Source organism: Oncorhynchus mykiss, chromosome 5 (genome assembly GCF_013265735.2).
Source record: "Oncorhynchus mykiss isolate Arlee chromosome 5, USDA_OmykA_1.1, whole genome shotgun sequence".
Taxonomy (NCBI): Eukaryota; Metazoa; Chordata; class Actinopteri; order Salmoniformes; family Salmonidae; genus Oncorhynchus; species Oncorhynchus mykiss.
Window position 1 is genome coordinate 66,398,131 of NC_048569.1, and position 144,179 is coordinate 66,542,309.

The window sequence follows — 144,179 nt, forward strand, 5'->3', positions numbered from 1 at the left end:
AGAAAAAAAATAGAAAAAAACTTAAATGAGTAGGTGTGTTCAAACTTTTGACTGGTACTGTATATGTTGAAGAGGGTGGGTCTTAAGCTGCATCCCTGTCTCACCCACCGGCCCTGTGGAAAGAAATGTGTGTGTTTTTTGACAGTTTTAACAACACACTTGTTGTTTGTGTATATGGATTTTGTAATGTTGTATGTTTTCCAATTTGACATTTGCTCAGTATATTGTTTTCACTGAGGAAATGTAAGAGTCTGGTGTTAATTATAATGCAGAGGATTTTCCCAAGGTTGCTGTTGACGCATATCCCACGGTAATTATTGGGGTCAAATTTGTCTCCACTTTTGTGGATTGGGGTGATCTTTCCTTGGTTCCAAATATTGGGGAAGATGCCAGAGCTGATGATGTTAAAGATTTTAAGTATAGCCAATTGGAATTTGTGGTCTGAATATTTTATCATTTCATTTCAGATATCAACCCCATAGGCCTTTTTGGGTCTGAGGGATTGTATTTTGTCCTGTAGTTCATTAAATATAATTGGAGAATCCAGGGGGTTCTGATAGTCTTTAATAGTTGATTCTAAGATTTGTATTTGATCGTTTATATGTTTTTGCTGTTTGTTCTCTGTTATAGAGCCCAAATGATTGACATCTAACTCTTTGTGTTGTTGTTTATTATTTTAGTGGTTCACCATTGTGAAGGCCTATGCTCAGGTTTTCTGGGTCTCTGTGTTTTTGGTTGAATAGGTTTCTCAATTTATTTCTTAGGTTTTTGCATTCTTCATCAAACAATTTATCATTGTTGTTAATATTCTTAGGTTCTCTGCTTGAAATGTTTTGATTTGATAGGGAAGCTGAGAGGTCAAATATACTGAGAGGTGTTATACTGCCATGTTTGCACCTTCACTATTACAGTGAAACCTTTAGTCCAGGAAATTGTCTAGAAGGGATTGAATTTGTTGTTGCAACTTTTTGTTGTCGTTGTAGATTTCCACACTAATTTTCTTCCACCCATTGCATTTCTTAATATTATTCAGTTCCTTCGGATTTGATGCCTCATGATTGAGCATCGCTCTCTGTTCAGGTGGAGTGCGATTTTGCTGTGATCTGATAGGGGTGTCAGTGGACTGACTGTGAACGCTCTAATAGGCTCTGGGTTGAGGTCAGTGATAAAGTAGTCTGCAGTATTACTGCCAAGAGATGAGCTATATGTGTACCTACTGTAAGAGTCCTCTCGAATCCTACCATTGACTATGTACATACCCAGCGTCCGACAGAGCCGCAGGAGTTGTCACCCGTTTTTGTTTGTTATGTTGTTGTAGTTGTGTCTAGGGGGGCAAATGGGGTCTCTCTCACATATACACACACAAACACACACGCAAACAAACATGTTTCTAAACTTACAACAAATCTGTGTCGTCGAAGTCTTCATCCTTTCTTCTCCATAGATCCCATAAGCACCACAGTATGAGGCCCGAGCAGAATAAAAACACAACGGTCTTGATAAGGATGGCCACATCAAGACCCAGGAATAGAGGCCGAGAAGAGACATTCAACCCGTTGCTGAAATCATTATTTGCGTTAGCAAACATATTGGCGATGGAAACCATCATCTAGCTAGCTTACTACATTTTGTGTTCAGAATTTTCCCCGTTAATGGTGCGTTTAGAAAATCCGTCAAGAACCTACATTGGAGCGGTCTAAGCGTCATAAACGATTGCGTATTGCGTTCTTATTTATGACACAGTAGACACATAACTATTTCAAGCAAAGTCAAAGACAACTATACACAGTAATAAAATGCATGCATTTGCTTTTAATCGACTTATTTACTTGAATGTCTATCATGAAAAAAAGTGTTTGTTCCTTATAGTCTAATTAACCCTCCTATTGTGTTCGTTTCGTGTTAATTAATGTGTTCCCGCTCCAAAATTATTATAGTTTATAGCTGATTATAAATCCATAACAATCCATATATTATCACCTAATGTTGTGTTAAATCTTTTTTATCAACTTAAGTTCTTGTGAACATTATACGTTTTGAACTTCTTTTTGATATTTATGGCCTGTAGGCCTCATTGACCTGAGCTCATACAACTCGTTTTTTAGTAAAAAAAAAAGCATAATATATGGATTATTTTGACTATAACAAATACTCAGATGAAACATATTGTGCTATTTATTCCAGACTACTTCCTCTAATGCATCTTCATTGTCAGTGTCCTGGCCTCTCTCCTCCTCACCAGTGTCATGATCAAAGATATGATATAGAGCCTCACAAGAGCCTTCTCGTGGGGGTTGCCATGGAAGCCAAGAAGGAGAGTGAGGTGTGTGTGTGTGTGTGTGTGTGTGTGTGTGTGTGTGTGTGCTCAAACACACATGCATGTGGGGGTCTGGGAGAGGAAGTGTGTCCATCTGATGAATGGGCATGTGCCTGAACTCAATTTTATACACTAATTGTAGTCTCACCTATTAATTTCTAATGACTGGTCATTTTTGACCGGGAACACCATTTGTGTACAAAAGTCAAATAAAACACCCCACATCTTATGAAACTCATCTACATGTATTTTGTGTGTTCAGATGCCCTGTGTGGACAAATTCATGGAACCTTATGACAATCAGATTAAATGAACTACATTTTTCAGAGAAAACTTAAATCGGTCCATTTCGACGGGAACACAGCAGGAGGGTTATTAGCCTAAGCATAGCACTGATAATAGAAAAACGCTATAAAAGTTTCATACATTCTAATTTATTGTTATTAGGTCTACATAGCCCAACAATTTGCATGATTGATTGGTTTAATTGATCAGCTGTGCGCAACAGGTGAAGAACATGTATAAAAGGACAGAGCTGGCCTCGTATGCGAGTCGGTGATTTTGAGGTTCAGCTCAGGAAGGTATGGTTGGGTTACTGCGTGCATGCCCATTATGTCGGTTTTTTTTTTTTTTTTTTTTAAAGCGGGGATGTTATTTGTTTACGGTTCTATTGATTTTATAGACTCATATCCTTAATTGGCGTCGTATTAGGTTAAAACGCATTTTGCCAAAATTCTGAGTACAATTTTGGCAACAAAATTGAATAATCAGACAAGTAAATGGGTGTATTTTGTGATGGAGGTGTGTGTATCAATTTGAAATTTTGTTTGAAACAGATGTTACCACATTCAATCTCAAATCAGTGCAATTCTGGTAAACACATTTTTCGTTCTCTTATAGCTCTACATGTTTGATTAGGACGAGTGCAGTTTCTCATCAAGATGTCAGCTGTTCTGATTACCATATAAGGACTGAAAAAAACAACTGTGAAATAAACTTTTGTCTGGTTTCTTTAATCGTGAACACCGATCGAGTCACAGCTATTATGCTATAGAATGCTGCGTTTACAAAGGCAGCCCCCCCCCCCACCCCACAGACACACACACAGTCTTTTGACAAATCACATCAGTTTCTTTCAGATCTGATTGGTCAATAGACCAATTAGTGAAGAAAAAAACAGCATCTGGCTCCCTGTGTAAACGCCAGAAGGAAAACTGAACACATTGGGCTACCTTGGACCTGACTACTGTGCCTCAACTCATTGTACACACTGACAGACTTCCAAGACCAATCTAATGGGTGCTACCACTTTTTGCAGAAGCGTGAGGTAGCTAGTATTGCTGTTACCTGTCCGCAAGGCTTAGATATCAGGGTGAGCTGTTAATGTTCAGTCACTTTCGTAAGTTCTTAGTTACGTTTATACAATGAGATGGCAAATTAACACAATTTCAAGGTGAAAATGAACGCAAGTATGCCGTGGGTAGCTTTCTTACACCCATGTGCTCATTGCCTTGGCCTGAATTTCCACAGGCAAGTACTTGGTGTTCTCATATTCGTCTATATGTGCGACTTGGGCTTCTCGCGATAGCTTTTTTTGCCATCCAACATGGCGTCGTAGGGATGCTGTATTGTTTTACATGTACCTAGCTATGTGACAAGTGGATTCCTCTCGATTTATTACAACTAAAAAACGAACTACACCAAATTGTCAGTCTCGATTCTGCGGGTATGAGAGGTCTAGGAAGACTATGCTGAGATCCACCGGTTTCTTCCGTGGAATTGACTGCCCGTTTTACACGGATAGCTGCAATGGGATAAGCGGCAAATATGGGTGCAACAGACCATACTGCCACTTCAGACACAGCAAACATAGACGTGCGTCTTATGGCTCAAATGACACTAGAACATCAAAAGAACTTTACTCCAAACAAAAGGGTGATTTGCATTTATTTTGTATTCTTCTAACTTAACTAGGTTAGCTAGCTATCCAGTGTTTGTCGCAGTGGCTGCATAACATTAGCTACAGTGTTTAGCTAAATATTTTAACCATTGTGAAATATAAAAAATATATTTCGCCTTACTGAGGGGTTGATAACATCACATATTGTACATTAAATAAATCCTCAATCGGCTATACTGTGTAATTCGTTATGGCTGCATTAGCTAACTAGCTAGCTAGTACATGTTAGCTAGTAAAGTCAGAGTGAGGTAAGGGGTGTCCTTATCTTAACCCGTAGAACTCAATGGTTCTTCGTGTTGTGACAAGTCAGGTTTGTTGACAATGGCATTTGAAACCTTATTTCGATGCAAGGTAGGGACATAATATAACATTCAACTGAATTGTTTGAGTACCTTAAAAATGTGGATTATGTTTACCATAGAACATGCTTGACAATTTGCTAATCCTAATTGGTATCTAATGGCTTCCTTCAGAGCAAGGTGGCTATGACCCATTCAACCCAGAGGTAGTAAGACCAGAGGAGCAACAGAATGGGGAGCCTGCTGCTGCAACAGTGGACATGGGTGCCCTCGAGCTTGAGTTGGTCAATCGTGCCATCGAGGCGGTACGCAGTGAGGTGGAGCGGGAAAAGAAGAAGCTCTCCCAAATCGGGGACCTGGAATATGACCCTTCTGCCAGTTCTCCTAAAGTGTTGCTGAAACCACTCTCACAAACTGGAGACCAGAAATATGACCCTACTGCCAGTTCCCCCAAGCTGGTGCCAAAACCACCATCACGATTTGGGGACCAGGAATATGATCCTACTGCCAGTTCCCCCAAAGTGATGGCTAACTGGCCAAAACCACAAGCCGTGGCATCCCACTTGGCGTATGACCCAGGCAGTTATCAGATGACTACAACAGCTGATTATAATCCCACCCCTCGCTCCAGTAAGTACACCTTGGACTCTGACAGCAAGGACAACCATGCCAGCTCCATGGAATATGTGCCCACCTCGGTTACCAAAACAGCTTTGAAGAAGCCTGCTCCTCGAACACGATCTCCTCATCTACCCTCTCCCCCTACTAGTCCTAAGTACTCCAATAATGCGGCCTTCTCCAAGAACAAGTACACAGTGGATAATTCTAAACCATCCACAGACATGGAATATGACCCTCTCTCCAACTATTCAGCTAAAATTGCTGTCAAGGATAAGAAAGACCAGAGGACAGGTGCTTCTAAGGGAGAAGTGAAAAAAAGACCTCACCTGTCAGGGACAGAAAAGCTGTCAACGGATGAGGAATATGTGCCAACCACTAAGAAGCCTCGACAGGTGATACCAGACCCACTGAAGTACACTGTCAGTTTCTCTGAGTCTGATGAGGAGAGCTCTGGGACAGAGTATCGACCCACCTCTCTCAGCCGTCTGCAGAGGAGGAAGAGTAGCAGTGGGTCAGTGGAGGAAACCTCTGGTCCAGGGAAAGGAGAGAGGACTGAAAGAACTCTAGGTGGGCTGAAACAACAGAGGAGTCGGGAGGCTAAAGAGCAGGAAGACTCGGAGAACCAGCAAGTAGCAAGGCAAAAAGTCAAACCAGAAACTGAAAAAGTGCCAGGTAAAACCAGCCACACGAAGATCATCAAAGTAGAGAAGGTGCATAAATCTGAAAAGGAGTCCAGTAAAAAGAGTGGTAGTAGTAAAGAAAAAGGAGCAGGGGACGGTAAGAAAATAAGTGATTCAAAGACATCAAGCCACGAAACTGCAAAGAAGGACAGCAAGAATCAGGGAAAGAAAGAAGAGGAGAAAAGCAAGATAAAGGATAAATCCATAGACAAAGGCAAGGAGGGACAGGAAGAAAAGAGAAGTGATGGAAAGAGTAAGCTAAGGACAGACAAAGTAAAAGGGGCGTCAAGCAAGAGTGAGAGAGAAAAGGGGGGTGGGGATAGTAAAAAACTGAAGACTTCAGACAAGGAAAAGGACTCTTCAAAGTTTAAAGAACACAAGAATGGTAAACATGACAGCAGTGGAAGAGAAAGGGGCTTCAATAAAGTTAGCAAAGGGAGTTCTAACAGCAGTAAAGACAAGGTGAAGAAAAACAGCAGAAGCTTCTTGGATGGCAAAACAGGAAAGGTGAAACAAAGATCTCTGAGTCACGTAGATCTGTTTGGGGATGAGAGTGCAGAGGAGAAACGCGAGGAGGATGACGAGGAGGAAAAAATTGTGAGGAAGTCAGCTGCTGCTTTCAAGAGGGGGCATTTGAATAAGAGGAATGCCTCAGAGCTCACCCCCTCATCCTCAGAGGATGATGACGTTGGTCCAGAGGATGACAGAGGCTATGATGACATGGATGGTGGTGGGGTGGACTACTCCGGTCTGCAGATGGACATGGACTTTGACCTGGATGAAGACCCAATGGAGGAGTGCTTACGGATCTTCAATGAATCCAAGGATGTGAAGACAGAGGACAAGGGAAGGCAAGCCAAGGTACCCATAGATTGCCATTTCCCTTCATTACAAGTTGTATTGTACAATATTTCCTTATGTTAGCATTCACTGCAGTGTATCCTGTTCATACAGGTCAGTAAAAATGTGTGTACCTCATTTTAGAATGGCACTGAATGTAATGTTTTTTTTCCAACATTCTGTTCATTAACTATTGTGTGAAATGTAAATCTGCTCAGTTTTTCCTCTCTTTTTCCCAGCCCTCTAAAGATTCTGATGATGAGGATGCCACAGACAGCAATCAAACTACTCTCTTTCCTGGGCAGAAGAAGAGGGTTTCACATTTCTCCGCCAAAGGAAGTGTGAGTTTGTTCTCTGGTATTTACCCACATCTCTATGGTAACCACCGTAGCAAAAAGCCTTTCATTGAATAAAACTGGATTCTGTGTTTCAGACTGAGGCAACACCAAAGCCTCCATCGTACAGGAGACTGACTGCCCAGGAGATCTGTTACCAGCGCATGCAGATTGCCCAGCAGCAGGCCTCTCAGCTTGCAGCAGCCGTGAAGACTGCCTCTACACCCAGACCCAGGCCAAGCCTCAGCCCCTTCCCTGGGGAGAGGAAGAGAGTAGCCCACCGCCCCACCCCCTTACCATCCTCCTCCAAGTCTGGTACGAATGCTTGGCCTATGGCTGTTCTATCTTTCACCCCATATATGGTCATGTCATCTAACACAGGTTTTCCCAAACTCAGTTCTGCCCCCCCTGCCTGATTCAAGTAATCAAAGCTTGATGATGAGTTGGTTATTTGAATCAGCTTTGTTGTGCTAGGGCAAAAACCAAAACGTGCACACGGGCCCCAGGACCGAGTTTGGGAAACCCTGATCTAACACGGAGTTTGTATGCATTACGACAGCCCAAAAATATGAGACCAGAAAAGTGTCATTTAAGGAATGTGTTGTTGAGAATCCTTTCTTTATCTGACTACAGGTGTTGTCGAGGCAAAGCTAGCAGGCAGCAGAGTGTTGTCGCCCACCAGGACTCTCCCAGGTGGTGTCTCTGTGAAGGCCCAGACATCAGCCGGCATCTTGTCAAAGACCACCACCACTATTGCACAGAAGAGGGTGGCACACACTCCCACAATGAAGGTAACGCCAGGAATTTATAGTATGTCAGAACATTATCATGAAAACATGACATTTGTGTCTATTTAGTTGAAATTATTTGTATGTTCTTCTCAGAGCTCTGCAATGAAGCGCCCAGTGATTCCCACTGAGTTTGGAGCCAAAGTGCCCACCAACGTCCGCCAGCGATACCTCAACAACTTTATAGATGAGTGTATGAAGTTCTGCCCCTCTGAAGACTTGGCCTTCCAAATGGTATGTGAGACCACACAGGGTTGAACTGATTTATCATTAAATCTATCCATGTCTACTGTTAAGTATGTGTGCTCATGGCACTGCTAGTGGTATCCCATTTTAGAAAAGGGTGGATGAGTTATGTTTGTGAAATATTTGATGTGAGTTGAAGTTCTAACAGTGGACTGTGTCTCTAGGCCCTGGAGGAAGAGAAGGTGGTGTATGACCGGAGCAGCAGTAAGAACATCTACCTCAACGTGGCAGTCAACACACTGAAGAAGCTACGCAGCAAGAGCAGCTCCCCCACCTCACCCGTTGCCAGTATGTCACTGACACATACATTAACTATGTAGGAATTACAAACAGATGGCGTTTGGTGTAGTTGCAGCGCTTCTGTAAGTCGTTGCCCTTTTGCACAGATCTAGGATAAAATCTCCCTCCAAAAATGGCAACCTTTACCGTTAGGTGAAAAGAACCAAACTAACATAGATCAGAGTCTAATCAGCCTGCTTGTCTTCTTTCAGGGAGCCCTGCAGTGGTGGGGAACAGGAAGGCCCAGTCCCATGAGGAAGTGCTGGGGGGACGCCTCGCTGCCAAGACCAGCTTCACCATCAACAGGACTGGCAAGCAACAGGAGGAGAAACTCAGTGGTGAGTAGCTAGTCCTCCTCTGGTTGGAGCTGGTATTACAGGCAGTAGATGTTTGATTAGGCAGGAAGGGCTTTGTATTTTAGCTATGTGTTGTCTGCACGGCTGCAGGTGTCAGGCTGTACAGGAAGCTGAGGGACTATCTGATGACGGAGGAGCAGCTGCAGGAGCATGGATACCCCAGGCCACACCCTGAGCGCTCAGGTCGAGCCGTGGTCCACAACGTCCCGGAAAAGAAGAATGTTGACCGTAAGTCTCTACAAAGCACTCTAAACACCCTCCTCAGTCTGGTTGGATCAAATCCTTCTCTGCCAGACTAACAGATTTTTTGATTTGTTCAAAGCTTTTGCCAAGGTGTGCTGTCGATGTGGGGCCGAGTATAAGATCAACGCCAACGGCAACTGTGTTCGCAAGGAGGAGTGTAATCATCACTGGGGCCGTCTGCGCAGACATAAAGGTAGGTCTGTCTGTGTGTATACAGTGAGTTTCAAAAGTATTTGGACACTAGCTAGGTTTCCATCCAATTTCCAACAGATTTTCATGCAAATATTCTAAAATCTGCATAAAACAATATGTGCATTTTCCCACCAGAGATGTTTCGAGAAAACAGACTTTTTGCGGATAAAAGGCTGTGCGTGACGACGTAGTGCACATAAAAATACACTATATATACAAAAGTAAGTGGACTCCCCTTCAAATGAGTGGATTTGGCTATTTCAGCCACACCCGTTGCTGACAGGTGTGCACAAAGCGAGGTCCATACAGAAATGGTTTGTCGATCGTTGTGGAAGAACTTGACTGGCCTGCACAGAGACATGACCTCAACCCCATCGAACACCTTTGCGATGAATTGGAACACCGACTGTGAGCCAGGCCTAATCACCCAACATCAGTGCTCGACCTCACTAACGCTCTTGCGGCTGAATGGAAGCAAGTCCCCGCAGCAATGTTCCAACATCTAGTGGAAAACAGCAGAGGGGGGACCAACTCCATATTAATGCCCATGATTTTGGAATGAGATGTTCGACGAGCACTTGTCCACATACTTTTGGTAATGTAGTGTAACTTTTCCCGTTAAATTCCCATATACCAAATGAAAGTTAAATGGGTTTTCATCGCATTTTCAACTTTACTGATGGTCTTGTCAAAAATAAACTGTTGCATTATATAGCAAATGTACCCACTCAGATAGTGCGGGTAGGCTACCTACATTATGAGATTATTATGGATGAGAGAGATATTATTTGTATTTGTCAAACGGCAGCCAAGCATCGATGATCATGTCACCAGAATAAGACCCTTGATATTAATTGGAACTGAGCATCAAGCTCATCACCGTGCACTTTCACCATACTGTGAAGTTCATCATAACTTATTTCATCTGTAACAAACTGCATGCTTTCCCGATGAGTCGTAGTGGGAGGACCACACAACATGTCATAGCGTGACTTTGATATCATGGTTATTATTTCAATATTTGCGAATAAAGGCGTTTCCACCTCACAGTTAATTTTACAGACCCCAAAAGATCCCACCATATCGAATGAACAAATTGTGGTAATTGATACATTTTTTATGACATTTCATGTTTCCATCAGCACGATTGTAACTTTTTTTAATGCGTCAGGTAATTCATCCGCATGAAATAGTTGGGTGGAAATGTGGTTAGTGGCAATTTGGGGGTTTTGACTCTGTACTTCAGCACTTTGAAATGATACAATGACTGGGGTTAAAGTGCAGATTTAATTTGAGGGTATTGTCATCCATATCGGGTGAACTGTTTAGAAATTACAGCACTTTTTGTGCATATTCTCCCCATTTTAGGGGACCAAAAGTATTGGGACAAATTCACTTATGTGTAATAAAGTAGTCACAAGTTTAGTATTTGCTCCCATATTCCTAGCACTCAATGATTACATCAAGCTTGTGACTTGTTTTGGTTGTGTTTCAGATTATTTTGTGCCCAGTAGAAATGAATGGTAAATAATATATTGTGTCATCTTGGAGTCACTTTTATTGTATATAAGAATAGAATATGTTTCTAAACATTTCTAGATTCATATGGATGCTACCATGATTACAGATAACCCTGAATGAATAATGATGAGTGAGAAAGTTAGACGCACAAATATCATATCCCCCCCAAAAATGCTAACCTCCCCTGTTTATTCTATTATATTCTTATTTACAATAAAAGTGACACCAAAATGACACATTATTTAACATTCATTTCTATTGGGCACAAATATATCTGTAACACAACCAAAACAAACTTAAATGGGGGGACTATGTACAAAAAGTGGGGTTCACCTGATATGGATAAAAATACCCTCAAATTAAAGCTGACGTTCTGCGCTAACATCATAGTTATTATATCATTTCTAATCCAAAGTGCTGGAGTACAGAGCCAGAACAACTTAAATGGTGTCACTATCCCAATACTTTTGGAGCTTACTGTATTTGTCTATGAACTTTTGCAGTGATTGAATTTGTGCATGTTGTAAAATGAATGTTAGGATTTGAATGTAGTGTCATATTTTGAGTTGGACTAGCAAGAGCTTCTGTGTGTCTGTGGTAACAGTGTCGGGAGGCTGGGAGACCAACTACAGCTGCTGCTCAGGGACTGTGGGCTCTCCTGGCTGCTCTGTGTCTAAGGTAACACACCTAACAGTTCTGCTGTGTGATCAGTAATAATGTCAATACTGAGTTTGAACTGAGAAACAATGGGAACACAAGGGGGCAGTGGTGTCCAAGGCACGTCGTGACTGGTTCTTATTGCGCTTGATGACTTCCATTCAAAGCAGAATACTTTCTCTGTTTGTGTTACATTTTAAGAATCAACTAATACCTGCCATTTGATTTTTCACCTTGAATCCTGTCTGTCCACAGCAACACGTTCAGGACGGACGCAAAGAATCATTGGACGGCTATGTTCAGACCTTTGAGAAACAGCTGCCCCCAGACGGCAACGGTGGAGTCTACGCCCTGGACTGTGAGATGGTGAGCTTGCTGCTGCACTGCTTTTCTTTGGGCACAATTAGCTGTATGAGTGCTGAGAGGGCATCTTAATACCTTTTATAATGTGTCGTCTTTGTCGCTCTCTTTCTCCTTGGTAATAGTGTTACACAAAGCAAGGTCTGGAGCTGACCAGGGTGACTGTTATCAACTCTGAGCTGAAAGTCATCTATGACACATTTGTCAAACCCGAAAGCAAAGTGGTTGACTACAACACACGGTAAGGAATCGAGAATAACAGTTTTCAATCTTGAGTGTGGAGATTTACAATATCTAGCATATGCGCGTACACACACTAGGACAAATATACAAGTTTTCATCATGGTTTGCGCAGGTTTTCGGGTGTAACAGAGGAGGACCTGGAGAATGCGACCATCACCCTGAGAGACGTGCAGGCTGTGATCCTCAACATGTTCAGCACTGAGTCCATCCTCATAGGACACAGCCTGGAGAGTGACCTCTTTGCCCTCAAGGTACACACACACATACTCCCCTAATCTGATTGCCCTCTGGGCATTACGTGTGTGTGTTTTACTATACTATTCGTGTGAGTTCCAGAAGTCCTCACACGAATAGAAAACCAACAAAAATTCAGAGAAGTTTGGACATTTTGACAGTTCTCAGTTGTAGAAAGGCTATTTCCTGAGAGGCGTCACTACAGACCCGGGTTCGATCCCGGACTGTGTCACAACCGGCTGTGGCCGGGAGTCCCATAGGGCGGCGCTGAATTGGCCCAGCATCGTCCTGGTTACGGGAGGGGTTGGCTGGTGGTGCTTTACTTGGAGGGCCGGGCGCCTGCAGGCTGACTTCGGTCGTCAGGTGAACAGTGTTTCCTCCGACACATTGGTGCGGCTGGCTTCCGGGTTAAGCGGGCGAGTGTTAAGTGTTGTTTGGCGGGTCATGTTTCGGAGGACGCATGACTCGTCTCCCGAGCCCATTGGAGAGTTGCAGTGATGAGACAAGATCGCAATTGGATATCACGAAATTGGGGAGAAAAGGGGTAGAATACAAAAAATGGCTGTTTAGGGATTGTTTAATCAATCCTCACAACTATAGTACGACGTAGGTAGGTGTGTCTGTGTAATGGCCCTCACTCTGTATCTCATGCTGTCTTTGTAGGTCATACACAGCACTGTAGTGGACACAGCCATTGTGTTCCCCCATCGCCTGGGCTTGCCATACAAGAGGGCCCTGAGGAACCTCATGGCAGACCACCTCAAACGCATCATACAGGACAGCGGTGAGCAGCTAAACCCTCATTACACTGTTTATTGTTCCTCTGTATGATATACATTGGTCACATGTCACTAGTAGGCCATTTCCCTCTGGTTTCAGTTGAAGGTCATGACTCCAGTGAGGACGCCTGCGCCTGCATGGAGCTCATGATATGGAAGATCCGAGAAGACGCCAAGGTGAAGAGATGACTTCTGCTCCCCTCTAACCAGACCGCTGTAGAGAGACAGACAGGGAGGGGGAGAGAAGGGGAGCTGAGGGCCCTGGAGAGAACTGTCTGTCGGAGAGGCCAACAGCACAGCACTTGAGTTATACTGTGGTGGGACCTTGGCAGTGACAGGGAGCAAGATGCTGAGAATGGGCTCCTCTAAAGAGATCTACAGGGATGGCCATGTCACTGTGTTGCCTGGTCAGGTAGGCCATAGTGGACAGGTGCTGCTGGAGTACATTGTTGGAGTGCCAGCAGAGCCAGAGCCCTCGATAGAGTGAGTTGGTAAAAGGCAGAAATCAACAGTGTTTTCATTTACTGTTCCTGTTTTATTTAGAAAATCCATGATCATGATTGTCACCAGTTTTTGTTGGTATGTATTCTTCTCCTCTGGCGATCTAACTCTGAAAGACTGGGTGGGTTCTTGTTCACATTGTTATTGTTATGTGAATAAGGATAAAATTCTATTGCTGCTGAGCTGCATCCTTGGCCCAACTTGCACTATAGAAATGCTCTCTTCTCCTATTGGGCTAAAGTACCTCATCTGTGTTGAATGAATACAGTACTGAAGACTTGGTACTGAAGAACTTGCTACATCGTTGTCTAAACATGGTTATTCTCAGACATGGAACGGTGCCACCACACATGCACTTGGTGTTGGGGTTTGCACTTAGTTTGTACCACATCTGTGCTGTTAGATGAAATGTGGTCGATCTCTTAGTATTTTGTCGGCTCTCAAACTTGATTAATCATGACAGTCAGACCCCAAAACAGAAATATTTATGTGTCTAAAATTGTCCTGGTATGGTTGATTAGAGATATTGTGTTGAATAGCTTGACCATCAAATCTCACTATCTTTGTGTCCTGTGCACTGCATGAAAGTGAACTTGGGCTATTTTTATAGCCACACAGATAGAACCTATTACTCCCAGGGTATGTAGAAAACTATGTCCACATTATGCAACAATTAGTTATTCAATGCAGACAGATATCAAATTGTTTATAGCTAAAGGCTATAATTTTGTGTTAAACATGGTATAACATATGAGGGTAAAAACTGGTGCTGTAAATATGCTGTAAGTTGTTTCCTTTTGTATTTTTTTTGTTTTGTTTATTATTTTCTATTAAAAAGATTGAAAAGATCTGGTTTATGTAATTTATTTTTGCTGCCAATGTTAGTGTAATAAACATTGTGTATAGTTGCCCAAATGTAGGTGGTTTACTTAAATATTAGTGCCTATCCTGCCTATCCTGTGCATATACAGTGCCTTCAGAAAATATTTGCACCCCTTGACTTTTCCCACGTTTTGTTGTGTTAGAGTGGGGTTAAAATTGATTTAATTGTAAAACATTTTGTCAACAATCTACACAAAATACTCTGTCAAAGTGGAAGAAAAATTCTAACCATTTGTAAAAAATAAAAATAAAAAACAATTGAACTCTATCTTGATTAGATAAGTATTCAACCTCCTGAGTTTAGAATCACCTTTGGCAGCGAGTCTTTCTGGGTATGTTTCTAAGAGCTTTGCACACCTGGATTGTACAATATTTGCACATTATTTTTTATATTATTCAAGCTCAAGGTTGTTGATCATTGCTAGACAGCAATTTTCAAGTCTTGTCATAGATTTTCAAACAGAGTTAAGTCAAAACTGTAACTAGGCCACCCAGGAACATTCAATGTCCTCTTGGTAAGCAATTCCAGTGTACAGTTGAAGTTGGAAGTTTACATACACTTAGGTTGGAGTCATTAAAACTCGTTTTTCAACCACTCCACAATTTTTTTGTTAATGAACTATAGTTTTGGCAAGTCGGTTAAGACATCTAACTTGTGCATGACACAAGTAATTTTTCCAACAATTGTTTACAGACAGATTTAACTTAATTCACTGTATCACAATTCTGTATCACAGTGTGTCAGAAGTTTGCATACACTAAGTTGACTGTGCCTTTAAACAGCTTGGAATATTCCAGAAAATGATGTCATGGCTTTAGAAGCTTCTGATAGGCTAATTGACATCATTTGAGTCAATTGGAGGTGTACATGTAGATGTATTTCAAGGCCTACCTTCAAACTCACTGCCTCTTTGCTTGACATCATGGAAAAATCCAAATGAATCAGCCAAGACCACAGATTTTTTTTTGTAGATCACAAGTCTGGTTCATCCTTGGGAGCAATTTCCAAACGCCTGAAGGTACCACGTTCATCTGTACAAACAATATTATGCAAGTATAAACACCATGGGACCACACAGCTGTCATACCGCTCAGGAAAGAGACGCGTTCAGTCTCCTAGAGATGAACAGACTTTGGTGCGAGAAGTGCACATCAATCCCAGAATAACAGCAAAGGACCTTGTGAAGATGCTGGAGGAAACAGGTACAAAAGTATCTATATCCACAGTATCACGAGTCCTATTTTGACATAACCTGAAAGGCCACTCAGCAAGGAAGAAGCCACGGTTCCAAAACCGCCATGTGATGGATTTGCCGCAAACATAACACTTAGTACTCAGGACATAAAGTTAATTTCTTTGTCAGTTTTAGTTCCTTATTGCAAACAGGATGCATGTTTTGGAATATGATTTATTTTGTACAGGCTTCCTTCTTTTCACTCTGTCATTTAGGTTAGTATTGTGGTGTAACTACAATGTTGATCCATCCTCAGTTTTCTCCTATCACAGCCATTCAACTCTGTAACTTATTTACAAAAGATAGAATTTGTAGATAATTGGCCCTCTTTCTGGGACTCACCCACAAACAGGACCAAACCTGACCTGCTGAGGAGTGACGGACTCCATCCTAGCTGGAGGGGTGCTCTCATCTTATCTACCAACATAGACAGGGCTCTAACTCCTCTAGCTCCACAATGAAATAGGGTGCAGGCCAGGCAGCAGGCTGATAGCCTGCCTGCCAGCATAGTGGAGTCTGCCACTAGCACAGTCAGTGTAGTCAGCTCAGCTATCCCCATTGAGACCCTGCCTGTGCCTCGACCTAGGTTGGGCAAAACTAAACATGACGGTGTTCGCCTTAGCAATCTCACTAGGATAAAGACCTCCTCCATTCCTGTCATTATTGAAAGAGTTCATGATACCTCACATCTCAAAATAGGGCTACTTAATGTTAGATCCCTTACTTCAAAGGCAATTATAGTCAATTAACTAATCACTGATCATAATCTTGATGTGATTGGCCTGACTGAAACATGGCTTAAGCCTGATGAATTGACTGTGTTAAATGAGGCCTCACCTCCTGGCTACACTAGTGACCATATACCCCGTGCATCCCGCAAAGGCAGAGGTGTGGCTAACATTTACAATAGCAAATTTATTTTGAGCTTCTAGTCATGAAATCTATGCAGCCTACTCAATCACTTTTTATAGCTACAGTTTACAGGCCTCATGGGCCATATACAGCATTTCTTACTGAGTTCCCTGAATTCCTATCGGACCTTGTAGTCATAGCAGATAATATTCTAATCTTTGGTGACTTTAATATTCACATGGAAAAGTCCACAGACCCACTCCAAAAGGCTTTCGGAGCCATCATCGACTCAGTGGGTTTTGTCCAACATGTCTCTGGACCTACTCACTGTCACAGTCATACTCTGGACCTAGTTTTGTCCCATGGAATAAATGTTGTGGATCTTAATGTTTTTCCTCATAATCCTGGACTATCGGACCACCATTTAATTACGTTTGCAATTGCAACAAATAATCTGCTCAGACCCCAACCAAGGAACATCAAAAGTCGTGCTATAGGAGCCTCCCGGGTGGCGCAGTGGTTAAGGGCGCTGTACTGCAGCGTCAGCTGTGCCATCAGAGTCCTGGGTTCGCGCCCAGGCTCTGTCGTAACCGGCCGCGACCGGGAGGTCCGTGGGGCGACGCACAATTGGCCTAGCGTCGCCCGGGTTAGGGAGGGCTTGGTCGGTAGGGGTGTCCTTGTCTCATCGCGCACCAGCGACTCCTGTGGCGGGCTGGGCGCAGTGTACGCTAGCCAAGGTGGCCAGGTGCACGGTGTTTCCTCCGGCGCATTGGTGCGGCTGGCTTCCGGGTTGGATGTGCGCTGTGTTAAAGAAGCAGCGGCTTGGTTGGTTGTGTATCGGAGGACGCATGACTTTCAACCTTCGTCTCTCCCGAGCCCGTACGGGAGTTGTAGCGATGAGACAAGATAGTAGCTACTACACAATTGGATACTACGAAATTGGGGAGAAAAAGGGGTAAAATTAAAAAATTAAATAAAAAAAAAGTTGTGCTATAAATTCACAGACAACACAAAGATTCCTTGATGTCCTTCCAGACTCCCTCTGTCTACCCAAGGACGCCAGAGGACAAAAATCAGTTAACCACCTAACTGAGGAACTCAATTTAACCTTGTGCAATACCGTGGATGCAGTTGCACCCCTAAAAACTAAAAACATTTCTCATGAGAAACTAGCTCCCTGGTATACAGAAAATACCCGAGCTCTGAAGCAAGCTTCCAGAAAATTGGAACGGAAATGGCGCCACACCAGACTACTTCCGACTAGCTTGGAAAGACAGTGCAGTATCGAAGAGTCCTTACTGTTGCTCGATCATCCTATTTTTCCAATTTAATTGAGGAAAATAAGAACAATCCAAAATTCCTTTTTGATACTGTCGGCTCAGTTGTCCTGAGTCTGCACAACTCTTCCAGGACCTAGGATCAAGAGAGACACTCAAGTGTTTTAGTACTATATCTCTTGACACAATGCTGAAAATAATCATGGCCTCTAAACCTTCAAGCTGCATACTGGATCCTATTCCAACTAAACTACTGAAAGAGCTGCTTCCTGTGCTTGGCCCTCCTATGTTGAACATAATAAACGTCTCTCTATCCACCAGATGTGTACCAAACTCACTAAAAGTGGCAGTAATAAAGCCTCTCTTGAAAAAGCCAAACCTTGACCCAGAAAATATAAAAAACTATCGGCCTATATCAAATCTTCCATTCCTCTCAGAAATTTTAGAAAAGGCTGTTGCACAGAAACTCACTGCCTTCCTGAAGACAAACAATGTATACGAAATGCTTCAGTCTGGTTTTAGACCCCATCAGACTGCACTTGTGAAGGTGGTAAATTACCTTTTAATGGCATCAGACCGAGGCTCTGCATCTGTCCTCGTACTCCTAGACCTTAGTGATGCTTTTGATACCATCGATCACCACATTCCTTTGGAGAGATTGGAAACCCAAATTGGTCTACACGGACAAGTTCTGGCCTGGTTTAGATCTTATCTGTCGGAAAGATATCAGTTTGTCTCTGTGAGTGGTTTGTCCTCTGACAAATCAACTGTAAATTTCGGTGTTCCTCAGGACCACTATTGTACATTTCAATGAAACATGGTGAAGCCCCAAAATTGCTCTCGCTAGAAGCATGTGTTTCAGACATAAGGAAGTGGATGGCTGCAAACGTTCTACTTTTAAACTCGGACAAAACAGAGATGCTTGTTCTAGGTCCCAAGAAACAAAGAGAGCTTCTGTTGAATCTGACAATTAATCTTAATGGTTGAACAGTCGTCTCAAATAAAAGTGTGAAGGACCTCGGCGTTACTCTGGACCCTCATCTCTTTTTTGAAGAACATATCAAGACTGTTTCAAGGACAGCTTTTTTCCATCTACGTAACATTGCAAAAATCAGAAACTTTCTGTCCAAAAATGATGCAAAAAAATGTATCCATGCTTTTGTCACTTCTAGGTTAGACTACTGCAATGCTCTACTTTCCGGCTACCCGGATAAAGCACTAAATAAACTTCAGTTAGTGCTAAATATGGCTGCTAGAATCCTGACTAGAACCAAAAAATTTGATCATATTACTCCAGTTGCTAGCCTCCCTACACTTGCTTCCTGTCAAGGCAAGGGCTGATTTCAAGGTTTTACTGCTAACCTACAAAGCATTGCATGGGCTATCTCTCTGATTTGGTCCTGTCGTACATACCTACACGTACGCTACGGTCACAAGACGCAGGCCTCCTAATTGTCCCTAGAATTTCTAAGCAAACAGCTGGAGGCAGGGCTTTCTCCTATAGAGCTCCATTTTTATGGAATGGTCTGCCTACCCTTGTGAGAGACTCAAACTCGGTCTCAACCTTTAAGTCTTTACTGAAGACTCATCTCTTCAGTGGGTCATATGATTGAGTGTAGTCTGGCCCAGGAGTGTGAAGGTGAACGGAAAGGCACTGGAGCAATGAACCGCCCTTGCTGTCTCTGCCTTGCCTGTTCCCCTCTCTCCACTGGGATTTTCTGCCTCTAACCCTATTACAGCAGCTGAGTCACTGGCTTACTGGTGCTCTTTCATACCGTTCCTAGGAGGGGTGCGTCACTTGAGTAGGTTGAGTCACTGATGTGATCTTCCTGTCTGGGTTGGCGCCCCCCCTTGGGTTGTGCCGTGATGAAGATCTTTGTGGGCTATACTCGGCCTTGTCTCAGGATGGTAAGTTGGTGGTTGAAGATATCCCTCTAGTGGTGTGGGGGCTGTGCTTTGGCAAAGTGGGTGGGGTTATATCCTTCCTGTTTGGCCCTGTCCGGGGGTGTCATTGGATGGGGCCACAGTGTCTCCTGACCCCTCCTGTCTCAGCCTCCAGTATTTATGCTGCAGTAGTTTGTGTCGGGGGCTAGGGTCAGTTTGTTATATCTGGAGTACTTCTCCTGTCCTATCCGGTGTCCTGTGTGAATTTAAGTATGCGCTCTCTAATTCTCTCTTTCTTTCTCTCTCTCGGAGGACCTGAGCCCTAGGACCATGCCCCAGGACTACCTGACATGATGACTCCTTGCTGTCCCCAGTCCACCTGGCCGTGCTGCTGCTCCAGTTTCAACTGTTCTGCCTGTGATTATTATTATTTGACCATGCTGGTAATTTATGAACATTTGAACATCTTGGCCATGTTCTGTTATAATCTCCACCCGGCACATCCAGAAGAGGACTGGCCATCCCACATAGCCTGGTTCCTCTCTAGGTTTCTTCCTAGGTTTTGACCTTTCTAGGGAGTGCTTCTACACCTGCATTGCTTGCTGTTTGGGGTTTTAGGCTGGGTTTCTGTACAGCACTTTGAGATATCAGCTGATGTACGAAGGGCTATATAAATAAATTTGATTTGATTTAGTCACCATTGGTCTAATGGTGAAATCCCTGAATGGTGTCCTTCCTCTCCAGCAACTGAGTTAGGAAGGACACCTGTATCTTTGTAGTGACTGGGTGTATTGATACACCATCCAAAGTATAATAACTTCACCATGCTCAAAGGGATATTCAAGGTCTGCTTTTATTTATTTTTTCCCATCTACCCATAGGTGCCCTTCTTTGCGAGGCATTGGCAAACCTCCCTGGACTATGTAGTTGAATCTGCGTTTGAAATTCACTGCTCAACTGGGGTACCTTACAGACAATTATGTGTGGGGTACAGAGATCAGCTAGTCATGTTAAACACTATTATTGCACACAGAGTGAGTCCATGCAACTTAAAGTTGAAGTCAGATGTTTACATACACCTTAGCCAAATACATTTAAACTACATTTTTCACAATTCCTGACATTTAATCCAAGTAAAACATTTCCTGGCTTAGGTCAGTTAGGATCACCACTTTATTTTAAGAATGTAAAATGTCAGAATTTCAGCTTTTATTTCTTTCATCACATTCCCAGTCGGTCAGAAGTTGGTATTTGGTAGCATTGCCTTTAAATTGTTTAACTTGGGTCAAACGTTTCGGGTAGCCTTCCACAAGCTTCCCACAATAAATTGGGTGAATTTCGGCCCATTCCTCCTGACAGAGCTGGTGTAACTGAGTCAGGTTTGTAGGCCTCCTTGCTCGCACACGCTTGTTCAGTTCTGCCCACAAATGTTCTATGGGATTGAGGTCAGGGCTTTGTGATGGCCACTCCAATACCTTGACTTTGTTGTCCTTAAGCCATTTTGCCCCAACTTTGGAAGTATGCTTGGGGTCATTGTCCATTTGGAAGACCCATTTACAACCAAACTTCCTGACTGATGTCGTGAGATGTTGCTTCAATATATCCACATCATTTTCTTTCCTCATGATGCCATCTATTTTTTGAAGTGCACCAGTTCCTCCTGCAGCAAAGCAACCCCACAACATTATGCTGCCACCCCCGTGCTTCATGGTTGGGATGGTGTTCTTTGGCTTGCAAGCCTCACCCTTTTTCCTCCAAACATAATGATGGTCATTATGGCCAAACAGTTCTATTTTTGCTTCATCAGACCAGAGGACATTTCTCCAAAAAGTACAATCTTTGTTCCCATGTGCAGTTGCAAACCGTAGTCTGGCTTTTTTTATGGTGGTTTTGGAGCAGTGGTTTCTTCCTTGCTGAGCGGCCTTTCAGGTTATGACAATATTGGACTCGTTTTACTTTGGATATTGATACTTTTGTACCGGTTTCCTCCAGCATCTTCACAAGATCCTTTGCTGTTGTTCTGGGATTGATTTGCACTTTTTGTACCTTCAGGCGTTTGGAAATTGCTCCCAAGGATGAACCAGACTTGTGGAGGTCTACAATTTTTTCTGAGGTCTTGGCTGATATCTTTAGATTTTCCCATTATGTCAAGGAAAGAGACACTGAGTTTGAAGGTAGGTTTTACAATACATACACAGGTACACCTCCAAATGACTCAAATGATGTCAATTAGCCTATCAGAAGCTTCTAAAGCCATGACATCATTTTCTGGAATTTTCTAAGCTGTTTAAAGGCACAGTCATCTTAGTGTATGTAAACTTCTGCCCCACTGGAATTGTGATAGAGTGAATTATAAGTGAAATCTGTCTGTAAACAATCTTTGGAAAAATTACTTGTGTCATGCACAAAGTAGATGTCCTAACTGACTTGCTAAAACTATAGTTTGTTAACAAGAAATTTGTGGAGTGGTTGAAAACGAGTTTTAATGACTCCAACCTAAGTGTATGTAAACTTCCAACTTCAACTGTATATGACTTTAACATATTTAGGCTTGCCAAAATAAAGGGCTTTGAGTACTTATTGACTTGAGACATTTCAGAGTTTAATATTTAATTAATAAAAAAATAAAAAAATCTTAATATAATTCCTCTTTGACGGGATGGGGTTGTTGTGTGTAGGCCAGTGACACTATCTCTTAATTCAGTTAATAAAACATTTGGGCTGTAACACAACAAAATGTGGGAAAGGTCACAGGGTGTGAATACTTTCTGAAGGCACTGTACAGTAAAAGTCTCTTCCTTTTGTGTATACTCTTACGGCAGGTGCGCTGGTATTAAGTCTCCTTTTCTTAGCAGATGATTGTGTGGGATACAAAACGGGACAGAAATGCTAAATGGAGAGGCCCATCCTTTCTTTTTCACCAGGCTCTGCATGTTTGCCTATTGAGCTTCTCCCGTCACGTGTCAGCATGCATTTCCCCAACTCAGGCCAGAGATCTTCTAGACCCCAGGTATTAAAGACCCAGTTAGCACAGATCAATAACCACACAATGTTCTAGTGACAGGGAGGAGATTCCTAGTGTTTGAGTGTGGCAGCGATTTGAGCATGTGGGGCGAAGCAGCTTAGAGGTCTTCTTCATTATCAAAATCGATCAGTGCGTGCTCTCTGATCACCTTTGACTGCTGGGGGTCGCTTGGTGGCGACTGCTTGACGGAGCACACATATGACCCCATGCTGGGATAAAGCTGGGTTTGCCCTCAAGATAAAACACTGACCACATCCCTCTCACTCTTACTGGTTTTAAACATTTCATAAACTTTGGTTAGGTTTCCATTTATCTATAAAAATATTACTTCGTATAACATATTCCTGTATTATGCCAGTTGTACTATGCATCAAGAACATAATGGGCAATTCCACAGTAATGGAATGATGCTGAGACTCGGATCTTTCACTTCAAAATGTATGCCAAACATAAAACAGTGATTGCAAAGTTTAACAAACCATACAACTCTATGCACAATAACTATTTTTAACAATTTCCATAAGATTTTACAAAAACACGTTACAGTAAACCCATACAGTGAAATGACTTGTGCACAGAAACTGAAAAATATAATTTAAATTCTCTTTCCAAATCTGTATGAATCATAGCAGCTACTTGCAAGTTGACTGACGCCTTTGTTGAGAGTTTGGATTATGGCCCATAATAGGCGAGTCCATTTAAAAGGTCACTTGTGTGCTCTCTTTGGTCCTAGCCAGCCTCTAGCCGGCCCTCCGTTGCTGCCCTTGACCCCCCAGACGGCCTAGCAGCCGCTTGTCCCGCTCTCGGTCATTAACTCAGACTCATGCTGCCCCACTAAGTGACTGTTCTTTATTCAGTCTCTCATATTGATCTGCCAGATGAGCTGCCTCTGGCAAAGCTCCCTAGGGTTTGGGTGGAGATCATATGAAGTTAATGTCTCTAGGCTTCATAAGAATGGAATTACTAGTGCCCAGTTTACCAAAATCAATGAGTTTCAGAGATCTCAATGCGCAACTCTAGATCTATTAAATGAGAATGATAGATTGGTTAGAAGCTGGTTGAACAATTTGAGAGCAACTGGTAGGAATCAGTCCGCAGAGGTTTTCAAAACTTTGCATTGGCATCAAGATATGCTGTTCTGGTTCTATGTCCTGAGCATTCAGTATTACTCCAAATAAGTTTTAGTCAAGTTCTATTCTAAAGCAGTAATCCTATGTTACAGGGACAACACAGATGCCACTATAGCTCCATTATTAGGTGTGTACGTGAGGTCATTGTCAGTCTAAGCTGTGTGTGTGTGTCATAGCTAGTGTCAGGGCTCACAGCGTGATCCTAACACTCACTGGGGCTTAAGAAGGGCTACTGACCCGCCGCTCGCTATTCCTGTCCCCTATGGGTCAAAGGGCAGCCGGCCCCATCGATTTCCTCCAATGAAGAAGTCTTTAGCCCCTTCCCCGCTCTCCTCTGGTCCTCATGCCACAGCCCTGACAAGGCAGGCCTGAAAGCCTCTGTATTGTGTTTGCGTGCCGATCGATCCGGTTGGTGTCCAAGGGGCCTCTCCTTTGAGCAGCTCTCCCACAGATAACTGACAACTACAAAGCTTGCCTCTTGACAGGTGCTTGTCAATACAAATGTCCACTATTGATAAGTAATTAAAGACAGGGAAAAGGAGAAAGCGGTGCTTTGGGGGGTGCTCTGACTGCTGCTCTCCAACTGAAACATCTGTTAAACAGGAGACATGAACAAAAACACTTTTAGAAGACAAAACCTGCACCCTCCGCCCTCTCTGGCTCCCCTGTAGTTTTTACCAATTCAGTGAATGGGCAAGATAAAATAAACATTGTATAAACGGATAGTTTTTTGTTCTTTAAACTGTTCCTGCTCCAATGTGTCTGATATCAGGAGTATGAACTTGCTCTGTCTTCTTTTGATAAGATTACCATGAACATATTAAAGTAAACATTTTTATTTTACAACACAATCATTTCTTATGACCTGTTCCACACAATTTTACTTAAAAAAAATAATAATTGTACTTTCTTTTCATGCAACAGGAAAACGTTTTAATGTTTTGTCAGTGATTACATTTTTCACCCATCCAACTATTTTTCGACCCAATCAGTCTTCCAAATTCCCAGTAATACCATGTCTATCCACTACAGTTATTAACCCTAATTTCAGCTGCCAAAAAACGTACCTGCTTGATGGTGAGACCATTGTGATGTGACTTACTAAAGATAACCTTTGTCTTTTAGTGCTAGTAATCTGTGCATGTGTAAGTGGATCCACCAGGAAGAGTATAACTCCCTTAAGCCCTTTTGAACGAGGGACTGCAAGTCAGTAATTTATTTGCAGTAATCCAGGTTATTTGCTGAAATAATAATCTCAACTGTGTTGAAAATAAGTAAGCATGTGTATCATAATGAATCATGATAAATCCAGTCTCAAATTATGAATTTTGAGTCATTGCTTAGAGACGCAAATGTCATTGGACATCAGTACTGTGTATTCTTCAAGTTCTATCGTCCTACTACTTAGTGGGTGGTGTGTGGGGTTTAAGACAAACAAAGCAATCAGTGAGGAGCACTTTTAATGACTTGGAACAGTGGGAGGAATCAGTAAGGGCATCACTAATCTAGAGTGGAACCACAGTGCTGTGGTGGTGCCTGGGAAGTGGTGGTGGTGACAAGGGGAGGAGGTGTGCCTGGGGAGGGGAAGGTTTCCAGGGGGACAGTGAGTTAGGGTGATGGCTATGGGGAGGGGGTGGCACACAACCAGAGTCTTTGTGTGCCTTTAATCCCCCCAGCCAACACGGCTTTGGCCAGGTTTCATCATGAAAGTGCCATGAAATAACTACTTTTTTTCTTAGCAGTAAATCTCCCCTAATCCTGCGGGCTGAGGAGACAAAGGCCTCTGGGACCTAATCCTGGAGCTTTTAGTGGGGTTCAGGGGCTGGCCTACAGAGCCTGTTCTAAATGACTTATTTTTTATCAGACACTAATATAGCTTGACAGCCAAGAACAGAGAAAAGCAAAGGGTAAGAAAATAGAAAAGATTTCACATATTTTAGGAATCTGGATGGTGTACAAGTATGAACAAAACATTTACATTTTCAGTCAAATTGAAATGCTTATCTACACAGAATATGTGCATTTGTTCACAACAACCTTTTTAGGCAGATAAGGTTGTAATATTTTGTGTAGTGCATGATAGGCTATAAGCAAGATAGGGTAGTGGAGCTCATAAAAAAGGGATTATGTGACCTCTGATGTGACCTCTGAGACTGACTATGTGGGTCACTGAAAATATTCAGCAGCAATTAGAACAGAAACGTGATTGATAGTGAGGGAACCAGCCAAGAGGTCTGAGAAATCTATTCAGATAAAATCATTTTTCCAACAATTGTTTACAGACAGATTATTTCACTTATAATTCACTCTATCACAATCCCAGTGGGTCAGAAGTTTACATATACTAAGTTGACTGTGCCTTTATACAGCTTGGAACATTCCAGAAAATGATGTCATGGCTTTAGAAGCTTCTGATAGGCTAATTGATATAATTTGAGTCAATTGGAGGTGTACCTGTGGATGTATTTCAAGGCCTACCTTCAAACTCAGTGCCTCTTTGCTTGACATCATGGGAAAATAAAAATAAATCAACCAAGATCTCCACAAGTCTAGTTCATCCTTGGGAGCAATTTCCAAATGCCTGAAGGTACCACGTTCATCTGTACAAAAAATAGTACGCAAATATAAAAACCATGGGACCACGCAGCCGTCGAACCTCTCAGGAAGGAGATGCGTTCAGTCTCCTAGAGATGAACGTACTTTGGTGCGAAAAGTACAAATCAATTCCAGAACAACAGCAAAGGACCTTGTGAAGATGCTGGAGGAAACAAAAACAAAAGTATCTATATCCAAAGAAAAAACAAGTCCTATATCGACATAACCTGAAAGGTCGCTCAGCAAAGAAGAAGTCACTGCTCCAAAACCACCATAAAAAAGCCAGACTACGGTTTGCAACTGCACATGGGGACAAAGATCATACTTTTGGAGAAATCTCCTCTGGTCTGATGAAACAAAAAATAGAACTGTTTGGCCATAATGACCATGGTTATGTTTGGAGGAAAAAGGGTGAGGCTTGTAAGCATACTTCCAAAGTTGTGGCAAAATTGCTTGAGGACAACAAAGTAAAGGTATTGGAGTGGCCATCACAAAGCCCTGACCTCAATCCTATAGAAAATTTGTGGGCAGAACTGAGCAAGCGTGTGCGAGCAAGGAGGCCTACAAACCTGACTCAGTTACACCAGCTCTGTCAGGGGGAATGGGCCAACATTCACCAAATGTATTGTGGGAAGCTTGTGGAAGGCTACCCAAAATGTTTGACCCAAGTTAAACAATTTAAAGGCAATGCTACCAAATACCAACTTCTGACCGACTAGGAATGTGATGAAAGAAATAAGAGCTGAAATAAATCATTCTCTCTACTATTATTCTGACATTTCACATTCTTAAAATAAAGTGGTGATCCTAACTGAACTAAGACAGTGAATATTTACTAGGATTAAATGTCAGGAATTGTGAAAAACTAAGTTTTAATGTGGCTAAGGTGTATTTAAACTTCCGACTTCAACTGTAAGTATTCGGACCCTTTGCCATGAGACTGGAAATTGAGCTCTGGTGCATCCTGTTTCCATTGATCATCCTTGAGATGTTTCATCAACTTGATTGGAGTCCACCTGTGGTAAATTCAATTGATTGGACATGATTTGGAAAGGCACACACCTGTCTATATAAGGTCTCACAGTTTATAGTGCATGTCTGAGCAAAAACCAAGCCACGAGGTCAAAGGAATTGTCTGTAGAGCTCCGAGACATGATTGTGTCGAGGCACAGATCTGGGGAAGGGTACCAAAACATTTCTGCAGCATTGAAGCGCCCCAAGAACACAGTGGACTCCATCATTCTTAAATGGAAGAGGTTTGGAACCACCAAGACTCTTCCTAGAACAGGCTGCTCTGCCAAACTGAGCAATCGGAGAAGGGCCTTGGTCAGGGAGGTGACCAAGAACCTGATAGTCACTTTGACAGAGCTCTAGAGTTCCTCTTGTGGAGATGGGAGAACCCTCCAGAAGGACAACCATCTCTGCAGCACTCCACCAATCAGGCATTTACTGGAGAGTGGCCAGACGGAAGCCACTCTTCAGTAAAAAGCACATGACAGCCCACTTGGAGTTTACCAAACGGCACCTGAAGACTCTCAGACCATGATAAACAAGATTCTCTGGTCTGATGAAACCAAGATTGAAGTCTTTTGGCCTGAATGTCATGTCTGGAGAAAACCTGGCGCCATCCCTACAGTGAAACTTGGTGTTGGCAGCATCATGCTATGGGGATGTTTTTCAGCGGCAGGGATTGGGAGACTAGTCAGGGTCGAAGCAAAGATTAACGGAGCAAAGTACAGAGATATCCTTGAAGAAAACCTGCTCCAGGGCACTCAGGACCTCAGAATGGGATGACCGTTAAACCTCCAATAGGACAATGACCATAAACACACAGCCAAGACAACGGCTTCGGAGCAAGTGCCTGAATGTCCTTGAATGGCCCAGCATATTTCCCAGGGTACTTTTCGAGTGAATGTTAGAGTTACCCACCCATGACTGTGTTAGTTATCGCCAAAATCAGTCCCTTCCCCCTTATTTGCATGTTCATGCACGCCTCACATGCACCGTAATATGTTTGGAGTTTGTGCATGGTAATACAAAAGAATGGAGAGGTGTGATTAATTATATGCCATGTCCATTTGTTATTGTCTGATTTTGAGATTTGACACATGTAACAGATGAAATACCTCCCAAATGAAATGTTTAGCTGTTACTGAGGTTTATATTTTGTAAAATGACAGGGGGATTTGTTCATTCGAATTTCACGTTTGTTTTAGTATTTAAAAGTGGAAACTGAATTGCATCATTCAAGTCACGAGTGTGTCCCGAAGTTGTTGCATCTATTGGTTCCCCAGCCACTCTTTGGAAGTCATCTTCTTAGTTTCATGCTGGGATTTTTGATTTTTGAGGCCCCTCCCATTAATTTTTCACTCTGAAAGAGTTAATGGAAATTAACAAAGTGTTGATATAAACCAGCAGCATACCACCCTGCATCCCACCCAGCATACCACCCAGCATACCACCCTGCATCCCACCCAGCATCCCACCCAGCATACCACCCAGCATACCACCCTGCATCCCACCCAGCCTCCCACCCAGCATACCACCCAGCATACCAACCTGCATCCCACCCAGCATACCACCTTGCATACCACCCAGCATACCACCCTGCATACCACCGAGCATACCAACCTTATTGGAGAATGTTATAATTAAGCAATAAGGCATGAGGGGGTGCAGTATATGGCCAGTATACCACGGCTAATGGCTGTCCTTATGCACTAAGCAACACAGGGTGCCTGGACACAGCCGTTAGCCGTGGTATATTGGCCATATACCACAAACCCCAGAGGTGCCTTACTGCTATAAAACTGGTTACCAGTGTAATTAAAACAATATAAGGAAATGTTTTGTCATACCTGTGGTATAGGGTCTGATGTACCACGGCTTTCAGCCAATCAGCATTCAGGGTTTGAACCACTGGATTATAATTTGGAATGGGTCACAATGCACTGGTACTGTATGCCAGGACTTTGGTGAGAGAAGAAATAAACTTTGTTAGGTGTACTGTGATTTCCATATTAGTAATTGTTTTATCATGTGCCTTTTACTGAGGAGTGGCTTCCGTCTGGCCACTGTCCCATAAAGGCCTGATTGGTGGAGTGCTGCAGAGATGGTTGTCCTTCTGGAAGGTTCTCCTATCTCCACAGAGGAACTCTGGAGCTCTGTCAGAGTGGCCATCGGGTTCTTGGTCACCTCCCTGACCAAGGACCTTCTTCCCGATTGCTCAGTTTGGCAGGGCTACCAGCTCTAGGAAGAGTCTTGGTGGTTCCAAAATTTGTCCATTTAAGAATGATGGAGGCCACTGTGTTCTTGGGGACCTTCAATGTTGCAGAAATGTTTTGGTACCCCCCCCCCCCACACACAATCATGTCTCGGAGCTCTATGGATAATTCCTTCGACGTCGTGGCTTGGTTTTTACTCTGACAGGCCCGGTCAACTGTGGGATCTTATATAGACAGGTGTCACGGCCGTCGTCGGAATGAGACCAAGGTGCAGAACCCTATTTTCTTTTATTTGTTTAAATGGCGCCAACAAAACAAGAAATAACAAAAATAACAAAAACGACCGTGAAGCTTACAAGGGCCCCTAACAAAGACAACTTCCCACAATTACAAAATAGAAAAAGGCTGCCTAAGTATGATTTCCAATCAGAGACAACGATAGACAGCTGTCCCTGATTGAGAACCATACCCGGCCAAAACATAGAAATATAAAAACATAGAAAGCAGAACATAGAATGCCCACCCAAATCACACCCTGACCAAACCAAATAGAGACATAAAAAAGGCTCTCTAAGGTCAGGACGTAACAACAGGTGTGTGCCTTTCGAGGCGGCTCTGTGATACCGGAACGCATGAGAAAGTGACAAACACAATGCAGCAGCACAGAGGACAGAGTGAACACCCAAGTATCCTACTATCTATGTTGGTGAAACGGACAGCGCTCTCCAAGGTGCTGATTAATTTGCAGCATTTTAAACATCACTACAGAACACCCGCCATACGTATAGTCCATAGCAGGGATGATCTGCTTACCCATATGTGCGCACCCTAATTTTATGCAATTCTACTCATTTTGCCATGGGGCAGAGAGGAAAATTAGCTGTTTTTTAGCAGAACACTCATATGAGAATATATAGACCTCCTGCCTATGTGATAATATGAAGCACATATTCCGATTAACTTCACAGTACAAAACCTTCCCCAATGCCTTTCCCCATGTCAAGTCCATTTAAATCCTGACGGTCAATTTCTTGCTCAAAGCAAGAAATGTGGCTGTGATGGTTAGCCTCCTTGTAAGGCTGTTTGGAACACTGGCTGTAGTGTCTATTTTTTCATTTTGAGTGTTAACTATAACCTGGGTGTCCTCTTGAGCCTTGTCTACCAGTCTTTTCTAGACCCCAGTCTTTTCTAGACCCAACCTTTCGAATGTTGTACAGCCCAGCACTGTAATTTGCATGACAAGCCAGGGGTTATAAGTTTGCTTGTTCTTGAACTGAGCCTTCGTCCAAATTGGACCTGCTCCTAGCACTATGTCGGTGGATACACAGTGAAGAGCAGGTCTGGAATCAGTGTGTCAGGATAGGGTGATTACACAGAAGGATCCCCGCACTTTTACGAGATTGTTTTTCTAGGGGGCAGGAGAAATAACGAAGAGGCAACTTGATTTAACTCTGGTTGCTTTTAAAAGAATGTTTTCAATGAATAAATCATGCCGCGAGAGGAACCGGATCCAGGCAAATAGGTGCCGGAACGAACCAAGTCAAATCTGAGAGATGCCGGATCCTGTTCCAGCTCAAATTAAGCACTGGGATAAGGGTTAGAAGTGTACTTATTATTATTTATTTTAAGTAGCTAAAAAGTAGTAAGTAGTTGCAAAGTTGCTAATTAACTAAAATGCTAAAGTTGCCCCTGATGAGATTCACCCATTGACTTCGACAAACAAGCTTACCTTTGTTTTTGCCTTAAGTAAGATTGTGTTATCTAACCATACCAAACGTAACCATGTCATACTAATTTGAGTGTCCCAGATTTACATTTACTATGTTACGTCTAGTCTATGAGAGCAGGCTGGAAAGATTTTCAGGGTGTGGCATTCAACAGCCTACTTTCACAATACTGCATTTGTGGAAAAAAATATAAATGCTGCAAGAGTTCTATGCAAGTGCTACTGAAAAAACACTCCATCTAACCTACATGCAAATTATGAATAAAACATTTGCATGTTGTTTTTAATTATGTGAGTGTAACAATGTGGCAAAGCACAATAATATGGAAAACTTAATTGTTTAATTATTTTCCTTGTTGTGGTGGGATAATAGTTATCTATGAAGAGATCTTGAATCTGGTTTAGTTGAACCTTAGGAAATTGGTCTTAATGGCCAATGTCTAGATTTTGTTTCACAGGCTGACAGTTTATGGGCAAAATATTGAGTCTGTTAGCAAAACAAACCGCAAAGCAAACCCCCTCCAAGTAGAGATTGACAAAGCAGGGAGTTTAGGAGAAAGAAGGCTGAGAACAGGGGACAATCAAAGGCTGTTATTTTAATCTGGGCTGCCTCAGAGATTAGCAGACCACATTGTTTTAATTGTTTTAACGGGAGGGAGTGAAGCGCTCGTTTATTGTGGGGGGGTCCTTTGCGTAAATCTCCCCAAGTTCAATAGTTTCAAAAACTTGAGCCCTTGGACCCCCCTCTTTCCCCTCATCCCACCTAATCCAGGCTAATACCTTTCTTTCTATTGGCTAATGGTTGAGGGGAGCTGGAGTAAATGCTTCTTAAATAGTCCTGGGTCGGTGGGTGAGAGTGGTTTTCGGAGAATTAGATCCATGCCGTGGCGTACGAGGATAAGGCCTGCATTTCGAAAGTATTGGACTGTTGAGGTGGACTTCTTTGCCTCTAAAGCGCACGGGAATCGATTACATTTCTGCTGTTTTGTGAGCTTTTCAGGTAAAAAAAAAAAATACTGGAACTTTTACACACTTCATCACTGGAATATATTTTTTTTTATCTGATCTGTATTTTGAAGATAGTTGTATGTTGGTAGTCTACTGCAGCAGATTGCCACTAAATCAAGTGGCAATGGTTTATGCTTAGAGAATAATACCTTTCAATTACCTTGAATTATCAAGAAAGTTGAAAATGTATATTTACCGTTTGTCCTGTATTTTTTAATTTTTGAAGTGAGTTTAGACTGTAAATCAAAATTGCACCGTGCAATTTTGCACAGTGCAAACGTCCTTCATTTACAAACTATATAGGCGACATTGTATGCTTAATTATTATGGTGTAAGGCCAATCAAATAAAAACGGTTATTTTGTCTATATTAATTTAGGGGCGCTATGAATGCTTTGAATTTCTGCGGGGGATCCAACAGTGGAGTCTATCCTCTACACAGCTTCAACTCCGTCTGTTTCGACCACCACCAGATGGCAGACCAGTACCAGGTTTATTCATTGGCCAATCCCTCCTCGGTTAACACGTTCTCTGTTGCTGAAAGACTTGCTGGTATTTAGACTAGACTACTTTAATTTATGACAGTGTCTGCAATCGATGCATGCAATCAAACAAATGCAGATGGCAACATTTTTCACACACACACACACAAAAAACATTAAAAAACATTTGTAGGCTGCCAAAATGCTGGTATTTTCCGTTTAGCCCGAAATCTGAAATGCCAACTGGTTGGCTGTTTCACCACTAATCTTGTTGTGGCTTTTCCTCTGTCCCCACAGAGTTGATCTTGGAGGCCCGTTATGGGAACCAGCAAAAGCAACGTCGGAGCCGCACAGCCTTCACTGTGTCCCAGCTACAGGCTCTAGAGAAAGCCTTCCAACAGACCCAGTACCCTGATGTAAGCATGAGAGAAAGACTGGCTGTCTGCATCAACTTGCCTGAAGCTCGCATTCAGGTCAGTAAAGGTCGCTCTTCAAAAAGGACCAGCCTGTGTGCATTCATTCATTCATAATATTTATTTGAACTGCTGCTTTTACTAAGGTTATTCTTGTAATATACCGTGCCTTCGGAAAAGTATTCAGACCCCTTGACTTTTTCCACATTTTGTTATGTTACAGCCTTATTCGAAAATTGATTAAATATTTTTATTATTATTATTTATTAATATTTCTCAGCAATCTACACACAATACCCCATAATGACAAAGCAAAAACAGGTGTTTTGAAATTTTTGAAAATGTATTGAAAGTAAAAAACAGAAATACCTTATTTACATAACTCTTCACACCCTTTGCTATGAGACTTGAAATTGACCTTGGGTGCATCCTGTTTCCATTGATCATCCTTGAGATGTTTCATCAACTTGATTGGAGTCCACCTCTGGTAAATTCAATTGATTGGACATGATTTGAAAAGGCACACACCTGTCTATATAAGGTCTCGCAGTTGACAGTGCATGACAGAGCAAACACCAAGCCATGAGGTTGAAGGAATTGTCCGTAGAGCTCCGAGACAGGATTGTGTCGAGGCACAGATCTGGGGAATGGTACCAAAACATTTCTGTAGTATTGAAGGTCCCCAAGAACACAGTGGCCTCCATCATTCTTAAATGGAAAAAGTTTGGAACCACCAAGACTCTTCCTAGAGCTGGCCGCCCGGCCAAACTGAGCAATCGGAGGAGAAGGGCCTTGGTCAGGGAGGTGACCAGAGCTCCAGAGCTCCTCTGTGTTGATGAGAGAACCTTCCAGAAGAACAACCGTCTCTGCAATACGCCACCACTCAGGCCTTTATGGTAGAGTGGCCAGACGGAAGCCACTCCTCAGTAAAAGGCACATGACAACCCGGTTGGAGTTGGCCAAAAGGCACGTAAAGACTCACAGACCATGAGAAACAAGATTCTCTGGTCTGATGAATCCAAGATTGAACTCTTTGGCCTGAATGACAAGTGTCACGTCTGGAGGAAACCTGGCACCATCCCTACGATGAAGTATAGTGGTGGCAGCATTATGCTGTGGGGATGGCGAGAAATGAAAATAGCTGTGCACAACTCTCCCCATCCAACCTGACAGAGCTTGAGAGGATCTGCAGAGAGGAATGGGAGAAACTCCCCAAATACAGGTGTGCCACGCTTGTAGCGTCACACCCAAGATGCTTTCATTGCTGTCAAAGGTGCTTCAACAAAGTACAGAGTAAAGAGTCTGAGTACTTATGTAAATGTGATATTGTTGTTATTTTTTTGGTTATAAATTAGAAAAAATGTGCTTAGTCATTATGGGGTATTGTGTTAGGGGGTAAACAATTGAATAGATTTTAGAATAAGGCTGTAACGTAACAAAATGTGGAAAACGTCAAGGGGTCTGAATACTTTCCTGAAAGGAAGTGTATATAAAAGCTGTAGTGCTTTAGATGTTACTTTTTAAAAGCTTCATAAACACTTCAACCCTTCACCAATAACTAAATAATATGCTCCTCCAGGTGTGGTTCAAGAACAGAAGAGCAAAGCTTCGTAAGGGACAGCGATGCTCCCCTCTTCGCAGAGAACAAAGCCTGGAGGAACCACATCAGACCAAGGCAGGAGGGGAAGGGAGCACTACTAAGGACTCCAAAACACAAAGCAAATTTGCTCCTCTCTGGGAAGTCAGTGATGCTCCTACCATTTCTTGTCCTGGAGACGCCATTGCAACTCAGGTCCACACAAGATTACATTATCCTCCCGTTTTTCCCTTTGTGTATGGAGAGCGGAACCACCTTCCACATCATCATGCTTTAGGGATGCTGTCAGCTGGCCTACATTTGACCCCCAAATTCTGGCCCATTCTACAGCAACACAGCCCGGCCTTAGGAGTTGCCCCACCGGTTGGTAAAAACTGCAGCCTTTCCCTTCAGACTTTCTTTCCCAGTAAAGCTGTACACCACCCCAATTTGGGTCTATAACTTCTCTGCAGTGTGTAATGGCAAAAAGGGACTGGTACACTGGTATCAATACGGACACATAAACTACTGATTGTATACTTTGACACTGTACATACTGTATGTATGTGTGAAGGACCTCTGACAAGTGATTATGTCTGTAGATGATTAGATTGATTAAGAAACACTCAAGGTATGTTGTGAGCATTCAGGATCGCAATCAGGAGTGGATTGGTACATACTTCATTTGCATAGAGATGTTAGTCAGTTTTTACTCACTTATGACAAGCACTTAGGAGAATAGAGAATTGAGATGTGATTTCGGGCACTTTTTTCACATCATATATACATTTGTTCAAGACAATTTTCTGTAATGTCTCAAGGTATGATTTAAAATATATATTTAACTAGGCAAGTCAGTTTAAAACAAAGTCTTATTTACAATGACAGCCTACCGGGGAACAGTTTGTTAACTGCCTTGTTCAGGGGCAGAACAACAGATTTTTACCTTGTCAGCTCTGGGATTCGATCCAGCAACTTTTCAGTTACTGGCTCAATGCTCTAACCACTAGGCTACCTGCCGCCCCAGTGAAACGTTAGGCCTATCCTACATTAATTTCATGGTAATACACAATAAAATCATAATTCAACTCTGTGTGAATACAATTATTTTGAATGTCTTTTTAGTTTCCATTTGTATCTGTTTGCAAATAGAAAAATAATAACCCAGATGAGTTTGGATCTCTGGTCTAGGGCAGAAGAAGGCAACAACTCAAGCAATGGGAGGTCAAGGTCTTAGAACAAAGGGTAAATGACTGGTATGTGCTCCAACAGATTCTTTGCAGGGAGGGAAAGCCAACCAGATACCCCTGTGTCAGGACAGCCTGGCAAGGGAGGCTACCAGCCAGGTGACCAGAGGTAGCAGATGGTGGTTTTAGGCCTACAGCACACATCAACTATAGAGCTTCAAATTGAAGATTTAGCTAATATACTAGTCAAAAGCACAATAAAATATTGAAATAAGGGTCATGGAAGAGGAGGATAGATTTGACCAAATTCTCATGCTGTGTAAATCAGTAGGACATGCCACTTACTTGTGTCTAGTAGGTTATATAGCCCCCTCAAGACACCAAAGTTAGACAAACAAATGCTCTTGATGTTTCATGATTTTGCTATGCTTTACCAGATGACAGTCCAGTAGTTCACAAAAGCTCAGAATTTGTGTTTCATAAATTGTATAGCTGGAAACTGAGCCACAGCATCCACACTCGACTATTTTCATGGGTTATTGAGCTGTATGGATTTTGGTCCTATTCTTCAAGCAAGGTGCGTTAGTTTACCAGCGCAAGGATAACAGTAGGAGTAAAGATGACGCTGAATGTTTGCTTATCGGCTGGGAGACTTAAAGAGACAGCAAGACCTAGCGAGGGAGAAAATATAAAATATCGTAAATACATGGCCATGTTGATACGTCCAATTTGAAAATACACGTTGACAGGTAAAATACGTTTCTTCGATGATACATGGTTAAGTGGGGGAGCTTTTTCCGAATGCAATCGCATTTAGCCGTAAATTAACGACCTAGCTAAGGAAAGAGCTAGCTACAAACTGGATTTATGTTGTGGGGATTAAGGAGTTGCCCACTGATGTTATGTTTGGGAACTGAAAACAAACGCAGCTAATTTAGGTGAAATGCACTTTGTTAATTCGCTTTTAAGTACTTCATATAATGTGTTTGCAATATTAGAAGGGTTTGTCTTGATTAATATGTAATTCAGGTTATGGCAATGAATATTTGATGTTCTATGCAGTTTTAGCTTCTTCTACTCGGCATTAGCTTGCTAACGTTAGCTAGTTCGTGACTGATCAGTGTGTTTTGGGAACAAGTAGCTAGTAGGCCAGGATATGTTCGATGAGTAGCTAACTAATCAACAATTTGAATAGTTTGACAAGAAAACAAGCTGGTGATAATGTATCAGTACATGTCTGCTACCTCACCTCAGCACGCTAGTACTAGTAGCTAGTTCGCTAACGTTTGCTAGGTAGCACTACGGACGGTACGGTAGCTAACGTTAGTTATCTAGCTTGCAAGTCTGTAACGATTTGATAAATATTTTCAGACACCCGTTTCTTTCACTTCCGCGGAGTATTTACGGAGTTGACAAGTATAAAAATATGGAAACTACAGACAGATCACAAGCATTGTCCTCTTCGAACGGGTACCAGGTTAAGATACCTTTCCTAAATGGGCCACAAAACTGACAGCAACTGCCATAGAATCAGACTAGATAACTCGGTAGCTAGCGACTGCGAGAGGAAGAGAATGCGCTAGCTAAATTAGCGAGCTAGCTCGATGTGAGGCCTTCATTAAACAGTGGAGTTACCTTCATCACATAAGCTAGCTTTATATTTTGTCACTAATCTTGCTTGTTAGCTAATTTACTGTAGACGTTATTGTTTCGTTTGTCTGTTACTGTTAGGACTCAACTATTTGGAAAGAGAATATAGCAGGTTACTAAGGCAAATAGCTAGCTAGCTAACACAACATCTCGTGAAAATTAGTCGCGCAAACATTTGATCAGGCATTTATTGTTTATTCAGTGTCAAATTGGCTACCAAATAGGATTAAATGCAATGGTTCATATAGGCTATATTATTCATAGCTAGTTTGTATCTTTATATTGCTTAAATTATGACTATATTGTAAACGCATGCTGGCTAATTTATGTATGAAAGGCGGTGGTTTCACTCATAACCACGTTGGCAATTTATGCCACTTAAAAAAAAATGTGACAATAATATTCAACTGTTTAATTTGTCCCTAGTCAGTCAACTGTAGTGTTAAGTTCTGTTTCTGTGGCTTTTCAATTTCTCAGTTAAACAGTCGGTTGGAATAGATAGATGTATCAGCACACTGACTCAAATTCTTTTATTTTTACTGTCCGGTTTTAAATATATTTTTTCTATTAAAACCAGCCGCACTTGCTACCCCACTTTGTTTACATTACTGAGATGGAAGTAGCATGTATTCAGTGCTCTCACAATTTCATAATTTGTGGTGGGGGATACATTTAGCAAGTAATGGGGTCTCCATTTAATTGATTTACATTTTTAATGACCAAGACTTGTCCAACTACATAGAGGATACAGTGATTTTTAATAATTGACCTTATCTACTCTGAACACATGCTTCTGTTTGTCTTTGCACAGGTGAAGGCACACACACACATTCCTACATTTAGTCTATTCATTCTACTACTGCATAAAGCTTGCACTGGGTATTGGCCAAGTTAAATTGGTTAATGCTGTGTTTTACTGCTTTCTTTACATGCTATTTCAATGATGAACATGGATATATATATATATATATATATATATATATATATATATATATATATATATATATATATATATATATATATATATATATATATATATATATATATATATATATATATATATATATATATAATATAGGTAAGCCCTTTGGTTTGCCCTCTCCATTTCAATGTATCCCCTTAACTGATTCACATCAGAGTTTTCCAGGCTATCAGGATGGAGAGGCATTTTGGCAGTCATTGATCAGTTTAAGTGCATTTCCTGAGGAAAGCATAGCTGCCTGCTGATATTGCTGGCATTACCTGCTCTCCATGAGTATCAGCAACATCACAGTTCCCAAGGGAAGGAGAGGGAGGAAAGCTGGGCCTCAGGGTTATACAGAAACCTCCATGTATGCTATTAACTATTCAAAGGCTGTCAAATCACACTACCAGTGAAAACCGATATATTGATGAGGTTGTGGATGAGTGTGCCAAGGCATAGGCTATGTAGCACACTCCAGTTGAATATGTCAAATTTTACCATCCTGTGACTCAGTCATGTTTGATAGTCTTTACAGCTAATAATCAAGGAACACCATTTGTCCAAAGCCATAGCCCTATAGTGTTGGTTTTTGGACATTCAAAATGATAATTTATTTTTTTATGTTTTATTTTACCTTTATTTAACTAGGCAAGTCAGTCAAGAACACATTCTTATTTTCAATGACGGCCTAGGAACAGTGGGTTAAATGCCTGTTCAGGGGCAGAACGACAGATTTGTACCTTGTCAGCTCGGGGGTTTGAACTTGCAACCTTTCGGTTACTAGTCCAACGCTCTAACCACTAGGCTACCCTGCCGCCCCATACGTCCTGGAAAGGGGTGCATTGTTCTCATCACAACACTCAGTCTAGTATGTGATGTTTCCACCCGTATTGATTGCTTTATTGAATTCACTGCATGTACCACTCAGAAAATGGATCCCATTTCTACTTCAGGCTAGAAATGTATGAATTACCAGTAACATACTAGGCTTTATAAAATTCTATCTCTGACTATTGTTGCATGCAGATTGCTGCATTTTAAGGCCTGCAATTAGAAAAGACATGTCCTTGATATCTGACCACTGCAAATGTGTATTTGGCAAGATGTTCTGTAATGGATTGTTACACCTAAGGGCTAATTCAGTTTGTTTGTGTTTTTCAGATATCCAACTTAACAAAACTCTACTGCAGTATCTCATCATCATTGTTGACTCTGCCTCCACCATTGCCCCTTCCGCCGTGGCACTGGAACATGAAGAATGTCTGCTGTATTACCAAAGACTGACCAGAAGGACGCAATGAGGGGCTCCGGGGAAAGTTGCCAAGCTGTGTTGTGGATCCAGTAGCTGGGATTCCAAGTGCTTGTTGTGTTTGTGTGTGCGTGGGTGCATGCTAGCACAACCTGCCCACTTCAGGCCGGGACATGCTACTCTGAGACAGGAGTTGGACAAACAGAGAAGAAAGGAGTCGACTACCATAAACAAGAAGGGGACAGCACGCGGTACAACATTGGCAGATAGACATACTGTGTGTTTTGGTTGCAGTTTTACCCCTGTGGAAGTGGCTTTTAATACACTGCATATTTCTATACAACACCTTTCCTCTGTCTTTGTATCACCTTCCCCCTCCCTTAAGAGTCCTGGTTGTTTTGGCCCCTCTGTGATTTGCATGGCCGGAGAGTAATCGTGGAGAGGCCAGGGTATCACAAGCTTATGGATTTTGACAAGAAAGGGAGTAAAGGAGAGACAGAGGAAGGGAAAAAGATGTCTAAGGCAGCTGGCAGCAGGACTGGACATGGGGGCCGGGGTACAGGGACCAACTCTGGGGTTCTTATGGTTGGCCCAAACTTCCGTGTCGGAAAAAAGATTGGCTGTGGCAATTTTGGAGAGCTGCGGCTGGGGAAGAACCTCTACACCAACGAATATGTGGCCATCAAATTGGTAAGGCCAACATGTTTGACTAAACGGCATTGCTGTGGTGTGTTTCTGTTTGGATGCACTCCTACATTAATCATCCTCACCACTGTCTTTTTCAAATTACATCCTGTAGGTCTATATTTTGCCATCCCCTCCAATCTAACATTCCTCTACACTACTTCACTACAACTAGTGCAGCTTGCCATTGGTTTGCTGCATTGTGACATTCATTTTTTTTGTTGTGTTATTAGATTTGTGTTACTGTAGTTTGGCCAAGGTAATTGAATCCAGTTTCCTTACAGCAGCAGAACACCCCACCCCTGATGACTTGTTGACCTTTAAGAGACAGGAAACATTTTAGTGCTGACTGTCTCTTTCCCCCACAGGCAAATATTTACTTATCTGTAGCTTGGTCCCATGAACTGTTAATGAGTCAACCATGCTCCGTTTGTATTATATTAAAGAGAAGGAAGAATAATTAACTTCCCAGGTCATGATATACACGCCAGAGAAACGCCCACTAGAACTCCTTGAGGGAGGTAAGGGAATTGTTGCACAATATCACTATGAGAACAAGTCAACTACAGTACTGTCTCATGGTGATGTGTGCATGCATGTACACACACACACACACACAGTAGGGTTCTTACCTTTTAGCTCAAAGGTGAAATGGAATCTCAGAGTAAACCAGCGTAGGGGGCTCAGAGGTTGCAAGTCAAGATTTTAATTCTGCAGCCTGCAGAGATTGGGTCTGGGAAACCACATGAAATGGCAAGACCCATTTATTTTCTGATTGGTGAAGGGAAGCCAGCCAGAAATTGAGCTTCCTCTGCAATAAACAGAGCGTGGGTCTGGGAAACCACATGAAAAGGCAAGACCCATTTATTTTCTGATTGGTGAAGGGAAGCCAGCCAGAAATTGAGCTTCCTGTGCAACATTTTAAGTTTCTGTTTTCCTCCAGTCATGTAGAAGCCTGAATGTCACCGTAAACGCTGGTATATCCATATGTTTTAATGGGGTCATTTAAAGTTGCCGATTAGAAGTCTCTTGGAGAAAGGCCTTGGTGTAACTCTGCACCCTACGAGAGAGGTTGTTTGTCATAAATGGCGTCTGAACGCTGCACTCGAGTGTGGGCTTGGCGTCAACACCTACACAGCCACGCTGGACCGTGTATGATTATCTTTACATTTGTATCTCCCAGGGAGGTCATTATCTCTGACTAGACACATATTGAAGGCTTTGCTAACCGCACTGAAAGCCGAGGTTAGCGCTGTAATTTAATCGCTTTTTACTGAAATCCTCCGCTGCGCTGCTTCTCCTCTCTGTCTGAAACGTTCCATCTGTTTTGGGTATTTTTATCCTCATCATGTCCATTTTATATCCGGCTCTGGCATTATTTCCGTAACATCGCTGGATATTGTGCCACTGTTGCTCCATGAGTACATTTGAAGTGAACCAAATAATTTGTTTCAATGGTGGTAGTTACTAGCTCGCTACTCTCACCTTTCCTAATTAGGGCAATGGCAGTGTGCCCTGTTGATTGATCTCACCAGCTAGCAAGCAACATGGACCTGTTCAGCCAGGCAACAGATAATGGCATTACTGAACTGTTACTGGGCATTGCTTCCCGCAAGATTGTTTTTCTCCAGGAAACTTTAGGCTTTTATGTGCTGCTGGTTTGACTTGGGTCAAAGCCTCAGAGGAGCGGACACATGTGAACTCCTCTGACCTAAGTTTGGGCATGAGTGGCGTGTTTTGCTTTAGCTCCCCTGGCTGACCTCCAGTCTAGTGCAGCTGTCCACATGTTTGTGCGTTCCCCTCCCTGGTCACTCAAACGTGGGTTCTTCCCCCTCATGCACAAGGAAATAGGATTTCGACACCCACCATCTCAGATTGTGCTAAAATAATTTCTGTAGTTAGAAACCGATAAGATTAGCATTCCTGAAACATTTTGAAATATAATTTGATATGAGAAATTAAGCTAGTTTATTGTACCTACATTTTAATTTATGGGATTCATAAAATCATCTGTTTTTTAAACCATCATTCTTCCTAACAATGACTAAGGGCAATTTCAGCATTACGGATATGACATTTGCACACACAATGTCTCACAAAATTGACTTATAAGGCATAAATGTTAATGTGTACAGTGCATTCGGAAAGTATTCAGACCACTATGTTACAGCTTATTCTAAAATTGATTAAATTGTGTCCCCCCCCCCCCCCCTCAATCTACACACACCACCTCATAATGACAAAGCAAAAATGGGTTTAAGATTTTTAGCAAATGTATTAAAAATAACTATCACATTTACATAAGTATTCAGACCCTTTACTCAGTACTTTGTTGAAGCACCTTTGGCAGCGATTACAGCCTTGAGTATGGCTCTATAAGCTTGGCAACCCTGTATTCGGGGAGTTTCTCCCTATCTCTGCAGATCTAGAAAGATGTTTTTGCTTTGTCATTATGGGGTATTGTGTGTAGATTGAGGATTTTTTTTTATTTAATCAATTTGAGAATAAGGTTGTCACTTAACAAAATGTGAGATATAGAAGGGATCTGAATACTTTCCGAATGCACTGTATATTTGTAGAACCCTATAGGGGAAGTGTAGACAATTCTAATTTATACCACTTTGAAGTAACGCAACATCAACTTGAGTTATGGATGTGACGGAAACGGACAGGCATTTTTGGGAGAATGGACACATCAGCAAATGTCTGAATTGTTAAGTCTTAGGTTAAAATGTTAATAGCCACTTTGAAAGTAAGGCTTTGATTCACACATGAACAACAATGATGAAAATATAAAAATGGTCATATACTTTAACGAAGTTGACCGTTATGGATGTGAAGCTGTGCAAAATAAGTGTTTATATATTAAACATTTCTTCACCAGACTTTTGTCATCTGAAAATGCAGTGTACCTCAAACAAGAAATTGCCAGTATCTTGAGTAGTTATAATTTAGATTTATTTTTTTGATAATTTATTTTCATTGGCAGACCTCATCAATTTATATAAGTATTTGCTCTTTCATAATAAGGCTAAAGGAAAATGTTGTAATGGATGTGACAGGGTCCCAAAAGAGACCAGACAAATGACACTGCACTCCATTTCAAATGTATGTTTTAGTAATTTCTTTCTAGATCATTAAGGACTGATAATATTTCATATTTTAAATAAATCACCTACTGAGTAACAGAATAAACATACAACAACTCAATTCTTATTTTTTTGTATATAAGCTCATGCGTTGTATTAATGTTACACCCTTTAATCTGCCAGCACAGGCTCTATGAAATGGTACCTCCTCCCCCTGTTGTCCACAAAAGGACACAGGGACTAGACAACTTGACCTGCAGCCTTGTTTTCCTTGGACATCTGATGTGGTCGTTTCTCCTCAAGAACTGCTTTTCAACAGCATCAGTCAGTCTATATCCGTTACCTGTCCCACAAACTGCCCTTATATCCATTGACTATACCAAGCATTTGTACCGCCTTCCTAATTAAGTTGCACCCCCTCCCCCTCCTTCCTTTTGCCCTCAGAACAGCCTCAGTTCGTTGGGGCAAAGACTCTACAAGGTGTCAAGTGTTCCAAAGGGATGCTGGCCCATGTTGATTCCAATGCTTCCCACAGGTGTGTCAAGTTATCTGAATGTCCTTTGGGTGGTGAATCATTCTTGAGATATATGGGAAACTGCAGGATGTGAAAAACCCAGCAGTGTTGCAGTTCTTGACACAAACTGGTGCACCTGGCACCTACTACTATACCCCCATTCAAAGGAACTTTTTTGTCTTGGCCATTCACACTCTGCCTGGCACACACACAATCCATGTCTCAATTGTCTCAAGGTTTAAAAGTCCTTCTTGAACCTGACTCCCCCTTCATCTACACTGATTGAAGTGGATTTAACAGGTGACATCAATAAGGGATCAACGTTTTTACCTGGTCAGTCTGTCATGGAAAGAGCAGGTGTCCTTAATGTTTTTTAGACTGTATAATCCACAGCATAATTAACTAGACTTTTAATAAATACACTTTTTTAAAAACCTTTTATTTAACTAGGCAAGTCCGTTAAGAACAAATTCTTATTTACAATGACGGCCTAGGAATAGTGGGTTAACTGCCTTGTTCAGGGTCAGAATGACAGATTTTTACCTTGTCAGATCGGGGATTCGATCTAGCAACCTTTCGGTTACTGGCCCAACTCTCTAACCACTAGGCTATCTGTCGCCCCAAATAAATAATATGCTTAAATAAATATTCAATATCTGATTTGTTATTAATACCCATCTACCAATCACTACCCTTCTTTGGGGCTTTTGAAAAGCTCCCTTGTCTTGGTAGTTGAATCTGTGCTTGAAATGCAATACTTGACTGAGGGACCTTACAGATGGATGTATGGAGGACAGTGGAAGTATTAGTCAATCAACTCATGTCAACCCCTATTTCACACAGTCAGTCCATGTAACTTATTATTTGATTTGTTAAGCCAAATGTTACTCCTTAAGTTAAGGGTGGAATACTTATACAACTTATCTAAAATCTTCCTCCTTGACATTATAGTATTTTACAGTAGATTGTTGACAATTAAATCCATTTTAATCCCACTTTGTAACAATAAACCCGGTCTGTAATACCAACTTGTTTCAAGGAGACCACTATAGTCCCCATGCCCAAGAACGCCAAGAAATGCTATAGCCATGAAATACTTTGAATGGCTGGTCATGGCTCACATCAACATCAACACCATCACCCCTGGACCCACTACAATTCCCATTTCGCCGCAACAGATCCACAGACGACGCAATATCTATTGCACTCCACACTGCCCTTGGGTAACCTGGACAAAAGGAATTCCTACAGTATGTAAGAATGCTGTTCATTGACTACAGCTCAGCATTCTACACCACTGTCCCCTCCAAGCTCAGGACCCTGGGACCGAACCCTCTGCAACTGGATGCTGTAATTCCTGATGTGCTGCCCCCAGGTGGTGAGGGTAGGCAAGACATCCACCACGCTGATCTTCAACATGGGAGCCCCTCGGGGGTGTGTGCTTAGTCTCCTCCTGTACTCCCTGTTCACCCACAACTGCGTGGCTGCGTAAGACTCCAACACCATCATCACGTTTGCTGACGACACGACTGTGATAGGACTGATCACCGACGATGAGGCAGCCTATAGCGAGGAGGTCCGAGACCTGGCAATGTGGTGCCAGGACAACAACCTCTCCCCTCAACGTCAGCAAGACAAAGGAGCTGATTGTGGACTATAGGAACTGGATAGGCGAGCACACCCCTATCCACATCGATGGGGTTGTAGTAGAGCGGGTCAAGAGCTTCAAGTTCCTTCTGCGTCCACATCAATAAGATAATTAACATGGTCCACACACACACACCCACACAGTTGTGAAGAAGGCACGACAGCGCCTCTTCCCCCACAGGAGGCTGAAAAGATTTAGCATGGGCCCTCAGATTCTGTTATACCACTCCACCATTGAGTGTCTTGACTGGCTGCATCACAGCTTGGTACGGCAACTGCAAGGGACCCGACCACGTGGTGCTACAGAGGTTGGTGAGGGCATCACTGGGCCCGAGCTCCCTGCCATCCAGGATCTCTACCCGGCAGTGTCAGAGGAAGGCCCAAAACAATTGTCAGACTCCAGCCACCCAAGTCATAGACTGTTTTCTCTGCTACCACACGGCAAACGGTATCATTGCACCAAGTCTAGAACCAACAGGACCTTGAACAGCTTCTACCCCCTAGGGTTAAAGCTGCTAAACAAGACTGCTAAATATCTAATCAAATGGCTACCCGGACAACCTGCATTGATCTATTTTATTTTTTTCCACCAACTCTTTTGCACTGACTCTATGCACACACACTGGACTCTACCCATACAGGCAATACTGTTTTTTGAACATCGACTCGGTACTGGTACACCCTGTATATAGCCATGTTATTTTTACTCATTATTCGTTATTCACTGTGTATTTGTCATTGTTTTTGTTGGAAAAGGTCCCATAAGTAAGCATTTCACTGTTAGTCTACACCATGTGACAAAATACAATTTGATTTGATGATTGCTTTTTGTCCCCCCCCAACTTTTGATCTGAAAATGCCATCACCCACTAATTAATTTGTACTTTTTACAGATTCAAAGTGTTTGATCTAGTAATGTGTCAATATTTATCTAAAAATGTGCTATTACATATCCAATGTGTGAGCACAACTTTGGATTTCACCCCGACGTTTTTACGGAGTGAACTTTTCTTCTCCTGCTTCGACCATGCAGTGTGGGTAGCTGTCCTCATCTTATATCTAAAAATGACTATACACTGATTGTTTAAAGCAAAACTATCAGGACTATTGCTGATGGTGAGTCTGAAAATCTGACGTAACCCAGGCCCTGATCAGCTGGTAGGCTATAGGAGAGGAGTCTTGTCTCCGGCAGTAGCTTAGGCTGCTTTATTCCGGTAACAGTTTTCAACAGCGCATTTAACGATTCCCAAATAGACAAAATGCTTTTTATTTGTTATTTATTTGTCTTTAAGTCAATCACATTCTGACATTTGAAATGAACAACACAATTTCCCTGTATAATGATCATAACCAAGTGTCTTGCATTTTGGGTAAGATTTACAGTATTTTCTCTAAACCTAGACAAAACTATTGTATTATGTTACCTGCCTCATGTTTAACAATTTTTTAAATTTTATTATTATGAATCATTTTTTTCATCTTGTCCAAGACGGCACCTTTTATTTATTGGCGTCACCCAATGGGACATAGTCACACCAATGTACAACATGCAGTCAAATTTTACTGTTAAAGCCTCCCGGGTGGTGCAGTGATTAAGGGCACTGTACTGCAGCGCCAGCTGTGCCACCAGAGACTCTGGGTTCACGCCCAGGCTCTGTCGTAACCGGCCGCGTCGTCCAGGTTAGGGAGGGGTTGGCCGGTAGGGATATCCTTGTCTCATCGCGCACCAGCGACTTCTGTGGCGGGCCGGGCGCAGTGCGCGCTAACCAAGGTTGCCAGGTGCACAGTGTTTCCTCCGACACATTGGTGCGGCTGGCTTCCGGGTTGGATGCACGTTGTGTTAAGAAGCAGTGCGGCTTGGTTGGGTTGTGTATCGGAGGACGCATGACTTTCAACCTTCGTCTCTCCCGAGCTACTGCCGGAGACACGACTCCTCTCGTTATAGCCTTGTAGCGAAAACGGGGTACATTTTCTTTTTTTTTTACTGTTAAAACAGTGATACTTTCAGAAGTTTTTGACCACTGTAAAAATGCTTATAAACATCACTCCTAAACATCAGTAATGGATCCTCATTAAAGGATTTTAAGTGTACTCATTCCAATTACAGGGACCCGAAAGAGTCCTGTATTGTATATTTTTTATCACCACCTCCGTGAATCGGGAGTGGATCATTTGTGTGCCTGTTGCCTTTCTTGGCAGCAGTAGCTGTTTCTCAAGGCTCCCTCGCTGGAAACGAACCCTGATTTCCCCATTACCCGTCGTCACCATGGTAGGCACAGAAACTACCATTGAAAGTTGATAGGGGCAGACATTCGAATGAGTGCCATGAAAGGTCACCAAAAGTGGCCGGGGAACCAGTGAGCACCCTGTATAGGTTTCGTCTAATAAATGCATGTGTGCCCGAAGGTCAGTGCCATTTCTTGGCGTTCAGCCACAGTTATCCAAGGAACATTGGAGCGATCAATGGAACCATTACTGATTTAATGAGCATTTCACTGTATCGGACCATGTGTACTAAGACTAGCGTGGCTTAATCTTTGGGACAAGAATATGGCAGGATCAACAAGTAGAGCAGGGTGGTGCGGTCTCCAAAAGAGGCACGGCTGATGGGGCCCTCACAGGGTGGATCATATATGTTTATCGGTGAGGAGTGAAACTATTAGGACACAGAGGGACCAAGGGGATGGATGGTCTAATGCGGGGAGTGAGAACCAGGAATGGGAGCCCCACAGTCAGCCTCCAACATCTGCCTGCACCATTACTGTGTGAAGTAAAAGACCATGCCCAGAGGGCAGAGACAGACCCAGAGGTCGCCAGAGCAGTGTTCACCTGCTGAGAGTGAATACAAATATTGCACTCAAAACCACAAAATTACATCAGGATACAAATGGGTCTAATGAGCAAAAGCTATTGGTTTTCTACCCAAAGTTGCAAATAAAAAATGTGATCCATTTAATATAAACAAGTGACCAGCAAAGTGGATAAAAGTGGCAGTACAGGGCTCTATGCTGACCTTTTTTAGGAGAACGTGTGCCTAAGTAAAAAATGTAGGAGCACACACAGACATTTAGGAGCACAAGCATGAGGGTCAGGAATCTGAGTTCAGTGTATGCACCATGGCACTCTGGCTGCGCTACAGTGAAGTGATCATTACAACAAAAATAATCTGGGTGATTTAAACAAATATATCATTCCAAAGCACACTGGTGCTCCTAAATAAAATGTCCAGCAAAATATTTAGGCGCATATGCGATTTAAAATGGGTGCAATGTGTAGCCCTGCAGTAGCAGGAACAATGGCATTTAGTGATTGTTACTTTAACACTAAATTATGCTAAATAATGCAGGTGACTTCAGTGGCTAATTTCTCTGAACAGGGGAAAAAAACATCACCAGTTTCACTGGGAATACTTTACAAAGGATGAAGAAGCAATACTCTGGGCCACAGCTTCATACTACTTGGCCTTCACATAACTCTTACAGAATTATCACTTGGATGGGGATATTGGAAATGTAATCCGTCAACTGGAGGACAATTTGTTCTCGAAGATGCACTATGCAGAAATCGCTCCGCCATTTTCTGGTTTCAGAAATTTGAATAGTTCACCTAATTTCAGTTTGTGATGAAATAAAAAATGCAAAAACTAAACTTACAAATGGGAAGCATAGAAATATTGCACATTGAAAATATCTACCGCTTCTTAGACTTGCTTTCAATGAGTGACAGATCTATAACTCACATTTCTATGTAAATTTTGTTGGGTTGTCCAAAAAGTTAGTACATTCGGAAAGTATTCTGACCCCTTGACTTTTTCCACATTTTGTTACATTACAGCCTTATTCTAAAATTGATGACATTTTCCCTCAATCTACACAGAATACCCCATAATTAAAAAAAAATCATATTTACAAAAGTATTCAGGCTCTACTCAGTACTTTTGAAGCACCTCGGGCAGATATTACAGCCTCAAATCTTCTTGGGTGTGACGCTACAAGCTTGGCACACCTGTATTTGGGAAGTTTCTCCCATTTCTTCTCTGCAGATCCTCTCAAGTTCTGTCAGGTTGGAAGGGGAGTGTCACTGTACAGCAATTTTCAGGTCTCCAGAGATGTTTCATCGTGTTCAAGTCCGGGCTTTGGCCGGGGCTGCCACCACCATGCTTCACCATAGGATGGTGCCTGGTTTCCTCCGTGACGCTTGGCATTCAGGCCAAAGAGTTCAATCTTGGTTTCATCAGACCAGAGAATCTTGTTTTTCATGGTTTGAGAGTCCTTTAGGTGCTTTTTGGCAAACTACAAGCGGGCTGTCATGTATGTACCTTTTACTGAGGAGTGGCTTCCGTCTGGCCTCTACCATAAAGGCCTGATTTGGTGGAGTGCTGCAGAGATGGTTGTCCTTCTGAAAGGTTCTCCTATCTCCACAGAGGAACTCTAGAGCTCTGTCAGAGTTATCGGGTTCTTGGTCACCTCCCTGACCAAGAACCCGGACGAGTCTTGGTGGTTCCAAACTTCTTCCATTTTAGAATGATGTAGGCCACTCTGAAGGGCCCCAATAAATGTTGCAGAAATGTTTTGGTACCCTTCTCCAGATTTGTGCCTCGACACAATCCTGTCTCGGAGCTCTACGGAGAATTCCTTCGACCTCATGGCTTGGTTTTTGCTCTGACATGCACTGTCAACTGTGGGACCTTTTATATAGACAGGTGTGTGTACCTGTCCAATTAATTGAATTTACCACAGGTGCATTCCAAGTTGTAGAAACCTCTCAGGGATGATCAATGGAAACAGGATGCACTTGAGCTCAATTTTGAGTCTCATAGCAAAGGGTCTGAATACTTATGTAAATAAGGTATTTCTGTTTCTTTTTAATAATTTGCAAAAATGCCATACTGTTTCACTTTGTCATTATGGGGTATTGTGTGTAGATTGATGAGTAAAACGTTTAATTTGATACATTTTAGAATTAGGCTGTAACGTAACAAAATTTGGAAATATGTCCAGGGGTCTGAATACTTATGCACTGTAACTTCAATGCGCCTCAAATATTTTCTCTCTCATAGAACACCCACTACAAGCCGACTAGGTAAATGGATAAACTATTCTACTATGGGGTTGTCCGTTTCTGTTCATTACTCTTTTTGTTTGCAGAGGAAAAGTTCATGTGGACAGTTCTAGCATCTTCAAAGTGTGCCTCGGTAGAAATATATTTTCATGTTCCATATTTCTTTGGGGCCGGCAGCAGTCATTTGGCCGTGATGCAGCGTCATATATGCAGCGGAAACACTGCTCTTTGCAAAATGATTTATCTTCATTTTTATTTAACTCTCAATCAGATTCTATTCGATTTAGATTAAACTTGTATGTTCAGCATCACAGCATAGTTGAAATATACTGTATATGGTGTGTAGAAATCCAGATGGAGTAGCCAGCAGAGATGGATGGGATGAGGGGAAACTGAGAGTTTGAATGTGGAACTGGAGATGAGTGTGAGTGAAATTTCTGATTGAGGGGTAAAATGGCAGTAAAAAAATAAACATAAAAAGGTTGTTACAGCCAATGCCTGTTTTTGAGGTTGGCCTGGTGGTTGGGAGCACTGGACCGTTGACCAAGAGGCCGCTGCCTCGGGCCCCCGAGTCGTCTGGGTGGGGGATCCATCGATGTGCCCTTGAGTGGGGCTCTTGTCGGTTGCTCTGGATGGGAGCCTCTGTTAGATGCCTGTAATGTAAATGTTGTATGGCTTCACTGCAGGTGGATTGTATGTTTTAAAATTCACTAAAAATGTAAAATATACTAAAGAAGCTCCATACTACTTGTCAGACATGGAGAAGTGATACTATATACTGGTGATTGGGGAGGTGGCTTTTGACCATTTCATTGGATTACTCAATGGTTTGGTCCAAAATTGGATGTTTGGTTACTATATGTATTGAATATTATGTGAATCCTATAAATTAGCATGGCCATTTTGGGTGCAATCAATGAGCTTAATTTCCCAGAGATCAAATACAATCTCAACACATAAAGTTGCCGGAATGCTAATCTTAACTATTTATTGATTTATTTTTAGTATTTTTTTTACCCCTTATTCGTGATATCCATTTGGTAGTTACAGTCTTGTCCCATTGCTGCAACTCCCGTATGGACTCGGGAGAGGCCAAGGTGAGAGCCATGCGTCCCCCTGAAACATGTGTCTGTAGTGACGTCTCTAGCACTGTGATGCAGTGCCTTAGACTGCTGTGCTGGTCGGTAGGCCTAATCTTATCTATTTCTAACTACAAAAACGTTTTCAGAACAGTCTGACATGGTGGGTGTCATGTCTTGCTGGAAGGACATGGAACGACTCTCATGCAGGCCCTGAATAACCCAGTTAATTTTGCAGCTCTTTGGAATATGACTTCTGTTTTAGTTGTCAGTATTAGCCTCTGTTCATTATGGACTGGCAAGTGTCTTGTATATTATTTTCTGCCTCATACGAAGTTGCATGAGCAGCATGCGATTGGGTGGTGGCTGCACCTGTGACAAAGGTGAATGCCAGTGAGAGAGCGGGACGTGCTAGTTGCAGCCCTCAGTCTGACTATCTGGAACTGCACTGCACAGAGAGAAAAAGCAGAGTGAGAAACTGCTGAGCGCTGAAAGGTCGTCTTTGTTGGCCAGCCATTTCCACACACAGTGGTCTAGTCTGTGGTTCAGCTGTGCACTTTCTCACACTGACGAATCCTTCAGTGATGGAAGCAGGAGCCCACTCCTGTAAGTACACTGCAGGCTTACAATCTGGGGGGGAACCCAAGCCTTAAAGAAACACATCCTAACAACTTTACAGGAATTGCAGCTCATAATTCATTTAAGCCATTTACTTGAAAAACAGCCATTTTTCTTTTGCTGTCCCATGGTGACTTGTGATTTACGGATACCGTTTCTGTACATAAAGATGATCTATTATGTTGTTTGATATCCATTAGCCTTTTTCCTATCACATTTTTATTAGGCTACTACTCATTCTCTTTTACTGCCCCGGGGAGGTTCTCTTTTCCTACTGAAATCTCTCCATGTGCTACAATCTACCCTCAGTTAATGTGTCCCGCTTTCCTGGTTGGCACCCTTTTTGCCGTTTTGAGTGGACTAGGGATCTGGCGATCAAGGTCATGATGCCCTGGTGCCCCTCAATAAATCTGCCATGGATTTAGACATAAGTGACCTCTTGTCCACTCACTCACTCACTCACTCACTCACTCACTCACTCACTCACTCACTCACTCACTTAGGGTGAAGACCGTAAATAGAAGTAAGCCTCCATCCCTCTATAAGGAAGAGGTGTGGGGGAAATCAGTCTTGTCTTTCATTTCTGCCCCTCCTGTACAGTCATTTATTGACAGCTGGAGATAGAGAGGATGGGAGTTGTTAAACCTGCCACCTATGAGGCCCATGTTATTTGCAATAAACGCCGGGAAGGCTTGTGGGCTGAATCTGCTGGTGACCGCGATGGACGGCTTCTGCTTTGACTGGCAATAGCTCACGGCTTTGAAGGAGAGTGATAAGTGAATTACACTTCCATGGAGACTCCCTGTAAGATATTTCCCCGCTGCTGAAGGACTGATATTTGAATGACCTCATAGTGCTCATTACTACTTAGTGGATATGTATGTGGAGACCAATATGTATAAGATACTAAGGACTTGCTGTGGCTGGCGAAAAGGAGAATTGTGGTCAACCATAACATGGAAATCAGAGTTGCTGTATCCTCTTCCTCCTTTTACTGTATCACACACCTATTGCAGCTTGTGGTTGTAGTGTGTTAAAGTACAAACACTCCATCAGCATGTTGTGCATGAGCGAAACTGACATGTTGATGATTGAACTGCCTATTTTTCACAAGCCAACCGATTTTAACCCTGTGATGTAAAAAGGTTGCTTTTAGTGAACAGGCTATTCACGTAATCAATGCCCAACAATTACATCAAGCTGTTGCTCTGGAAATGGTTAATTATGACCTCTAAAACCCAGGGCTGTGTTTGTGGGGAGAGAGAGCTGTGTAGTAACAGGGGGACACTGGGTGTAGTAGTTGTTCCATTAGCCATTGAGGTCCACTCCTCCATCTCGTGTCAGAGCGGAGCCGCCTGTGTCACTGGTGCCAGTGTTCTTTCAGTGGCTGGGGGGCAGCTGAGGCAGACATGTTTGAAGCGCTGCTTATCACGTGGTGGCAGCTGCCGGCTCCATCTGAAACATGATCTGAAACAGGAGAAGGGCTGGACACAGGCCAGCTGTTGCTCTCTCACATTGCCTCTTCCACACCTCTGGCAATTAAAGCTGAAGAGACAGCCCCTTGCACCCTGTTTACTAGTATTATAGCATCACTCATTTCCTTATGCTGGTCTGGGCACAGTGGCGATACCTGGGCTTATGCTCTGTTTGAATGTTCAGTCTGCTCTCTAAAATTATAAATATAATTTCAATTTTTATTGTTTAGTATTTGACTATAGCAGTGAGGATATAATCAGGGGTGCCCATTTCTCTGAACTCTGCACCACGTACAGTGCCTGATTGATGGTCAAGATGAGGATACACAGTGGTGTATTTATTTCCCACGTCTTACGTAATGGCAGTTTCAGTAATATGCTGTATTACAGTGAGGATCTTCCGGAGACGGGTCAACAGGATCGCTCTCTCTGTCAGCTGCGATGGAGCTACCATGATCAGATTTAGATGATCAGCTGCATCCGTAATCCACCCAGAGATCCGTAGCACAGTTTTCAGACCAGCTCAGGAACGCATTAATTAGTTCAAGTTAAAACCTGCCATGATCATGAGATCTATGACATAATGAGATGTTGACGAGCCTAAAGCATGTTTCTTGGAATGAAATGCTAATAGGTCAAGGCAAGCTTGATAGGAAAATGATATCTCCCTTACAACAACTACTATGTTACTACAGGCTTGGCTGTGAAACAGGCTGGCTGATCCTTTTTAGTTAGTCCTTAGTTGGAGAGCGGTCTGTGAGCGGTGTGGTGGTGGCAGCTGAGCAGGAGAGGGGCTGCAGCAGGAGGTCCAACACTGAAGTTCCTTTTAGCCTTGGCTGTAAGTCAGCTGCCCCAGTCCCCAGCCTTGCCGGGTCACACTCCATGTCTGCTGTACATGCTCAGCTAAATAATATGCTTATAGAATGTAACAAAAATCACAATTTATGAAAAGGATATTGACAAAAGGTGTTTTTCTAATTATCTTCTCAACCCCCCCCCCCCCCAACAAAATTGGATTTTCCACACATATTTTCCACACATATTTTCCACACATAGCTTTCCATACATAAATCCAACACATTTTGGGTTTGACAGACACCTGTGTCCAGTCCAGCTGACGGGTTTCTAGGAAGAATACATTTGCTTCATTGAAGTACACAAGCCATTATTCAGCCTATATGTTAAAATCTTTACAAGCCCAAATGCGTGATTTCATTTTAATATTAGATTTAGGGAGAATAAGCTGTAACCTTACGTTACAGATAATCTGCTTTTGGACTACTCATTTCCTGAAAAGAGCAGCTGTGGGGACATCCTTAAACGCTTAAGAACCTCTATACCAGGCGGTGTCAGAGGAAGGCCCAAAATAATGGTGAAAGACTCCAGCCACCCAAGCCATAGACTGTTCTCTCTGCAACCACGAGGCAAGCGGTACCGGTGCTGCTACTGTGTTATCTATCCTGTTGCCTAGTCACTTTACCCCTAACTACAAGGACTCTCGAAGTATTCACACCCCCCAAAACATTCCTTACCCCAGGATACTTCAGCTGACTATCTGGGAGAATAAAGATAATGGAGGACTTTGTGGCTGTGTAAATGTTATAGATTTATTGATGGGAGAAGCCAACAATAGGCTTACGTTTTTGGCATGAATCACCTTCATCAGAGCCGTCGGTAGCCATGAAGTGCTTTGAAAAACCGCCCCCAGGTGATAAGGGTAGGCAACAACACATCTGCCACGCTGATCCTCAACACCAGGGACCCTCATGTGCGTGCCTAGTCCCCACCTGTACTCCCTGTTCACCCACGACTCCAACACCATCATTAAGTTTGCTGACGACACAACAGTTGTAGGCCTGATCACTGACTACAATGAGACAGCCTATGAGCCTATGAGGTCTTCAGAGACCTGGCAGTGTGGTGCCAGGACAACAACCTCTCCCTCAATGTGAGCCAGACAAAGGAGCTGATTGTGGACTACAGGAAAATGAGGGCCGAACAGGTCCCCATTAACATCGACAGGGCTGTAGTGGAGCGGGTCGAGAGTTTCAAGTTCCTTGCTGTCCACATCACCAACAACATGGTCCAAACACACCAAGACGGTTATGAAAAGGGCACGACAACACCTTTTCCTCCTTAGGAGACGGAAAAGATTTGACATGGGTCCCCAGATCCTCAAAAAGTTCTACAGCTGCACCATCAAGAACATCCTGATCGGTTGCATCACCACCTAGTATGGCAACTGCTCAGCATCTGACCGTAAGGCGCTACAGAGGGTAGTGCGTACAGCGCAATACATCACTGGGGCCAAGCATCCTGTCATCCAGGACCTATATACTAGGCAGTGTCAGAGGAAGGCCCAAAAAATTGTCAAAGACTCCAGTCATCCAAGTCATAGACTGTTCTCTCTGCTACCGCAAGGCAAGCGGTACCGGAGCGCCAAGTCTAGGTCCAAAAGGCTCCTTACCAGCTTCTACCCCCAAGCTATAAAGCACTCACAAACTTCTACAGATGCACAATCGAGAGCATCCTGTTGGGCTGTATCACCACCTGGTACGGCAACTGCTCCGCCCACAACCGTAAGGCTCTCCAGAGGTCTGCACAACGCATCACCGGGGGCAAACTACCTGCCCTCCAGGACACCTACACCACCCGATGTCACAGGAAGGCCATAAAGATCAAGGACAACAACCACCCGAGCCACTGCCTGTTCACCCCGCTATCATCCAGAAGGTGAGGTCAGTACAGGTGCATCAAAGCTGGGACCGAGAGACTGAAAAACAGCTTCTATCTCAAGGCCATCAGACTGTTAAACAGCCACCACTAACATTGAGTGGCTGCTGCCAACACACTGACTCAACTCCAGCCACTTTAATAATGGGAATTGATGGGAATTGATGTAAAATATATCACTAGCCACTTTAAACAATGCTACTTAATATAATGTTTACATACCCTACATTATTTATCTCATATGTATACGTATATACTGTACTCTATATCATCTACTGCATCTTTATGTAATACATGTATCACTAGCCACTTTAAACTATGCCACTTTGTTTAGATACTCATCTCATATGTATATACTTTACTCGATACCATCTACTGCATCTTGCCTATGCCGCTCTGTACCATCACTCATTCATATATCTTTATATCTTTATTTATCCCTTTACACTTGTGTGTATATGGTAGTAGTTTTGTAATTGTTAGCTAGATTACTCGTTGGTTATTACTGCATTGTCGGAACTAGAAGCACAAGCATTTCGCTACACTCGCATTAACATCTGCTAACCATGTGTATGTGACAAATAAGATTTGATTTGATTTTATAAGACTGCTGAACAATTTAATCAAATGGCCACCTGGACTATCTACACTGCTGCTACATATTATCTATGCATTGTCACTTTACCCCTACCTACATGTACAAACTACCTCGACCAACCTGTAACACCGCACATTGATTCGATACGAGTACCCCCTGTATATAGCCTCGTTGTTGTTATTTTATTGTGTTACTTTTTTATTTACATTAGTTTATTTAGTCAATATTTTCTTATCTCTATTTCTTGAACTACATTGTAAGTTTAAGGGCTTGTAAGTAAGCATTTCACTAAGGTCTACACCTGTTGTGTTTGGCACATGTGACAAATAAAATTTGATTTGAGTAGGAAAGAATGTGGGAAGCACCTACTGTATGTGTCCTCACAGGGGAGTGTCCCACTCGTCATGTCAACTAAACATGTCAATAATATCTATACTCTCAGTAGTAGTAGTATCAACTACATACAGTGGGGCAAAAAAGTATTTAGTCAGCCAACAATTGTGCAAGTTCTCCCTCTTTAAAAAGTAATTTTCATCATAGGTATACTTCAACTATGACAGACAAAAGTAGGGAAAAAATCCAGAAAATCACATTGTAGGATTTCTTTATGAATTTATTTGGTCACCTACAAACAAGCAAGATTTCTGGCTCTCACAGACCTGTAACTTCTTCTTTAAGAGGCTCCTCTGTCCTCCACTCGTTACCTGTATTAATGGCACCTGTTTGAACTTGTTGTCAGTATAAAAAACACCTGTCCACAAACAGTCACACTCCAAACTCCACTATGGCCAAGACCAAAGAGCTGTCAAAGGACACCAGAAACAAAATTGTAGACCTACACCAGGCTGGGAAGACTGAATCTGCAATAGGTAAGCAGCTTGGTAAAAACTGAACTTGTTGTGTTTGGAGGACAAAGAATGCTGAGTTGCATCCAAAGAACACCATACCTACTGTGAAGCATGGGGGTGGAAACATCATGCTTTGGGGCTGTTTTTCTGCAAAGGGACCAGGACGACTGATCCGTGTAAAGGAAAGAATGAATGGGGCCATGTATCGTGAGATTTTGAGTGAAAACCACCTTCCATCAGCAAGGGCATTGAAGATGAAATGTGGCTGGGTCTTTCAGCATGACAATGATCCCAAACACACCGCCCGGGCAACGAAGGAGTGGCTTCGTAAGAAGCATTTCAAGGTCCTGGAGTGGCCTAGCCAGTCTCCAGATCTCAACCCCATTGAAAATTTTTGGAGGGAGTTGAAAGTCTGTGTTGCCCAGCAACAGCCCCAAAACATCACAAATTATTGAAATAAACTTTTGTTATTGACCAAATATGAATGTTCCACCATAATTTGCAAATAAATTCATAAAAAATCCTACAATGTGATTTTCTGGATTTTTTTTTCTGGAATTTTGTCTGTCAGAGTTGAAGTGTACCTATGATGAAAATTACAGGCCTCTCATCTTTTTAAGTGAGAGAACTTGCACAATTGGTGGCTGACTAAATACTTTTTTTGCCCCACTGTAGGTTATTCAAATAAGAGTATGATCATCATTCAAGATTCCTACACATACATTCCTCTTGAATAACAAAAGACAGAGAAATAAACAACAACAAAAAAAATTTACAAAAAGATGAGAGCGAGCTGTTCATTCAGACCCTTCGGCTCGACACAATCTAAGCAGTCGATTCAAAGTTTCTCTCTCTGTAACAATTTTCTCACTATATTGAGGAAAGAAACTTTCTAAATTCCCCACAATTTCAAGGTAGAGGCTGAGCCATAACTGGCATTTACGTAATGCCGCACAATCACATAGTCCATATCTTTGGTGCGGATAGCTGTTTTGTGTTCAGCTATTTTTACTTAGAGTGCACGTTTCATCTGACCAATGTAAACAAGCCCACATGGGCATTTGAGCATGTAAACCACAGTGTTGAGATTAAAATTGATAAGTGTAATTGTTCGCCAACGGACTTCACAAACTACTCTGTTAGAGTGGAAGATTTTTTTAAAACTTAATATATATATACAGTGCCTTGCGAAAGTATTCGGCCCCCTTGAACTTTGCGACCTTTTGCCACATTTCAGGCTTCAAACATAAAGATATAAAACTGTATTTTTTTTATGAAGAATCAACAACAAGTGGGACACAATCATGAAGTGGAACGACATTTATTGGATATTTCAAACTTTTTTAACAAATCAAAAACGGAAAAATTGGGCGTGCAAAATTATTCAGCCCCTTTACCATCAGTGCAGCAAACTCTCTCCAGAAGTTCAGTGAGGATCTCTGATTGATCCAATGTTGACTTAAATGACTAATGATGATAAATACAATCCACCTGTGTGTAATCAAGTCTCCGTATAAATGCACCTGCACTGTGATAGTCTCAGAGGTCCGTTAAAAGCGCAGAGAGCATCATGAAGAACAAGGAACACACCAGGCAGGTCCGAGATACTGTGGTGAAGAAGTTTAAAGCCGGATTTGGATACAAAAAGATTTCCCAAGCTTTAAACATCCCAAGGAGCACTGTGCAAGCGATAATATTGAAATGGAAGGAGTATCAGACCACTGCAAATCTACCAAGACCTGGCCGTCCCTCTAAACTTTCAGCTCATACAAGGAGAAGACTGATCAGAGATGCAGCCAAGAGGCCCATGATCACTCTGGATGAACTGCAGAGATCTACAGCTGAGGTGGGACAACAATCAGGACAACATTATACATTATATACTGCACAAATCTGGCCTTTATGGAAGAGTGGCAAGAAGAAAGCCATTTCTTAAAGATATCCATAAAAAGTGTCGTTTAACGTTTGCCACAAGCCACCTGGGAGACACACCAAACATGTGGAAGAAGGTGCTCTGGTCAGATGAAACCTTTTGGCAACAATGCAAAACGTTATGTTTGGCGTAAAAGCAACACAGCTGAACACACCATCCCCACTGTCAAACATGGTGGTGGCAGCATCATGGTTTGAGCCTGCTTTTCTTCAGCAGGGAAAGGGAAGATGGTTGAAATTGATGGGAAGATGGATGGAGCCAAATACAGGACCATTCTGGAAAACCTGATGGAGTCTGCAAAAGACCTGAGACTGGGACGGAGATTTGTCTTCCAACAAGACAATGATCCAAAACATAAAGCAAAATCTACAATGGAATGGTTCAAAAATAAACATATCCAGGTGTTAGAATGGCCAAGTCAAAGTCCAGACCTGAATCCAATCGAGAATCTGTGGAAAGAACTGAAAACTGCTGTTCACAAATGCTCTCCATCCAACCTCACTGAGCTCGAGCTGTTTTGCAAGGAGGAATGGGAAAAAATGTCAGTCTCTCGATGTGCAAAACTGATAGAGACATACCCCAAGCGACTTACAGCTGTAATCGCAGCAAAAGGTGGCGCTACAAAGTATTAACTTAAGGGGGCTGAATAATTTTGCACGCCCAATTTTTCAGTTTTTGATTTGTTAAAAAAGTTTGAAATATCCAATAAATGTCGTTCCACTTCATGATTGTGTCCCACTTGTTGTTGATTCTTCACAAAAAAATACAGTTTTATATCTTTATGTTTGAAGCCTGAAATGTGGCAAAAGGTCGCAAAGTTCAAGGGGGGCGAATACTTTCGCAAGGCACTGTGTGTGTATGTATGTGTATATATATATATATATATATATATATATATATATATATGGTAAATAAAACACCATCTTGATTAGGTAAGTATTCAACCCCTTGAGTCAATACATGTTAGAATCACCTTTGGCATAGATTACAGCTGTGAGTCTTTTTGGGTAAGTCTCTCTAAGAGCTTAGCACACCTTGAATGTACAATATTTGTCCATTATTATTTAAAATGTTCTTCAATTGCTGTCAAGTTGGTTGGTGATCATTGCTAGACAGCCTTTTTCAAGTCTTGCCATAGATTTCCCTGCCAGTTTAAGTCAAAACTGTAACTAGGCCACTCAGGAACATTCAATGTCGTTTTGGTAAGCAACTCCAGTGTATATTTGGCTTTGTGTTTCAGCTTATTGTCCTGCTGAAAGTAGACTGAACCAGGTTTTCCTCTAGCCCTATTCCGTATTTTTTATCCTAAAAGTGGAACAGTATTGCTTTCGTCCCTCTCCTCACCCCCACCTGGGCATGAAACTGGGACCCTCTGCACACATCGACAACAGTCACCCTCGAAGCCTCAATACCTATCGCTTCACAAAATCCACAGCCCTTGCAGAGCTAGGGAAACAACTACTTCAATGTCTCAGAGCGAGTGACGTCACCGATTTGAAACTCTACTAGCGTGCACCGCTAACCAGCTAGCCATTTTACTCCGGGTACTCAAGCATACCCATAACATGATGCAGCCACCACCATACTTGAAAATATGGTGTGGTGCTCAGCGATGTGTTGTTGGATTTGCTCCAAATATAACGCTTTGTATTCAGGACAAAAAGTTAATTTTGTTGCCACATTGTTTGAGGTATTACTGTAGTGCCTTATTGAAAACAGGATGCATGTTTTAGAATATATTTTATTCTGTACAGGCGTCCTTCTTTTCACTCCCATTTAGGTTAGTATTGTGGAGTAACTACCGTTTTTGATCCATCCACCGTTTTCTCCTATCACAGCCATTAAACTCTGGAACTTTTTTTAAATCACCGTTGGCCTCATGGTGAAATCCCTAAAGGGTTTCCTTCCTCTCTAGCAACTGAGTTAGGAAGGACACCTGTATCTTTGTAGTAACTGGGTGTATTGATACACCATCCAAAGTATAATAACTTCACCATTGCTCAAAGGGACATTCAATGCTTTCATTTTTTTTTACCCACCTACCAATAGATGCCCTTCTTTGCGAACCATTGGAAAACCTCCCTGGTCTTTGTTGTTGACTCCGTGCTTGAAATTCACTGCTCGACTGAGGGACCTTACATATCTGTATGTGGGGGGTATAGAGATGGGGTAGCCATTCAAAAACAATGTTAAACACTATTATTGCACACAGTGAGTCCATGCAACTTATGTGACTTGTTAAGCACATTTTTACTCCTGAACTTTAGGCTTGCCATAACAAAAGGGTTGAATACTTACTGACTCAAGACATTTCAGATTTTCATTTTTAATTAGTTTGTAAGCATTTCTAAAAACATAATTCCACTTTGACATTATGGGGTATTGTGTGTACTGTAGTGACACGTCTCAATTTCATCCATTTTAAACACAACAAAATGTGGAAAAAGTCAAGGGAGGCACTGTACACCCATCTAGTACCGGGTTGGACCCCCCTTTGCCTCCAGAACAGCCTGAATTCTACTAGGTGTCGCAAACGTTCCACAGGGAAGTTGGTCCATGCTGACGCGACAGCATCATGCAGTTTCTGCAGATTGGACAGCGGTATATTGGTACTGCAAACAGCCCGTTCCATCTCATCTCAAAGATGCTCTATGTGGTTGAGGTCTGGGGACTGTGCAGGCCACTCAAGTAAACTGAACGCACTGTCATGTTCCAGGCAATGTTTTCCACTTATCAACCGTCCACTCCAGCCCATCGGTGACAAGGACCAACTAGTTGTGCATTCCAAGATGCCGTTCTGCACACCACTGTTATACTACTCCATTATTTGTCAAACCACGCTCAGTCGTTTTGCCCATTCTAACGTTCAATCGAACAGTAATTGAATGCCTCGATGCCTGTCTGTCTGTTTTATATAACAAGACACGGCCACGTGCCTCACTGTCTGTAGTAGCAATCCGTTTTTGTGAACAGAGTGGTGTACCTAATAAACTGTCAGGTGAGTGTATTTGTACATAGGTTTTTGTACACCTCAATTACCTTGTACCCCTGCACATCAACTTGGTACTGGTTACTCCCCTTATGGTATATAGCCTTGTTATTCTACTTCCTCTATGTAGCCATGTTATTTTGTACTTCCTGTATATAGCCATGCCATTTTTTACTATTTATTATTTGTTAACCTGTTGAGTGTAGGGGGCAGTATTTTGATGTTTGGATGAAAAACATACCAAAATGAAACTGCCTATTTCTCAGGCCCAGAATCTAGAATATGCATATAATTGTCAGATTAGGATAGAAAACGCTCTAAAGTTTCCAAAACGGTCAAAATATTGTCTGTGAGTATACCAGAACTGATATTGCAGGCGAAAACCTGAGGAAAATCTAACCCGAAAGTGCTGTTTTTTTTCTGAAAGCTCTCTGTTCCATTGCCTGCCTTTGCTCCATTTAAAGGGATATCAACCAGGTTCCTTTTCCTATGGCTTCCACATGTTGTGAACAGTCTTTAGACATAGTTTCAGGCTTTTATTTAGAAAAACGAGCGAGAAAGATCACATCGTGTCATTGTATGGTTGGGTGCCAGCAGCGTTTTGCATGCGCAACAGCTTGGAGCAGACATTTTCTCTCTCCTATGGAAGAAGGTACAGTCCAGTTGAAATATTATCGATTTATATATTGTAAAAACAACCTGAGGATTGATTAGAATAAACGTTTGACATGTTTCTACGAACTTTACGGATACTATTTGGAATTTTCGTCTGCCTGGTCGTGACCGCTCGAGCCTGTGGTTTTCTGAACATAACGCGCCAACCAAATGGAGGTATTTTGGATATAAAATTATCTTTATGGAACAAAAGGAACATTTATTGTGTAACTGGGAGTCTCGTGAGTGCAAACATCCGAAGATCATCAAAGGTAAGCAATTAATTTTATTGCTTTTCTGACTTTCGTGACCAATCTACTTTGCTGCTAGCTGTTTGTAATGTTTTGTCTGCTGAGAGAGATGTCCTTACATAAACGCTTGGTATGCTTTCGCCGAAAAGCTTTTTTGAAATCTGACACGCCAGGTGGATTAACAACAAGCTAAGCTGTGATTTGCTATATTGCACGTGTGATTTCATGAAAATTAAATATTTTTAGTCATTTAATTTTTATTTGACGCTCCGCAATTCAGCGGATGTTGACAAATTATCCCACTAGCGGGATGGGTGCATCAAGAAGTTAATCACTGTGTATTTATTCCTCATGTCACTATTTCTACATTTTTATTTCAATGTTTTTTTCTTTAACTCTGTATTGTTTGAAAAGGGACCTGTAAATAAGCATTTCATTGTTAAGTATACACCGTTGTTTACAAAGCATGTGGCTAATAACATTTTATTGTTTGCGCCTAAGCACTTTATTCCATCTAAGTGAAAAGGTTGTGCTTCTAGTGCGAGCTCTGTGAGTATCTTCTTTTAAAAGGTTGGGTGTGGAGATTGGGCATTGAGAGGGTCTGCTATCATTTTTAAGAGGGAATGATAAGGAATTTTACGACCCATTTAACATGGAAAGGTAGGCTACCTTGATTGCCGTGATTGTAGATATTATTTCCTGGGTTGGTTTGGTCATTTGCATAGTTATCTGCTGGGATGAGTCTAAGCATGTAAAGCCCCATAAGCCTCTGTTTTAGGGTCCTGTGGTTTTGTGGTTTTTATTTATATTTTTCCCACGTCCTCCCTAGTGGAGAGGCTAAGCCTCCCTCCACTGATGATGTCACAGACAGTGCCCCGCCCTGACCTCCCTCACTGCCCAGTGCCTGGTCATGTGTCCAGTTCAGTTCCACTTAACCAGTCTCTCTCTCCTCAGATATCCACTTCAGATGGAAGATGTGCCTAATGTTCAGACTGGGAGCAGGATGGGGCTGTGTCTTAATCTTATTTTCATCTCCTTTCCTTCACCTGCACTAATATGAAAACACTGTTGAGTAGACTGGTGCTGGGTGGAGGAGAGCTGTTTAGTAGGCTGGTGCTGAGGAGAGCTGTTTAGTAGACTGGTGCTGGGTGGAGGAGAGCTGTTTAATAGACTGGTGCTGGGTGGAGGAGAGCTATTTAGTAGACTGGTGCTGGGTGGAGGAGAGCTGTTTAGTAGACTGGTGCTGGGGGGAGGAGAGCTGTTTAATAGACTGGCGCTGGGGGGAGGAGAGCTGTTTAATAGACTGGCGCTGGGGGGAGGAGAGCTATTTAGTAGACTGGTGCTGGGTGGAGGAGAGCTGTTTAGTAGACTGGTGCTGGGGGGAGGAGAGCTGTTTAGAAGACTGGTGCTGGGTGGAGGAGAGCTGTTTAGTAGACTGGTGCTGGGGGGAGGAGAGCTGTTTAGTAGACTGGTGCTGGGGGGAGGAGAGCCGTTGAGTAGACTGGCGCTGGGGGGAGGAGAGCTGTTTAGTAGACTGGTGCTGGGTGGAGGAGAGCTGTTTAGTAGACTGGTGCTGGGGGGAGGAGAGCTGTTTAGTAGACTGGTGCTGGGGGGAGGAGAGCTGTTTAGTAGACTGGTGCTGGGTGGAGGAGAGCTGTTTAGTAGACTGGTGCTGGGTGGAGGAGAGCTGTTTAGTAGACTGGTGCTGGGTGGAGGAGAGCTGTTTAGTAGACTGGTGCTGGGGGGAGGAGAGCTGTTTAGTAGACTGGTGCTGGGGGGAGGAGAGCTGTTGAGTAGACTGGCGCTGGGGGGAGGAGAGTTGTTTAGTAGACTGGTGCTGGGGGGAGGAGAGCTGTTTAGTAGACTGGTGCTGGGTGGAGGAGAGCTGTTTAGTAGACTGGTGCTGGGTGGAGGAGAGCTGTTTAATAGACTGGCGCTGGGGGGAGGAGAGCTGTTTAATAGACTGGTGCTGGGTGGAGGAGAGCTGTTTAGAAGACTGGTGCTCTGTGGAGGAGAGCTGTTTAGTAGACTGGTGCTGGGAGGAGGAGAGCTGTTTAGTAGACTGGTGCTGGGGGGAGGAGAGCTGTTTAGTAGACTGGTGCTGGGGGGAGGAGAGCTGTTTAGTAGACTGGTGCTGGGGGGAGGAGAGCTGTTTAGTAGACTTTTGCTGGGGGGAGGAGAGCTGTTTAGTAGACTGGTGCTGGGGGGAGGAGAGCTGTTTAGTAGACTGGTGCTGGGGGGAGGAGAGCTGTTTAGTAGACTGGTGCTGGGGGGAGGAGAGCTGTTTAGTAGACTGGTGCTGGGGGGAGGAGAGCTGTTTAGTAGACTGGTGCTGGGGGGAGGAGAGCTGTTTAGTAGACTGGTGCTGGGGGGAGGAGAGCTGTTTAGTAGACTGGCGCTGGGTGGAGGAGAGCTGTTTAGTAGACTGGTGCTGGGGGAGGAGAGCTGTTTAGTAGACTGGTGCTGGGGGGAGGAGAGCTGTTTAGTAGACTGGTGCTGGGGGGAGGAGAGCTGTTTAGTAGACTGGTGCTGGGGGGAGGAGAGCTGTTTAGTAGACTGGTGCTGGGGGGAGGAGAGCTGTTTAGTAGACTGGTGCTGGGTGGAGGAGAGCTGTTTAGTAGACTGGTGCTGGGGGGAGGAGAGCTGTTTAGTAGACTGGTGCTGGGTGGAGGAGAGCTGTTTAGTAGACTGGTGCTGGGAGGAGGAGAGCTGTTTAGTAGACTGGTGCTGGGGGGAGGAGAGCTGTTTAGTAGACTGGTGCTGGGGGGAGGAGAGCTGTTTAGTAGACTGGTGCTGGGGGGAGGAGAGCTGTTTAGTAGACTTTTGCTGGGGGGAGGAGAGCTGTTTAGTAGACTGGTGCTGGGGGGAGGAGAGCTGTTTAGTAGACTGGTGCTGGGGGGAGGAGAGCTGTTTAGTAGACTGGTGCTGGGGGGAGGAGAGCTGTTTAGTAGACTGGTGCTGGGGGGAGGAGAGCTGTTTAGTAGACTGGTGCTGGGGGGAGGAGAGCTGTTTAGTAGACTGGTGCTGGGGGGAGGAGAGCTGTTTAGTAGACTGGCGCTGGGGGGAGGAGAGCTGTTTAGTAGACTGGCGCTGGGTGGAGGAGAGCTGTTTAGTAGACTGGCGCTGGGGGGAGGAGAGCTGTTTAGTAGACTGGCGCTGGGGGGAGGAGAGCTGTTTAGTAGACTGGTGCTGGGGGGAGGAGAGCTGTTTAGTAGACTGGTGCTGGGTGGAGGAGAGCTGTTTTGTAGACTGGTGCTGGGTGGAGGAGAGCTGTTTAGTAGACTGGTGCTGGGTGGAGGAGAGCTGTTTAGTAGACTGGTGCTGGGGGGAGGAGAGCTGTTTAGTAGACTGGTGCTGGGGGGGGGGGAGAGCTGTTTAGTAGACTGGCGCTGGGGGGAGGAGAGCTGTTTAGTAGACTGGTGCTGGGGGGAGGAGAGCTGTTTAGTAGACTGGTGCTGGGTGGAGGAGAGCTGTTTAGTAGACTGGCGCTGGGGGGAGGAGAGCTGTTTAGTAGACTGGTGCTGGGTGGAGGAGAGCTGTTTAGAAGACTGGTGCTGGGTGGAGGAGAGCTGTTTAGTAGACTGGTGCTGGGGGGAGGAGAGCTGTTTAGTAGACTGGTGCTGGGGGGAGGAGAGCTGTTTAGTAGACTGGTGCTGGGGGGAGGAGAGCTGTTTAGTAGACTTTTGCTGGGGGGAGGAGAGCTGTTTAGTAGACTGGTGCTGGGGGGAGGAGAGCTGTTTAGTAGACTGGTGCTGGGGGGAGGAGAGCTGTTTAGTAGACTGGTGCTGGTGGGAGGAGAGCTGTTTAGTAGACTGGTGCTGGGGGGAGGAGAGCTGTTTAGTAGACTGGTGCTGGGGGGAGGAGAGCTGTTTAGTAGACTGGTGCTGGGGGGAGGAGAGCTGTTTAGTAGACTGGTGCTGGGGGGAGGAGAGCTGTTTAGTAGACTGGTGCTGGGGGGAGGAGAGCTGTTTAGTAGACTGGTGCTGGGGGGAGGAGAGCTGTTTAGTAGACTGGTGCTGGGGGGAGGAGAGCTGTTCAGTAGACTGGTGCTGGGGGGAGGAGAGCTGTTTAGTAGACTGGTGCTGGGGGGAGGAGAGCTGTTTAGTAGACTGGTGCTGGGTGGAGGAGAGCTGTTTAGTAGACTGGTGCTGGGGGGAGGAGAGCTGTTTAGTAGACTGGTGCTGGGGGGAGGAGAGCTGTTTAGTAGACTGGTGCTGGGTGGAGGAGAGCTGTTTAGTAGACTGGTGCTGGGGGGAGGAGAGCTGTTTAGTAGACTGGTGCTGGGTGGAGGAGAGCTGTTTAGTAGACTGGTGCTGGGTGGAGGAGAGCTGTTTAGTAGACTGGTGCTGGGGGGAGGAGAGCTGTTTAGTAGACTGGTGCTGGGTGGAGGAGAGCTGTTTAGTAGACTGGTGCTGGGGGGAGGAGAGCTGTTTAGTAGACTGGTGCTGGGTGGAGGAGAGCTGTTTAGTAGACTGGTGCTGGGGGGAGGAGAGCTGTTTAGTAGACTGGTGCTGGGTGGAGGAGAGCTGTTTAGTAGACTGGTGCTGGGTGGAGGAGAGCTGTTTAGTAGACTGGTGCTGGGTGGAGGAGAGCTGTTTAGTAGACTGGTGCTGGGGGGAGGAGAGCTGTTTAGTAGACTGGTGCTGGGGGGAGGAGAGCTGTTTAGTAGACTGGTGCTGGGGGGAGGAGAGCTGTTTAGTAGACTGGTGCTGGGTGGAGGAGAGCTGTTTAGTAGACTGGTGCTGGGTGGAGGAGAGCTGTTTAGTAGACTGGTGCTGGGTGGAGGAGAGCTGTTTAGTAGACTGGTGCTGGGTGGAGGAGAGCTGTTTAGTAGACTGGTGCTGGGGGGAGGAGAGCTGTTTAGTAGACTGGTGCTGGGTGGAGTAGAGCTGTTTAGTAGACTGGTGCTGGGTGGAGGAGAGCTGTTTAGTAGACTGGTGCTGGGTGGAGGAGAGCTGTTTAGTAGACTGGTGCTGGGTGGAGGAGAGCTGTTTAGTAGACTGGCGCTGGGGGGAGGAGAGCTGTTTAATAGACTGGCGCTGGGTGGAGGAGAGCTGTTTAGTAGACTGGTGCTGGGGGGAGGAGAGCTGTTTAGTAGACTGGTGCTGGGGGGAGGAGAGCTGTTTAGTAGACTGGCGCTGGGTGGAGGAGAGCTGTTTAGTAGACTGGCGCTGGGTGGAGGAGAGCTGTTTAGTAGACTGGCGCTGGGTGGAGGAGAGCTGTTTAGTAGACTGGTGCTGGGGGGAGGAGAGCTGTTTAATAGACTGGTGCTGGGTGGAGGAGAGCTGTTTAGTAGACTGGTGCTGGGTGGAGGAGAGCTGTTTAGTAGACTGGTGAAGTAGGGATGTTACAAATAAAAACTTTTCTTCGTGTTTAAACTGCAATTTGTTTTAATTGGTTTTCCGTTATCATAAAATTCCATGTGAATTCACAATGCAGCTGCGATGCTGCCAGAAACGGTTTGGGTCTTGCTTGCATTTCTCTACCAAATTTTTCAACTGTAACGACAATGACGTCATGGTGGAGAGTCGACTACAAAATAATTGTTTCCACGATTCCTTGCAGGTCGACTCTTATTTCTGAGTGTCAAGATTTGATTCCGCTACGAATCAACTCTTATGATTCAGTATTATTGGAACAGTACTTCCGGTAACATGAACACTTGCATCTTTTTATAGCGAACTAGCGAGGGGAAGGGCACAGTATAGGCAGGTCGGCCACCAGGCACACAGTCAGAACCATGCGCTAGGCCTTGTGGCAATCAAAAGCTGTATCTCACAGCATTCCATTGCATCTCGCAATTTCTTGGCTTGCAATGTCTCACAACTTCAGTAAAGCAGGGTCTATCATCAATGAATAGGCTAGGATATTCTAGACGCAACAGACCGAAGACTGAACACACACTCGCATCATTTGTAACGAGAAAGAGCAGGCGAGCCAGCATGAGGGAGAGCAAGGAGGGGGCAGGCAGAAAGAACCGTCTGTATACGTCTTGGTAATCTGTATCTCTTAATGTCTTGTCTTGCATGCCTCACGTTCACCAAAGTAGCCAAAAGTTTGCCTCTTCCTCTCGGGTTTTATTTAAATGACACAAAGTTCCCCAGGCCTATATAGCCTACTGTCTAGTTAGGCTATAACCCTGAAAATAAAATACATTTTTCTTAACGTTAAGGATCCCAATTTTGTGAAACGGGGGAGGCTGGTGCTGGTTGGATGAGCTGTGTGGAAGAGGTCTTACGCTGCCCTGGGTGGCTGACGTGTCTAGTGCCCAATAAAATCTTTTTTTTTTTTGCCTGGTTTGTTTTTCTCCATTTTTGTTTTTACAGGTTTGTTTTTCTTGCAAGCTACATTGGTTCATAAATACATAATGCCCTTGCATCATCTTCGTGGAGGAAGGATGTTGTGTTAAGTAGATGATGATGATGATTTACGTTTTTGGTGTCTAAGCCTGAGGGATCTTAGGAATGCTATAGTAAGCATGGATGCAGCCTTAGTTGTCTCATGGAATCTATGAAAAGGCCTATACTGTTTCACATACAACATATTGTTTTTCAACCATTTATCACCATAATCTTGACGTTGATCCACCTATTGAATATGTTAATAACCACTAGGTGTTTTCCATTACTAATGGGGTTCTCTTTCTTTCCTTTTTCAGGAACCGATAAAGTCACGGGCTCCACAGCTTCACTTGGAATATAGATTTTATAAACAGTTGGGAAGTTCAGGTAAGCACATACAGCTACAGTGTTATAGCTGTTTAATAACACAGTGTTTGCTAGTAGGCTCAGCTGGATGGATGGCCATCTTCTCTGCACACGTATCTGGGAGATATGAAATCCCTGTCCCCCTCCTACAGATGGTTGTTCCCTAGCAGGCCCAGGACCTTCATGCCATGTCTATGTGCTCTCTCTGTGCTGTGATCCGTGGGGCTGTGCTGTACCTCCAGAGGGGAGAGGTGGGGCAGTAGGATCAGGTGGTGGGGAGGGACAGGGACCTGGAACAGCCCACGGCAAAGCTTGGCCAGCCTGGAATGCTTAGTGTTTGATCCTCTCACTGCTTAATTCTATCATTGAAAAATCTCTCTGACATTGGGCCACTTTAAAAAAACAAACCTTCTTTTTTTTTTAACCAAAGTGATTAGTACTATACTTTTCATCATTAAATAGTTCAAGTCACTTTCTATGAGCGTTTGATCTGTTAAGAAAACAACTGGTGAATATATTGTATTTACGGTCCGTAAATAGATTGTATTGTATTTGAGGGTAGGTAGGGACAAGCTGACCACTTGTATTCTAATTCCACTAAATGTGACTGAGGACACTGGTCTTTGATCCTTTTGGCTTTTAAAGAAAGAGATAAACAGCTTGGGCAAAGCCTGTGCATTCATTTGATCACTGGAGTGGAAGGCCACACACACACACGCACTCTAAGACGAGTGTGTGTCACTGCGCCCAGGGATGTTCTCTTTCATAAGACAAGTGTGTGTCTCTTTCTCTCTCATAGAGAGCTGATCACCTGCCAGCTTACTCTCTGTCCCTGTGCCAGAGCAGCAGCTCCACAGTGTTAATAGGGAGTTGGAGTGCAGGGCATTAGAGGTGTCCTAGGCTAGTCTATTTATAGATGGCCTTCAATGTAGGGCCATTATCGTATATATCTACTTCCATCGCTCATCTCAGCAATGCCTCTGGCCGGCCTGAAGAAGAAAGGCCAGGGAAACTCTCCTGTGATGTACAGGGAAAAGGGAAAATCTCTGTCAGCTATCCTTTGTTGTGGTCTGTCTGACTGGGCCAGTAGTTGTATTCCCAATCCCAGGCAGCACAGCATAGTGCATTGTGCTATTTATCTTCCTTACACCTATTTAACAACAGAGTCGATCGAAGTTGCTTGTGGATCCTCATTCATTCATTGGATAGTGAGTCTTTATCCCCACCCCTTGGGCCAGCCCATTGAAGGAGTCCATGTCCTCTGTAGTGTTTCCACTGATGCGTTATACACATCCTGACTTCCCTCTCCTCCTCCGGCCACTGTGGCAGAGGGACCACCAGAGAGAGGCCTGCTACAATCTCATAGGCTGAGCTAAAGATGGAGCCAGTGACAATGTTGGCCCAGCTTTCCTCCCATTATAGAATGGAGGGGGAAAAGTGTTACTCTTACTGGTTGCTACATCTATTGAAAAATTGTGTGGAATAGTGAGGAATTATCATGTCTTCTTCTGCTTATGATTCTTCTGTAAAAATGAAAATGTGTGGTACAGATGGACACAGGTGTGTAGTCCTTTTACAATTTGAATGTGACATAATTTAAGCCAGGGTCAAGCCCTGGTCTGAACCTGGACCCCACTGCCACAAATACTGGAGCTGTGTCAGCTGTACATGGTGCTTAAGAGGAGCTTATCTTAAGAGTGTTAATTCTCGCCTGCCCTGGAAAGCACTCAATCACTAGAACAACACATTCAGTTACACACACTAGCTGGCCTGGTCTGGCCACGCCCCAACCCCAACATTAACCAATGAGCATGGGGTGTCTGAGACATCATACACTTTTTACGTCACTATCAATAATTTAACTGGATGACTGGTTGACTGAGCTCACACAGTCCTGATAGCATGTTCTTCACTTGTGAAAGCACTGCATGTGACCAGTCTCCTAATGAGATGATTTAAGATTTCACTGATAATATCAGTGCATGTGAATATTTAGTAACCCATGATCAAAGCTTTGCCTCAAAGCATTGCCTGCTCTTACACAAGTCGTATGTGTGTCCTTCTACAGTGCCCACTGCCCTGGTATCTTGGGAGTGATAAATCAATCAGTGCCATTTTGAGTATGAGTTTGCAGTGATCTTCTGTGGTCCATCCAGTCCAGAGCAGTCTGGATATTTTATGCGCTGCCTTCCTGGGATAGATAACATAACCTACCACTGAGTCACACAGGCTCTATGCAGGGCAGGCCGGCTGGACGATCACGTTTCATCCTGGCTACATCACGACAGCGCTGCCTGCCCGGCCTTTTTTCTCCCCGATGCACTCGGCATTCTGAATGTTTAATTGAGACCGCCTCCCTCTCGGGCTCAGCCTAAACTTTCACATTTCATTGTAGGGCAACATTGTCTGCCACAGTGGCCAGACTGAGAGGGGCCCCTGTCTGAGACAATACTCTGGATTGTTCCAGACACGTTTCACTTGTGTTTGGAGAGAGTGGGTTGTGAGCAGTGCACAGAATGGCACTGGAAGGCAGCAGAATAGACTTTGAAGCTAGTGGTGCTGCGGACAGCAGCCAATTATATCTGTTGTCATAAATCACGATAAAGAATAGTTTCTAGGAAACCACTCACTCCTTGCATAAGTGCTTTTATTACAGGCGTGATTGGCTAGGGTTATTTTTACACTGGAATAACATCCACATAGTACTTAGCAAATATGATTAGGTGTAGCTTTTGTCAAAGATAAAATCATTCTTGTTTGAATGGTTTCCCTGAAATTTACATTTATTCTAGGCCTTTTCCATTTCAGTTGAAGCTTTTCCCTAGCTGTTATCTTTGTTGTGTTTACAGCTCTAGAGTTCCCCAGTAGGGAGTATTGTAGGTGTAGTCAGGGACAGTTGTTCTAGCGTAGACACTTTCCAATTGATCAGTGCATTGGCAGGGCTGCTGAATGCCCTTCCTAGATTTGGGCGGGCTTTGATGAGTCAGCTTACTTGCTGATCTTTTGTCGCTGCCGACCTCGGCCGCCATCGCCATCATTACCAAGCAAGTCCTACTGCCTAAAGTGCCCTGGGACAGCTGTGTGGATGTGTGAGATCTGCACTGCTTCGCTGTGGGAGTGACTTGAGGGGTGATCAGGTAAATCCTGCTCTAATCCCTCCCCTCCTCCCCACACTCACACAGCCTCACGGCCAGCCTGCCATACTACTAAAGCTGCTGATCCTCTCCTCTCTCTGACGGGGTCGGGGTGCCCTCGGGGCGACAGCCGCCTGCTGGGAGGGGAGCATGCAGTCACTTTGGCACAACTGCCAGCCAAGGATTGGAATGAAGGCCACTGGTATCAGATACTGGTCTGAACTGGTGAGGCATAACCTGGAGCTGTATGTGTCCTTGGAGGCTGGACCATAAGGTCATGGTGGCCATGGGGTCACAAATGGCCATTGCCCTTTGTTCTGTTCCACATAGGGAATAGAGTTACTGTTAAACTGGAAGTCTCCCCTTCAGAGAATTTTTACTGTGATGATAAACTCCTAAATTCCTCCCAGGTCACACATACAACATGACCAAAAGTATGTGGCCATCTGCTCGTTGAATAAAAATCATGGGCATTAATATGGAGTCCCTCCTTTGCTGCTTTAACAGCCTCCACTTTTCTGGGAAGGCTTTCCACTAGATGTTGGAACATTGCTGCGGGGACTTGCTTCCATTCAGCCACGAGAGCATTAGTGAGGTCGGCACTGATGTTGGGTGATTAGGCCTGGCTCGCAGTTGGCATTCTAATTCACCCCAAAGGTGTTCGATGGGGTTGAGGTCAGGGCTCTGTGCAGGCCAGTCAAGTTCTTCCACACCGATCTCGACAAACCATTTCTGTATGGACCTTGCTTTGTGAACCCGGGGGCATTGTCATGTTGAAACAGGAAAGGGCCTTCCCCAAACTGTTCCCACAAAGTTGGAAGCACAGAATTGTCTAGAATGACATTGTATGCTGTAGCGTTAACATTTCCCTTCACTGGGACTAAGGGGCCTAGTCTGAACCATGAAAAACAGCCCCAGACCATTATTCCTTCTCCACCAAACTTTACAGTTCGCACTATGCATTCGAGTATGTAGCGTTCTCCTGGCATCCGCCAAACCCAGATTTGTCCATTGGACTCCCAGATGTTGAAGCATGATTCATCACTCCAGAGAACGTGTTTCCACTGCTCCAGAGTCCGATGGCGGCGAGCTTTACACCACTCCAACCAACGCTTGGCATTGCACATGGTGGTCATAGGCTTGTGTGCTGCTGCTCAGCAGTGGAAACCCATTTCATGAAGCTCTCGACGAACAGTTCTTCTTCTGGCGTTGCTTCCAGAGGCAGTTCGGAACTCGGTAGTGAGTGTTGTAACCAAGGACAGACGATTTTTATGTTCTTCAGCACTCGGCGGTCACAAGATCACAGGACGTGTCTGTGATCTTGTGTGGCCTACCACTTCGCGGCTGAGCCGTTGTTACTCCTAGACGTTTCCACTTCCCAATAACAGTACTTACAGTTGAGTGAGTCAGCTCTAGCTGGGCAGAAATTTGACAAACTGACTTGTTGGAAAGGTGGTCACTGAGCTCTTCATTAAGGCCATTCTACTGCCAATGTTTGTCTATGGAGATTGCATGGCGGTGTGCTCGATTTTATACATCAGTCAGCAACGGGTGTGGCTGAAATAGCCGAATCCACTAATTTGGAGTGTCCACATACTTCTGTACATATAGTGTGACCACATGATAGGGCGTGTTGGCAAACAGTTTTTTTCCATCACACGGCATCAACGTTCACACGTTTTTGTTTACCATCCATGTTGTTCTAATCGAAACCGCCTTCCCACACACGTAGTCTGCTCAATATCAACATGGCTCTGTAGCCTGATTTCATGTCAGCAAGTCAAAGCCCTACTACCCTTCTTTAACTACCACCTTTTATGCATCCGTAGTCCCTCCGCCTCTAAGCTTTTTTAGAAGGGCCGAATGCTTTTAATGCTTTTAGAATATCTGTGGCTCTTATGATGCTAAAACAGATGGTTAGTAAAGCCTTTTTTTAAACCTTTAGGATTCTGGCACGCTCCCTGTAAGTTGTGTGGTCCCACTCATATCATGTGTCCCTGCCTGTCTCTGTGTTGCAGAGGGTATTCCTCAGGTGTACTACTTTGGGCCATGTGGGAAGTACAATGCCATGGTGCTGGAGTTGTTGGGGCCCAGCCTGGAAGACCTGTTTGATCTCTGTGACCGTACCTTCTCCCTCAAGACCGTCCTTATGATAGCCATACAGCTGGTAAGAATTGAATTGTTGTTTACGTAAGTAAGTGTCTTACACACAGGTGCCCAACCTATATTTTATAAGACTACTCTATGGTGTTATCTCTATAGTCTATAGATGTGTCGATGGCTCATTTACAGTGTTTGCATTTGAAAAGTGCACTGAGAGAGTTTGAGATCTTAGCTTGTCTACATGCTCAATGCTCTATCTCCCAGATAACGCGGATGGAGTTTGTCCACACAAAGAGCTTGATATACAGAGACGTGAAGCCAGAGAACTTTTTGGTGGGGCGGCCGGGCAGCAAGAGGCAGCACACAATCCACATCATCGACTTTGGGCTGGCCAAAGAATACATCGACCCCGAGACCAAAAAACACATCCCGTACCGGGAGCACAAGAGCCTGACAGGCACGGCGCGCTACATGAGCATCAACACACACCTGGGGAAAGGTGAGAAATGATCATGAAGACACACGCTGCTGTGTTATTGGAAAGATGGACTTTTTCTTTCCTAATCCTGTGAACCTGTCCTGAAGTTGATTATCAACTTTTCCATTATGTTCAGTAAGAGCTGAATCCCAACTTGAGATCTGTACACATGACTTCATCATGTAGATGGATCATGCATTGATTGATGCATTTTAGATGTTCAAATTATGACCTAAGCCTTATGGTGTCATATATAGTTGAAGTGGTGGATAACTGTGTGAGTAACAAACTCTTCTTCTCCTCCAGAGCAAAGCAGACGGGATGATCTGGAGGCTCTGGGTCACATGTTTATGTACTTCCTGCGAGGCAGCCTTCCCTGGCAAGGCCTGAAGGTATACAGTTTCATGATATCTACATGATCTCAGACACACCCTTCACTTAGCCCCCCAACGCAAAATAACTTCTCTCATTCAAGGCCCAAGTGACATTTCAAGGCCTCAGACTAGAAAGTGTTTACAGTATTTAGGGAAGAGGAAGACATGTTAGGGGAAAATACAATGAAAATAGTGCTGTAACCATACACAGGAAGGATTTTCACCTCCTGAGATTTGAATCGTCTCTGTGTAAATGAATTAACAATGGAAAAACATATTCATATAATGCAGTTTCTACATTTTTAAAATGGTTTTATTTCTATCATTGTGCAATTTATACCGGACACCACCGTTTAGCTCATACCTTTTGGTCTGCAGTGTTTAATAGATGTAAATGTCATCTTATTTTACCAACATAAGTCACTCCCACACTTTCCGCTTTGAGGTCCTCTCCACCCAGGCTAGTGTCAGGAAGAGGACCTGTGTGGCAGCGTATATCTATCTAGAAGAAAAAGAAACGCACACCTATTTAGGCGAGGTGCAGGCTAGCGGAGTAGGAAACTTGAAAATAAAGGAGAGCCGCACACTCTAGGAGCTCAGATGCAAAAATGTAATATCCAACGTTTCGACAGCCAAGCTGTCTTCACCAGGGTATTCCATTTTTGCATCTGAGCTCCTAGAGTGTGCGGCTCTCCATTATTTTCAAGCATATAGCTATCTAACTGTAGAATATCATGGTAGAACTCATATAACTATTTTTTGGGGGCTCCTGAGTGGCGCAGCGGTCTAAGGAACTGCATCTCAGTGCTAGAGGCGTCACTACAGACCCTGGTTTGATTCCAGGCTGTATCACAATCGGCCTTGATTGGGAGTCCCATAGTGTGTGGCACAATTGGCCCAGCATCGTCCGGGTTAGGGTTTGGCTGGGGTAGGCCGTCATTGTAAATACGAATTTGTTAAGGATCGGACCATACATTAAAAAAAATGTATCGCCTAAAATGACATACCCAAATGTAGCCTGTAGCTCAGGGCCTGAAGCAAAGATATGCTTATTCTTGATACCATTTGAAAGGAAACACTTTGAAGTTGGTGGAAATGTGAAATTAATGTAGGAGACTATAACACATTAGATCTGGTAAAAGATAATACAAAGATGCATTATTATTTATTTTTTATCATCTTTGAAATGCAAGAGAAAGGTGACAATGTACTATTCCAGGTTAGGTGCAATTTGTATTTTGGCCACTAGATGGCAAAAGTGCATGTGCAAAGTTTTAGACTGATTCAATGAACCATTGCATTTCTGTTCCAAATGTTGTATCAAGACTGCCAAAATGTTGTATCAAGACTGCCCAAATGTTCCTAATAGGTTTATTAATATATTTTCAAGTTCATAACTGTGCACTCTCTTCAAACAATAACATTCTTTCTCTCTAATAGCTACTGTAAATTGGACAGTGCCGTTAACAAGACTTTAAGCTTTCTGCCCATATCAGATATCAGACACCAATCCCATAGATGTTAACTGACTTGCCTAGTTAAATAAAGGTTAAATAAATAAAAAATAAGAAGCCTGTATAACAGCCTCATGTCAACTCAGGACATAAAATGGCTTACGAGAGGATTTGCATGTGGATGCGAACTAAGACGCGTTAATTTTCTACGTGTGATCGTTATTCCCATTGAATTACACTGCCACCAGCCATGTATTGCCCCGAATTTGGCATTATATTTTGCTTTCTGCAGAGCTGTAGTTTTTCAACTCTACTGTGCTGTGTGGGAATTAAAGCTAAATGCGTGGGAGAATAATTGTTGTACTTTGTTGATTCCAGGCAGACACTTTGAAGGAGAGGTATCAGAAGATTGGAGATACCAAGCGAGCTACTCCAATTGAAGTGCTTTGTGAAAGCTTCCCCGGTCAGATTTGATTGGTTTCATTTGGAATGTGTTACTCCTTCCTTTTTGTTTAGGTCTAGTTCTAGATCAGTTTATGCAAATGTAGTAATTTGTGTGCCTTCGTCCTGCAGAAGAGATGGCCACCTATCTGCGTTACGTGAGGAGGCTGGACTTCTTTGAGAAACCTGATTATGACTACTTACGGAAACTCTTCACTGACCTCTTCGATAGGAACGGCTATGTCTTTGATTATGAATACGACTGGGTCGGCAAGCCACTTGTGAGTCTCCTTCATCACTTGTTTCTTCTCCCTATTCAAAGTTTTGAGGGGACCGCTTGACCCCTCTATCTGCACATTTTCATTTGTCTTTTTCTGTAAACAATCAGACTGACTTGCCTAGTTATGGAGATTTCCTGTGATGTCTTATTGGTTCGAGGACCTATTTTTTTTATTTTTTATTTTTTTACATATTCATATCTTCATGTCGTGGTCGGAGTAAAGTATTTGATGTCCTAGATAAAATGCTGTGTCATTTTGTCCCCCACCATAGCCTACACCGATAGGCCCCATCCCCAGTGACACACCCGCTCAGCCCAGCAGAGACAAAGCACAACAGCAGACCAAAAACCAGGTGACCTCACCGCCGCCCGCCACACCCACCCACCTTGTCAGTCGAGTTCCCCTTGTCTCAGAGGCAACTGCCAACCCTCCTGTCCTACTCTCAGCTTCCTCAAGAACATGGCCTCTTTTACAGTGTTACCTTTATTCACTCCATCCTCTTTAATCTACACTCCTCTGTTTTTGCGATTGAGCAAGAATGATTGGGAACTGATGACCCTATTATAATTGTGGTTAAATGTTGTAGCATCATCTTTGAAAGTTCAACTGTTTTAGCATCGGAGGGTTTTGTCTTCAACCTTTTCTCCTTAAAAATGAGTCATTGCTTTGCAAAATGCAGTGCGTTGTTCACATCAGCAATGACAATGCAGTTTGCTTCGTGTGGCAAAATTGCATGCTTTCCCTTCCTGGTTCTATCAGCATGCTATTTGAGCCTTGATCCTACTACACTGTCATCAACATGACACATCATCTTTTTTTTTTTTTTTTTCTAGACCTTATTAGTCCTTTTCAATCTTTTTCTCTAAAAAACCACATAAGGTTTTATAATTGTCCTTTGCGGTGTACTGGCGGCTGTAATTATGACTCTCCAGTACAATGTAATGAGTATCATCATTTATGAACATAAACAGGCAACACGTTGCATAGTACAAACATCACAGAGTTTATTACAGAAACCAGGAATAGTCACAACAATGATTAGCTCATTTAGTAAGGGCAATAGACAGGAGATTGCTGTGGGCTGGAAGAAAATATAGATTTTGGAATAAAAAACTAGACCCTTAGTGTTTCCGATCAAGGCTGTTTTCACTCCTGCATGAGGCAGTGGGCTCTGCTTTGTTTTCCTTCTGTTAACATAGTCTGTTTTAACAAGCCTGCTTCTTCTTGTGAGATGTCTTCTGTATTTATTTTCGTTTGTTTGTTTTTGTTGACTTTCTTTCCCCATTCACTACCACACTACCTTCCACCTCTTCACTCCTGCCCCCATAACCTGCCTCCCCTCCCCCTGTGCTCTTTGCATCAGTCTCCTGAGCCCAAAGGAGATGAGTCTCAGCGTCAGCCCTCTCCAATGACCAATAAGGAGACACTGGGGTCGTATGTCACGGCCGAAAGGCTGGGGGGCTCTGTACAGGTACTGCTTGCTGCGCATGGTGCTGCATGACGGTCTGTCCACCCCAGCTTTCTCTGCCTCTCTGTCTGTCTGTCTCTGTATGTCTGCTCGCTCTGTCTGCTCTGCTTCACTCATCTGCTCCAGGCTGATAACAGGGGAGGGAAGCTGTCAGGAGAACCATGCGGTCACTGTCATTGAAACCTTTTATCAGGACAGGAACCCCCCTCCCCTCTCCCTAGAAAAGGGATCTCATTGAGTATGAACAGTCTCAGTGCTGACTCCACTTTGAAGGGATGAAGGGGAAACAGCAGCTCAGAAGATACCTCTGTTTAAAAACATTTGAATATCTGACTGGATATTTCATATCTATAGTCATTCATGGTGCAATTATGACTTGCTTTAAATGGTAAGTGATGTACAGTCTCCAGTCTCAGATTAGAAACTTTTAGGATAATTAGTAAAGCAAATGTGCCATCTAGTGTCCTGGAAGGGAATTGCACCCTTTGGAATTATTACCTCTTTTTTCCAACTAGTAGATACATTTACAATGTAATGTGGTCAAGGGTAACAGTTATAAGTGAATGCTTCAATTAACTCATTTCCTATGAAGGATTAAGTACAGATAATGTATCATGATTTGATCATATATCCTAAAAACAGACATCCTGTTTAAAATTCCCTGTGTTCACCTGTACAGGTGATGAGCTCGACAAATGGAGAGTTGAACACTGACGACCCGACGGCAGGACACTCCAACGCTCCCATCACTGCTCCCACCGAGGTGGAGGTGGCTGACGATACAAAGTAAGACAGCTGTCTTTCCCTGGGGTTGACTGGCAGTGGCTCGGTCTCACTACCTCTGGCAGTCATTGCAAGAAACACACTGTCAAATAGAAATATGGGTTCTGAACCCATTCATTCAAAAATACTGTTCAAACAAAATATTGAGCAAGTTGCACACATTTAAGGCCTCTAAAATGTTGAGTTAATATTTTTAACATCACATTTTTTGATATGCAACATGAATTTACTAGTATATCCTTGCCTTCAGGTGCTGTTGTTTCTTCAAAAGGAGAAAGAGGAAACCCCTCCAGCGGCACAAGTGAAGAGAAGAACTTGAAACATTCTGGTCACTGTCAAGTTTTGAATGGAAGCAACTACACAGATCACCCATCTTATCTCTTTCCCAATCTCTCTTTCTTTCTCTCTTCTCTCTCTCAGCACTCCCCTGCTACAGACGTGTAAAGGAATGTTGTCTTTCAGACTCTGGCTCCTTTAAAAAAAAAAGAAAGAAACATTTGAAAGTACCTGCATAGTAAAGGGAGATTGAGAGAACGTTAAAAGCTGTAAAAATGAAACGTGAATACCGTGACGTGAATATATAAAAAAAGATACTGTTTGAAACAGTTGTTGTATTTTAGATTCCATACAGAACATTTTCTGTTCAACAGCCATTGATCTGAGAGAAATGTCAATGAGTCGAGGGAAAGAAATCTGTTCCATAGAAATAGTCCTTTATTTATGGGATCAAGGTAAGAAGCAAGAATGAACAATACTAACTCTGGAATCACTGAACGCAACAGGAAGCATTTCATCTAAACCAGAATTGGAGGATCTTTATGCATTTTTTCCCTTTTTTTTGTAATTTAATCCTCAGTAGTTTTCAAAGTTGACTTCCTGGATTGAAAACAAACTTTTACTTTTATGTTGTAGTATTTCTGGAAATCTTTGTAGCACAGTCACTGGCCTCAGGTACTGTGGAAGATTGAAAGAAACAGATATTAAGCTCTTTTCTTATTATTGCACTTTTGAAAGAAAATAAAGTACAGTGGAATTCTAGGTTTGAAATGAACAAACAAGAAAACAACAAAATAAAGACTGATCTAGGAATAGTCCTATACAATGCTTAAATCTGAGTAAGGGCCGAAATGTCAATCTCCATGAAACAAGATGTCTTTCAGTTTTATTTCTTACATCAGAATAATTAACCAGGAAATCATAGTTTGTGCCTTTCCAAGTAAAATGTTTAAAGCTCAAGTAAGTGTCCTGCTATGACATGTTATCTGAAGTTATTCCAAATGTTGCTCATTGTCTGTGTGTGTGTGTGTGTGTGTGCTTTATCGCTCTGAAAGCATTGTCGATGTCTGACATTCCCAGGGTGTGGTCCTGGTCATACTGAGGTCATACTGGTCATACTGTCTCCAGCAATGACTGTATGGGTCTCCACCATCACACCATCACAACTCCTCTGCAATGACAATCAAGGGATCTTTACAGTGGAGGTTAACTCTCTATGTGCACCTTCTGGGAAAGAAATATAAGATTTTAGAGCTTGTGCAGTGCGAGCTAAGCAATTCTAGTCATTGATGACGGCAGATCAAAGTTAGTAGCAGCAAGCAAGCATGTCAAGTTTTTTTTAAAGACAAATGAAGCGACAGCCCATCATTGACTGAAGTTTCCACCAGACGAATTGAATGCACCACCGTTTTTCTTTTGAAGGTCCTCGCTGCATTAGTTACATGCATCGCTGCCTGAACATTGTAATGGTCTATGTTTGTCATGGCCTTACATGAGATGTGTTACCACAACAACATGCTCTGTCATCGACAGTATATACAGTTGTCCCAAATGGTTTTGATCAGAGATGACTGCAGTGTGGGGTCGTGCATATATATATATATATATTAGTTCACAAGAAAACCCCCCTTGATTTTTGTATTACTGTATCGATTTACACAGTGTACAAAACATTAGGAACACCTGCTCTGTCCATGACAGACTGACCAGGTGAAAGCTATGATCCCTTATTGATGTCACTTGTTAAATCCACTTCAATCAGTGTAGATGAAGGGGAGGAGACCATTTAGAGAAGGATTTTTAAGCCTTGAGACATGGATTGTGTATGTATGCCATTCAGAGGGCAATGGGCAAGACAAAATATGTATGTGCATTTGAACGGGGTATGGTAGTAGGTGCCAGGCGCACCGGTTTGAATGTGTCAAGAACTAAAACGTTGCTAGATTTTTCATCCTCAACAGTTTCCCATGTGTATCAAGAATGGCCCACCACCCAAAGAATCCAGCCAACTTGACACAACTGTGCGAAGCATTGGAGTCAACATTAGACAGTATCCCTGTGGAACGCTTTCGACACCTTGTAGAGACCATACCCTGACGAATTGAGGCTGTTCTGAGGGGGAGGGGGGTGCACTCAATATTAGTTCCTAATGTTTTGTACACTTAGTGTATATTCCCTGTTACAAAAGACTGCTGTATCACTTCACCCTTTTAGGTAGTATACTGTACGCTTGTGTCATTGTGGTTATGAGTCAAGGCCAAGTGACCCAGAATGTATTGTTTTAATGAGATCAGTCATAGATGTTAGCTTTTTCTGGAAAAGTCAACATGAGGTTAGGGTTAGGGTTGCTAAAAAAAACGGACAATATCAATAGCAGCTATGTGTGAACATTTTCATAAACATCTCAAACTGAAAAGAGCAATATAGATATAATTGAAAATGTGTTTTACTAGACACGAATGGAGCTAAATTAAGTGGTTAATTCATTGGGTTAAATTGAGAAGTTTCATGTAGTAGAACTGTCTCCAACGTTGTTTTCCCATGATCATTTTTATCATAAATCTATTTGATTTCCACTATGTGCTGTCTGCTATTGAGGGAGGTGGTAGAACTCTTTTCCACTTCCTTTCCTCCTAATTTAACCCCTGGCTATACTGTGAGTGCTTTGGTTATACAATATTCAATACAACATATTGAATATGAGTTTCACCAATACAAGAATCTTTATGTTCATGTCATGATCATTCTGATTCTTAACTGGCCAATCTCCATTAGGATTATGTGGTTTGAGCTCTGGTGCACCACTTGTCACTAGGTTTGACTCAAAACCCACAAATGTATCGGACTTTTGCAATATGAAAATATCACAGATTGTAATCACATGATGCTGTTGATCAACCTGTATGAAGGCATGTTATTTGAGCTATTTCAGTGAAGTGAGAGGGAAGTGAAACATACTGTGTGTAGGGGGCCAGTCTGTTCCAAGGCTAGATTACATTGAGTAGTCTGCACTTGGATGATATTGGTTTCTACAGGACTGGAAATGCAAATTGGAGAACCATGTCAAATTCATGGGTTTCGTTTTAACAGGCGGCATTGAAGACATGAGCACTCACTCTAAACATCATTTGGCCAGTGAATAGGAGTCTCTGGCCTGTGGGTGTAGGTTGAGACTCAGCCTGCGTAAAGTGTCTTTTGTTTTAGGACCTAGTTTGACCTAATCCTATGTTAAATCGTTTCAGCTGATCAAGCAGGGAAACAGTTTGATGTAATCCTAATTTGGCTGGTTTCAGTTTTCTAGCAATATTGTCGAGCGTTTTTGGAGTTGCCTTGCGCAATTAAGAAGTGTATCCTTAGCTCGCTTTTGGGGATATGAAAGGAACCTATTTTTTTAAATCACTGATATTGAAGTGAAATTGTTGGTAACAGTTATGTCTGACCAGTTGCTCTCTAATGAGCGGTCTTTACCCCTCTTCAGGCGGTTGTGTTACGCAGCTGGTCACTTTTTGAACGACCTTTGCGCGTCGTTATGGTTTACCTACCTATTGGTCTACTACCATTCCGTGCTTGGGTTCAAGAGCACATATGCAGGTGTATTGCTGTTTATAGGTCAAATAGCGGATGGTGTCTCCACGCCCCTTGTCGGTATCGAGTCGGATCGAACAGCTGGATGTGGATCATATGGCAAAAGAAAAACATGGCATTTAGTCGGTAAGTATGACTTCAATAATGATAATTGATTAGCCTGGTTTAACTAAAGTTATGTAGCAATTGGGTTACCCAGTAACACTATTGGGTGAGTGCACCTGTGCCATAAAGATCCAGACCATTTGGCAGAGGACATCATTCTATACTTACATGCAGGTAGGCTAGATTACAGGTAGGCTAGATTTTCTATCGAAAATCTCTTGCACACATGAGAATAAGAGAACAGTTCCTACAAGCTTGAGACCGTTGGTAGGTTTCAATTGTCCCAGGTTTATTAGACTAATGAAATGTCGCAATAACAAAACAAAATCATTGCGAGATGTGTAGGCCTAAAGGAAACTACAGAGGATACGTTTTCTAAAGATCAACGATATTTGTATCTGTTAGACGAGTGTATTTTTATTTTATGGAACTTGAACTTCCTTTATTGCGACAAATGATGATGGAAACGGATGTTTTTCGAAAAAGTGATTGCCGAATACTTTTGAAGGTACACGGGAGCACGTGATTTAATCACGTAACTATAAATTCCAATCCACATTTAATTCTAAATGCCCACTGCTTGCAAAATATATTTTTCAACTATCAAAATGATGTTTCTTTGCAGGACAAGGATTTTCCTGTATTTCAAGAATGCCTGAATTGCTTGCCCTTGCTTTTCTGGTTGGCTGGCAAGTTCCACCATCCAATTATTTCAGATCTACAGGAGTGCAAGTTTCACCAAGGCGCGGACCCTGGCGTTATGTTGGCACATACAGTACCAATCAAATGTTTGGACACCTACTCATTCCAGGGTTTTTCTTTATTTAGACTATTTTCTACATTGTAGAATAATAGTGAAGATATCAAAACTATGAAATAACATGGAATCATGTAGTCATCAGAAGTGTTAAACAAATCAAAATATATTATGTATTTGAGATTCTTCAAAGTAGCCACCATTTGCCTTTGACAGCTTTGCACACTCTTGACATTCTCTCAACCAGCTTAATGAGGAATGTTTTTCCAACAGTCTTGAGTCCCATGTAACTCAGTTGGTAGAGCATGGCGCTTGCAACGACAGGGTTGTGGGTTTCATTCCCACGGGGGACCATTACGAAAATGTATGTGCTCTTGATAAGAGTGTCTGCTAAATGACTACATTGGAAATGATGAAGGGTATTGTGGAATCTATTTTCTATACAAACTGTATAACTGTAGACAAAAAAATCACTGGGCAAGTTAATGAAAATATAGCTACTGTTGGGATCATCTCACCACTGCCAGCAATGTAGTACTTGAGGGGGAACAGGCAGGACTCGAACCAGCAACTTTCTGTGAATACAGGGTGAGTGCTCCTCTGGGGTGGTCAAGGACCTAGTAAGGGTGCCCAGCTTTAGGTTTTGAAATGTCCCACACACTGGACCATTATCAATGTAATTATGGAATAATCCCAGTAAATTTACATGTAGGACAGCGGGTAGCGTAGTGGTTAAGGACGTTGGGCTAGTAACCGAAAGGTCGCTGTTTGAATCCCTGAGCCGACTAGATAAAATCTGCATGTGCTCTTGAGCAAGACACTTAACCCTAATTACTCGGGATAAAAATGTAAAATATAGTCATAATATTGTACAGGATTATACTGTATAATAAAAACCATCAATTAACTAATAATCGTATAACTAGACCAGCTGATTAAACATTACAACAGGCTCATGAAAAATGATTTTTTTTGTCCTGTCCACATTTCTCTTTATTGTTAGTTCCATGCATGACTAACTCTCATAGGCTGGATAGTTTGTTTACCCTGACCTCATCCCTCATATCCCTCCACCCTTACAGGCACTATCAGTGTACTTATCTCCTTTCCCTTCATATTTAACCCGTGTCTGGGATGTGGTGACAACACTCCACAGTGGGTGTGGCTCACCTATTTCACCCCCTTCATCATCATCTTCCAGTTTGGCTGGGCCGCCACCCAGATCTCCCACCTGTCACTCATCCCAGAGCTGGTGTCCAGTGAGCATGCCAAGGTGGAGCTCACTGCCTACAGGTGAGCCGAATAGACTACTTTAGCAGGAGGTAAACAGCAAGCTAGTGAGGTGATTCTTATCGCCCCAAATAAAAACATTTATGAAGAAATGAGTTGAAAGTGAAAAAAATGAAGGTACTGTACCACAGGAGGCTGCTGAGAGAAGAATGGTTCATAATAATGTCCAGAATGGTGCAAATGGAATGCCATCAAACTTGCAAATGATGTGTTTGATATATTTGATACCATTCCACTCGTCATTACCACGAGCTCGTTCTCCCCATTTAAGGTGCCATCTTACCACCAGTGTTACGTAGTCTAATAATTAGTGATATCTTCTGATGTAGTTTTACAACCTTGTACCGTCTCTCTCACTGTGTAGGTATGCGTTCACGGTGGTGGCCAATATTACAGTGTATGCTGTGGCCTTGTTACTCTTTCACTTCCAGGCCCAGCAGACTGGAGATCCCTCTGTCACTGACAGCTTGGGTATTGTTGACATCCCCATATTCAGGGTAAGAGCTGCCCTTCCTGACCTCACTGTTTTACAAACGGTACTCTGGTACAATACAGTTGAAATGGGAAGATCACTTAGTCCTTAAGCACACATGGGTGTTCAGATTGTTACAGTCATGATGGCTGAATGTAGTCTGGGTACCAGTCTTTTTAACTAACATTCCACTCTTTGTCACTCCTGTCATTTGCCAAAGACAGGAGTGGCAAGGAGAAGAATGTTAGTTAAAAAGACTGGTACCCAGACTACCCACTGGGCACACACTGGTTGAATCAACATTGTTTCCACATCATTTCAATGAAATTACATTGAACCAATGTGAAATATACATTGAATTGACATCTGTACCCAGTGGGTAGGCTGATCTTTATTGTAATCCTGGATATGACTTTATCCTGGACTCTACCGATTGGGACATTTTCAAAGATGAAAACGCCAACATTCACGATTACACTGACAGGGTCACATCTTACGTCAGTGTTTGTGAGGAAAACTGCAGTCTAACCAGCACTTTTGTCAAAAGGTACAACTACAAACCCTGATTCATGCTGAACTCCAAGCGCTGCACTTAGCTAAAGAGGTGGCACATAGGTGTAACAACAAAGATGATTATTGAACTTTGAAGCAGCTGCTCAACAAGGGGATTAAAGTGGCCAAATGTTGTTTCAAGGAGCGCCTCCAACGACTGCTCGTCTGTCTGGAAGGGTCTCCAACAGATCACAAACTACAAACGAGTTCTACTGTCGTTTTGAAACAAAGTGCCCTCAGCCATCAATAGCCTCCTCAGCCATCTTGCCCCTCAGTTGACAACACCCTCAGCCACCAGGACTATACCCCCACCACCCTGTGCCCATCCCATCTACTTTCTATCAATCATGACCAAAACCACCTGCCACCTGAACAGTTTCATCCAACATGCTGTGCCCCTCATAAACCGGCCATCAGGTTCATAGGGATTAGTTGATTTTGCATTGAGCCGATTACTGCACCTAGTCATCAATGACCTCTAATGCAAATCTGCACTGTACTGCATTTGCGCTATGTCGACAACGTTGTATATGCACTGTATATATATTTGCCACGGCAGCATCCCTCTACTATATATCTCTGTCCCCTCTGTATATTGTATATTCCCTCTGTAATCAGCCTATACTCCAGAGTTTTATGTTTACTGTTCCGATATTGCATATTCTGTATGATGTCTGTGTCAATATTCTCTTTTGTCTATTGCTGGCAACGCCTTCTCTAAGGCAAATTCTGGGTATGGGTAAATGTACTTGGTGAATAGGGGTGACGATTCTGTATGTTGTTTCCCTCTGTCTTTCTGTCTCCCTCCCCTGTTCTGTCTCCTGCCATCAGGATCTGTCCCTCATTGTGCTGGGGATCGGGGCAGTGTTTTCTTTCGTCTTCCACCTGGGCACCCGAGAGAGGGTTCCTCACAGGGAAGAGCCAGGCTCGCAGAATGATGAGAGTCAACCCCTGATCTCCCCAACTTCCCATAACACCATACCCCAATCTCTCCTCCAATGGAATCATTGGCTGAAGGAGCCTTCATTTTACCAGGTCTTTCTCTAATCTGAGTGTATACAATTTAAATGACCTTTAGGTTTTGTGGAAGTGTATTTTAAAATGTAAACCTGCTTCTTTTGGTCCAGGTTGCTTTTCTGTACATGTGCACCAGGTTGATAGTCAACTTGTCCCAGACCTACGTTTCCATGTATCTCATCAACTCCTTATTGCTACCAAAGGTAAGGCTACATGCATATAATACATTATAATGGTGCCATTTATAATGATTCTTTAGAATCCTTTGTGCTTGTGAAACTTGCTGACTGTGTAGTAATGTTGGGCTCATTTCCTTCTCCTTTTCCAGAACTTCATTGCCACCATTCCTTTAGTGATGTATGTCAGTGGGTTTGTGTGTTCTCTGGTCATGAAGCCAATCAGCAAGTTTGTAGGCATTAGTGTGAGTTTTTCTGTCTGATGTTTTAAAACTGTCAGAAAAATCATATAAAAAGCCCTAGTATTAAGTTTCTTGTATACCCTTTTTTTATTTTGTAATTCCCCCTCTCCTTAGATGACTTATTTGCTAGGCCTCGTGCTGATCCTGGGGTTTTCCTCCTGGGTGTTGGTGGGCATGAACATAGGGAGGCTGATCTATGGAGCTGCTGTACTGCTGGGTGCAGGCTCTGCCACCATCCTGGTCATGTCGCTCTCCATGACGGCAAAACTGATTGGAGAACAGACGGTAGGAACACCCTGTATGTTGTAGCTAGATGGTTTTCCTCCACTGTTGTCATGACGTTTCTCACCATGTCAAAGGAATGAACTGTGACCTTGTTCGGCAGCAAAGTGGGGCCTTTGTGTACGGGGCGATGAGCTTCACAGATAAGGTGGCCAATGGCATTGGTGTCATCATAATCCAGAGACTGCATCCCTGCAAGTGAGTAAGGAGCAGACTGGGATCTGTTGTTCTAAATATCCCTTATTTAGTGCGGTTTGCAAACCCCAAGGGAAACCAGGGTACAACTTTACGAGTAACTGTCGCTCTTGGTTGTATACAGTTCACAAGACAGCTGTCCAGAAAGTGTGTGGTTCTATCGTGATGTCATGGTGATTGTGACCGGGGGTGTGGCCTTAGCAGCAGCAATTTCCCTATGCACCCTCCTCATCTGGCCTATTAGGATCCGCCAACGTAAGTGTTCAAATCAGTTGTTGGTCATGTTCCGCTGTTCAGACATTGCTGAAGCATGCCAGATCTTACACCTGGATAGGTATTTCACGTATCAAAGAACCACATATTTTATAGCAATCTGGTGACGGCAGCATAGTCGATGACGTGGTACGCAACCATTGGTTGATGCATGCAACGTCTGAGCAGGGGAATGCAGATGTTATCTCTGAGTGTGTGTGCAATATCTGGTTATTGGGTTGTGAGAGTATCATCTTGGCAGAGGGTATGGTGGTGGAGGTGGTGTTGTAACTTACAGCTCTGTATTCCAGTCTCACAGTAAAATCAGTTAAACGGTGGGAGATCTGCTCTTTAGAGGTGTTTTTTGTTTTGGTCATCAAATAATTTTTGACAGGGGAAGGGTTAAAATTAGTCCGCATGCAGCTTGAAGGTATTTAGATAATATGCTTAGCTTTTTATATTTGCAAGCTGGCGCTACTAATTCCAGAAATATTTTGACTTGGATTTTGTATTTGCTAATTACAAATGTCTAATCCAAATTTTTTTGTACTGCCATAAAATAAAGCCACGCCTCCATCTAGTGGAAAAATGTTGAACTACACCTCAGATTGATGTGGCCCTTGCACACAACAGCGCTCAAACATGGGCACACTGGTTGAAAATCTCCTATAATGCATTAGCTATGTATTTCCTATCATTGTTCTCTCCTCGTAGGTTTACCCAGTACTTCTGTCCAGATGGAGGCAGAAGACAGAGAATGAAACTACACAGGAGTCAACTGAAGAACAGATTCTTTACACTGATTAATCTGTGGGGAAAACATTGTGCCTGTTCATAGGACAAAGACCAGGAGACTTTCAGTATACCCATTGGAAATACAACAGGAACTTTACAGCAAGACTTTAACACCCCCATATCTATCTATCTACCTTTTAAGCGATTTAGATTTACTGCATTTATGGGGAATTTATGGGGGGAAGAAAATAATTTTTTTAATGTTTATTTAACTAGGCATGTCAGTGAAGAACAAATTCTTATTTACAATGATGGATACCAATAAATGGGTACAATATTCTACTTTATAATAATACTGCGTACTGGACGCCTACTTACAGACATGTCAATGTTTTACACTTAAAAGGGAATCACTTTTTTCTTCCATAGATGTTATTATGTATTGTCTATTGTCTCCATTATTTCCTTCAGATTTTCATTGTATAGATTTTTAAATTGTCAGTAACGCAGAGATGTAAACTGTTTTTGGATGATTCTTTTCAGATTTAAAATGTTAATGTCTGGTTTATTTTAAGATTGTGAGAGCTTTTGGACACGCTTGCCTGATGCATGGTGGGACAAAATGACTGCAATGCCTAGTTTTTTTTATGAAAATGCAGATGAGTTGTCTCTGAGGAATAAACATTTACGTCTCACTCACATCTTCACTGAGAGAGATCAGTACAGTTGCATACTATTTTCCACAGGTGGGCTCCCTGGGTAGCAATCGCAATTGACCACGTTGCAGGTTGGATTTATGTGGTTGTTAAGGTTGAATTTAATGTTGTGAGTTACACATTGTAACCATTTTGGTGAGTACAGTCAGTTGAGTCCAAAGGTTATGAAATATAATCAAGAGAAGCAAAGAGAGAAAAGGTCCTTTCATTATTCTCTGTGAGATGGGCTTGTTGCTCAGCCTACAGCCATCTAACTGATTCCCCAAAGCACTGTTTAGAGATGCGGTCTTGGGTAATTTGGAGGGCGGGCGTCATCACTGCTTGTTAGTTGAACCACTAATTGGAGTCTGTGCTGGCAATTGGTGGGGGGTGGGAGCGGTGGTACACTGTGAGTGGTCCCCTCAGGGGCTATAGATTTGGAACAGTGTTGTACAGAAAGCACACCATCATCAATGGCTTATTCAGGACTGACACCCTTTGTTTTCACAAGTCCATATGACAAATAAATGTCCCATTTAAATGTAATCATACTGTATATCAAGATAGTCTACATGCCATTCTACACCACTAGTTGCTTCATCAGTTTTTTTTTTTTTTTTCAGTTGTATCTTGGAAAATGAACCACCTCCTACCAAGAAGGCACATGTCACATGGTCATTTACTTGTCAACTGTAGCCCTACTTGTCAACTACAGCTATCATGCTTCCTTCAGGAGGAATATTTAATCAGTGGATAAATCCCATTAAATCTGAGCTCTTTCTCATTAATGTGTCAGATTGACCATAAACCACCTCCTACACACCATCTAATTAGTGTTTAAAACACACAGATACATACCTCCAATAGAGTTAGAGGGAGTCAGAGAACAAACAGATTTTGTTCAGTGTTAACTGATGAATGTAAACAGCAGAAATCCCCCCAGTGTGTTGCCAGAGATAAAGCTATAAGTGCTTGGTGAGCAATTGTATAAATAAGGAGGCTTGATTTTAGGACAGCATGTTTGAAAATTAACTTGGCCAACCCATCTATTCTTGATAAAAAAAAACTACTGGTGTCCATTGTTCCAATGTCAATGCTATGTCCCTTTTATGCTCTGTGGCCCCTTGAAGCTATCGAATTCTCTCAAACAGATGTAATTATAGCCAACGTCTCGGTTTCTGAAGATATTTCATGGCTTAAAACAGCAACTTGACATTTACATTAGTTCTTGTGTCCCAACATAACTGTGGCAAGTCACGACAGCTGCTTGAGTTGCACTCTTGGATCTGTGACACACTGACCTATTCCTGTGTGTTTGCCCTGCTGCTTAGAGTTGAGTACCTTGAGTTGAATTTGTTTTGCAATAAAATACAAAGCATTGGACAATGGACATGTACTGAAATTATGTTTTTATTTTTACTCTGACTATGCTATATTTAAATGCTTCATTGCATTTGTGGTAACAATATACATCATTTGTTGTAGGCCAGTATAGCCTTAACCAGGGTTTTTCAAACAGTTAAGGAGATGTTTGACTGGCCTAAACTACAGACTACTGTGGGTGAAACATATACAGTCAGTATTATTAGGTACACCCATTTGCCTCCAGAACAGCCTGAATTATTCAGGTAATTCTACAAGGTGTCAGAAACGTTCCACAGGGATGTTGGTCCATGTTGACGCCATGGCATCACGCTGTTTCTGCAGATTGGACGGTAGTGCGTTCATGCTGCGAACAGCCCGTTCCATCTCATCTCAAGATGCTCTTTTGGGTTGAGGTCTGGGGACTGCTCAGGCCACTCAAGTAAACTGAACGTAATAACATGTTCCAGGCAATGTTTTCCACTCCTCAACTGTTCAGTGTTGGTGATCGCGAGCTACTGGAGTCGCTTCTTCTTGTTTTTAGCTGATAGGAGTGAATCCGGTGTGGTCATCTGCTGCAATAGCCCACCTATGACAGGGATTGACGAGTTGTGCATTACGAGATGCCGTTTTGTGTTACTGGCCTTGAATTGCACCATTATTGGTCTGTTTGTGACCCGGCTGTTAGCTTGCACAATTCTTTCCATTCTCATTTTTTAAAATTATATACTTTTTATATTTTACATAGAGACAGGAAGACAATGCTGAAGTTAACTCATTAGTGGTGATGGGTGCAACAGGCCACTCGGGTCAGGTGCTGCAGTCAAAATGTGGATGATTGACGGCTCAAACGCGTTGCATGGGCCTACGTTTTGCCAGTCATTGACAAGTACATTGCTAACATTTTGCATTCAAATAAATGAATCAATGTTCACTCGACGTTTAGAGGAAACGCTATTTCATCTTGTGTTTACAGGAAAACGTATTTGTTTGAAACTAAACTTAGCTACGTATCCACAAAAAGTAGGCAAAACAAGGTGAAGGCTGCAGAAGTGCTAGCTAGCTAGCTGCCACATAATTACGACGTAACAGAATGTCAATGCATTTTTTTGTTTGAATTCAAGTAGGGCTTATGTAGCCAGTAGACTACTAGCTATGTTTGTTATTGCAAGAACGCCCTGGACCAGTGTTGGGACCATAGCTATTTTACCTCTTGACAGACCTGATCTGCTAAGTAGCCCACTAGCCTACAGTAGGCCTATGTTGACTCAGATACTGGTTTTGTGTTTTCTTCAGTTGAAGACTACTGAGGGTTCTATTGATGTCTACACACTACTGTATTTTGATGTCCACGCACTGCTGGACAATAATATGTATTTTCTGGTGAGTTATGGAGGGTGTTTGTTGAGTGCCTGATTGAATGGTGTTACGTTTGTGGGTCATGGAATGATGCCCCTTTTGTGGGCACAACAATATCTCAACTTTAAGCCTTCCTTTTGAAACGATTATTATTTTTATGGTTGGGGAAACACCTCTTTATGGTATGGAAAGAGTGTTGCCACAATATGACCACACTGTCCTGATGAAACTCTGAGAAAAGAGAGAATTAGAGGAGGGAAAAGGTTAGTGTCGCAGTGTATGTCATTATTTTCAGAGTAAGGATAGATCATGATTCATTGTGGATGGCCAAAGAATGTACATGCGTTCTGATGCCAACTCAGCCAGCAGAAGTCCAGATCAGACCTGCTGGAGCTGGAATTCAAACAGTCCCATTTACTACCATATCATTACTCCAGCGTACATACTTACAACAGCATGTGTGATCCAACAACAGCCTATAAAGGAGAGCTGTTTTTTTTATACCCTGAAAGAGCTTTCACCAGCCATTAGAAGTTGCGTATCACCTCAAGAGGATATTTCAAATGACTCTGGTTTTATTTGCGGAGCGCCACTATAGTTTAGTTGTGGTTTTGTGTTTGAATAATTCCAGCCTTTTCCACTTTTCAAGCCTGAAATATCATTTTAAAACATTGAGTCTGTCTCAGCCAATTGTCCCCAAGAAGGTTGGTGAAATGTCATCCTCGTCTGAGGTTTGCCCTTTTTCTATGGTCATGCTTGCTCATAAAGTCAGAGTAAACATGTGGTTGGTTTAGACAGTGGTTCATGCAGACCTTCTGTTTTTAACTGAGAAGATGCTAACTGAAGTGTCTGAACCAACATCATGCTCTGAGACACTGTAGTTGGACCATTGCCTGGTTTATGCTCACTTGTATTTTTCATCACAACACTTAGGGTTGTCAAAAACAAAGTGATAGTTGAAAAATGCAGTTTTAGATTATGAGAAAGAAGTCTGCATTGACCATAACTATGCAAAGTGGACTTTTGTAAATTTTTGATCTATGTATTTTTATTACCTTAAGAACAAATTCTTATTTTCAATGACGGCCTAGGAACAGTGGGTTAACTGCCTGTTCAGGGACCTTGTCAGCTCGGGGATTTGAACTTGCAACCTTCCGTTTACTAGTCCAACGCTCTAACCACTAGGCTACCCTGCTGCCCCCTGGATACTTAAACCTGTGTGGTGGTCTTCATTCTTTTTCTTTTTTTTGGCACAGTTTTAAAAACATGAAACATGCAACAACATATTATTTGGTCATTGATATCTTTGACCACAGCAACAGTTATGAGAGAAACAAAGGAAGAATAACAAGACAAAACGAGTAACCTACATCTCTTCCATGCACGTTCAGCATTTATGTGGTCAAAACACATGTTAATGAATCAAAGGCTGGTAACCTCAAGCCTGGGGAGTGGGGAGGATTTGTGGAAGAGACATTTGTTTTCTACACTCTTTAAAAGAAAAAGCCATTGCAGAATGCCTGCCGACTACACTCCGATGAAAGCATGTAACGAGTTCTCTCCATTTAAAGTCCAAAAATAATGAAAATCTTGGAAGACAGCCTTGTTAACTGACTCCAGCTGTGTGGTTATTATGGGTGAGAAGCTGCTCTCTCTGATGGCTTCCCTTGGCTGGGGGGGGAGAGAAAAGCCACAGACCGGATGCCCCTGTATCATAAGCTCACTCAAAGCTATATAGAAAGGGGCTTGCAAAGTTTAAAGCACAGCCTCTTGCTTGTTTGAAGTAGGATTGCCTCGTGGGGTCCACTTCTTATAACTTGGGGGTGATTGTTTTTAAGAATGGGTCATTTGAACATGGGTCGTTTTGTACTTTCTGTTCAACAAAGGTTAGCCTATATGTCTTTTTAGGATAGTCTCAATTTTAATATGTTCTGTACTGTTGTTTTTCTTTGAATATCTTCCCACTCTTATGCTTTTTCCAAACGTGTGCTTGATATACTATTCAAACATGTGAATATGTGTGTCTGTGTGTGTGTGTGGGGGGGTTAGTACAGCTGGAATTTGGTAGGCTGTCTAGCAGCCTGTGGTGGTGGTGTCTATATGGTCTGGAGTGAGTGTGTGTGTGTGTATGGCTGCAGTTGGCTGCTGGTGTCCTAATCTTCCTGGTCTTACCCACTCTCTGTAGACTACCCAATCTCTCTGAGAGCCTTGCAGGGAGGTAAGGAAGGATGAGAGAGGGAGATGCCGGAGAGGGCTGGTAGCTGTGTGTCAGTGACTCCTGCCTGACTGTGAGACTAGAGTTGTGCTGAGCGTCCGTGCTTCACTGTATCGTTACATCTGGCTCTCCATGGAGCTCCCCAACATCACACATATGGGTGGCAAGGCAGCAGACGACGCTATCAAATGGCAGCTGTGCTATGACATGACGGCCAAAACCTGGTGGATGGTGAGTTCACATGAGAACTCATTTGAGTCTTTATGTATGGTCAGTGTCAGTGTTCCTGAAATCAGAATTTGTATTGCCTTTATCCATCGCTTTTGTTAAAACTACCTTCGGTTTGAAGTTGGTTTTTATGCTATCTGATATCTCACTGAATATTGTTGTGCGTCTAGATGTTTCAGTTGCTTTGTAGTTTACAGATTTATTATAGTTTAAACAAAAATGACCATGGAAATACCCGTCATTCGTAATAACCTTGTTTGATGTTGATATTATTCCAAAATGCAAAGTTTGAACATGCATGAATTCAAAGATTGTTAGGCCTAGGCTAATTGCTAATACTTAATATACAAGTGGTCAAAACAACAGTGAATGACTATACTAACTTCGTGAACGTCACTGTGTTGTCTGTCCTGTGCCAATATACAGAACTTTGTGCTTTGCAAATATTTTGTTTTGATCAAAATATGTGGGCCACCATCACCATGGTTTATAGCCCACTGAATAAATTGCATGATAGTTTATTTTCTTTATTTCTTGGTAAATAGTATGAAAGTCAATATGTTGATGAATCTGCACAAACCATGTGGGCAGCACGTGTCCCCTGGTGTCTTCAGAGATATTACATGCATCACCACACACAAAAATACACTATACATTCAACTAATAGAGACAATAGTTCCACTGTAGTTCATTGATTGATTACTATGAACTAAAATCTATATTTTAGTATGTGTTGAGGGGAAAACAATTGACTTTGTGTTTGTTTCATTACTCAAATGCAGAATAAACGAGGTCAAGGTCTTTCTGTTGACCTAAATGCATGACTTCTCTCTTTGTGAGAAACTTGAGACAGAGTATGCTCTTACAACTGATCAGCTAAAAAATATCTGTTTGCTTACACTATCATGTAGATCATAAGTACTGTCACGCATATTCCCAGAACCACTCTCATGCACGCATTCACACATTTTCTCATGTTTTGTTGTTGTGTTAGCTCAATTGCGACAAATCTGTGAGTCTATATTGGATTACACTGTCAAATGCATTTGAACACAGACACTATTTTCTGTCCCCAAAATGTTGGAGAAGCAAAACATAAGAAGATAAACATACTTTTAAGTTGTACACGAAGCTAATGTCTCGTGTTCCGTTTCAGTAAGAGCGGACTACATCCTAACTGCAGTTATGTGAACCTGGTCAAAATTTGGCAGTCAAATACAATATCAGTAGTTATGTAAATAATCAAGCTCTCAAATGTTTTGGGTGTTATCATTATGCTGAGTCTATACCATTCCTACTGTGATATGCATATACACTGTTCTATGGGTATGCACTGCACAGTATTTGTACATTCTACTGTAAATCAAATGTATTTTTATTTTATTTGTCACATGCTTCGTAAACAACAGGTGTCGACAGAGTGAAATGCTTACTTACCGGCCCTTCCCAACAATACAGAGAGAAAGAAAATAGAGAAATAATAGAAAAGTAATAATAAATACACAATGAGTGTAACTATAAGTTGGCTATATACACAGGGTCAATGTGCAGGGGTACAAGGTAATTGATGTAGATATGGACATATAACTAGGAATACAGTGACTAGGCATCAGTTCCTACACTGTATACTAAAGTCTGGCCTGCTCCTGTCTTCTCTCAGCCAGTTTCCTTCAGAATGGTCTGTATTTGCTTAATGTTCAAGTTCCCAGTTTTTGATTATTTATTCAGCTGTAATAAATTGCGTTTTTTTCTCCCATATTATAACAAAGGTGATTGCTATCCTCCCGGTCGTTCTCTCTTTCTGCATTAGCCACCCGCACTTTTGTTTAAATCAGCTTGGGAATTAAGACTTGCTACGAGGCCTAACTAATAACTAATCAAAATGCTGCTCTTTGATTGTTTGTCAGACCCACTATGAGAAACGAGCTGTCTCACTAGCTGGTGTTTCACACATGTTCTCCTTTGTCAACATTAGCTGCTCGAGTTACCTTTTGATCCTGCCTGTATGTGTGCGGAGCCGTTTTGCTGCCATCACCCTGGAAGTACCCTTTTGGAAAACATCGAATCAAAATAGCGTGCCGCTTTGTTACTCAATTCATTCAAATGTTTTTTTCTTCTACTGCACATATGATTTTTTTTTTTAGAGCTGATGAGTAGTTTAGTCCTTCTCTCTGAATGTGAATCTAGCCTATATGATTCATTCTCTTCATTCCATAAAGGCCTACAGTGCCTTCAGAAAGTATTCATACCCCGTGATTATTCCATATTTTTTTGTGTTACAGCCTGAATTCAAAATCGATTAATTACATTTTTTCTCACCCATCTGCACGCAATACCCCATAATGACAAAGGGAAAACAAGTTTTTAGAATTTTTTGCATATATATTGAAAAGGAAATTTTGCCTGTGCTTAGCTACATTAAGTTTATTGTTATCCTAAATAAACTCCTTAGTCCTTGCCAATGACAAGCATACTCATAACATGATGCAGCCACCACCATGCTTGAAATATGAAGAGTGGTACTCAGTGATGTGTTGTGTTTGATTTTCCTCAAACATAACACTTTGTATTCAGGACATAACGTAAATTGCTTTGCCATATTTTCCTTATTGAAAACAGGATGCATGTTTTGGAATATTTTATTATGTACAGGCTTCCTTCTTTTCTCTCTGTCATTTAGGTTAGTATTGTGGAGTAACTACAGTTTTTGATCCATCTGCAGTTTTCTCCTATCACAGCCATTAAACTCTGTAATTAAAAACTGTTTCAAAGTCACAATTGGCCGCATGGTTAAATCCTAGAGCGGTTTCCTTCCTCTCCGGCAACTGAGTTAGGAAGGACGGCTTTGTTTGTAGTGACTGGGTGTATTGATACACCCTCCAATAACTTCACCATGCTCAAAGTGATATTCAATATCTGCTTTGTTTTATTTTTACCCATCTACCAATTGGTGCCCTACTTTGCGAGACATTGTAAAACCTCCATGGTCAACACTATTATTGAACCATTCCATTGTAGATTTTGCTTTATGTTTTGGATCATTGTCTTGTTGGAAGACAAATCGCCGTCCCAGTCTCAGGTCTTTTGCAGACTCCATCAGGTTTTCCTCCAGAATGGTCCTGTATTTGGCTCCATCCATCTACCCATCAATTTTAACCATCTTCCCTGTCCCTGCTGAAGAAAAGCAGGCCCAAACCATGATGCTGCCACCACCATGTTTGACAGTGGGGATGGTGTGTTCAGCTGTGTTGCTTTTACGCCAAACATAACGTTTTGCATTGTTGCCAAAAAGTTTCATCTGACCAGAGCACCTTCTTCCACATGTTTGGTGTGTCTCCCAGGTGGCTTGTGGCAAACTTTAAACAACACTTTTTATGGATATCTTTAAGAAATGTCTTTCTTCTTGCCACTCTTCCATAAAGGCCAGATTTGTGCAATATTCGACTGATTGTTGTCCTATGGACAGAGTCTCCCACCTCAGCTGTAGATCTCTGCAGTTCATCCAGAGTGATCATGGGCCTCTTGGCTGCATCTCTGATCAGTCTTCTCCTTGTATGAGCTGAAAGTTTAGAGGGACGGCCAGGTCTTGGTAGATTTGCAGTGGTCTGATACTCCTTCCATTTCAATATTATTGCTTGCACAGTGCTCCTTGGGATGTTTAAAGCTTGGGAAATCTTTTTGTATCCAAATCCGGCTTTAAACTTCTTCACGACAGTATCTCGGACCTGCCTGGTGTGTTCCTTGTTCTTCGTGATGCTCTCTGCGCTTTTGACAGACCTCTGAGACTATCACAGTGCAGGTGCATTTATACGGAGACTTGATTACACACAGGTGGATTGTATTTATCATCATTAGTCATTTAGGTCAACATTGGATCATTCAGAGATCCTCACTGAACTTCTGGAGAGAGTTTGCTGCACTGAAAGTAAAGGGGCTGAATAATTTTGCACGCCTAATTTTTCAGTTTTTGATTTGTTAAAAAAGTTTGAAATATCCAATAAATGTCGTTCCACTTCATGATTGTGTCCCACTTGTTGTTGATTCTTCATAAAAAAACACAGTTTTATATCTTTATGTTTGAAGCCTGGAATGTGGCAAAAGGTCGCAAAGTTCAAGGGGGCCGAATACTTTCGCAAGGCACTGTAACTCCACTTTGACATTATGGGATATTGTGTGTGTTTAGGTCAGTTACACAAAATCTCATTAATCAATTTTAAATTCAAGCTGTAACCACAAAATGTTGAAAATTCAAGAGGTGTGACTACTTTCTGAAGGCACTGTATGCCTGAGTGACAGTTACAATAAACAGACATTGCTGTTGCTAAAGATTGACAAGGGTTAGGTTAGTTGAATGGTCTCAGTCAACAGCCAACTCTAGCTGAGGCTGAGCACAAACCACTGTCCTGCCCTAATGGTCTGTTTCTTTACTTCTGAATAACAAACTCATGCCAAAACAGCCATTATGCCCAGTCGAATGCATGTCTGTGTACTACTGGAGCTTCCTGTTCCCCCCATGCAAACCTCTGCCAAGATCATTAGGAATGGGTGACACATGTTGGACTGGGTTGTGGTTTTGTGTAAAAGGCAGTACAAGCCGGAAAAATAAGTTCACCTTCCAAAAGGGGAGATACAACACAAATCCATTTGGATAAATAAAAATAAAAAAGGATGTGAGAGGATGTTCCATCCTCACCTTCATATTTTCACCTTATTATTATATCACTGTTTACTGCACATGCATTTTTATATAGAGGTTTACCATTTTTATTTTTATTTATTTATCTCCAATTTCATGGTATCCAATTGGTAGTTACAGTCTTGTCTCATCGCTGCAACTCCCGTACAGACTCGGGAGAGGCGAAGGTCGAGAGCCGTGCGTCCTCCAAAACACAACCCAAGCCGCACTGCCCACTTAACCCGGAAGCCAGCCGCACCAATGTGTCGGAGATAACGGCGTACACCTGGCGACCGTGTCAGCGTGCACTGCTCCCGGACCGCCACAGGAGTTGCTAGTGTGCGATGGGACAAGGACATCCCTGCCAGCCAAACCCTCCCCTAACCCGGACGACGCTGGGACAATTGTGCACCGCCCCATTGGTCTCCCGGGTCGCGGGTGGCTGGCGACAGAACCTGGACTCGAACCCAGAATCTCTAGTGGCACAGCTAGACCACCGCGCCACTTGGGAGGCCTGAGGTTTACCATTATTGATGTGCTGATTCCAAAGATTGTCATGGAAAATGAAGTGTGAGAACTACAGTGATATTCCAAATTGGCCTTGATTTACTTTATAATCAAAGTTTCAGAAACTTTCAGTTGACCAATACTTGATAGTCTAAAGTCTTTGCCAAAGTCTCTTGCCTCTGCGTTTTATAATATAGACATGTCCCAAGTACCAATGTTTACATTTTTGATTCAGTCAAATCTGATCTGCACCATGCTTAAGGGAACCAAATAAAAATCCTTAATCAAAGAAACATTTCTTCAAAATGTAGGATTTCCAAAAGTAGGGGCCAAATGGTGGGAGGGAATTAGTGTTGGCTGTAATGTCTAATGGGTTTGGGAAATTAAATACCAACATTTACATGACCAAAAGTTTGGTGGACTTCAGGCTCATGCAGCATTACGCTATAGTTGCAGCTCAGTGAAAATCAGAATTTGGGCTGGGATTTAAGACCCCTACTGTGCTACTCGGGAGGAATCCTTCCAAGTTCCTTATCCCTCTGACAGGACATTTATAAACATGTACTTCTTTTAAGTTCTTTGCATCTAACATAAAAACGTGTTAATGGCAGTTTATTCTCAGGGCCTGTACTGTATGTCTTTAAGTACAAGGGTTTGTATTGAGGAATTACTCAGTGATGATTGAATAATGAATGGCAACATGGAAGAGCTCTTGTACTGTAACTCAGCTTTAAGTGTAACTTGATTAAATCGTATTTTGGACGGTGCATGAGAGGCCTTTGATCGTACTCTGAAGTCTTTGTGCATATTGTCCAGTCAGTGCTTTCCAATGCCGGATGTTTATATGAGCCGATTTTGCATTTATTACCCAATAATGTATAGTGCAGCTAGCTGGGTGATATATCAGGAAGGAGGTCCTAAGAGATAAACCACATTATCTTCACTGGCTTTCATCAGGAAGTCTGTAGAGCGAGAGAGCCTTTCACTGTTGACTGCCTTAGCAGTGTCTGTACACAATGTGTCGCTCTGCAACCAACCCCCCAGCACAACACAGCTGACACTCGTTGTTTTGCTTGCATCATTGTCCAGCGTTGCAGTGAGAATTTAGAACAATGTGCGTATTGCCTCTGCTACCATCCGTGCCTAGTTTTTTACAGCCCGACCTCATTAAAGCGTCCTCTGGATGATGCTGTTCACCACAGAGGGCAGTAAAATGTATCCTTATGTTGGTGGATCTCCTTCCTCAGCCCTTCTCCTATCCTCTGGGGGAACAGAGTCAGCCCAGGGATTGTGGTTCCAGGCCATGACATCAGATGTCTGGAAACTGGCGTGTATTATTCAGAGAACCATAGGCTACTTCAACAAGGCTAAAATTGGGGGAACATATGGGGGAACATAATGGTTATTCGAGAAACTGGTAAACAGTCATTTATCTGCCTTGACATGTGATTCCGACATACAGGAGGAGCTGGCATGACAAAAGAAGATATTGTTACTTAGTATTTTTAAACCTTAACGAAACTAATTCGGACACTTACAATTTTTTTTTACCTTCCTGACATCCTCTTTGAGTGACGAGAAGATGCTGGAGGAGGATGCACTCTTTTCTTGACCAACTCATAATTAACAGCCCAGGATAAGCACAGAAAGGGCAATCTCCAAACTACAGATTATCCCCCTCTTTAAAGAGACCAACATTTATTTTCAGTTTCTCTGCAAATCGGCCAGTATAATCCTCACACCATCTGTGCTATCAGATCTTAAGGAATGCACGCAATGTTGTGGCAATCCTTCCTAGTTACTGTACACTATATTCCATGTTATCCTTTTCCCTCTGGTCTGTCTCGGCTTCACTTGGCCCAAGATACTATTCATTGAAGAGGCAATCTGTAGTTGCTACATCCATCAGAACCCAAAATGTAGGTTTGTTTTACTCCAATGCTTGTAAACAAATACATGTAAACAAACCCTATTTAGCATCAAAACATGGTTAAAAGTATAATTTTGATATAATGGATTGTCCTTGCATTCATAGCTCTGTATATGAATTTGAGTGGTTATGTTTCTCCAGCCCAATTTCTCAGCTTTTTACCGAAACAGGGGCAGGGATATCGCTTTTTTATTGTTTCAACTGCTGATTGACACTTTAATAAGTACATCACTCTGTGCTAAGTATCATCAAAGGCAGTGCAGTATGACGATAGGCAGAAACTGCTTTTCCAGTAGAAATCCCAGATCACTCTTGTAAGCGATGCCATTGCGACGTAAACTAAGCTCATGTGTAGGAGCACGTCATTGGGTCTAACGGCGTCTTGGGCCGAACAGCGCACTTTTTTGATACAAAGTTGTACAAGGTTGTAACTTTAGAAAATTAATAACTAAGGAAGAATGTTTCGCTTTTTCATTTTTCATTTTCTTCTCGAATCCTGCCCTGGCCTGGTTGGTCTGTTTCAAAAGTGTTCTCGGAAGTCTTGTGATGTTGCGTCTCTCTGGGTTTAGAAACACTGTGGTATCATGGTGTCTGCAAGACAGAAGTTGTACATACTTTCAAGATAAAGCTGGGTGATATGGACAAAAATCAATATGATAAATTGACTGAATTATCCCGAGAACGATACGTTTCTAACTTTAATGTGCACCAGTTAACCTACGTTTGTATATTACCATACTCTTAGAACTACTACTAATACTTTGCATGTTGTAACTATCAATTGTATACCTAACGTTATCGATAGCCCATATTAGCAGAATTATTTAATTTCCAACGTCACATTTCTCTAGTATAGGCTACTTGTGGTGATTATCAATATCTGTTAAATGTCCTCGATAAATCGTTGTTGTCGAAAATGTTCGGTTTATCGTCCCAGATCTATTTCAGGACATACTGTACAATTTGTTTTACTTTATTTGGTTGTATTCAATTGAATTTGATCATGGCACACACAATATGTAACATTCTGTATCATCTATATAGACTGTATTCATTGGAAAGGGACATTATTTTGCTCTGTAAGACATTAGTGGTTATTTGCTTATCAGTAGTATAATGGGAAAAGGTATTGTATTCAGCTGGTTCGGCCAGATGATCAGTCAGTTGTTTTTGATTATGTTTTCATGTCCACCGTCCTATACAAATAAACCGTGACAACAAGGATGTTTAAAACATATAATAGATTATATAGCTTTATAAATAGTCCTTTCATATGGATAGAATTGGCCTACTCAGTACTGATACTCTTTGTGTTGAAGTGAGCAGCGGTATGGTACTGATTCAGAACTGAGTTATTTGTTAAATAAGGGAGTGGCACTTGCTGCTTTACATTGAGATAATCCCAACTAGATTGAATAAGGGAGGTTTAAAGTTTTAGGACACTTGCCTGTTCAACTTTGGCCTTCCTCAGAGTTTTCTATCCCATCCCAGCTTTCATTAGATTGAATTGGGTTTAGTGTAATTCTCCTTTTTGGAAATTGTGCATTTAGCGTGATTAAGTTTTTGGATTACTTTCCGGATTTGTGTGGGACTTTCTTTGCACTTTAGAAAAGTTTGAACATGTAAAAAGGGAGTCTAAGTGTTTACAGAGTGCAAGTTATCCTCTGAGTGAGAGCCTGGGCATGGTTCATCTATTTGAAAAGGCTTAGATATTACCTGGCTTTAGGGCATTAACCTTGAATTACAAACATCACCCTTAAAGTGGGCATTACCAGGGCTTGAGTTTATTTGAATGTGTATAGAGAGAGGATACCTTCAGTCGGTTTTGAAAGGTCACTGCTTTTGTTGACTACTGAGGTCAGGTAAACTAACCTGTTGAATCCCACTAGTTGCAATAATATGTGCACTAGGACGTTGTAATTAGATATTTAATCACCAGTAGAGGGTGGTAATGAACCTCTTCTTTTTTTCAGATCATATTTCTGAGTCTAGAGTGGAGACTCAACAGTAGGTGTCACTAGATAGTCACTGAATGTCCTGACATTTTTTAATTACAGTTTGTTTATTTCTTGGTAGACTAATTTCATGACTATTTGCTTCCAAAATACTGAATTTGCTTTTGGTTTATTATCGTGCACTTTTTTGTTATCTACTGATAGAATGGTATGAACTCTCAGTTCTGCTCAGTCCCAGACCTGTAGACGTTGTTTTTCATGCAGTAACTGGTTGGTCCTGCTGTAGATTTGACATATGGACGTCCTGTGCTTTAACTTTCAGCCTTTTACGTTGGAACAGAGAGCAGAGATCACAGAGGACCACAGACAATACATTTTTAAGTTTAGTTAGATAAGACATTACAGCAAAAACATTTGCACATTTGTCTTGATTTTATTGCATTTTGTTTCTTGGCACAGTGACATGACTGAATTTATTTAATTTTATTTTTACAGAGCTGCAATAAAGATGAAGTTAAACAACCTAAACATTGATATACAAGCATTAGATGAGATAAGAAAATAGCATTAGTTCATGTGGAATATAGAATTACATCAGAGAGTCCTATGACCTATCATGAGTTTGCTTGATAATCTAACTATTTGATTAAGGGACCATCACTTTTGTTCACAGACTTGCGAGAAATGCCCAGTTCAGGTAAAATCGAAAAAGGAATGACAAGATATGTACAGAAACAAGACCTTGTGTGTTGTGAGACTGCTGTGTGAGTCTTCCGGGCTAGTCAGCACTTGCACTTCGGGTCCAACTCATAGAGCCAGACGTGCTGGTTTATACTTAAGCAATAAGTCCCGAGGAGGTGTGGTATATGGCCAATATACCACGGCTAAGGGCTGTTCTTAGGGGCGAGGCAACGCGGAGTGCCTGGACACAGCCCTCCGCAGTGATGTATTGGCCATATATCACAAACCCCCGAGGAGCCTTATTGCTATTATAAACTGGTTACCAACGTAATTAGAGCAGTAAAACTAAATGTTTTGTCATACCCATGGTATGCCATGGCCTTCATCCAATCAGGATTCATGGCTCAAACCACCCAGTTTATAATGTACTGTATGGCCCCACATAACCTTACAGGTCCTTGGTAGGAGAATAATGACATAAAGCTTCAAAAGCTGTCTTGTGAAATAACTCAGTCTACTTGACACACACCTTTATCTCCCATTGTTCTCTCTAAAAGTAGAATTCTAGCAACTCACTTTTCCAAAGTCATCCATATTTCTAATTACTCAAGTCAACAGTACAATTCTTACTCATTTTGTCCTTTTATTGTATTTCTGTGTGCGGTAAGCAAAGGTTTGAATTGTAGATTTACGATTATGTAATAACAGGCCTTGACATGAACTAACATCAGTACCTAATGAAAACCCTTGGATTGGCTGTACCTAATACGTACATTAGCTTATTACAGGATAATCAGTGCCAAATTACTGCAGAGTAATCATTTTCTAATAGCCATTAGTTTTGTCTCCAAGGGGATTTGGATCATGATAAATTAAACCTCTACATTATGCAAATTGATGTGGTGTGATTCTGGGAAAGGGAGCTGAATAAGCCTACTTTGTGGTCCTTTTGTAGCACAGTTGGTAGAGCATGGCGCGTGGGTTCAATCCCCGGGACCACACATACGTATAATGTATGCTTGCATAACTGTAAATTGCTTTGGATGAAAGAATCTGCTAAGTAGCATATATTATTAAATTAAAAGCACTCCAATGTTTATTTTGTACCAAGCACCCTCAATTATTATCACAAGGAGGGTTGACACTGCTCTTTTCATTGTCATTTACATTTTTGCTGATACTGTTTTAAAGATGCCTTTAGCCTCTACAGAGGGTCGTTTTGAGCACTATCTGTGTTTATACTCTAGGTATTTTAACATGATTCAGGCTTATTATACATACCCATCTCCACCTTGTTCTGTCCATATGCTTACTGTACCTTATCAGGTCAGTTGTAGCTGCTTCCAACCCTTTTGCAGGATAGAGAGTTTTATCTGGCCCAGTAGTTTCCTTGGTCAGGGTTACAGCACCTCATGGGACAATTCATTGTTTTTACAAATTGTCAAGCTTTTATGCTTTCGGCTCAGGCCCTGCATAGCTATTTGGATCTCTCCCCTCAGCTTTTGTACCACCCTTTCCACCTCCACCGTTTACAGATCATCACTTCAAGACTGTAGGTTGTGTAACTTTTTCACTCTTTGAAGTGATTTATGTCAGTTCCTTCAGAAGACAATGTAGATATAACTCCCTCTCAAAAGCTATCCTGGTGTTCCAGTCCAATCCTGAACACTTTCACTCTACTGACAAAAGCTAGGTTTCCATCCAATTGGTGACAGATTTTCATGCAAATATGATAAAAAATCTGCATGAAAACAATATGCACATTTTCCCACCAGAGGTGCGTTTCCAGCAAACTAGATCAAAGGCTGTGTGTGATGACGTATTGTACATAAAAATCACTTTTGCAGTTAAGTTCCTGTGTAACGAACAGAAAACTTAAATAAATGGGTTTCCATTGACCAATGGTTTTGTCACAAAAACTGTTGTGATAAAAAGCTAACTTGCCCAATCTGATTTTGGCGCAAGCTCTAGACAAGAGTTTGCTGATAAAGTGGACGGGCATGGATTATATGATGAGATATGGACGAGAGCATGATCATTATAATTGGCAGCTAAGCACTGATCATCATGTCACCAACTTTCAAATAATAGCCTACCCTCGATATTTAGCCTATTGGAAATTTGCATGATCACCGTGCACTTAACTACCTTGTGAAGTTCATAACCTATTTCATCTGCCTTTAAACTTTTCATGATTTTCTACATCGTGGTGGTAGGCCTACAACGTATCATGTCATTGCGTGACACAAGTTTACTTCAATGATTATCATATTAATATTGCGCATAGAGACCATTCCAGTGACATTTCTCACATAATTAATTTTACAGACACAAAAAGATCCCGCTATGTCAAACTAACAAATTGTCTGTCGACATCCATGAAATTGTACAGAGATTTTGTGTTTCTGTCAGCCTTGTCTTTTTTTTTTAGGTCTATGCGCCAGGTAATGAATCTGCATGAAATAGTTGGATGGAAACCTGGTTAATGACAGATTTCTTTTAATCATCTTTTCCTAGTTGGACAAGCTCCCATTTCTTTGAAGTTCTGGTTGTTTACGTTGGTTCTTGTCAATACCGGGACCACACCAGTGGACGATGTAGTGCGTCTCCCTGCCGGCAGCAGGTCTGAAGTTCCCCTCCATTGATGGCCTCTCATCCACATCTCTCTGGTTTGGAGGATTTCAGGCTTGTCCACTGTATTTCTTGCTGGTCCAACACCAGCGAGACACTGTATATCCAGGAACTTCCAATACCATGTCAGTCGCTTCAGTCCTTCTAAATCTGACGAAATCTTCTCCCACCTTCCTCAAGTTGCATATATAAGTACTTAGAGCATCTACACCCTTACTGTCTGTCATGTTCCCAAGAAGGAAGGAATATGTTTTTTTTTGTGCAACGAGAGTACATATGACCCTTACTGACCCTCTGCACCCACATTGTCTAGAAAAGAAAAGTTACTGTGGGGTTGCAGAATCCAAAACATTTATATATAAAAGAAAGGCTGCTTGACTTGAACCATTTAGTTTTTAATGGAATGGTTTGGCTCACTGAAGATGACTGTAATGTGCCACGAATGGTCCAAATTGGGAAAATTATGCGCAATTTTCTCTTAGTAAGCATTCAGAGGCTGAACGTAGTAAAACAGTTACTTTCACTGAAAAGGAGAGAGGTCTTGGCACTCTGCATCTTGGCAAGTATTGTTCCAATTTGGAGAGAGTTTCCAGAACTTTTCTCCTTTTTCTACTTTCATCTAGCTTATGTTTTGGAAAGCGAGGCGAATCTCATTCTGCAGAGTTTTGCATTCGAGACAGTAACAGGTCAGTAACAGAAAGCCTTCTATTGTGTGTGCTGTTCTACAGTTGTATGACACATAGACCCACTGACATGTGTTCTCACTCATGAGCTACCTGAGTACCCTACACTAAACCACCTGTCAAGTGGCATCAGCATCAAACTGAATGCTATGTACTATAGTTTGACTCCCTGAGGCAATGACCGGTCGGATGTCTTTTCCCGTCCATCCCCGGGGAATTATTTGATTATTTTACAGCTTGGAGATGTGATTGTAGGTTGGTTATTTCATTATCTATAACATCTGCAGGCTGTTTGTGCAGGGGATAAAAAGTGCTACATTATACAGATATCAAACCACTTCATTAATTACACCACACAGAAATCTGTGTAGCCTATAAGTAGGTCTACTCTTTGTTTGCTGCCAATTGATGGTTATCTGCTTTTCTAAACTAAACAAAAGCTGTTGTAGTACCTCTGCTTGCCAGCATCTGGAGTAGTTCACCATGAAGCACAGTCAAAAGTTCTACAACAGTTCTAGTTTTATGTATGCACAGAAATACTTTAATATATCACTCACAGATACAAGAACAATGCTCTTAGATTCCACTTAGAAATACTATAAAGTATATATCTAACACTGTTGACTTAAACCCATATACGTACACTATATACACTGCTCAAAAAAATAAAGGGAACACTTAAACAACACAATGTAACTCCAGGTCAATCACACTTCTGTGAAATCAAACTGTCCACTTAGGAAGCAACACTGATTGACAATACATTTCACATGCTGTTGTGCAAATGGAATAGACAACAGGTGGAAATTATAGGCAATTAGCAAGACACCCCCAATAAAGGAGTGGTTCTGCAGGTGGTGACCACAGACCACTTCTCAGTTCCTATGCTTCCTGGCTGATGTTTTGGTCACTTTTGAATGCTGGCGGTGCTTTCACTCTAGTGGTAGCATGAGACGGAGTCTACAACCCACACAAGTGGCTCAGGTAGTGCAGCTCATCCAGGATGGACCATCAATGCCAGCTGTGGCAAGAAGGTTTGCTCTGTTGGCGTAGTTTCCAGAGCATGGAGGCGCTACCAGGAGACAGGTCAGTACATCATGAGACGTGGAGGAGGGCAACAAACCAGCAGCAGGACCGCTACCTCCGCCTTTGTGCAAGGAGGAGCAGGAGGAGCACTGCCAGAGCCCTGCAAAATGACCTCCAGCAGGCCACAAATGTGCATGTGTCTGCTCAAACGGTCAGAAACAGACTCCATGAGGGTGGTATGAGGGCCCGACGTCCACAGGTGGGGGTTGTGCTTACAGCCCAACATCATGCAGGACGTTTGGCATTTGCCAGAGAACATCAAGATTGGCAAATTCGCCACTGGCGCCTTGTGCTCTTCACAGATGGAAGCAGGTTCACACTGAGCACATGTGACAGACGTGACAGAGTCTGGAGACGCCGTGGAGAACGTTCTGCTGCCTGCAACATCCTCCAGCATGACCGGTTTGCGGTGGGTCAGTCATGGTGTGGGGTGGCATTTCTTTGGGGGGCTGCACAGCCCTCCATGTGCTTGCCAGAGGTAGCCTGACTGCCATTAGGTACTGAGATGAGATCCTCAGACCCCTTGTGAGACCATATGCTGGTGCGGTTGGCCCTGGGTTCCTCCTAATGCAAGACAATGCTAGACCTCATGTGGCTGGAGTGTGTCAGCAGTTCTTACAAGAGGAAGGCATTGATGCTATGGACTGGCCCGTCCGTTCCCCAGACCTGAATCCAATTGAACACATCTGGGACATCATGTCTCGCTCCATCCACCACAGACTGGCCGGCAGCTTTAGTCCAGGTCTGGGAGGAGATCCCTCAGGAGACCATCCGCCACCTCATCAGGAGCATGCCCAGGCGTTGTAGATAGGTCATACAGGCACGTGGAGGCCACACACACTACTGAGCCTAATTTTGACTTGTTTTAAGGACATTACATCAAACTTGGATCAGCCTGTAGTGTGGTTTTCCACTTTAATTTTGAGTGTGACTCCAAATCCAGACCTCCATGGGTTGATAAATTTGATTTCCATTGACAATTTTTGTGTGATTTTGTCAGCACATTCAACTATGTAAAGAAAAAAGTATTTAATAAGAATATTTCATTCATTCAGATCTAGGATGTGTTATTTTAGTGTTCCCTTTATTTTTTTAAGCAGTGTGTATATATATATATATATATATATATATATATATATATTTATACAGTATATCACAAAAATGAGTACACCCCTCTCATTTTTGGAAATATTTGAGTATATCTTTTCATGTTTATTTATTTATTTATTTATTTTATTTATTTTACCTTTATTTAACCAGGTAGGCAAGTTGAGAACAAGTTCTCATTTACAATTGCGACCTGGCCAAGATAAAGCAAAGCAGTTCGACAGATACAACAACACAGAGTTACACATGGAGTAAAACAAACATACAGTCAATAATAAAGTATAAACAAGTCTATATACAATGTGAGCAAATGAGGTGAGAAGGGAGGTAAAGGCAAAAAAAGGCCTTGGTGGCAAGGTAAATACAATATAGCAAGTAAAACACTGGAATGGTAGTTTTGCAATGGAAGAATGTGCAAAGTAGAAATAAAAATAATGGGGTGCAAAGGAGCAAAATAAATAAATAAATTAAATACAGTTGGGAAAGAGGTAGTTGATAGGGCTAAATTATATGTGGGCTATGTACAGGTGCAGTAATCTGTGAGCTGCTCTGACAGTTGGTGCTTAAAGCTAGTGAGGGAGATAAGTGTTTCCAGTTTCAGAGATTTTTGTAGTTCGTTCCAGTCATTGGCAGCAGAGAACTGGAAAGAGAGGCGGCCAAAGAAAGAATTGGTTTTGGGGGTGACTAGAGAGATATACCTGCTGGAGCGTGTGCTACAGGTGGGAGATGCTATGGTGACCAGCGAGCTGAGATAAGGGGGGACTTTACCTAGCAGGGTCTTGTAGATGACATGGAGCCAGTGGGTTTGGCGACGAGTATGAAGCGAGGGCCAGCCAACGAGAGCGTACAGGTCGCAATGGTGGGTAGTGTATGGGGCTTTGGTGACAAAACGGATTGCACTGTGATAGACTGCATCCAGTTTGTTGAGTAGGGTATTGGAGGCTATTTTGTAAATTACATCGCCAAAGTCGAGGATTGGTAGGATGGTCAGTTTTACAAGGGTATGTTTGGCAGCATGAGTGAAGGATGCTTTGTTGCGAAATAGGAAGCCAATTCTAGATTTAACTTTGGATTGGAGATGTTTGATATGGGTCTGGAAGGAGAGTTTACAGTCTAACCAGACACCTAAGTATTTGTAGTTGTCCACGTATTCTAAGTCAGAGCCGTCCATGTGACAACACTGAAGAAATGACACTTTGCTACAATGTAAAGTAGTGAGTGTACAGCTTGTATAACAGTGTACATTTGCTGTCCCCTCAAAATAACTCAACACACAGCCATTAATGTCTAAACCGCTGGCAACAAAAGTGAGTACACCCCTAAGTGAAAATGTCCAAATTGGGCCCAAAGTGTCAATATTTTGTGTGGCCACCATCATTTTCCAACACTGCCTTAACCCTCTTGGGCATGGAGTTCACCAGAGCTTCACAGGTTGCCACTGGAGTCCTCTTCCACTCCTCCATGACGACATCACAGCGCTGGTTGATGTTAGAGACCTTGCACTCCTCCACCTTCTGTTTGCCCCACAGATGCTCAATAGGGTTTAGGTCTGGAGACATGCTTGGTCAGTCCATCACCTTTACTCTCAGCTTCTTTAGCAAGGCAGTGGTCGTCTTGGAGGTATGTTTCAGGTCGTTATCATGTTGGAATACTGCCCTGCGGCCCAGTCTCCGAAGGGAGGGGATCATGCTCTGCTTCAGTATGTCACAGTGCATTCATGGTTCCCTCAATGAACTGTAGCTCCCCAGTGCCGGCAGCACTCATGCAGCCCCAGACCATGACACTCCCACCACCATGCTTGACTGTAGGCAAGACTCACTTGTCTTTGTACTCCTCACCTGGTTGCCGCCACACACGCTTGACACCATCTGAACCAAATAAGTTTATCTTGGTCTCATCAGACCACAGGACATGGTTCCAGTAATCCATGTCCTTAGTCTGCTTGTCTTCAGCGAACTGTTTGCGGGCTTTCTTGTGCATCATCTTTAGAAGAGGCTTCCTTCTGGGACGACAGCCATGCAGACCAATTTGATGCAGTGTACGGCGTATGGTCTGAGCACTGACAGGCTGACCCCCCACCCCTTCAACCTCTGCAGCAATGCTGGCAGCACTCATACATCTATTTCCCAAAGACAACCTCTGGATATGACGCTGAGCACATGCACTCAACTTCTTTGGTCGACCATGGCGAGGCCTGTTCTGAGTGGAACCTGTCCAGTTAAACCGCTGTATGGTCTTGGCCACCGTTCTGCAGCTCAGTTTCAGGGTCTTGGTCTTCTTATAACCCAGGCCATCTTTATGTAGAGCAACAATTATTTTTTTCAGATCCTCAGAGAGTTCTTTGCCATAAGGTGCCATGTTGAACTTCCAGTGACCAGTCAGTATGAGGGAGTGTGAGAGCGATGACACCAAATTTAACACACCTGCTCCCCATTCACACCTGAGACCTTGTAACACTAACGAGTCACATGACATCGGGGAGGGAAAATGGCTAATTGGGCCCAATTTGGACATTTTCACTTAGGGGTGTACTCACTTTTGTTGCCAGCGGTTTAGACATTAATGGCTGTGTGTTAAGTTATTTTGAGGGGACAGCAAATTTACACTGTTATACAAGCTGTACACTCACTAATCGACAAAGTGTCATTTCTTCAGTGTTGTCACATGAAAAGATATACTCAAATATTTACAAAAATGTGAGGGGTGTACTCACTTTTGTGATATACTGTATATATATATATATATATATATATATATATACATATACTGTACAAAATTATGTGGACAACCCTACAAATGAGTGATTTTGGCTTTTTCAGCCACACAAGTTGCTGACCGGTGTATAAAATTGAGCACACGGCCATGCAATCTCCATAGACAAACATTGGCAGTAGAATGGCCTTACTGAAGAGCTCAGTGACTTTCAATGTTGCATCGTCATAGATTCCACCTTTCGAACAAGTCAGTTTGTCAAATGTCTCTGCCCTACTAGAGCTGCTGCGGTCAACTGTGCTGTTATTGTGAAATGGAAACATCTAGGAGCAACAATGGCTCAGCCGCGAAGTGGTAGGCCACGCAAGCTCACAGAACGGACCACACGTGTAAAAATTGTCTGTCATCAGTTGCAACACTCACTACTGAGTTCCAAACTGCCCCTGGAAGCAACGTCAGCACGAGCTGTTCATCGGGAGCTTCATGAAATGGGTTTCCATGGTTGAGCAGCCGAAAACAAACCTAAGGTCACCATGCGCAATGCCAAGCGTTGGCTGGAGTAGTGTAAAGCTTGCCACCATTGGACTCTGGAGCATTGGAAACTCTTTCTCTGGAGTGATGAATCACGCTTCACCAACTGGCAGTCAAACGGACAAATCTGGGTTTGATGGATGCCAGGAGAACACTACCTGCCCGAATGCATAGTAACAACGGTAAAGTTTGGCGGAAGAGGAATAATGGTCTGGGGCTGTTTTTCATGGTTTGGGCTTAGCCCCTTAGTACCAGGGAAGGAAAATCTTAACACTACAGCATACAATGTTATTCTAGATGATTATATGATTCCAACTTTGTGGCAACAGTTTGGTTCAAGGCCCTTTTCTGTTTCAGCATGACAATGCCCCAGTGCACAAAGCAAGGTCCATACAGAAATGGTTTGTTGAGACTGGTGTGGAAGAACTTGACAGGCCTGCACAGAGCCCTGACCTCAACCCCATCGAAGACCTTTGGGATGAATTAGAACGCTGCCTGCAAACCAAGCCTAATTGCCCAACATCCGTGCCTGACCTTACGAATGAACTTGTGTCTGAATGGAAGCAAGTCCTCTCAGAAATGTTCCAACATCTACTAGAATGCCTTCCCAGAAGAGTGGCTGGTTGTTATAGCAGCAAAGGGGGGATCAACTCCATATTAATGCCGATGATTTTGGAATGAGATGTTCGAGCAGGTGTCCACATACTTTTGGTCATGTAGTGTAGTTTCTTATCATTTTGATGTATAGCATTTAGAATTTCACCATTATAAAGTGAGCATCACTGTAAGGTTCATAAAGCAGTGAGACAGAATGCTGACTACCAGGCAACTCCACGAAACACACTCTGGTACTGCCCTCTTCAGGAGACCTTTATTCATGTCAAACATTACACTTCACTCACTTTTCCATTGAGTTCAGCATATCTGTATGCTTTGCATGCATCCTGTTGACTTACGTAAAGATGACATGCAAGGCCCTTGTCATAGTTTTGAGGTTTGAAATACTACTTTCATTGTCAGTTGATGTCATAGCGTGAGTCCTGGCTCTCACTCCTCTGTCTTTAGGAAATACACCTTTTTAGCTGTAGATTTTTACAGGAACCCTTCAATTCACATTGAACGGTGGGATCATGTCTTTCCCGCTCGGTCCAGCACAGCCGTCCTGTGGTAAGGTCAGATGGCATGCCAAGACAGCTTACTCCACCAAACTCAGTGGCCTATGGATGAGAAGAGCAGATAACCAAAGGTGGGTTAGACACATCATGAATCTGCAAGTTAATTTTACCATAAGTGAATGAATCTCAGGAATTGCATTGTGTAAGCAAGTGGTAACATAAGTAGTTATTGACTGAGTAATGTATGTACTATTTAATCAAGGTGGGGTTTTGCTCTCATTTAATGATTTCATAAAATTTCCTCTCTGCATCTTGCAAATAGAGTCTATTAACAAATGTATGCTTGACATTGTCAAGTCCTATTTTTACAGGTGATAGAGGATTCTATTCTCCAACATCAATATTTGTTGCAGAACATGACATGTACTGTAGACTGAACAAAAATATAAATATAAATGAAACATACAGTTACAGTTCATATAAGGAAATCAAATCAAATTGTATTTGTCACCAAATACAACAGTTTTCCTTACCATGAAATGTTTACTTACAAGCCCTTAACCAACAATGCAGTTCAAGAAATAGAGTTAAGAAAATATTTACTAAATAAACTAAAGTAAAAAAATGTAAGTAACACAATAAAACAACAATAACGAGGCTATATACAGGGGGTACCGGTACCAAGGCAATGTGCGGGGATACAGGTTAGTTGAGGTAGGTAGGGGTAAAGTGACTATGCATAGATAATAAACAGTGAGTAGTGTTGGCGTTGGCGTTCCGGTACCGTTTGCCGTGCGGGTAGCAGAGAGAACAAGTCTATGACTTGGGTGACTGGAGTCTTTGACAATCTTTTGGGCCTTCAATTGAAATAAATTCATTAGGCCTTAATCTATGGATTTCACATGACTGGGTAGGGGCGCAGCCATTTATAACATTTAAAAATATATATATATATTTAACTAGGCAAGTCAGTTAAAGAACAAATTCTTATTTACAATGACGGCCTACATGGTGAGCCTGGGAGGGCATCGGCCCACCCACTGGGGAGCCAGGCCCAGCCAATCAGAATTAGTTTTTCCCCACAAAAGGACTTTATTACAGACATAAATACTCCTCAGTTTCATCAGCTATCCGGGTGGCTGGTCTCAAAATGATCCCGCGGGTGAAGAAGCCGGATGTGGTCCTGGGCTGGCGTGGTTACACACGTGGTCAGAGGTTGTGAGGCCGGTTGGACGTACTGCCAAATTCTCTAAAACAGCATTGGAGGCGGCTTATGGTAGAGAAATGAACATTAAATTATCTGGCAACAGCTCTGGTGGGCATTCCTGCAGTCAGCATGCCAATTGCATGCTCCCTCAAAATTGTAGACATCTGTGGCATTGTGTTGAGTGACACAACGGCACATTTTAAAGTGGCCTTTTATTGTCCCCAGTACAAGGTGCACCTGTGTAATTATCATGCTGTTTAATCATTTTCTTGATATGCCACACTTGTCAGGTGGATGGATTATCTTGGCAAGGAGAAATGTTCACTAACAGGGATGTAAACAAATCTGTGCACAAAATTTGAGAGAAATAAACTTTTTGTGTGTATGGACAAATTCTGGGATCATTTTTAATATCAGCTCATGAAACATGGGACCAACACTTTACATGTTACGTTTATATTTTTGGTCCAACCCATAGTCTTTTACTGTGAGTGGTCCCACAGACCCACACTCTGCTTTATAAGACTGTGTATTTGTTCTTCACTTTTCATGATAATTATTATTTTTTTTAAATAAAAAAATCTGTATAATGCCTCCTGATGGGCCAAATCCTAATCTGAGATTTCAGTAGCATACATATTTTATTAATAAAGGAAATATACTTTGGAATGTTTCAATCAAGCATTTATGATACCTTAGGCTATATTTATGTAGGCGTACTACCCACACAATTGAGTCTATATCAGGCCTACACCATGAGAAGATGTAGTTATAAATTAGCCTGACAAGGGCGACTTTATGAAATCAATCATTTACATTTTAAAAACAACTTTATGATGCACAATAGCATAATGGCGGGAGATTGTATGACGTTTGCACCACGTGGTTTCATATTGAAAACTCATTCAAACTAAATGACAAAAGCAATGTTTTAAATCCTGTCTGCAAGATTTCTTCAGTTTGATTTTCTAATAATGTCATTATAATTTAGGCCACAGATTAGAAATCATAAAATAACTACCAGACATCTGTTTCTTAAGAAATCCCAAGGTAAAAGAAACAAAAGAGTGACCAATCCCAAGTAGTTCTGCTGAGGTTATCAGTATTGTACTTTCTCTTTCTCCTCTTTTGATTCATGCATCCATGGATCAGTGAATGTTTCCCGATGGTTAATTAGACATTTCCGCATGCAGCTATAGCCAAAACCTGTTGCATTTGTTATTCTGATGTCATTCCATATAGGCTAGAGTTGAACAAACTCTTCCAAGCAAGAACATTTGTTTGGCCAGAGGCTTTCTAATCAATACAAGATAATTGTATTTCTAATTTTGTTTACTGTTTAATGAAGGTTCTTGTGGTCCTGTCCAAAACTATCATAAACATTTTATAACATTTCCAATACTTCTGCTAAGGGGCTTAGAATGAACAATTACTGGACTTCAGAACTAAAAAGTATCAACAACCAACCACAAATAAATAAAAAAAATATAATTTATCTCACAGTGTAATGTAAAAGACCTCATAATTATTGGTAACCTGGAAGTGATTTTGTATTTTAAATCCATGTCAGGAGAAATACAATTTAGCCTTCTTCAAAAATGTTATTAGAAGACATTGAGTTTATTGTCAAAGCAGTGTGACATTTTAGAAATATTATTGTTTGTTTCATATAAATAGCCTACTTTACCTCTCATATCACCAGTTTAGGAAAAAAAGGTTTATATTTAGACTTCAAATGATACATTTATGGTTATTTGAAAATCAAACCATGAATATCTTGTACAATGCATGTTGGAACCGTCAATTACAAATAGCCATATTCAATTCAAATAGGCCTACCCAGTACACTGTGGTGAAATACACAAGGCATGGACCCCAATTGATTTTTTTATTAACGTCATCCAAGAAGTGAGCAACAAGTAAAACATTTGTTTTAGCATTTGAAGGGTTAAAAAATATTTTTTTCCCATGAGTAGATGTTATAAAAATGAATGCTTTCAGTTTTATAAACCTGCATTTTCAAAAAACAGAAAATAATGAAAAGCCTTGTTTGGGCTTAGATCTAACTATCAAACATTAGGCTATTGCGTCATTAGCAATCAAAGTCAGAAAACACAATCTCACACTCACTACTGAATGGATTTTTGTCTCATATTAAATACTCCTGTATGGATTTTGCATGATTCGTTTGACTGTTAAAATGCAAACCTGAGACTTCAATTCAAACAGGTGTATTATCCATTGCGTAATCAAGTTCCTACCACAGATAAGACCTTAATATTCTTAATCAAATTGTTATATTACGATTCTAATGAAAGGGCCATTTGACATTTGAACAGTGAAGTTAAATCGAAAGAGAAAAATAATCCAGTAATTACCTATACAAAGGTGATGTAATTGCTAGTACTAAAAATAATTAGTTCAGTTTAAGATAGGTAGCGACAAAAATGGTCTCTCGCATGCAAGCTACACATCTCTTAGAACCTAGTTATATAATTGCAATAAAAACCGAATTCTTCAACTAAAGAATGCATATTTATGTAGGTCAATTATCACTAATTTCTAGAATTATGTAATATATATACTGCTTCATGATGTTTTTAAATGTGCACATGGCCTACAGTTTTCAATCGCTTTAGGCCTAATGAATTGAAACGCAGAAAGCAGGTGAACACACTGGGTTATTATTTGGGAATGTCACTCTTATAAACTCAAGTATGACATTCCTAAATGTTTTCAGTTATAACATGTCATAAGCCACATACTTTCGTGATTGTTGAAGAATATTGGTAAACTTTTTTTTAACGTTTCCAATATGAAGCTGCAGAAACCAGTTGGAGACGCGGGGTTAATTCCGTGAAAAAGTAAAGTTATAAGAATACTTCTATATTCATGAAAGTGAATATCAATAGCAAAACGACTAGGCTATGAATTAATTATAAATAGGCTACTCATTAATAAATTATCAAATCATCTTCTGTTTGGAATGTTAGTATAATAGTAGGCTATAGCAAACTTGAGATGTATTTTCCTTGAGGATTTACGCACAACCAACTGTGGTCAAGTTCCCTGCTGCTCTCTTGAAAAGTGTGTGAGCAAAGTGGGGTGAAAGGCAATGGCAGATTTGACAACACCTGAAACTTTGACAGCTTTCTAAACCATGAGGTTCTCTCCCAGGAAATACATTGAATTGAATTGTTTACACCAGTGTAATAAAAAGCTGGGGATGTAATTCTGAAATCACACACACACACACACACACACACACACACACACACACACACACACACACACACACACACACACACACACACACAGAGAGAGAGAGAGAAGTATAGCCATGTTCCAAACTTGAAACCTGCCATAGAACAGTGAGAGGAAGAACAATTTCATTGTATATCTATCAGAGATTACATGTTTTGTAATAACGGCTCACAGTGGGTAAATAGTTGTCTTTTTGCTTTTTATGAACTACGGCAGCAAGTGCCACCCTAATACAATGCCCTAAGCCACACACACTCCCTCTCTCGCACACACACATCCGCGCGCGCACACACACACACCACCTTCGTGTTCATATATTCTTTCTCCGAGGCGACTGTAAGATCTCCTAATTAGCCCATCGTTCGGGCCGTCTTTAAGGACATCCATGATCATACGAAGCATTGGTACCATCATAACTAAGGACATCTATGTGTCCAATGCTGCAAAGCAATGAGACCGAAGACTCAGTTCTGTAATTTAAAGATAGACAACCAACAACAGCACTATACATTACGACACCATCAAGCAGTTTACAGTTAGCAGTTTCTGCCCGAAATCGTAGCTGTAATATATTAAAATCTTTATTTTGTTCTATTGTACCTTGTAGCGAGGATTCTGCTGGGGTTGAAGCTGCAGACTTCGCGTGGGACGTTTCTAATTGATCTCTGTGCGGTGTAGTCTCCCCTCCGAAGACCACGGATTACCTCTGTTCGCGAATAAATGGATATGGAATAATAATAGAAACCCGTCAACGAGATGACCAGGCGCTGAACCGTGGTGCTGCATAAACTATAACTTTTCTGGGGGGTTGGCAGTTTCGCTTTGAAATGGTAGGTTAACAAATCAATTTAATCATTATTTGTCCATGTTCCAACAGACGCAAGGCGAGAATGATCACGAGTTGTGTGCACTTTGTAAAATCCAATTACGATAATAGCGTAGAGCTGTATTTTGGTGTTTTGCTCCTTTGTTTCTCAGCAGTTGGGCTACTCATTTTCTTGTTGGTTTTCAGCCAAGCGGAACGTTCGTTGGAAAGGCTAGAAATGCAGACATACTGTTTTGTTACACCAGCGCATAATGATTAAGATCGTCTGCAAAGCGTTTTGGCACTTCTCCCGTAGTGAAATGTATTAGTTTTTTTGCCAGTTTGAGTGGGGCAACGCAGATTCCGTACCGGACGTCGAAGGCCAAGTTGAAGTTCAAAGCCAATAGACTCTGTGCGGGGTTTAGTTTGTTCAGCAGAAAATGGCCGTAGCCTCAGGCGCGCCGGCTTGAATTTGAACCGTAGACCGACAGAGGTGCTCCGTCCCTGGATGCAGTACAGTCCGAGTGCCGTTATAACACACATACTCGCGAGTGTTTTGAAAGTGCTCTCAACTGGCATATTTAGAGTTTTTGTGAAAACAATATCATTTATTTTGCCCGCCGTTTTGGAAATATCAAATAAATATATCCAGGACGTTATATTTTTGGATGTCATAGATAACAAAATGGCCAATTTTGTCTGAACTGCAGTTCACTTCATGAAGGTTGATTTACCCACCAACACCACCGAACTGCTATAGACAAACTTGTGCTAAAGGAGTGGATGCAATTATTACTTCACGGTATTGTCAGATCAATGTGAAAACAATATTGATGCAGACAACATTGTCCCTTCAGACTGATCTCAGAATAGTTTTCTTAGCTTTACCGAAGATAATCTGGTCTACTCACTCAAAAGTAAACCAAGAAGAAAGTTTGTATGTCCTTTTTCTCTGGTCTGCCCATATGGAGAGTCCATGTACTCTTGTGTGTAATGACATGGGGATATACTTACACTTTATAGGCCCCTTTACAATCAACTTTTTGTGTGCATAGTTACAAAAGCAGAACGTGTCCATATAGTTGAAAGAGAGAATGTGATCATCTTTCATGGATAGTTCTCCAAATATTATTGTCATTACACCTACCACTTGTTTTGTGGTCAAGTCACATCTGACCATAAATACAATACTGTAGAAATGGATACAAGTAGGTTAAGTCTGAATTCAATGAAAAGTAACTGTATGCTCACCACTGACGTCTTTGCGCTTTTACGTACATACGTTTATAGCTTATAGATGTTTGTATAGATGTCTGTGTGACATGATTATAGAAAACAGCTGATAACTGATGATGAATTCAGAAGCTTGGTTTTCTGAATTGGTATTGCATGATTAGTATATCCACGTTATCAGAAGTTTATCGATTCTGAACTTTTTGAAAAGCTGTTACATTTACAGTAATAACAGCTCAATTAAGTGTAGTTTCTTGTTGTAACTTAGTCGTGAGAGGCCACTTGGGAGTGCAGGCTATTGTGTCTGTGATGCAAGACTGTCATCAACGCACTCCAATGGTTCATTTGTACGATATTACGCAGCAATTTGCCAACGACACGTTTTGAATAAACGGCACAAGCGCACATGCAACATCGCTGTCCTCGATGCTGGGATATGCTTCGCGAGGGAGGGAGTGTACGCTCTTGCTTGGGTGAGAGAAAGTCCTCTGCGATTTTCGTTTCTGACCATCCGTTCCAGCGTTGCTCCTGATGATCTAAACGCATTACTTTGTTTTTCGTGGATTTAACGGGTATTGCTGGACACAGGGATTCAGGGTTACTGCTTCTTTAAGTTCTTTTGGGGGATGGGCTATTTTCATAACGTCATTTCATTCCTCCCTCTTTTTCATTTTGTCATTCTTTGATTCTTTTTCTCCCCCCATTTCCTAAATGGAACAGATTGCCCGAGCCTTTTCATTTCCCAGCTTTCCCAATTTTTATTCAAAGTTACTCTTTTTATTTTTCAGGATTATTAAGTTGAACTTTTCTTCTGTGTCATCATTTTTGGAGGGCTAACACCTTAGTGGACGTAAACTGCAAGTCAATTGAGGCGATGGTGGAGGCGTTTATGGTGATGATGATGATGATGAACTGTAAAAGAATGATTCACTAACTTGTCTGTCTTTTGCTACCTGACAAGTCGATATAAATTCATTTTCATCATGATGTACTCTCCTCTCTGTCTTACTCAGGTAAATTATTCCGCTTCCTTACTTTTTTGGGGAGTTATTATGCATGAGCTTCTGTATTGACTGAATGAACGTGGCTATGAAATGCAGATGATATTTCAGTTTAGAAAAGGGCGGGATGAGTGTTGGCACAGTCGGTAAGGAGACGTGGAAACCTGAGTCTCTCAGCCTATATTAACTTCAGTCTTTTTGTTATCACTGCTATAGTTTACTCAATAGCATTATGCTGACTCATGTTTAAAGCAGATTTTTTTTTGTCCCAGCTTTTCATGAGGTTTGTTAACTTTGGAGAAGTGTATGGCTAAAATAACATTTAATTAATTAGCTGTGACCGATGAAGACTCATGATGGCAAGCTGTGCATGCCAGAAGTATCAGAATTCTTCATCTTAAAGTATCAGAAAAAGTTAGGCTATCGACCCTGTGTATGGAGAGTTCTCCACAAAGTATCCCACTCTCTTGAGTTAAGGAGGGACAACAAACCACCCCAAGAACTGTGGTCAGGCCTGGAGCACTTCGACTCAGTAATGATGTCCTGATTAATTATTTAAATGCTTAGAATCATTGTAAATAGTGTGTGTGTGTGTGTGTGTGTTCTTTACCTGTGTCATGGAGTAGTGTGCACTTAAAGCGTTTTGTGACATTTTGGAGTGCGGAAAGTTGTGTATCCAAATAGTCTATCTGTTTATTTAGAACAGCTATCACAGTCTGCTATCAGGATATTTATTTAGAACAGCTATCACAGTCTGCCATCAGGATATTTATTTAGAACAGCTATCACAGTCTGCTATCAGGATGTTTATTTAGAACAGCTATCACAGTCTGCTGTCAGGATATTTATTTAGAACAGCTATCACAGTCTGCTGTCAGGATATTTATTTAGAACAGCTATCACAGTCTGCTATCAGGATATTTATTTAGAACAGCTATCACAGTCTGCTATCAGGATGTTTATTTAGAACAGCTATCACAGTCTGCTGTCAGGATATTTATTTACAACAGCTATCACAGTCTGCTGTCAGGATATTTATTTAGAACAGCTATCACAGTCTGCTGTCAGAATATTTATTTAGAACAGCTATCACAGTCTGCCATCAGGATATTTATTTAGAACAGCTATCACAGTCTGCTATCAGGATATTTATTTAGAACAGCTATCACAGTCTGCTGTCAGGATATTTATTTAGAACAGCTATCACAGTCTGCTGTCAGGATATTTATTTAGAACAGCTATCCCAGTCTGCTGTCAGGATATTTATTTAGAACAGCTATCCCAGTCTGCTGTCAGGATATTTATTTAGAACAGCTATCACAGTCTGCTGTCAGGATATTTATTTAGAACAGCTATCCCAGTCTGCTGTCAGGATATTTATTTAGAACAGCTATCACAGTCTGCTGTCAGGATATTTATTTAGAACAGCTATCCCAGTTTGCTCTCAGGATATATATTTAGAACAGCTATCACAGTCTGCTGTCAGGATATTTATTTAGAACAGCTATCCCAGTCTGCTGTCAGGATATTTATTTAGAATATTTATGATTGAGCAAGTCAAAGGCACATTTCTTACCTGATGTTGAGGAATCTTTTGTTTTTGCTTCATGCATTAGGATTAGGCCTATTTTGAGTCAGGTTGACACACAACATTTTTTGGCATCTAGTTGAAGAAAATGTATTTTTCATCTAGTATGCAATTAACATTTAATTGAGTTGTAATTGAGGAGATAATATTTCATACACTTTGAATGTAAAACTTAGAGAGAAGTCATATCTAAAGAAAGGGACAGCCTGGCTTACATGAGAGAAACCACGTAGCCTATGACCTTGCTAGGTAGGCCTATAATAGTCCATGGTTAGATTTGAGGAACCTGTTTCAGTCTGTAGGTGGATGTGTTTCACTTGGTTAAAATGATCTAGATATGAAAACACTTTCTTCCATTTATTGATAGTCTTTAGAATCCATTTACACATGATAAGTCATAGCCATAAAGTCTTCATAGAGACCTATGTAGTTCACCAGTAAAATTCAAATGTTTTTTTTTATTTTCAAATGGAATTACACTTAACTTAATTCACATAAAAGAACGTGATAAAAAATATATATACCTAGTTTTTATAGCTGAAGACATAAATAGTGTTTTAGTTTCCGTTAATAAATGCACTGCAAGAGGAATCCAGGGAAGAGCTTGGGTTTTCTTGCCAGTTGGCAGAACTCAAGCAAGGACAAAGGGTGTTTTAAGGTCGATTTTCAGTAAAAGGCAGCATACTGTATATTGAATATGAGACTTAATGTGGTAATTCAGATGGGCACAACTGCCATATTTACGTTGGCTTTGGGATCTGCCATGGATTTTATAGCCCTGTTCAAAGATTTCTTTTAATTACAGAGGAAATTGTACTTTTCTTAAAAAATAAACAGACACATTGTTGCATGGTTCTAAACTGTTATTCTGAAGGACAAGAAAGAATATTAGGAACAATTACTCATGTTGCTGTATGCAACAGGTTCCATATGTTTTACTGAATGTATATTTCAATAGTATTGTAACTGAACTTTGTAATAATACTGGTGACAGTTGTATTATTAGTGTGCTTTTGGAGTTGCCTTATATGAATTGTAGCAGTTCAAACTAAATAATACCTTTGCCAGTTAATTTTTTTATAAGAATTTATTGATGTCTCAGATTAGATTAATACATTATATTTTTACTGAAATATACAGTATATAATTATGATTTGTTAAAATGAGCCTATGCACCTATGGTTTATTCATTGAGATTATCCAAATGAAATATTTAAGATGCTAAACCAATTTTGACGTGAAAAGTAATAAAGTTGAGTAATTATGTAGGATTTGTAGTTTTAACTCCTAGTTTATGCAGCCAGCTGGTTTGTTGAATTGCTCATATGCACATCTTTAAAAGTTTTGAACAATGGTGAATTCAGACTTGTTTTATGGTAGTAGAATATCAGTGCTCTTTGTATTATTTAGATTCACGTTAAGAAAGCGAAACAGTTCCTTTTAAAACAGCAGCGATCGGCTCCTTTCATTGAGTTGGAATGCACAAGCAATTCATAAATTCCTGTGTATTTTAATTTGTAAACACCTGAAACTTCTGAATTCTGACCACTAGTAGCCCCGTTCTAAATGAGGGAAGAAATGTTTGTTTACAAAAACGCACTCCACTATAGTTTTCTAAAGTTGGAGTTGAGGCACTTTGCCATGCTAATTTCTGAGCCGTGAGCCTCCACCTGAGAGGAGGAAAGGTGCTCTTGTGCCCAGCTCAAGTTGCACCTTTTCCTGGTGTTGATTTTGACAGGGTCTGATAGCTGGAGTGAGCCAGGCTGAGCTCCACAGTGTGCTGCTGCACTGTACTGTAGCTGTCGCAGGCCAACAGGAGGTGAAGGGCCGGACCAGGCTTGCATGAGGCCTCTGGTCTGCTGGCTGTCTGAGGCAGGGAGAGAGAGGGGAGGCTGGGAGAGAGCGAGGGAGGGAGGCAGGGAGAGAGAGGGGAGGCTGGGAGAGAGCGAGGGAGGGAGGCAGGGAAAGAGAGGGGAGGCTGGGAGAGAGCGAGGGAGGGAGGCAGGGAGAGAGAGGGGAGGCTGGGAGAGAGAGGGGAGGCTGGGAGAGAGCGAGGGAGGGAGGCTGGGAGAGAGAGGGGAGGCTGGGAGAGAGCGAGGGAGGGAGGCAGGGCGAGAGAGGGGAGGCTGGGAGAGAGCGAAGGAGGGAGGCAGGGAGAGAGAGGGGAGGCTGGGAGAGAGCAAGGGAGGGAGGCAGGGAGAGAGAGGGGAGGCAGGGAGAGAGAGGGGAGGCTGGGAGAGAGCGAGGGAGGGAGGCAGGGCGAGCCAGACAACGTTGCTGCGGCTCTGGCTCTGCTGGCAACCTGAAGGGTTGTGGCACTGCTAACGCACAACACAAGTTATTACACATTATTCCTTTTTTGCTTCTTCTCCTCTCTGTAGCTGTGAAATGCAGATCACAAGATTCAAATGTTCTACTAACTTTTCCAAGAAGAATATTTTTTTCTTTACTTCAGAGTTTCATTTCCTTGAATTCATAAGCGATTCTTAATCATAAACGATTCTTGAGTTTTTGCTGACCCCTAAACCACTGTTTAGCAAATTATTTTCAGCAGGTTTCCCTGCTTGTGGCAGTGGGTTTTAAGGGGCATAACCCCAAGTTAGCATCAGTATGGTCAATAAATCTTGTCATGACTAAGTGCATGCCCTCAGCTACAAAGTGACAGTCACATCAGGGTATTCCTACAGCTGCATACAAAAACAGATATAGAGTCAAATATATATTTTGAGAGGGAGTAGAGCAAAACATGAGTAGGCAGGGGTTTAATGCTTGGTAAAAATATATGTGGAATTCATGGATGACAATTTTTCTGTTATTTTTGACAAATGTAGATATAGAAATGTATTATGCTGAATCACATGATCATGAATAACATTAAATTATGACCCACCATTTGTTTTTTGAAGGCAAACATTTTCAAGATAGAGTACTTTGAAGCATGTCAGTTTATATTATCTGTCAATCTGAGACTGCCGCTTTGTAAGCCTGAGCAGACACAGTTTGGGGCATGTTTGCCAACACACTCTGATGTCTGCTGGAGATCTCAAATCCCACTGTGCTGTAAGTGTGCTCTCCTGCCCCCATTTGTCATTGATTCATTCCATTAGAGCTGCAATTAGTGCCCACGAGAGAGCCCAGCGTCGGGCCAATCCAAGCCTGAGCTGGCCGCTACACATTCAAACCATTTCACCATGTTAAAATCACCCAGAATTCACTCACTAATGGATGTGAAATCTAAATCTCATGATTGTTCTCTTACTCAACACAGACCTTTCTTTTTGTCCCTGCTGTACTTGTCGTTTGCAAAGTTGTTTCCATTCATCCGTCCTGCATAATAGTTTTGCTTTTGTGCGATCAGTGCCTGCGTTGCATAAGCATGTTATAAAAGTTTAGGTTTCCTCCCCAGTAGTTTTTAAGCCCAGTCTCAAGAATAACTGTTTTTGTGTGTAACAGTTGTTCTGGGCCTAGCAGACAGAGCAGGCCCTTCTTTAGCTAATGCTGAAATGCTCTCCATGGTTGGACACATTGTGTTTTGAGTGGCGCTTGCTGCTCTCTCAAACCGAACAGTTTCCAACAGAACCCCTGCTGGGTAGTGACTGGTCCTCTCTGAAGCAACCATTGCTAGAGTGGGGGTGGGGAGAGTTCTTTTGGAGCAGAAATTCTTGCCCCACTTTTTCTCTGTGTCCTGAGGGGCAGTCCCTGACATGCTGTTCCTCTGCACGGCTCATCAGATGCACTGTATCTGATGATGGTCGCTGTCTGCCTGCGTGTGCCAATCAACATGCTAATTAAGTTTATTTTGATTATTGGCTTCTCTGGAGTGTTGGGTGGGGGGGGGGTCTTCTACTTTTTAAAAGTCTTTATTTATTAATGTCAAGAAGTGGAAAAATGGGACGGATCTTAAGTGGAGCAACTGCCTTCATGTGTTGATCCCGGTGACTGCCTGATTGTCACTAGGGAAAGTGGGAGGGGGGACCCTAAAAAGTGCCTGCAGTTATAAAACCTCGGGACTCTTGGCATAGAGGCTGGGACTCCATGTGTCCGTCGCTGCAGATGTCTGTGGAAGGTTGGCTGCATTTCATATCACACCCAGGTTCCTCGGCAGGGAGCATGGTGAGGAACATTTTTTAATATTTACAGTGTGATGCCTTGTTTAAATTCCATCTGAATATGCAACCTCCTCTCACCGGCAGCCAGGGGAGATTAGAAACTGAGGAAGCTTTCTGGGCTTTTCACTTGTCACATTGGCCAGACCAGGGTGTTGCTAGCTCTCTGTGACAGTTTAGCCAGGTTGGAAATGTCTCTCTTGTGGAATGATGCTTATAGTGGATGCCTTGGCCTGCAAACCCTGGCCCAGACCTGGCCTATGGGAGCCAGTTAGAACAACTACATCTAGTCTCTGAAGTGCTATTAGATAGAAGGAATTACAAACACAAACAAACAGGCTACACTTCAGCTCACAGCTCTGTGTTCCCTATTCGTATTCAGTTGTTTGTATTTGTTTGTATTTGTCTGAAAGATATATAATATCTATTATCGTGTTCCCACATGGGCAAAGCTCTGGAAATGGAGAGACATGGTCTTTACTGTGTTTACTGTCTGTGTATGTGTTTTGGAAGTGGATAAAAGCTTGTGAAGGCAGGCAGTTTGTTTCAGAGTTACGGGGTTTGAGGCTCAGTATTAGGTCGATGTGAGATGAACCTTCGTTCTTGGCAACACAGAGTGCTGCTGGAGACGCTTTTTGAGATGTTCCAACTGGAGGGATATCAAAAATATACTGCTGCCGTGGCACAGCACTGGGTTTTTAAAAATATCTGCGAATCTAACCTTGGTCCGCTGCTGGTGCCAATGTAGCCTTGTTATGTTGCCTTGTTATGTTGCCTTGTTATGTTGCCTTGTTATGTAGGCTTTTTATGCACCTGACTGAATTCCTGATTTTTTAACCATTCAATTACGCTTTCTAACGTCCACCAAACCTTATCCTTAAATGTACCATAGAGCTCGTAAAATGGGAAATATTTTCTGAAGGATTTTGCTCATCTCATCATAGCTTCAGGTTGTCTTTGTGTGAGGCTGTACGCCACGTAGTGTATATTGATCCGACAGTGATATGAATTGTTTATCAGGAATACTCTGGCACATGACAAGTTCTTATTTTGAAGGCTCAACACATAGGGATAGAAAGGGCATTCAGGATCTTGGCTCTGTTTGCCTTTGATAATTGTGTGTGTGTGTGTGTGTGTGTGTGTGTGTGTGTGTGTGTGTGTGTGTGTGTGTGTGTGTGTGTGTGTGTGTGTGTGTGTGTGTGTGTGTGTGTGTGTGTGTGTGTGTGTGTGTGTGTGTGTGTGTGTGTGTGGCAGAGGTGCTGGTGCGGGGTGGCAGGGCGATCATGACCACTTTAACACCACTTCTCCTGTGTACTGTAAAAGAACGGCATACATGTAGCAGTGTGTGGAGATGGTTCTGTTGTTTAAGGCTGTAGAGAGGAACGGTAAGCGAGGAGATAATGTTGTGTTCTGTGATTGGGACCCATTCATGCACAACTGCCGCTGAGGGAGAGCAAACATTCGCACTGCTCACTGCTCTGCTGCAGGTGCTCTCAGGAGGTCAATCATGCATATTTTGTATGGCTTGAGTTTTTTTCCCTCCTGGAGCTGAAATTCAAAATATTTTGGCTCAGTGTGAGACAGCCGCATGTGACTTGTCCACCACTTTGTTTATATCCTTAATATTAATACGGGTACTATATTACCACCTCAAATTAAGATTTAATTAATGCAACACAGTTTATTGGCATATTTCAAAATGCATGTCTCTAAGAACATACTCAATTGAAACATTAGTGATGCTTGTCACAGTGGAAAACAGGCTTGTTCTTTGTCCCTCCGTCTCTCCTAGCTGGGTTCAGCTCTAATGCAGACAGTAGAACAGCCTCTCTTCAAGCCTGATCCATAGCCCATCATGTCATCTCATCCAGGTCATGGACACTGCAGGTACTGTACTGCTGCAGCAGGAGCCCAGTGGGCTCTGTGGGTTTCTCCCAGTCCACCAGCAGACCTACAGTACAGTACTGGTGGGATGTGTGTTGTACTGTATGGTGGTGCCCTCTGCAGCAGGCTCTCTTGTGTCTATTATGTTCCTGTTGGACAAGTGACAAGGAACTATCCTGCCCTCTATTGAGATGCCCAGTTCTGATATTCCATCCTCGTTGCAGGTCATTTGTGATTTCATTACAGTAGGGGGAAGAGTTGGAGCCCAGTGCACCGAGGTACAGTTTCACACTGCTTAATAGTCGGCCTGTAATAACCAGAACAAAAATCATTCCTATGTTTCTTTAGCAGAATCAGAAGCATAAAACATTTACCGTAAAGGAAACTGACACTGTTCTGCAGGTTCAAAACCACACGCATTGTTCATTGTTACTTTGACCTAACGGTGGAATTTAGAAAGGAATGACAGATCCCTTCTGTTGAATGATTTGGTTTAGCAGGAACCTGAAATGCTTAGAAACTGCTCCGTGCCTGTGGTTGGTTTTACTCCCATGTTTTAGTTTCACTCAGTCAAAACAGGGTTTCCTAGTCACACAGGCTTGACTTAATTGCATAAGAAAAATAATAACTCACAAAGACCTATTCAGCAGCAATAACTTCACTGTGGCAGTGAATGCAGACAATGTGCGAGTATTTAGGCACATCATATATCACTGTCAAAGCAGAGGCTGCTCAGTGTAGAGATTTGCAGGAAGTACGGAGATAGAGACAGTCCCGTGGGACTCCTGCTAGCTGGCTGCTGCCGGGCTGCTGGAACTCAACCCTCCTTGGCTCACATACGCCACACGGCACTGGTCCCAGACATGAGTTGAATTCATTTAGGAAGCTCCTCTCCAAAATTAGGGCAAACCAAAGTGAATTCTTGAGGGAATTGTATGATATTGATGTTTCAGAAGATCTGATGATGGTGGTGATGATCAGAATTTTTGATGAAAGGATATTTTTTAAGTGCATGTCAACGTTTCCATGACAGTTGACCTAATGAGGAAATCTACAACACAGTCATGTTTGTCATTGTCCCCCTGTAGAGGGATTTCTTTGTGTGGGAAATAAGTTCACCCTTTCATCCGGTGTGCCATGCTAATAGTGGGGGGAACAGGAGGGTGGGTGGGGGGTGTACTCTCAAGGGCGGTGACCTAGGATACCTGTGAGGACAGTGCTTGGGCCTGGGCTGGCAAGAGGTTGGGATATGATTGGGGGCTTTACCCTGTGCCTGAATGGATCTCTACTTGCAAAGCTGCTGGGGGATAAACCATGTTCAGCAAGTTTTGTGTTCTCCCTCTTTTATTGTGGACTTCATTTTTTTTGCATGAACCGTTCACTTACAACCGCTCTCCCACCAAGCAGAGCAGAGTAGAAAAACTGAGGACAGAGCACAGTGCATCTATTCATGCTGGGTCTCTTTATTGAAAGGGTTTATGAGCATCCTGCTCACTCTCTTTTCTCTTCACTTTAGATGACACTGTGAGTGTGTTCCTCGTCTTCCCGGCGCTCTCACACTGTGCAACATATATCGACGGGCTTAAGAGTTGTCAGAAATTACATCCGAGGGAGGAGGGCCCGATAAAATCCGCGATGCGGAGAACGCGGACGGAATCACGGGAATACCGACTTTAAAACGGAGTTCAAAAATATTAAAACATGTATTGAACCAAGTTGGAAATCTACTAAATGCATTAATTCAGTAATTTGCAACAGATTATCATAAGACATGAACAAAATTCATCAGTGATTCTTATTTTCCTTCAGCTTTCTACAGCGGCAGTGTGGGAATGCCTCTGTCTGTGTGTGCATGTTTGTCTACCACTTTGTGTAGCCGTTAGCAATCATGCTAATAATGTTAACTGTCTTCTGGTACGCACTGAATTATAGGGTATCTACACCCAATGATACAAATTTCTTAGATTTTTCCCAGACCTCAAAAGTGGTCTCCTGATGTGGTTTAAGCATTGTCGTGGACTTATAACACACGATGTTGTTGTCTTTTTATTAAAAACGTGTGATTTTGAGAGAGGAATCCCTGCCAAAAAAACAGGGGGAACATTTTTTATTTTGGGGAAAAAATAAAACCGATTGTATTGAGCCCTAAAGAAGGAGAGAGAGGGAGAGAGAAGCAGAAAGACTGCAGGCCCCTTCAGAGGTGTGTGTGTCACAAGCCCAGACAGGGCTCCCTGTGAATTAGGAGGCTTGGCAACGAGCTGGGAACCATGAGGACACGTCAACATTTGGCCATTCTGCTGTGACCTAATATGACTCCAGCACCGTTCGGCTGCAGAAGTAGGACAGGAATATCGCTCTCACCCAGTCTTATCTCAACAGGCAATATTGCACATGAGAATTTCCTTTTCCTTCAGCCCTGATGGTTGCCACATAACTGCACTCCGAGGCGGTGTGATGTTTATTGATAAACATTGTCAAGGTTGTTGGAAGCTGTAGAGGAGGCTGTCTAATGGAACACGTATGGAAAAAAGAATACATTCTCAATACTGTAACCTGGCTAAGTAAAGGTTGAATGTGATGACATCAATGAACCGATGGTGAAGTACAGCAAACGGTTTCATTTGAGCTGTTCTGAGAACACTCAGTCTACAGGAAATAGAATACATATTTAACGTTTCAGTGGGAAAATATTGAAACAAAGCATTTAGCTTCCTCACTTCCTCAGAGAAATGGTGTGCGTTTTTTCCCAGTCATATTTTAAGTTAGCATATTATGAAATGATGATTCTGAACATGTGTTACTGAAAGGATGCTTCTCCAACCCCCCCCCCCCCCACGACCACGCTGTTTCAATATCACTGGGAGATTCCAGTTACAAAATGATACTTGAGACTAGGGAACAAGCAGGTCAATTGAAGACTCAATAAAAGCGAACCTCATTACCAGAGTGGGATTCAGCCACAGTGAGGCTCAGTGGGTTGATCTTCAAGGAGCAGTCAGCCCACATCTCACTGAGTGGCAGCACAAGGCCTGATGGCTCCAGCACAGCTCTCAGGGCAGGGTTTTCTTCCTCAAAACACTTATGGAGGAGGAAGGGAGCTTAAAGAACAGGCTTTGTTCAAGGCTCAGAGCGGTGCCCTGTTGTGGCACGACAGGGATTAGGGAGATTAGCCCGCTAGTATGTTATGTAATTGAATGTAACTGTTAGGGAGAGAGGCGCTAGGGACATCACTGTCAGGATTTACTGCTGCTTGAGAAATCACCCAGCAACAGAGCGAGGGAGAGACACAGAGAGAGAAAGACTGAGATGGAGAGAGATGGAGAGAAAGAGACAGAGATAGGGGATTGCTGTTGGCCCGTCATGATCAGGTCACTCAGTTATTTTACCTAGAATGGCGCCGCAGATGTAAAGCTCTTCCAATTTGGGTCAGAGTTAGTTTAATCTGGAAAACTTTTAGCGGAAAGTCAACAGACATTTATCCATTGCCAAGCTGGTCCTAATTATATTTGGTTTTTAAGCTGATCCTTCTGTTGTGCCCTCTGAGATATAGAACCATGTTTATCTATTCAATCAATTTCTATGAATAGACACAAATTGTCGTTTCTTTTAATCAGCCACGTAAGCCTCCAGCATTTCTCTATTTGAATCATTCAATGACCAGTATGGAAAACAACAACGTACTTTTATGCAGTGGTGGAAAAAGTGCCCAGTTGTCATAGTTGAGTAAAAGTAAAGATATGTTAATAGAAAATGACTTAAGTGAAAGTCACCCAGTCAAATACTACTTGAGTAAAAATCTAAAAGTACTTGGTTTTAAATATACTTAGGTATCAAAAGTAAAAGTATAAATCATTTAACATTCCTTATATTAAGCAAACCAGATGGCACCATTAAATGTTTTTGTTTTTCAAGAATAGCCAGGGGCACACTGCAACAGTCAGACATCATTTACAAAAGAGGCATTCGTGTTTAGTGAGTCTGCCAGATCAGAGGCAGTAGGGATGACCAGGGATGTTCTCTTGATAAGTGTGTGAATTGGATCATTTTCCTGTCCTGTTAAGCATTCAAAATGTAACGAGTACTTTTGGATGTCAGGGAAAATAGTAAAGTAATGTACAGATACCCCAAAAAACGACATAAGTAGTACTTAAACTATTTTTACCTAAGTACTTTAAACCACTGCTTTTATGTGCTTTAATCAACTAGAAAAGCACAGTAATACTATTGCAATTCTCTATTTCCCTCTATTTATGTAATGCCTTGAGGCTTTTGGCCAGAACATCCTGGCTGTTAAGAGGGACAAAGAGGTCAGGGCAACTTAGGACAACTGTATTTATGATCATAGGAAATCTAACTGGTTGTTCAAGACATCGATCCACGTATGCAAGTTCTCATATGTTTACTGAATATTACAGCACCTTAACAGAGTTGCTACAGACATACTTTTAAAGAGGCTAAACATTTTGTGAACGGTTGTGCTTCTGGCACCAAACAGCTTATCCGTCCATGACATTTTTCTCATTAGAGATGTTAGTAGAGTAAAATATGTTTGTATGTGTCCCGTGTGGCTCAGTTGGTAGAGCATGGCGCTTGTGATGCCAGGGTTGTGGGTGCGATTCCCATTGGGGACCAGTATGAAAAAAGTATGAACATGTATGAAGTCACTGCTGCAAGTTGCTCTGGTTAAGAGCGTCTGCTAAATGACTCAAATGTTAAACACCTTATACCTGCCCCTCAACCAGATTGACAGCGCAGAGGCTGCAAGTGTTGCTAGCACTCATGGAAGAGAACTACGTTCTCTTGACGGCAACTCATTTTGTTAGAGCTTCAATAAAACTCTCACAGTTGCTTTTAAAAACCATATGACTTAACCCATCTTGATAAAGAAAGCTTCAGACTGGGACGGATAACTGTCAGCCAGTCTTGAAATTCACTTCTGACTTTAAATTATTGAAAGGCTCCATAGCCTCCTCTTTTTGACTGATCAATTATTCATCCCATTTGAAATTAGATTTAATTTGATTTGGGTCTCTCGCTCTCTCTCGGATCTGCGGTTCCCCTGACATAGAGGAGTGGCAAAAAAGACATAGAGAGAGAAGGAAGACCTAGTTATTTTTCCCTGGATTCTCCAGGATTAGAACTGTGCTGTCACAGTAGAGAGCTGAACCCAAATTCAATTAATGTGATTAAAGAGGTGGAGAGGACAGGGGTGGAGAGGAGACGGACCAGTCAACCGCAGGCCAGGAAGGCTACTGAAACCCCCTAGCTCCTCAGGCATAATCAGCCTCGGTCCCTTTTTCCCCCCTCATTCTAATCATAAATCACCTTACATAGTATCAAATATGATTTCTTTATGACACTACAATAAATGAACATCTTCTGTAGAAACTGGAAGACCTGTCACCTGTGCGTCTGTGGTCTGCACTTCACCACAGTCAGTTTATTTCCCTGTCTTGTGTGGGTTATTCTCCGTCGAGCTGGGAGGAGGACCGTTCTGGGCTTAGTGTTGTCTGAGCCTGCATTGGCACGCTCATTACACAGGCGGGTTTTAAATAGCTGTTGTCTGCTTTCCCAAATAGTTTTGTTGTGTTTAGCAGCGTTATAAACATCCATTATTAATCCAGCTGTGAGTAGTTTATCACAGGGTTCCCTGTGGTGCGCTTTATGCCATTTCGCAGATGCCTCTCCAAGACTCCATGTTCTACTTTTCATGCACAGTGTACCGTAATTGGGACATCAATATGTTAGTATGTATAGTCATGTTCCGTTGTATTTGCCTGAAGTCTAGGGGGCCTGTGTTCTATCTAGTGCATACGGTACTTTCACTGTACAATGACTTAATGATTGTGTACATGGTGCGCCTTCACATGTAAAAACCTAAACATGATGACTCAGACTGTGAGTGTAGCCTAAAAAGGAATGGTCTAGTTTACAAAATGGCATTGTTTCTCTCTCACAGAGGCGGACATGCTTTGAAATGGGGCAGTTTTCAAAAGGACGTCAGAATTCCATGAAAACATTTTGTAATCTGTCTCCACTTAAGTAAAGACTATTGTAATGTAGAAACAGCTGGAATGGAAATAGTTTTCAGAGACTGTCCTTTTTATGTATGCCAGCAGCATACCACCCTGCATACCACTGCTGGCTTGCTTCTGAAACTAAGCAGGGTTGGTCCTGGTCAGTTCCTGGATGGGAGACCAGATGCTGCTGGAAATGGTGTTGGAGGGCCAGTTGGAGGCACTCTTTCCTCTGGTCTACAAAAATATCCCAATACCCCAGGGCAGTGATTGGGGATACTGCCCTGTGTAGGGTGCTGTCTTTCGGATGGGATGTTAAATGGGTGTCCTGACTCCCTGAGGTCATTAAAGAGCCCATGGCACTTATCGTAAGAGTAGTGTTGTTAACCCCGGTGTCCTGCCTAAATTCCCAATCTGGCCCTCAAACCATCACGGTCACCTAATAATCCCCAGTTTACAATTGGCTCATTCATCCCCCTCCTCTCCCCTGTAACTATTCCCCAGGCTGTTGCTGCAAATGAGAATGTGTTCTCAGTCAATTTACCTGGTAAAATAACGGATAAATAAATGTATTGGAATGAGATGACAGTCAAATGATCTTACCAGATCCATGCTATCAACATGATTGAAAACTATAAGCCATATAGCTACTACAACAGGTCACACCAGTAGTCTGTGCTTAACTAAAAACTCTAGCTAATAAGAATAGTATTCTGAAGATACCAGATTAGATAAAGTTTTCAAATGAAGTAAAACAAGCAGTTTTTACACTAGGCTACACTACATGACCAAATGTGGACAACTGCTTGTCGAACATCTCGTTCCAATATCATGGACATCAATATGGAGTTGGTCCCCCCTTTTCTGCTATAAAAGCCTCCACTCCTCTGGGAAGGCTTTCCACTAGATGTTGGAACATTGCTGTGGGGACTTGCTTCCATTCAGCCACAAGAGCATTAGTGAGGTCAGGCACTGATGTTGGGCGATTAGGCCTGGCTCGCAGTCGGTGTTCCAATTTATCCCAAAGCTGTTTGATAGGATTGAGGTCAGGGCTCTGTGCAGAACAGTCAAGTTCTTCCACACCGATCTTGACAAACCATTTCTGTATGGGCCTCGCTTTGTGCACGGGGGCATTGTCATGCTGAAACAGGAAAGGACCTTCCCCAAACTGTTGCCACAAAGTTGGAAGCACATAATTGTCTAGAATCTCATTGTATGCTGTAGGGTTAAGATTTCCCTTCACTGGAACTAAGGGGCCTAGACCGAGCCATGAAAAACAGCCCCAGACCATTATTCCTCCTCCTCCACCAAACTTTACAGTTGGCACTATGCATTGGGGCAGGTAGCATTCTCCTGGTATCCGCCAAACCCAGATTCGTCCTTTGGACAGCCAGATGGTGAAGCGTGAATTATCACTCCAGAGAACGTGTTTCTACTGCTCCAGAGCCCAATGGAGGTGAGCTTTACACCACTCCAGCCGACTCTTGGCATTGCGTATGGTGATCTTAGGCTTATGTGTGGCTGTTCGGCCATGGAAACCCATTTCATGAAGCTTCCCAACAAACAGTTATTGTGCTGACGTTGCTTCCAGAGTTAGTTTGGAACTCGGTGAGTTTTGCAAACGAGGACAGACCATTTTTACACGCTACGCACTTCAGCACTCGGAGGTCCCGTTCTGTGAGCTTGTGTGGCCTACCACTTCAGCGGCTGAGCCTTTGTTGCCCCTAGATGTTTCCATTTCACAATAACAGCACTTACATTTGACTGACGCAGCTCTAGCAGAGCAAAGATGACTTGTTGGAAAGATGGCATCCTAAGACGGTGCCACGTTGAAAGTCACAGAGCTTTTCAGTAAGACCATTCGACTGCCAATGTTTGTCTACGGAGATTGCATGTCGATTTTATACACCTGTCAGTAACGGAAGTAACCTTATCCACCAATTTGAAGGGGTGGCCACATACTTTTGTGTATATATTGTATCTAAAGGTGTGTTTTTCCTGAGCACACTGTACATGTATCTGTGTGAGTACAGTATGTGTTGTATCAACCCTATCTCTGGGTCACTGGAGCTAATGGGGTCTGCTGCTGTCATGTTCACGTGTGGAGGCATGACGTGTCCACATGCCTGCAGTCACAGTGTCTGCTCTACATGGGCCCCCTCTGATAGTTATCGATGGGCCGTGGCGCATTGGAATTTTCAGTCTTGCCACCGGCTGTTATATGAAGTCGGTTACAATGGTTTTTTTAGCTAGGCCTTTTTTGTGTGTCTGTAGGTTCACTGGGTATGTGGTTTCTGATATCTACTGCAAGGGAAAGACCAGGAAAACATCTGAATCAAGTGCCAATAAAACCCATTTTATATGTGTCCAACTGTAACAAACTGGAACTATGAAGGGAAATGATCCAACAGCACCACTAGAAAGTTCTGTCATGATGTCATGCATATGGTTTTATATTATTACTGAGTGAAAAACAGCATCTGTGACTCAAGCCGCTCAATGGCTCCTTTAGGGTGCATTTGATCCCAGTAACCGGTTGGTTAGTCCGATGCGAGTTTCGATGGATGTCGTGCGACGCTTTTGGTGGCATCATCCTCTACGTCAGCAAAACAAAGCCATCCCGGTCCTCTCCAAATACTACTGCTGCACCATCGAGAGCATCCTGACCTGGTGCGGGAATGGGACCACGACCGTGAAGATGGCCCAATACATCACTTGGACTGTGTCCCCACCCATCCGGGGCATCTATTTGAAACGGTGCCTGAGGAAGGCCCGCAGCATCATCAAAGACCCATGGATGAGGTCTGATACCAACTGGCTCAGAGACAGTTTCTATTTACAAGCCATCAGACTGCTGAACACTTGAACTGGACTGACCACCTGCACTGATTCTCCACACCTTAGCGCACACACACACACACACACACACACACACACACAGAGATATACACACAGATATACACTAATCCAAACACACACACCACAAACATTCATGCTACAAGCACATTACAACTAAATACTGCACAATTTAAACACTTGCCCACCAATTCCCAAAAACACGTGTAAATGTTGGACTATAAATGGTGCCTTCCTGTATTATACTAATGCTAAAATGTTTTCTATTCTACTGAGCCATTTCCTTTATGTTCATATTCTTATATTTTATTATTTCTTATTGTTGTTGCGTTGTCGCAAAGGAACCTGCAAGTAAGCATTTAGTTGGATGGTGTACTGTATACCATGTGTATCCCGTACATACCACTAATAAAACTTGAAAGTTATTCATGTCAGCCGTGTCATAATGTGGAGTGGCCCCTGGCGATGCTCTCTCAATGTCAGTGTGCATGGCCTCAAATCGTTTTAGTCCCGAGGTCATGCCCTGTCTGACCTGGCCATTGAGTTGGGGCTGAAGCAGAGCTTAGTGTGGAGGTCAGGGTCTCTCAGGCCTGGGACTGTAGAGTCAATAGGAGGCTATGGGAGTCTATGAGAACGCATATATTCTCAAGGTCAAGGGGGCTTGGGCATTTTGATCCTATAAATCGAAGGCCCATTGTTTTGTGCTTAACAAGGTCAGAGCTCAAACTTTTTGCTCTGCTGTGAGATTCAGCAATGCATGACTGAGGACACCTGACCAATCATGCTGTTCTGAGCCATGTGGCGACACAAAATCATTAATCTATGATCCAATTTAATGAACAACAAATAGATCATTGATCATATATTGTCTTTGTAGTAATAGTTTGTAGTATATATAGTCTACTCTGTAGCCTAGACAACGAACCAAGATAAACACACTGTCTGTCAGCGAGAGAGAGAGAGAGAGCTGAGAGAGAGAGAGACAGAGAGCTGAGAGAGAGAGACAGAGAGCTGAGAGAGAGAGACAGAGAGCTGAGAGAGAGAGAGCTGAGAGAGAGAGACAGAGAGCTGAGAGAGAGAGACAGAGAGCTGAGAGAGAGTCAGGAAAGAGAGAGAGGGAGAGAAGGAGCTGGGAAAGAGAGAGAGGGAGCTGGGAAAGAGAGAGGGAGAGCTGGGAAAGAGAGAGGGAGCTGGGAAAGAGAGAGAGGGAGCTAGGAAAGAGAGAGAAGGAGCTGGGAAAGAGAGAGAGGGAGCTGGGAAAGAGAGAGAAGGAGCTGGGAAAGAGAGAGGGAGCTGGGAAAGAGAGAGAAGGAGCTGGGAGAGAGAGAGTGAGAGGGAGAAAGAGAGCTGGGGAGAGGGAAAGCAGAACGTGTTGAAACACTATTGATTTTGAGACGTGACTCCCCTGTGTCATTTTTTGTTATGCTGCACCAATCAATGTAGCTAATGTATGACTGCCTGTCTTTGTTTCAAAGAGCCCTACTAGCACACCTGTGATCAGAACCGGGCTGGCAGGGTTCTCAGTTTCAATGTCAGGCTGAAGCATTTGTCTTGTTCCCACGCTGGCGGCCTAACAACTTAACCGTGGTGGTGGTCTCAGCTGAAGTCTGCAGTGTCGGCGCCTCAACCTGCTCGCAGAACATTACTTTCAGTCTTCAGTCAGTCTGTCAGCATGGGTGCAAACCAGGGAATTCCTACCCTGCTCACCTCTCTCTCTTTCTCAGTATGAGCAAGCCAGGGGAGGGTTGGAGAGGACAGATTAAAAGTAAGTTCTTTGAAGTGAGACACGGACTGAAAAAAAAATGTCATATTGCATTTACAGGAAAGGAAGCTTATCAGGGGTTTCACCTTGAATCGGCTGAGTATTTGCATTCTGAGTTCATCATTCTGGCACTGACGGAGGAGGAGAGATATGTCTGCATCGTCGCTTTAAACTGTGTCATTATGAATCTAGATTTGTTCTTTTTGAATCTTTCGTCATGACATGGGTTGCTCCAGTCATCCATGGATCTGAAACTTATCTATGGTTAAATCCGGAAACTATCATTTCGAAAAAACAAAACGTTTATTCTTTCAGTGAAATACGGAACCGTTCCGTATTTTATCGAACGGGTGGCATTCCTAAGTCTAAATATTGCTGTTACATTGCACATAATTATGTAAAATTCTGGCAAATTAATTACGGTCTTTGTTAGGAAGAAATAGTCTTCACACAGTTCGCACTGCTTGCACAGAATGCAAGAGAAGTGACACAATTTCCATAGTTAATATTGCCTGCTAACATACATTTATTTTAACTAAATATGCAGGTTTAAAAAAATATACTTGTGTATTGATTTTAAGAAAGGCATTGATGTTTATGGTTAGGTACATTGGTGCAACGACTGCATTTACACAAATGCGCTTGTTAAATCATCCCCCGTTTGGCAAAGTAGTCTGTAATTCGATGATAAATTAACAGGCACCGCATTGATTATTTGCAATGCAGGACAAGCTAGTTAAACTAGTAATATCATCAACCATGTGTAGTTAACTAGTGATTATGTTAAGATTGATTGTTTTTTATAAGATAAGTTTAATGCTAGCTAGCAACTTACCTTGGCTCATTAATGCACTCGCGTAACAGGTGGTCAGCCTGCCATGCAGTTTCCTCGTGGAGAGCAATGTAATCGGCGTCCAAAAATGCTGATTACCGATTGTTATGAAAACTTGAAATCGTCCCTAATTAATCGGCCATGCCGATTAATCGGTCAACCTCTAGTCTGGGTAGCCTTTAGATTAGCTGTTCAGGAGTCTTATGGCTTGGGGGTAGAAGCTGTTAAGCCTTTTGGACCTAGACTTGACGCTCAGGAACCGCTTATCGTGCGGTAGCAGAGAGAACAGTCTGTGACTAGGGTGGCTGGAGTCTTTGACCATTTTTAGGGCCTTCCTCTGACACTGCCTGGTAAAAAGATCCTGGATGTCAGGAAGCTTGGCCCCAGTGATGTACTGGGCCGTACTCACTACCCTCTGTAGCACCTTGCGGTCGGAGGCTGAGCGGTTGCCATACCAGGCAGTGATGCAACCAGTCAGGATGCTCTCGACGGTGCAGCTGTAGAACTTTTTAAGGATATTTTCAGTCTCCTGAGGGGGAATAGGCTTTGTCGTGCCCTCTTCCTGTCTGTCTTGGTGTGTTTGGACCATGATAGTTTGTTAGTGATGTGGACACCAAGGAACTTGAAGCTCTCAACCTGCACCACTACAGCCCCGTCGATGAGAATGGGGGCGTGCTCGGTCCTCCTTTTCCTGTTGCTGTGATTTCTTGAACGGTTCAGGAATCTTGTTATTTCTTGCAATTAGAAAACCTACCCCCATCACTCCCACGCTCCTAAATGATGCTTTTTTAACATTGAAAGGACTTTCTTTGATGTTGAGGCAAGACGACATTATCAGTTACTCTCCCAGGATGTCTGTTACTGAACAGTCCTTTGCCAAGCCTAGAGAGCCAGACTCCCACATGTTCAACCATCCTATATACACAGAGACATGCATGGTCATTACTTGCAGTCTCTTTTCCCACGTTAGGGGCTCTCTTGGGATGTGTTGAAGGCACACAGATGCCCCCT

At 42.5% G+C, this 144,179-nt stretch overlaps 5 protein-coding genes and 1 long non-coding RNA gene across 15 annotated transcripts in view; 5 read left to right on the forward strand and 1 right to left on the reverse strand.

Annotated features, from left to right (window-relative positions):
* The first annotated feature begins 2,965 nt into the window (after window positions 1-2,965).
* rexo1 (REX1, RNA exonuclease 1 homolog) lies at window positions 2,966-14,297 on the forward strand. Its single transcript, XM_021603967.2, has 16 exons — window positions 2,966-4,252; window positions 4,751-6,738; window positions 6,957-7,058; window positions 7,151-7,367; window positions 7,686-7,843; window positions 7,937-8,074; window positions 8,251-8,374; window positions 8,578-8,703; window positions 8,812-8,949; window positions 9,044-9,157; window positions 11,282-11,355; window positions 11,590-11,700; window positions 11,820-11,935; window positions 12,050-12,188; window positions 12,835-12,955; window positions 13,051-14,297. The coding sequence occupies exons 1-16, from the start codon at window positions 4,066-4,068 to the stop codon at window positions 13,137-13,139; spliced, it is 3,942 nt and encodes a 1,313-aa protein (XP_021459642.2). The 5' UTR covers window positions 2,966-4,065; the 3' UTR covers window positions 13,140-14,297.
* A 17,843-nt stretch (window positions 14,298-32,140) lies between these two features.
* On the forward strand, window positions 32,141-35,466 carry LOC110524380 (diencephalon/mesencephalon homeobox protein 1-B-like). The gene is made up of 4 exons (XM_021603968.2): window positions 32,141-32,281; window positions 32,668-32,840; window positions 33,068-33,243; window positions 34,763-35,466. Exons 2-4 carry the CDS (start codon window positions 32,675-32,677, stop codon window positions 35,219-35,221), a joined length of 801 nt encoding a protein of 266 aa, XP_021459643.2. The 5' UTR covers window positions 32,141-32,281; window positions 32,668-32,674; the 3' UTR covers window positions 35,222-35,466.
* A 1,074-nt stretch (window positions 35,467-36,540) lies between these two features.
* Window positions 36,541-82,456, forward strand: csnk1g2b (casein kinase 1, gamma 2b). 5 transcript variants are annotated; one of them, XM_021603972.2, is made up of 12 exons: window positions 36,541-36,695; window positions 39,722-40,499; window positions 70,641-70,710; window positions 75,842-75,990; window positions 76,191-76,425; window positions 76,711-76,796; window positions 78,611-78,695; window positions 78,806-78,954; window positions 79,226-79,306; window positions 80,318-80,425; window positions 81,102-81,208; window positions 81,456-82,456. In XM_021603972.2, the coding sequence occupies exons 2-12, from the start codon at window positions 40,272-40,274 to the stop codon at window positions 81,508-81,510; spliced, it is 1,353 nt and encodes a 450-aa protein (XP_021459647.1). In that variant the 5' UTR covers window positions 36,541-36,695; window positions 39,722-40,271; the 3' UTR covers window positions 81,511-82,456. The 5 variants fall into 5 exon arrangements, with proteins under 5 accessions (XP_021459647.1, XP_036834018.1, XP_021459644.1 ...); XM_036978123.1 differs by having other exon boundaries at window positions 78,809-78,954; XM_036978122.1 differs by lacking the exon at window positions 36,541-36,695 and adding an exon at window positions 36,702-36,884.
* A 1,975-nt stretch (window positions 82,457-84,431) lies between these two features.
* On the forward strand, window positions 84,432-91,943 carry LOC110524383 (major facilitator superfamily domain-containing protein 12). The gene is made up of 10 exons (XM_021603974.2): window positions 84,432-85,192; window positions 87,011-87,221; window positions 87,583-87,715; window positions 89,074-89,277; window positions 89,370-89,462; window positions 89,588-89,680; window positions 89,792-89,962; window positions 90,063-90,157; window positions 90,279-90,409; window positions 91,121-91,943. The coding sequence occupies exons 1-10, from the start codon at window positions 84,913-84,915 to the stop codon at window positions 91,165-91,167; spliced, it is 1,458 nt and encodes a 485-aa protein (XP_021459649.1). The 5' UTR covers window positions 84,432-84,912; the 3' UTR covers window positions 91,168-91,943.
* Window positions 91,944-116,342: 24,399 nt separating this feature from the next.
* LOC110524386 lies at window positions 116,343-123,242 on the reverse strand. The gene is made up of 2 exons (XR_002473579.2): window positions 121,685-123,242; window positions 116,343-116,715 (listed from the first exon to the last, which is right to left on the reverse strand). It is a non-coding gene; the product is annotated as an uncharacterized LOC110524386 (long non-coding RNA).
* LOC110524384 (nuclear factor 1 C-type) overlaps window positions 121,707-144,179 on the forward strand; it is a 114,436-nt gene continuing 91,963 nt past the window's right edge. For 5 of the 6 annotated variants that reach the window (XM_036978124.1, XM_036978125.1, XM_036978127.1 and 2 more), the window contains exon 1: window positions 123,668-124,135. In XM_036978124.1, the coding sequence (XP_036834019.1) occupies window positions 124,106-124,135 (30 nt within the window). In that variant the 5' untranslated portion in view covers window positions 123,668-124,105. Of the gene's footprint in view, window positions 121,915-123,667; window positions 124,136-144,179 lie in introns of those variants that run through there. The other variant, XM_036978126.1, reaches the window with a different exon arrangement.

What these genes read in the sequence shown, in the direction of transcription:
- rexo1 (XM_021603967.2), top strand. Translation starts at nt 4,066, where the DNA reads ATGCTGAGATCCACCGGTTTCTTCCGTGGAATTGACTGCCCGTTTTAC. An exon ending in ATTTCTCCGCCAAAGGAAGT is followed by an intron (nt 7,059 to 7,150) that starts GTGAGTTTGTTC and finishes TCTGTGTTTCAG; the next exon opens with ACTGAGGCAACACCAAAGCC. An exon ending in ACGCCCTGGACTGTGAGATG is followed by an intron (nt 11,701 to 11,819) that starts GTGAGCTTGCTG and finishes CCTTGGTAATAG; the next exon opens with TGTTACACAAAGCAAGGTCT.
- LOC110524380 (XM_021603968.2), top strand. Translation starts at nt 32,675, where the DNA reads ATGAATGCTTTGAATTTCTGCGGGGGATCCAACAGTGGAGTCTATCCT. An exon ending in TGTTGCTGAAAGACTTGCTG is followed by an intron (nt 32,841 to 33,067) that starts GTATTTAGACTA and finishes CTGTCCCCACAG; the next exon opens with AGTTGATCTTGGAGGCCCGT. An exon ending in TGCCTGAAGCTCGCATTCAG is followed by an intron (nt 33,244 to 34,762) that starts GTCAGTAAAGGT and finishes ATGCTCCTCCAG; the next exon opens with GTGTGGTTCAAGAACAGAAG.
- csnk1g2b (XM_021603972.2), top strand. Translation starts at nt 40,272, where the DNA reads ATGGATTTTGACAAGAAAGGGAGTAAAGGAGAGACAGAGGAAGGGAAA. An exon ending in AATATGTGGCCATCAAATTG is followed by an intron (nt 40,500 to 70,640) that starts GTAAGGCCAACA and finishes TTCCTTTTTCAG; the next exon opens with GAACCGATAAAGTCACGGGC. An exon ending in CAACACACACCTGGGGAAAG is followed by an intron (nt 76,426 to 76,710) that starts GTGAGAAATGAT and finishes CTTCTCCTCCAG; the next exon opens with AGCAAAGCAGACGGGATGAT.
- LOC110524383 (XM_021603974.2), top strand. Translation starts at nt 84,913, where the DNA reads ATGTCTGACCAGTTGCTCTCTAATGAGCGGTCTTTACCCCTCTTCAGG. An exon ending in GCAAGTTTGTAGGCATTAGT is followed by an intron (nt 89,681 to 89,791) that starts GTGAGTTTTTCT and finishes CCCTCTCCTTAG; the next exon opens with ATGACTTATTTGCTAGGCCT. An exon ending in AACTGATTGGAGAACAGACG is followed by an intron (nt 89,963 to 90,062) that starts GTAGGAACACCC and finishes CTTGTTCGGCAG; the next exon opens with CAAAGTGGGGCCTTTGTGTA.